Below are 120,184 nucleotides of genomic sequence, written 5' to 3' on the forward strand. Positions count from 1 at the left end.
TCTCTGTAATAATAAAACAGGACATTGTAATTGATCTCAACTAAGATATAAATAATCCTTATTGGATGCAAAACAATCCTATTGGGTTTAATTAATGTTTTATCGATTTTTTAGTAGACTTAAGGTATGGAGATCCAAATTACGGAAAGACCCCTTATCCAGAATACCCTTGGTCCCAAGCATTCTGGATAACGGGTCCTATACCTGTAATAATAAATAAAAGCAAAGCATTTAATATCACCAGGAATGTTCTAAAAATCAATGTGCTTATTTTCCCATCTGTCATAACGTGTATTTCATTCATGTTCAGCCGCACATTTATAAATGTTGGGATTAAAGTTTTGGGTGGACATCTCTTCAGGGAAGATAATATAAGTAGGAATTGACTTTGATCATATATATACTTATATCGCGTGTCTGCATAAAGCAATTTATGACTCTTTTATGGGATTGCTTTGCTGGCACGTTCTCATTAACCGAGTAAGAGTATGGCTTTAAACCTCTAGGACTAGGTGTGTCAGTATTCATTTGCGCTATGATGTTGTGCTCTAAACTGTAATTGATTAGACCTATCCTATGGGAAAAAAAGAAAATCATATTTTGGTAAAGATATTCTATTAGAAAAATGTGCAGATAATCTTGGAGTCTGGACCAGAATATTGTCAAGAAGGCAAAATACACAGGGTGGGGTATTATAATTAGCTCTACTTGTGCCATCTCTGCTACAGTTTGGCATCTCCTGACACCACCTTGCCTACAGGGAAATTCATATGATTGCTAACAACATATCCACCCAGAAATATAAAATACTCAGCATTTTATGAGTAAGGAGATTATGCCAATGCTTATTTCCTGTCATGATTTGATTATTAGGGGATTATTATTAAAGGAGAAGGAAAGGTAAAAACTAAGTAAGCTTTATCAGAAAGGTCTATGTAAATACAACCATAAGCACTCACAGAAATGCTGCACCGAGTCCTCTATCAAAAGAAACACATGATTTCTTGTCTCCTTTTTTGTGAACATGTTCGGTATTAGACTTCCTCGTTTTTACGGCTCCTTCAGGTTTGGGGCAAGAGTCTGCTCAGTTCTCTCTTCTCTCCCCCTCCCCCTCCCTCTCCCTGTTCTTTGGTATCAGACTTCCTCTGTTTTAGGACTCCTTCAGGTTTGGGGCTCAGTTCTCTCCCTCTCCCCCTGTCCCTCCTCCCTCCTCCCACCTCCCATAAGAATGCATAAGAACTCACTTCCCCCACCCTTAGAAATGTGTGATCTGAGCTTCCAATGGCTATAGCTGCAGCTGGAAGTTACCAAGACCAAGCTAACAAATAAATAAGGTTGAGGAGACTGCCTCAAACAGACAAAAGCAAACAAAAGGAATTCTGGGAATGAATTCCAGACTCTTAAAAAAATCCCATTTACATAGGTTTATCCTATAGGCTACAGCTCACCCACTGGGTTTGAAGCGAGGCAGTCTCCTCAACCTTATTTATTTGTTTGTAGAACCACATGGTGACTCTACCTAAGCTGATCAGAAAACCCTGCACTACACTGATGAGCCCCCAATAAGGGCGAAACCGGTCTGTAGTTGGGAATCTGATCAGCTATTGTCCTGGCTTCTGCTTTAAACCCAGTGGGTGAGCGTTAGCCTATAGGATAAACCTATGTAAATGGGATTTTTTTTAAGAGTCTGGAATTCATTCCCAGAATTCCTTTTGTTTGCAAGACCAAGCTAAAATGGTAGCTGCTATCAGAGGGAGCTTCTAGGGCCCTTTACTCAGGTATGGTAATGCTTTCTGCCGAACAGGGTGGGCCAAGCCGACCGGGCTCCTTAGGCAACCCGGTCGGCCACCTCTCCCCCCCCCCCTCCTTGTGCTTTGGCGCTCATGCGCTGTCGCGGGGGGTGGGGGGAGGTCGCAATGGATCATTGCGGCAGGGGGCAATGACTAAAGAGAGCGAACTAGGGGTAGGCAGGAGAAGATCCTGCCTGGCGCCCCTACCCCTAGTTCCAGCCCTGCTGCTCAATAAATATAATGTTCTAGGTGGCACTAATGTGGCGAATCTATTGGCAGTAAAATGCCAAAATGACTTTCCTTCTCCTTTAAAAAGTGTGCAGCTCGTTTCAAAACAGTAACATTGGGGACCATAGTGGCATATATCGCAATTTGTATAATAAATTAGTAAGCTCAAACATTTCTAATTTCTAGATTAAAATGTTTGCAAAGCTGAAGGACATCCACTTCATGTGTGTGTATATGAGGAGCGATCTTACACAGAGATTACACATATACCGGCCTGTGCTTCAACATTGTTGACGTCTTTTATGCCCTTTAAATTTTTCTGTAAATGCTGCATCTGACAAAGCAAATCGGATCTTTTTATAGCTATAGCCTACACAACCTCATATGGCATAATCCCTGGTGACACACAAAAGAAAACACAGATTTTAAGAGAAAACATATAATAGAGGTAATTTCCTGTATAGATAACAGTGGGATGTGAATCATGCTAAATTAATTGAAAATGATATGCTGCAGCCTTTCTAATAAAGACTAGAAAAGTCTGTTTTCGGGTCATGTTACTGATCTTTTTTTTTTCAAAACTTTTTAAGAGCCTTTACAATTTTGTTAGTAAGCAGTTAAAATCAGCATGCATATAGGACAGTATTGCCTATTTACAATATTATAGAAAATGATATATGTTTAGTGATGGGCGAAATGTTTCGCCAGGCATGGATTCGCGGCGAATTTCCGCGTTTCCGCATGTCCAAAAATTGTCGCCGTCGTCAAAAAAGAATAGTCGTGGGCATCAAAAGAATAGCCGCACGACGAAATAATAGCTGTGGGCGACAAAATAATAGCCATGGGCAACAAAAGAATAGCAGCGGGCGACAAAATAATAGCCGCGGGCGACAAAATAATAGCTGTACGACAAAATAATAGCTGCGGGCGACAAAATAATAGCTGTACGACAAAATAATAGCCGCGGGTGACAAAATAATAGCTGTACGACAAAATAATAGCTGTGGGCGACAAAATAATAGCTGTGGGCGACAAAATAATAGCTGTATGACAAAATAATAGCTGCGGGCGACAAAATAATAGCTGTACGACAAAATAATAGCTGCGGGCGACAAAATAATAGCTGTGAGCGACAATTTTTTTTTGCCGCACAACATTTTCGCCGTTTCGCGGAATAAATTCGCTCATCACTATATATGTTTACTGTCGTTTCTCCTGAAACAGCCAGTGTAGCCAGGGATTGTATATAAAGGGCACATTTACTATGCAATTATGAGATAAAGGCGAATTTTTTTCTTACTTTTAGATAATTTTGAGATCTACAAGTGGGTTTTCCCCAGAACTCGATTTTTTAGTTATTGTTTCCTAAAAATTTGAGTCTTTTTGAAGATAACTCCCATAATTCGTGATTTATTAATGTTTGGTTAACTTTTTTTGTAAAAAAAAAAAAAATTGACAGGTTAGATCTGTCGGGTTCCTTTGAGTCCTGTGGAGGCTTAGAATAGTAGGGGAATAGAATAGTCAGTGACAGCCTGTCCTTGACACATTTTCAAGGACAAGTTAATCCCCTCATTGTCTTCAGTTTCACCCAGCTTCAGGGGGAACTTAATCCCCTCATTGTTTTGTTTACACCCAGCTTCAAGGGGAATTTAATCCCCTCATTGTTTTGTTTACACCCAGCTTCAAGGGGAACTTAATCCCCTCATTGTTTTCAGATTCACCCAGCTTCAAGGGGAACTTAATCCCCTCATTGTTTTCAGATTCACCCAGCTTCAAGGGGAACTTAATCCCCTCATTGTTTTCAGATTCACCCAGCTTCAAGGGGAACTTAATCCCCTCATTCTTTTGTTTTCACCCAGCTTCAAGGGGAACTTAATCCCCTCATTGTTTTGTTTTCACCCAGCTTCAAGGGGAACTTAATCCCCTCATTGTTTTCATTTTCACCCAGTTCAAGGGGAACTTAATTCCCTCATTGTTTTCAGATTCACCCAGCTTCAAGGGGAACTTAATCCCCTAATTCTTTTATTTTCACCCATCTTCAAGGGGAATTTAATCCCCTCATTCTTTTGTTTTCACCCAGCTTCAAGGGGAACTTAATCCCCTCATTGTTTTGTTTTCACCCATCTTCAAGGGGAACTTAATTCCCTCATTGTTTTCAGATTCACCCAGCTTCAAGGGGAACTTAATCCCCTCATTGTTTTCAGATTCACCCAGCTTCAAGGGAAACTTAATCCCCTCATTCTTTTGTTTTCACCCAGCTTCAAGGGGAACTTAATCCCCTCATTGTTTTCATTTTCACCCAGTTCAAGGGGAACTTAATCCCCTCATTGTTTTCATTTTCACCCAGTTCAAGGGGAACTTAATTCCCTCATTGTTTTCAGATTCACCCAGCTTCAAGGGGAACTTAATCCCCTAATTCTTTTGTTTTCACCCATCTTCAAGGGGAATTTAATCCCCTCATTCTTTTGTTTTCACCCAGCTTCAAGGGGAACTTAATCCCCTCATTCTTTTGTTTTCACCCAGCTTCAAGGGGAACTTAATCCCCTCATTGTTTTCATTTTCACCCAGTTCAAGGGGAACTTAATCCCCTCATTGTTTTCATTTTCACCCAGTTCAAGGGGAACTTAATTCCCTCATTGTTTTCAGATTCACCCAGCTTCAAGGGGAACTTAATCCCCTAATTCTTTTGTTTTCACCCATCTTCAAGGGGAACTTAATCCCCTCATTCTTTTGTTTTCACACAGCTTCAAGGGGAACTTAATCCCCTCATTGTTTTCAGATTCACCCAGTTTCAAGTGAAACGTAAACACATTATTGGAGTGCCAATGCTCCTAAAATGGCTGCTGGAGCAATTCCTGTTTGGGAAAAATAGAGAGGATTCATGGAAACGAACATCCGTTTAAACTCGTTTTTTTTTTTTTAGTTTTAACAATGCTTTTAACTCGAAGAATTCGGGATTTCAACTCGAAATTTTCTTTGAACGATTCAAGCATTATCGTGACATTTTATAAATACAGCAAGTTTAATTTGAATGTATACCATGTCGAGTTTATACGACTTTCAAGGCCAGAAAAAATTGAATTTTAGTAAATGTGCCCCATACTGTACCTATTTGTCTGAGCATATAAACCCCAAGAATCGTTGTAACCCTGTTCAGAGTGGTCTTCTGAACACTTTTGCAACTTCCATTCATTTTCCCTTTTAAGTGGTTTTACCATAGGTGTCTTTGTCCATGGACTTCTGGATTCGGTTAACCCTTAGGTTGCTGACTAAAAGCCTGCTATTAACAATCTAAAAATGCAAATATTCCAGAAACCACTAAAAACAAAAAAAATGAATGTAAATTACAAAAATGCTCAAAGATAATCCTGAGTAAACATGAAGCAATTCATTTTTTGGGGTTATATCCCCTTTAAGCTTTCCAAGCTACTAGTTCAAAAGGAAGAAGATTGTCAACTGGATTTTTTTCAGTGATGCATGATAATTTATTGTGTGAATCATTTGGTATTTTGTGGGCGTATCACCAAGTGAATTATAGTTTTGTACTGACGACATGGATGAAAATACTCTCTTTTTACTTACGGGAGAAGGTGAGCCTTTTAAAAACAAATTAAGAAAGTGTTCTCCTGTGTTCTTTTTTCATATTTTTCAGCAAATGAAGCTTTAAAAGACCAGCTCTAGTCAAGGAAAGGCCTACAGGCAAGGGTTGTAATGTATATTCATTTATTATAATACTGTACTATGTATGTAATATGCATAATAATTAATTTCCTACGCCGGAGGTCTTCCCAATCAATAGTCCCCTAAATAAGGAGACCATCACTGTTGGTTAATAACTGTGCTAGGCTCTGAAGGGACAGACCATCATCCCCATGTTTAGTTGAGTGTTTGGCAAAGTGCTAGAGCCCCCTGCTGCCCTATGCACCTATCAGTGATCTGACAGACACATAATTCTTAGTATGACTATGAAGATTTTCATTCATCCAGATCATGGTATAGGTAGTAGTTATCCGAGCAGCTTCTTCGGTTCAACTGACTGGTATGGGACCTGAAAAAGCTGCTCGGATGAGTAGTAAAACGTCTTTAATAACTCTTAGTAATACAGGTATCGGACCCCTTATCCGGAAACCCGTTATCCAGAAAGAACGGAATGCCCGTCTCCCATAGACTCCATTTTAATCAAATAATTCAGAATTTTAAAACTGATTTCCTTTTTCTATGTAGAAATAAAACAGAACCTTGTACTTGATCCCAACTAAGATATAATTAATCCTTATTGGATGCAAAACAATCCTATTGGGTTTAATTAATGTTTTATTGATTTTTTAGTAGACTTAAGGTATGGAGATCCAAATTACGGAAAGACCCCTTATCCGGAATACCCTTGGTCCCGAGCATTCTGGATAATGGGTCCTATACCTGTACATGTGTTTGCACTCGGTACTTTTTGAGTAGTGAGTAGTGCGCCATAGTAGGATCTTCCTGTGCTGCCCCATGGGATTAGTTGTGACTTTGAACTATTATGCATAAACAAAAGGAATTTCCCAACTGCCGACCTTAATCTTTTGATGGACTTCAACTATCAGTAGCTTTAATATTAATAACATCTTTATGATTTCCCTTAAATTAACATTGCAGCATAAGCTCAATACTTAATCATTTTTAATGCCAACCTGGCATTTCAGTAACTGACCTGGGGTTTCAGGATGCCCTAGTCTCTAAAAAAGGAAGCCACCATATGTTCTGTCTCTTTGGTTCCCACTTATTAGAAGAGATTGTGTGCTAAGGGGATAAATCAACCTTTATGATATGTAGTGCCCAGGAGGGTTTTGTGTAGTTTGCAGAGAAGCCAGAGGCTCCAACAAGGAGGCCTGGAAGGGTTACATGGGTACAATGTGGCATTAATGCCACCAGTATAGGGATTAGGGAAAGTGGTTAGGCTCAAGTATAGGAGATTCTGTGAGTCTCGCCTTACGCTGGGGTGTTGCAAACAATACAGCTGAAAAGTAAGAGTACCATCGGAGGGATAAAAATGTTTGTAGTAACTAGAGATGTAGCGAACTGTTCGCCGGCGAACATTGGGTGTTCGCAAGTTCGCAAATTCGCAATTTGGGTTCGCCTTAGGCGTTTTTCTGCTGCGTTTTTTCTCGGCCTAAAAACGCAGCACAAGCCACACATGGCGTTTTTCAGCCTAGTACTGGTGTAAGCAAATCCCGTTTCCATGGTGCTAATAGTGCGAAATAGCAAAAAACGCCACGTATTTCCGCTAGGTCTGCCAGCTGCCTTTGCGTATACATAGGAATAGCTTGCGTTTTTACGCAACGCTGTGTCAACAACATATTTTTCAGAGAAATTTTTGCCCTTGATCCCCCTCCTGCATGCCACTGTCCAGGTCGTGGCACCCTTTAAACAACTTTAAAATCAGTTTTCTGCCCAGAAATGGCTTTTCTAGGTTTTAAAGTTCGCCTTCCCATTGAAGTCTATGGGGTTCGCAATGTTTGCGAACTTTCTCACTTTTTGGCGTAAGTTCGCGAACGGGTTGTGATTGTGAACCATTCATTCAATAAAGAGTTAATTTGTTTTAAAAACCACTGGTGACAAAGTTATTTGAGAGATCAAGTTCTATGTGTGATTTTTAGTGTGGTAAACCCTTCCTCCACTAGTGCAGCGAGGGAAAGAGTTGCATGTAACCTGTAACCAAGAGCAGCAGGGAGTTGCAGAAATGAGTCTGGGTAAGACCAAGTAAGGTTAAAGGTACCATTAAGCAACTCATTTGGTGTTACATATGGTTAAATAGGGTTCAGTTGTTAACTGAAGTGAAAAGAAGTTGTGAGAAGGGGGCCCAATGACCCGTAACGAGTGTAGGGAAGCAGGGCATGACAGGGTTAAGGAGGGCAGCCCGCCCCCCTTTCCCGCTCTTCCTTTGGGTTAATGGTGCTGGCCAATGAGGGGCCTGGAAATTCCCGGGCTTAGTAAGGGGAGGGGCAACCAAGGCAGCATACCTTCAGTTTGTTCCAGGCAGCGTGAGGATCGGCAGCTCGTGACGTCCCACCCTCCCTCCCTTTAAAATGGGGGTTGTTTTGTCGCAGTTAGCGGAGGGTACCTTACTCCGTGCCCTCAGGGGGAAGTTTAAGTTGTCAAGGAGACTGTAGCCCGGTAGGCCTGGGGGTCCTGATCGGCAGTTAGCCTCGGTTTAGGTCGGGGGAAAAGGAGGCAGGAACCAGGCGTTACGTTTGGGCTCAGGGATTGTTGTTACTGTAAATGTTGGGTATTGTAAATGTTTGTTATGCAAACGGTTCTGTACAAGTTTATAATGTTAAAATGTTAACGGATGTAAGTTATTGTTAATAAATAAATAACTGCGGCCTTCTCTTCCCAAACTACAGCGTCTATGTGTGTGTCCGGGAGAAAGTCGGGGGGCTAAAACAGGAAAGGGGGTTAAAGGCTGCAAGCTCGACGCTGCACCTGTCATGCAGTGTTGGACATCGAGGGCCCACCTGAGAGGAAAGAACCTTGTGTAACCCATGCTCTACTGGGAGTTGCTATTGGCAGAACTGAGTCTAAATAAGATCAAGTACAAGGAACCAGTAAGAAACCTGTTTTTAAAAAGGTATTGCACAAGTCAGAGTTATACTAAAATATAGTAATAGTATAGTAATAATGTATTATTTTACATGCTAAGATATGACCAGCTATACTGCAAGTCCTGAAGTAAAGCTAACAGCATCCTTTAGGCTTGACTGGCTAAACTGGGGAAATACATCATGGATCATATACAGTTAGACTCCTCAGGCAAAATGTAGCCTGTAAAAAAAATATTTACAACCTTCATAAAAAGCACAGATATCCAGCTTTGTGCTATACTACATCAAAATTTCCCCCCATTAAAAACCTAATTTGTAGATTCTTAAATTCTATACATACTATATGGAAATATGTACTGTAACTCCTTCCAATGGTATATATTAATAAAACTGGGATATCAGTCTTGTTATCTACAAGTATTGCTGATGTGAAATCTATCAATGTATTTATACAGAATAGAATATTTAGTGGCCAATAGAACAATAGGTTTCAGTTTAGGTGATAAAAAGCTACAAAAATGTTTAGCAACTTTTACTTGTAGAAGCTGACTTACTATTAGATTTGGTAGCTCTTTAAGTCACTTCATAGCTAAACAGGGGGTTGCTTTTTTGCTCTCTTTGACAGGGCAATGCAGTCGTAACTTGTCTCCAACAGAGGGCAGCAAATAGTCACCAGCAACAGTTTTGTTTCATTTTAAAATAAAGCAAATCAAGTTCATCCAGTTACTATAAGTTTGCATGGGGCCTGCTGTTTGCAGAGATAGCGTTCACTGCAGTCCTGTTAAAGTGATATTGAAGAGGGTTAAGTCTTCCATATACATGAATGGTCACTTATTTATGGGTTTCTATGCCAAGATAAACAGCTCTTTATGAATTTTGGTGGATGCTTCACTGAAAGATTATTGCACAAAAAAATTGCTGATTACAGGTTTCCCTTCAAGGCAAACACTCCATTTTACCATTAAAGCGGCTCTGGTTATATTGTTTCAGAATTATAAAAAATTTTACAGTCGGACTCATTTATAAAGCAGGAAACTATTGATTGCAAGTAGTGATGAGCGAATCTGTTCCGTTTTGCTTCGCCGCAAAATTCGCAAATCTTTCAAAAGATCCGCAAAACGGCGAAAAATTCGCGAAACGGTGAAAATGTTGTGGACAAAAAAATTGTCGCCCGCGACTATTCTTTTTGTCGACCGCGGCTATTATTTTGTCGTGCAGCTATTGTTTCGTCGCCCGCGGCTATTATTTTGTTGCACAGATATTATTTCGTCGCCCACTGCTATTATTTTGTCGCACGGCTATTATTTTGTCGCGCGGCTATTATTTTGTCGCACGGCTATTATTTCATCGCACGGCTATTCTTTTGTTGCCCACGGCTAATGTTTCGTCGCGCGGCTATTCTTTTGACGCCCGCTACTATTCTTTTTTGACGCCGGCGACAATTTTTGGACGTTCGGCGAATTTTTTCATCCATTTCGTGAAACAATCCGCCAATGGCGTAATGCAGAAATTCGCCACGAATCCATGCCTGGCGAAACATTTTGCCCATCACTAATTGCAAGCTCTGAAATTCAAACTGCTGCCTGGTTGCTAAAATGTGACCTTAAAAAGAGATTGCTGCTGAAATTTTCAAACTGGCTAGTTACAGAAAAAAAATGAAATAAAATAATGCCAGACTAGTGAACGTCAGAATAAAAACAAAACCTAGACCAATTGCAAAATGTCTTAGATAACTGCTCTCAGTGGCATTGTAAAATGTATATTTGTAGGCAAACCTGATCATAGGTTAACCAGAGTACATGGGTGGGGCTGGCCACTGCTGTTGACATGGGCTTGAGCACAGATAAGACAAAAAATCTCTAGGGAATAAGGAAAACTAATCCAGCACAGCTGGGGTGTGAGCAAGTTACGGGACAGCCACCATATTTATATCAGTGACAGTTCAGTTTGGCATGTCATGGAGAGGTGTCAGAACTCAGAGAGGGAAGGAGGGAGAGTGGGGCTGAAATCCAATCCACTGAGCATCTAAAGAAGAGAGAGGCAGGGAGCAAAAAAAAAAAAAGGAATACACGCACTTGGTAGCTAAAAGGAAAGTTCTATAGGAAACACATTTAGGAAGAGACTGCTGGCTGCTGGAAAGCTCTTGTAGGCCGACCTGAAGCACATCAGTAGCACAGCACCAAGTCTTCTCCTGCCATGATCCAAGACCAGTATCTTATTGAATGTCCAATCGACTCTGATCATGACCAAAAATATTTGCAAAACCCTCAAAATACAACGGTCTACAATGAAGTGCCCCCCAGACAGGATATACGGGATCCACGGGGTATCAACAAGCATTTGAAGGTACTACCACTTGGACTTATTTATTACGAGTCAATGCATTTTTCTGGGCATTAAAGACAGGAATAGAATTAGAAAACAGTTCCATTTGGGAATTTGGCAAAGTTAACTAGCAAGATTTTGCAGTTTTGCAATCCAGAAAATTCAAGCAGCTGAATCCAAACCCAAGATTTCCTTTTGTAACTTTAGAAGGGGGGAACTGCTATGTTTTAAGACATGGGAATATCAAACCCGTTTGTCTCATTCTTTTATAGACCGCCATTCCCATCACCCCCTAAAGAGAGCTATATTTCAGTCGCAGTTTATAAAACCACATTTTATCTCTGTGCTTACCTACTCTACCTGATAGCACATGTAGCTCCTTTGTTGCTTTGCTGTATATTCTATTTAAATCTGTATTCTGCAAATGCTTCTTACCAACATATTAGTGGAGGATAGTCTGCACAGCTAGCTATGTTTATATGCATATTTGTGTACAATCATATTAGTGGAAGCTGCCACACTGCCATGGAAATGTCTTCCATTGGATACAGTGTTATGGAAAATGCCGGCATTTCTTACGTAACTGGGCAAAACCTTTTGACATCAGCATATCTCATACATAGGAGTCTCATATATTTTTATTATTTATCGACCCAAAATGGTTAGGAAAACACAAGTAAATAAATATCCAAAAATGTGTGGAATAACTGCAATATATGGTTTTACCATATTGGATGTTCTTATACTTTGGCAGCTGGATTTTTCTGATGTACTGGCGGAACCAGCCTCATTTCACAGTTTTGATAAGGTATGGACCTGGAGTGACATCCTGTTTGAATCATCCAAGTTGTGGTGCTACCGCATTATATCCCTGCTATGTGCAGTGCCAGTATCTCTGCTCTCCGGAATCCTTTTTGCACTCCTTGGCTGCCTACACATATGGTAAGAAAACTCACCTAAAAACTGGGGATATCCTTAAGACACTGTTATTATTTATATTTATATTTACACCCAGTAAAAAAGTAGAAACAAAAATGATTTTTTTATGGGGTGCTAATGTAAATGCAATAATGTATCAATGCAATAATAATAAATCACCTAATGTAAATGCAATAAATGAATAATATCCATCTATATGTAGCTATACAGTATGGGAGGGTGGTGTGGAAACAGAATTATCAAGACTAAATTTATACAGGTATGGGATCCCTTATCCGGAAACCCGATATCCAGAAAGCTCCGAATTACGGAAAGCCTGTCTCCCATAGACTCCATTATAAGCAAATTATTCAGATTATAAAAATTGATTTCCTTTTTCTCTGTAAAAATAAAACAGTGCTTTGTATTTGATCCAAACAAAAATATAATTAATCCTTACTGGATGCAAAATAATCTTATTGAGTTTAATGTTTTATTGATTTTTTAATAGACTTAAGGTATGAAGATCCAAATTACGGAAAGACCCCTTATCCGGAATACCCTTGGTCCCGGGCATTCTGGATAATGGGTCCTATACCTGTACTAGGTGGGTTGATACGTTGACATGTACTGTATCTATGCTGTTTTAGTTTTCCCAAAACAGCAAAATATAAGAAAATGGGGTAGAAGCTAAAAAAAAGATTGAGAGGTACAGGCTGGTTGTAATTCAGCCTTTAGCTTTATTTAGCTATTATAAAAGGCAATTTTTGTGGTCATTTCAGGACAGTAAATATAATTGTAGCTCCTGGTTCTATTGACCCCAGTTCCATATTGCCTTCTGACTTTGGATAGCAGCTCTCTGATGGATGCAAAGTTAGACTGCTTTCCCTATGAGTGCAATGTTTTTTTTAAAAAATGTATATATATGGTTCTACTGGTGATATATGATACAGCAATGTCATTGCTTCAGCAGACTTTTTCAGATGTGTCATTTTACTTGTATCCTAAATTTCCAAACTCCAGTCTTTCTTCATGTTATAATCACAACATAACGATTGCTATTGTTGGTATTTGCAATTGGACTCCATACCAGAGACTTTTTCCCCATTCATTATCTGCAGTAAGTGTATGTAAAACCATGCTCATACTCCATTAAGATGTGAATGCTCTTTAAATAGAGGGGGCATTATCAACATTAAATTAGCAAATTAGCTAAATCTTTCCATTTGGCTGCTGAAAACAGCATAAACATTTCCCCAGTATACAGAAATATACACATATACATTAATAACGGTCGTTTGTGCGCTAGGCATGTAAAAGGGACAGATAACATTTTATGGGGGTATATGAGGAGGGTAGACCTTAGGAGAAAAGGGCAATGTAATGGCTGATTTGGAGACTATAATGTGCAGTCACTAGCAGCTTGCAGTAGATGGATTGTTTAATACTTGACTTAGGCTAACGCTACACCTGGTGCTTTCCATCTGTCATTGAGTTTAATAGCAGCTGCCTGTCAGCATTGATACATTAAAGGAAGGGAAACTTGAAGTTGAAGTAACTGTGTTGTTCAAAATGTACAATGATATATATAGTGATTTAGGATATAGCATTATATGGCAACGCTACACTTACTAGAATGTAAATAAAATGTATATAAGCAGCCCAACTTCTATTACTGAGGGCTTAAATATATGCATGCTCATTTAGTAATGTAGGTGCTGAATTGCTGCATTATATTAGTACAAACAAATCAGCAGGCAGCATTCATTGCTAATCAAAACTAACTGCTGAATGGTTGCTATGATTACACTACTGTATATACTTTTCCTATTAAAATAATAAGATGCATCACTGACACTGAACCTTTTAGACTACACAAAACAAATCACAATTCCTTGGTATATATTGCAGTTTCCTGCAGCAGCTCTGGGCCACAACAGTCACTTCCTTTCTGGCATTCATTTGTGCAATGAAGAGGCCCCACCCCCTAATACATCATATTCTTGCAGTTCCTTCTTGGCTCATAGGCTTTGTATCCCTTATAATAAATGTATATGGATGTTATATCACTAACAAATCATTTTAGAATTTCCAACACAGTGTGCCTTAATTTGCATTAACAGTCCCTGAGTCAAAACGGTTCAATTAAAAGTTCATTAATGATATGCTTAATGTCACCCCTGTATGTTTTGTCAAATTATATTTCTGTGTATTATTTCTTCCAGGTGTGCCATGCCATGTATACAGCTTTGCAATATCTGCATGCCCCCTGTTCGGACCCTGTGGGCCAGCGTGTTAGACATATTCGTCGCTCCTATCTGTACTAGTATTGGCCGCTGCTGCAGTTCTATTTATGTGAATGTTACTAAGCAAAGGCCATAGAAGAGTTAAGACTGGCTGCTCAACACATGGGACACAAGGAAAGGAATTGTGCTGCAAAGCCATCTTGCAGTCAGATACAAAATCAAAATCCAAAGTGATATATGCTAGGGGTGCAAGGGTGGCGGGCAACTTGCAGTAATCAGCTTTCTTCATCCCAGTCTTCATGACACATTCATTTTTCACTTCGAAATTGTATGGACTTTATAGTATTATGTGATCATCTGCAGAGCTGACTTTTGTGTAATACTTACCCTTTGTAGACTCCTGTGTTTTGGAAATGTTTTTCTGGAATTTTTTGTGGTGCTGATAGTTACAAGGGGTTTTATGCCGCCATTTCGTTCTGGTATTAATGTTGCTGCTAACTCAAATAAACCATTTACAAACCCTGATGATCTTTTAGTTTTGTGTACACTACATTTATGGTAAGGCACCTTCGACAGCTCTCTGAACTGCCATTACATGTGTTGCCACAGCAACATTGGGCTAGCATAGATCAAATGTATATATGTATGTATAACTTTATTTATAAAGCGCCACAAGGGTACGCAGCGCTGTACAATCTTACAGTATACACAATTACACACAGGGAGGACAAGTGTTATAATAAATACAATAAATAAGTATAAATACACAGGGAGTAAGTGCCATGTGGTATGAGACACAGTAGGAAGAAGGTCCCTGCCCCGTAGAGCTTACAATCTAAGTGGTTGGGTAACATACAGGCACAAACTGGAAGGTAAGAGTGCACCAGGTATGGGCATTTGCCCTTAAGCGCAGGACTGGGCAAAATAATGTTTTAGTGCTCCAGAAGGTAACAGCTGAGTTTTATCTTAAAGAGAGTGGGTGAGTTTTCCCTACGGAGGGATTCAGGGATAGAGTTCCAGAGGTAAAGAGCAGCGAGATAGAAAGGTTTAAGACGAGAGAGCGCAGTGGGTGTGGATGGTGTATAAAGACGGAGGCTCTGAGAGGAGCGGAGGAGACGAACAGGAACATGCAGGGAGACCAGTGAAGAAATGTAGTGAGGAGCAGAGGAGTGAAGGGCTTTGAATGTTAGCAGAAGGATTTTGTAAGCTATCCTTTGCTTAACAGGCAGCCATGCTAGAGAGATTAATTGAGGCTGAACAGGTTCCCTCTTAGGAGAGAGCAGGAGGATCCTGGCAGCAGAGTTTAAGATTGATTGCAGGGGAGAGAGGTGGGAGTCTGGGAGGCCGGTTAGTAGGAGATTGCAGTAATCTAAATGGGAAAGTATAAGGGCATGGATTAGTGTTTTAGCTGTTGCTTGTGGAAGAAAGGGGCGTATCTTGGCAATATTGCGGAGGAAAAAGCGGCAGGTTTTGGCAGTGTTATTAATATGGTTAGAGAAGGAGAGAGCCTGGTCAAAGATAACCCCAAGGCAGCGTGCAGAATTAACAGGGTTAATGGTCATGCCATCAATAGTGATGGTGAAAGGAGGAGAAGTGCTGGATAAAAGAGTAGACAGGGTTGGCACTATGGATAAATTCAGAAAAAGAGTAAATGCAACGCCCGCAGATCTCCCAATAATTATTCAATTAATTAAAAAGTGTTGGTGCCTGGTTGATAAACAGATTATAAAAATATCTCAATAGATCTGCTACCCAACAGCTATTAAAGTGACTTGTGTATCAAGTGCAAAATACCTACAATAGCTAAGAATCAATTCATTATTATAGTGTATCATAATTCATTGACTGTAATAAAGTGCATGTGCCTGAAATTGATGAAATTTATGAAATTCACTAACTCCATTCATTAATATAAAGTGCCAGTGCTCCAGTTAATTTGTTTGCCAAATGTAAATATAATTGTAGTCATTTAAACTGAAAATCAAAAGTTGTACTTACAATTCATTTCAATAAAAGTTAGGAAATAGGAAATTCATAGAAGGTGGAGATGCCCCCCAAACCACTGTCTCATTACAATTGCTGTTTAATCCCTGGGACACCACAAAGAGGGAGAAGACGATGTTGAGTCATCGCCTGTGAGTCCTTCCCGAAGGTATAGGCTCCGATGCTCATTAGTCCAAGGCTTTCGCCAATGAACAGCATGTGCGAGCAGATCCACCTTCGCCGAAGCTAGGGTGAAAACCACCAAGTCTTGGCCTAGGGTCAAGCCCAGAGGACTATGACACCTATCCAGGGTGCACAAATCAAACACAAAAAGGGTGCAGAAGTGTACGGGTGCAATGCCATTAATCACCTTGGTAAGGCTCCAGCTGGCAGCTGGAAGGAATAAAAGAAAAATACCTCCAACCCGCCTAATGGCTGTGGCAAGGAAATGAAGCATGATTAGGCATAATGAGCATGTGCAAAGCCCCCTACAAAAAATAAGTCAGCAGCTCTTCCCTAATGGGAACACAGCCCCTCCACTTTCATCAAGCTTCAGCTTCATCACGATTAGCAATAATCATGCCTCGGTTTGACCTCATTGGCTATGATACTGCCACTGCGCAAAGCTCACAAAGAGGGAGAAGACAGGACACCAAGGACTGTGGTCTTGTATGTTACCTTCCCTGACTCAATTGTGAAGAACTATCTCACCTGAAAAACCACAAATCCAAGGTACCTTGGTGTTAGAGAAAATAGAATGTTAAGAAAATAAAAAGTAAAGCACATTAAGGCCATTATAATTCACCACCCACTCTATATGAGTATATGGTAGGGATGCATTGAATTCAGCCATCCCCAAATCCTTCGTGAATGCCAAATATCAAACTCAGGAGCATGGATTCAGCCGAATCGGAATCCTACTGAAAAAGGCCAGATCTTGGCCGAATCCTACCCCGTAGAGGTAGATGCGTAAATATTTCACATATCATTTGCCTAAAACTTTCTCACATGGTTAAAACAGATATACTGTAATAGTGGTCAGGCACTATCTACATGTAAGGTCGTTCTATTGATGGTTCTTAAATATTTGCGTCCACAAGTGACCTATGATATGTCTAACTAGGTGGTGTAGGCTCTACTCTATGTCAGATAAGACTCCAAACTCAACCTTCTGGGCCCACACTGGTTTCCTCTACTCTGACTAGCCTAACTTGAAGGCATAAGTGCCAATCAGTGATGTACAAGTGCCACATTTCAAATGACATATAACTGCTGTAACTGGTAAGTACAAAAGCCCCATGCCCTGTTAGATAAAAATGTCAGCATGAATAATGATGCTTTTATTAAATTAATACTAAAATGGGCATTAGTAGATAAGCCAGTTGATATCATACAGGATATATGGTGCATGATTTATAAGGAGGAACAGGTTCACTTTATTAATGTTCAGTAGAACATGTGGCCATAAGGTATTGTCTACTTTGCATTTATTTATATGAGATCTGCTATGCCTTATATTTCCATACTGGTTTCAGCATATTATTATTATTATTATTATTATTGTGAAATAATAAATGTTTACATTTCCTTATTTTATCTCTCAGTGTTATATACACCTTTCAACTAAATTAAATTCAAGTCAATGAAGACCACTCTGTATGTACTTTGTATGGTTTGTAGTAAAACTATTACATATAAATAAATAGTAGCCTCCTCTGCTGAGGACTAAAGGCCTAGGAAAACGTTCTCTATTGCCGATGAGGACACTGAAATATTCTTCTGCTACAAACCAAGCCCGAGGCAGAAATTTCACATGGGGGTGAAGAATTCAAACAACTTGACAGGAGGCATAGGGGAGAGGGACAGGGCTCACATTTCATGAAGGGCTACTAAAGCTAAATTAAGATAAGCAGCCTCAGTGAAAGGGCAAGGCACATATAGCTCAGTGAGTGGGTGAGGCACAAAGTAATCTTTAGTCCAAACCACCCCTGCACAGTCTATGGGCCAAGACCGGACTTTTTATGGGTTTTCTACAAAAACATGAAAAACACTCTACAACAACAGAGATAAAGAGAAAATGTTTCATTTGTTCTGGGAATTAAAGCTACCAGCTGTCTGGCTAACTTAGAGTTGCAGTTTAGCCACAGACTGCTGTATGGGGTGATGGATACTTTAGTTAGGAACTGCCGGAGGAACTCTGTGACCAAATTATATAGGCTAGGAGGCAGAATATTGGGATGGCCATGTCATTTGTTTTGCAGAATTCATGTTTTTTTGCCCTTGTCCTAGGCAAATTGTAACAATTTTTATTTAATTCGTGCTTTTAGAGGTTTTTCCACTAGTCCATGAAGATTAGTGGAAAAAAATATTAAAACCGTAAATACATATGTGGTTTTCTTATTCTTTTCATTTTCCTTATGCAATTGAATAGTTTTTTTATTCGGATCTTTTAATAAATGACTAGACATTCCTGAGTTCAGTCTTGGTTTCAAAAACAAACCTAATAATAATTCTAATAATTCTGCCCCTATGTTTATAAGTGCAGTAGGCAGTATGCATCTTCACTACACATACATGTAACATGTATATTTTATATATGACCAGTTCTAAAAAGATAGTATTTTACCACTAGAAAAATGTAGAAAGACAAAGGTAGTCACTAGTTACAAAGCAGGCATATTCAGTATGCACAATGGGCAGAGACCTTACCACCCTGGGTTGTGCTTGGGGAAAGGCTTTCGAGGGAGGTGCTTGTGTATATTACCAGCCTACGGCACAGCTTTGCACAGTGAATCCGACAGCAACAGAACAGTGAGAGCCAGGGCAGTGGGCTACAGGCATATTAACAGGACATGGCACAAATCCAACAACCAGAACCAGCAAAGCAGGACAAGTCCAACACCGAGGCACTAACTAAAGAGATAGACCTGGTGCAAAGGGACCCCAAGAAGATCAACCAGGAGGTGGTGCAGGTGAGTAGGGGGTGTCAAGGTTTACACACTGATAAGGCAAATAGATATGTCTTTTACCCATTTTTGTATATTATTATAAATGTAATTATATATATACAGGTATGGAACCCAATATCCAGAATGCTCGAGACCTGGGGTTTTTCAGACAAGGGGTCTTTCCATAATTTGGATCTCCTACCTAAAAATATTATTTAAACAGTAATTAAACCCAATAGGGCTGTTCTACCCCCAATAAGGATTAATTATATCTAAGTTTGGATCAAGTTCAAGGTACTGTTTTATTATTATAGAGAAAAGGGAATCATTTAACCATTAAATAAACCCAATAGGGCTGTTCTGCCCCCAATAAGGGGTAATTATATCTTAGTTGGGATCAAGTACAAGGTACTGTTTTATTATTACAGAGAAAAGGGAATCATTTAACCATTAAATAAACCCAATAGGGCTGTTCTGCCCCCAATAAGGGGTAATTATATCTTAGTTGGGATCAAGTACAAGGTACTGTTTTATTATTACAGAGAAAAGGGAATCATTTAACCATTAAATAAACCCAATAGGGCTGTTCTGCCCCCAATAAGGATTAATTATATCTTAGTTGGGATCAAGTGCAGGTACTGTTTTATTATTACAGAGAAAAAGGAAATCATTTTTAAAAATTTAAATTATTTGATTATAATGGAGTCTATGGAAGATGGTCTTTCAGTAATTAGGAACTTTCTGGATAATGGATTTCCAAATACGGGGTGCGATACCTGTACTACCAAACTTATTACATACTATATTTACTGTAGTAAACAACTAGCAAAATATTTCTCAGCTCTGTACAACATATTGAGTAGAGAAATCAGTATGACAAAGAATCAAAACTACAAATCAGGAGACTTACATAAATCAGGACATGAGGTCAAAGGGAAAGCTTACAGTCTAGGGATTTTCACATACACGATACATAGTTATGGGTTTGTGGCAATGTAGCACAGTAGTCAAGGGTTATGCTACACACACTGCTATAATCTCTGTAAAGTGCTGCAGAAATGTATGTTGTGGTGCTATATATATATATATATATATATATATAGACCAGGAAATCAAAATAATACACTGAGTTGCAATGGACATTCAGTCTTTTTATAGAACATTGCTGAAGTTTGATGTTAGGAAGAAAATAACTGGAGCTAATGCAATACAGGTATGGAAACCTGCTATCCAGAAAGCTCTAAATTACAGGAAGCCCATGTCCCATACAGATCATTTCAAACAAATAATTCTAATTTTTAAAAATAATTTCCCTTTCTCTGTTATAATAAGACATGTTGTGCTTGATTCTAACTAAGTTGCGAGAATTCATTTTTATTTAATGGTTATGTAATGCTTGAATTATTATTAACAGACAGCAGTATGATGATTCAAATTACAGAAAGATCCCTTATCTGGAAAATGCTACTTCTCAAAGTATTCAGGGTAATCGATCCTATACTTGTTTATTAATATGCTCTGCTTTATTTTAACTAGCCTAGCATACATTAAATGTTGAACTCAATGGACAGGTGACTTTTTTAAGCCTAAGTTCCAATGTAAAGAATATCTTAGGTGTTGAAAATTAGGAAGACAAAGTTGGTCTTAGATGGAAGACCATCTCTTTTGGTAGACAATTCAATAACTGATCTGCCCTTACAATAAACAAGGTCATTCTATGTTGGTGGTGAAACTTCCTATCCGGTAGTCCTGAATACTAAGGACTGAACGGTTGCACAGTATAGAGCAATCTATAAAAGATGGCTGAGAATACTGTTGCTTATAGTATCTAGTAGAATTAAGTCTAAAACAACTGGACTTTTCTGAGTTTTTTCTTGAAAACGTTTCACCACTCATCCGAGTGGCTTCTTCAGTTCAAATGACTGGTAGGGAATTCCCCGGTATTTAAACTCTTGATGGTAGTAGAGTCACAGACATCCAATCACAATGGTTCCATTGAACTTGTTCAGTTAGGTGTTAGCTGAAACTGACAGGTGTAAGAAGGTATGATCCAATCACAATGGTACCATGATTCTCATTGATGAAGGTGTTAATCCTTCAAAGTACATGACTGGAAGTGTGAACTGTTGTGAAACTGCCAGGGTAAGGATGTCAACGCGCCATTGTATGTTGGTGACAAGCGGTGTCTCAGGCCCCCTCCTCTGTTCAGGGATGGTTTTTCCAGGTTGGCATAAATGGCCTCTTTCACAGCTCTTTCGAACCATCTGTCCTCTCGGTCCAAAATATGCACGTTACTGTCCTCAAAAGAGTGACCTTTTTCTTTGAGGTGTAGATAGACCGCTGAGTCTTGTCCTGAGGAGTTTGCCCGCCTATGTTAGGCCATTCTCTTACAGAGAGGTTGTTTTGTCTCCCCAATGTATAAGTCTGAGCACTCTTCACTACACTGGACAGCATAGACCACATTACTTTTCATGTGCTTGGGTGTTGGGTCTTTCGGGTGCACCAGCTTCTGTCTCAGGGTGTTGCTGGGTTTGAAAAACACAGGAATGCGATGTTTGTTGAAAATTCTCCTAAGTTTTTCTGATGTTCCAGCAACATATGGAATGACTATGTTGTTTCGCCTGCTGTGTTCCTCCCTTCTGTTTGTAGGTCTGGTCTTTCTGTTGGAGAAGAAGCCACTCGGATGAGTGGTGAAACGTTTTCAAGAAAAACTCAGAAAAGTCCAGTTGTTTTAGACTTAATTCTACTAGATACTGTATATCAACCTGGATGAATGAGAATCTTCATAGACACTGTTGCTTATAGTTGAGAAAGGAGCACACAGAAGATATAGGCTACATAATTCATATAAAATATGTTGTCTGGGCCTTCTGTGTACTTCTTTCTCAACTACAAGGCATTATATAAACAATGATGGGCATGTGTCAGAGTATTAGTGTAGGGGACAGCCCTGGAGGTAATCCATGGTCTTGTTAAGACTGAACTACCACATCAATGTTTTTATAATCTTTAATCATGTTCCAAACTTAGAATGCCCTGAACAAATGTATCACTTTGCCTTGAACCCAAAAAGCGATGATCCAATTCAGTTACAAGTTTTAATGTAACCCATGTATTATTTATGTTGTGTCGAGCATGTAATTAATGTTGTGTTTAGCCTCTTATTTATATATGAACTAAGCTGTTTTGCTTGTATCTATATAATCATGCCTTTGTTATGACATTTTTACAAAAAGGCTTAAGTGAATTCGTAGGCCCTACTATGGCATGCCCGATATGCAACTAAGATTAGGAAAAGAATGGTGTTGCTGGGACTGTGACTTACAGAGCAAGTCATAGTTAGTGATATTGTTGGTACACAATCTATACCAAGTGTGTGTACATTCCTTTAGTAAAGCTGTTGCTATCACACCAAATGGAAATCCACTATATACTTTCCATTCTTTCTTATGCTAAGATTTTCATACTTGCAGTTTTATTATGTGACCCCCTTGGCATTAAATTACTTTTACTTTGTGCATCCCCTGGATGGTGTCAAATGTTTCTTCTCCCTTCATATACCCTCCTTGCTTCTCTACAATTATTTTGTTTTGTCATGGTATGCGGAAACACAAACATCAATTATATTAACCCCAGCCCCCAAAACTCCACACCAGGATGCTGGAAGTTACACTGACTTGCAATTTAGTGTATGTTTGCAAAAGAGATAAATTGCCAAGAGTTTTCGCAGTGACTTTGCTACTATGCTGCGGGGCCAGTACATTACACCAGTGCCCCCTGTAATGTAAAGGGTCACAACACCATAAGCTGTGAGTTTTACAATGCTGAAATTAAAAATGTTTAATTTATTTAATAAGCTATGTATGGGCTGCTCTGGGGCCCTGAAGGCCAAGAGGGCACCTGCATAGTGTCACAATTTTCATCATCTATATATCTATATTTCACCCTCTTGCACACATACTGTATGCCTACCCAGGAGCACCCACCAAAAAATGGATTTAGGGACACACATCTGACACATGCTGCTCACAATAGCAGTAGCTGTTAAAAAAGATAGTTCCATTTCTCTTCCTACTATATCTGCTAGTCCATGGCCACAGTTATTTCTTAAGGTGGCCATTCTCAGGCAAATTTCAGCTGCTGATTCAGGTCCTTCAGACTGATTTGGCAGCTTATTTGCCCGGGCATGGGCACCTCTGATGGCCCCACCAGACCAATATCTGTAGTCAGGGACCACATCAGCTCATTGATGCAGTGTCCCCTGTGAGCTCTCCTATCTCCATCGTTGTAGCCTGATATTGGCCACCTTAGGTGGGCATATCAGAAGAAGATTGGGAAAAGATCTGCAGATCGTACCGTGTATGAGCACCTTTAGAACTATTATCCACAATACTAATATAGTGCCTGGTATAACTGAGAATACCTTCAATTATTGGTTTTGGTTTCTTTTTATTTGCACAGAACTAGTTGGGGGGGGGTAAACATTATACCTTATCTCTATTTTACTGACAGTGACACTTTCTTCAGACTACCTTTCCCACAGCCACAGGCCCTTTCTGAACGTTTTGATTCCTACTATTACTATAGGTACCACCTCATTCACTATACCTGCTACAGGCCTGGACTGGGATGTAAAATAGGCTCTGGCATTTCAAGTACATAAACGTCCAAACAGCCCCCCACCAGCCCATTAAATAGTGCCTGTCTATGGCATCTTACAGCATCCCCTTAGCATTTGCCAGAACCCACAGATTGTTAGCCCCCCTAACTTGCTATTCTACACACACAGTCCCTTCTTAAAAGATTCTATGCCCACTGCTACTAGAGGCACCATCTCTCCCTACTATACCTGCTATCCCACAGCCACAGTCCCTTCCCAGAGGCTATTATCCCCCCACTGTTACTATAGGCACCATCTCTCCCTACTATACCTACTATCCCACAGCCCCAGTCCCTTCCCAGAGGCTATTATCCCCCCACTGTTACTATAGGCACCATCTCTCCCTACTATACCTGCTATCCCACAGCCCCAGTCCCTTCCCAGAGGCTATTATCCCCCGACTGCTACTATAGGCACCATCTCTCCCTATTATACCTGCTATCCCACAGCCCCAGTCCCTTCCCAGGGGCTATTATCCCACTGCTACTATAGGGACCATCTCTACCTACTATACCTGCTATCCCACAGCCACAGTCCCTTCCCAGAGGCTATTATCCCACTGCTACTATAGGCACCATCTCTCCCTACTATACCTGCTATCCCACAGCCACAGTCCCTTCCCAGAGGCTATTATCCCTCCACTGCTACTATAGGCACCATCTCTCCCTACTATACCTGCTATCCCACAGCCACAGTCCCTTCCCAGAGGCTATTACCCCCCCACTGCTACTATAGGCACCATCTCTCCCTACTATACCTGCTATCCCACAGCCACAGTCCCTTCCCAGAGGCTATTATCCCCCCACTGCTACTATAGGCACCATCTCTCCCTACTATACCTGCTATCCCACAGCCACAGTCCCTTCCCAGAGGCTATTACCCCCCCACTGCTACTATAGGCACCATCTCTCCCTACTATACCTGCTATCCCACAGCCACAGTCCCTTCCCAGAGGCTATTATCCCCCCACTGCTACTATAGGCACCATCTGTCCCTACTATACCTGCTATCCCACAGCCACAGTCCCTTCCCAGAGGCTATTATCCCACTGCTACTATAGGCACCATCTCTCCCTACTATACCTGCTATCCCACAGCCGCAATCCCTTCCCAGAGGCTATTATTCCACTGCCACTATAGGCACCATCTCTCCCTACTATACCTGCTATCCCACAGCCGCAGTCCCTTCCCAGAGGCTATTATCCCCCCACTGTTACTATATGCACCATCTCTCTCTACTATACCTGCTATCCCACAGCCCCAGTCCCTTCCCAGAGGCTATTATCCCCCCACTGCTACTATAGGCACCATCTGTCCCTACTATACCTGCTATCCCACAGCCACAGTCCCTTCCCAGAGGCTATTATCCCACTGCTACTATAGGCACCATCTCTCCCTACTATACCTGCTATCCCACAGCCGCAATCCCTTCCCAGAGGCTATTATTCCACTGCCACTATAGGCACCATCTCTCCCTACTATACCTGCTATCCCACAGCCGCAGTCCCTTCCCAGAGGCTATTATCCCCCCACTGTTACTATATGCACCATCTCTCTCTACTATACCTGCTATCCCACAGCCCCAGTCCCTTCCCAGAGGCTATTATCCCCCCACTGCTACTATATGCACCACAACAGACACAACCTCAACCTGCTATGCCTACTACCCCACAGCTGTATTCCCTTCCCAGGCCATTATGCCCACTGTTAGTGTAGGCACCATTTCACCCTACAAGTGAGCAAAGTGTAATTTGGCATGCAAGTTGCAATGTTTTTCCCACGATGTATAACTTTTCAGAATTCTAGTGTAACTGTGGCCACACTGGGAGTCATTCACTATGTAAGAAAGATGAATGTAATTTAGTTTACAGTGAGCATTTACAAATGATGTGCAGCTAGTGTAGAGTATGGCTTGTGTCACTTCTGACATTCAGTGTTAAAACAACATGTGCTTGTTATACTTTTACCAAGTCTGCTGAGCCTGTTAATGCAACCCTATAGGTGTGGGTCAACAAAACGTCAACCCACACTTGACCCTAACCTGCCTAAGGTATTTATAGACACACCCATCTGTGATGTCACCAAAGGGGTGGAGGGAAGAGGGCAGGAGTCAATAAATACAGACTGTCGGAGTGGATAAACCTGTGGATCCCACAGGTTTCAGGTCAGCCAGCACGGCACTTTCAGACATTACTGCCATGTTCAGGGTGGCTTTAGCTTCAGAGTTTGTCAGGCTCAGTTCAAGAGGCAAGATGGATGCAATGGCACTTAGTGGAACTATATTGAAGTGCAAGGAGTGTGTTTGGACAAAAGTACACATAATGTATAGTGTTTTCTATATTTGCGTCTATTATGTGCAACTGCATTTGCGCTGTTTTTGTAAATGGCTCTTTAGATCTGCAAAGCATGGCATTTTTGTTTTAGTTGCCAAAAAGGCAAAATGCTGCTTGTCTTATTGGCCCCTTATTTTAGCAGCTAAGGGAAAGCACTGACAAACCATAACAACCCACCAAACAGAATATAATATCCTACTGTATACATGATGGGTGTTAGTCGCCCGCGATAGATCGCTGCTACAGTGTGCGACAAAGTGTTCCGAATTGCCTTTCCACCATCAACAATAGGAGTCGCTCATTCCGCCGGTCCGTAGCCTAAAGGTTCTTTGACGTTTTAATTGATATTAGAAACAATAAAGTCTGACTTTTTTCATTGTCTGAACTCCTGGCTGTTAAAGCTGATAACTGGATGAGACTTGACTAAATGTGGGGACCCAGACAACAGAAAGGAATACAGAAACACTGCTCCCAGCTACAATTTATAAATAACTGTTTTCAAACAACTAAAACCACTGAAAATCTTTAATCCAAACAGCTATTTGCTTTGCTATTCTAACTGCACTACTGCAACTGCAATAAGTCCTGCTTTTTGAGGTTTCAAAACGTTGCAACATTGCACCAAAGTTAAGTGGTAGCTACTACTTTCTTTCATGGGGATGATTACCCTTATCCTCTACCCTGTGGCAGAGGATAGAAGAGCCCTTTTTTGGAACAATCAACTGTGTATGACAGTTGCTGATAAAAAATGTGATGAAATTCTTAAGAGCTAAAACCAGCAAATCTTTGCCAGACAGTAGCATTTAAATACCAACTGCAAAAATAGGCACTAGCCAGTGTAAAATTAACCTAGAATGAATGTCTATCCAGGCGTAGGCTGCTGTCACACAGGCCTGAGCAGAGAAGACAGCTGGTGATTGTGCCCCCCACCCTATCCAGTAAATATACAGTGGGAATTAATGGCATCCCCATAAAGGCTTGGTGGAAATTCCCTTGTAAGAGTGCCGGGATATCAAATTCAGAACATCATAATCGCTGGTGAACTGCAAAGCCCAGCATCCCCAGTTACTCATTTACTGTTTTATACAAGAAGTCCCTTTAAAGGAGGCACATCATAAAAATAGAAAGCTGTATCTATAAACTTTAGCTTAGGCGGTTTATTTGACTGGCATATGCCAGAATTTGCTGAGGATTGTAGGAGCAAGTCTACTGGGGTCATTTAGGGTCTTCCAGCATTCATGCTATGAGTCGTATGATTATAATGAGTGGCTTCTTTCAAATCAAATATTAGGTCAGAACCTAAAAAGGAATTAGGTGGGCACAACCGAACCAGCACCTCAACTACTGTCAATTTTGTAAAATGGGTAGAGGATAAGGTCACAACAGGCAAAGTTTTTGTAACTGTTAATAGTAAAATGTATGTAGGGTTCTCCCTGCCGAATAAAGTACGGGTCATTTATTGATAGGAAATGTTTTATCTACTACTTATTGCATTTAAAAGATTGTTTAGACTGCAAAGCTGGAGGTAGTGCTGATCTGGTAGCTATTAGGGCTCTGGCAGATGGGGAGATTAGTCGCCCGCGACAAATCTCCCTGTTCGTGGGCGACTACAGTAATCTCCCGAGTTGCCATCCCACCGGCGAAAATGTAAGTCGCCGGTGGGATGGCACACACTGTGCAGGCGATTTTGGCAAATCTCCGAAGTTGCCTCGTGAGGCATTTTCGGCGATTTGCCGAAATCGCGCCGCCGTGTGTGCCATCCCACCGGCAACTTACATTTTTGCCCGTGGGATGGCAACGGATGGCAACTCGGGGAGATTAGTCGCCCGCGAACAGGGAGCCCTTAAAAGGATTTGCCACTGGCAATGATTGCAGGTGATTATGTGGTACTGCATCTTTTAGACCCTGGTAATAACTAGGTAACTTCTTTAAAAAAAAAAAGCCATAGTGCATTTTAATGTATGCAACATACATTTTTGATACTTAAAGATATATTTCCCCTTTAATAAGGATTAGATTTCTTTAAAAAAAAAATTCTCTGTATATGTCAGAAGCTAGAGGAGTCTGTTATACTTTCACGTCTGAATATTTCAAATGCATTGCCCTACGGAGAGAAAGTGCTTCCCCCCCCCCATGAATGTCCAGAATGTAGGAGCATCATTTCACTTACACTGAACTCATTCTGTTTTTCCAGGTGGACTTTGAAGATGTGATTGCAGAGCCCGATGGCACTCACAGTTTTGATGGAGTGTGGAAGGCCAGCAGCACTACCTTCACCGTGACCAAATACTGGTGCTACCGCGTGTTCTCTGCTATCTTTGGACTCCCTTTGGCGCTGCTCTGGGGCTTTCTCTTTGCTTGCTTGTCTTTCTGCCATATCTGGGCTGTGGTCCCTTGTGTGAAGAGCTATCTAATGGAAGTGCAGTGTCTTGGACAGTTCTACGCCCTCTGTGTTCGCACCTTCTGTGACCCAATATTTGAGGCCATAGGAAAGGTCCTGAGTGGAATCAAAGTATCACTGAGAAAAGAAGCCTGAAAATCTACACTTGTCCCTCTTTCTTCTATGGAACACCCAGCCAACTCCCTCCATATCTTTCAGAGCAGCCAGTGGTCTCATTGCTCTGCAGTGAGCTACAGCGCTCTCTAAAACCATATATTTTCCTTATACTTATGGGCTACAGGCATCCTACACTGTGGAAAAATTATTCCCAATCCAAGTAGGGTTAAAGGAGACATTAACAAAAAATTCTCAGGCAAACATGGTTATAAACACATTTTTATTAGCGTTGCTTTATAAGCACAAATAGCTGGACTTGAATGGGAACCAGAGCAGGGCGTAAGAATACTTTTCTGGTACTCAAACACAATGAGGAGATATGGAGCAGGAAACCCATCTATGGCTCTCCAACTGCTGTCATGCAACATCTTCCATATTTTAGCAGCTTCAAAGCCTTCTGGGAATTTTAAGTCTGTAACAGCTGGAGAGGCACAGGTTGTGTATTCCTGAGTTAGAGATTCCAAAAGTGCAATGAACGGGCCAGAGTAGTAATGTACTTCTTAGAATCCTCACGTGGGCAGCCTTTATTTAAAGCAGCCAGATTTTAATTCCGCCCCCTCCATACTTTTAAAAAAAAAACAGACTGACACAGTTTTCAAGATCAGTGAAAAATAACAACAAATGATTGAAATATAAGGCTCTTCTCCTCTGTCACACACACAGAATAACTTATGTACATATGCTGAGTGCCATGATGACACTTCAAGCAAAGGATTGTGGATTTCCTGGTGAGTAGGTCACTCAGTGACCAGGTCCAGGCTGGGCACAATAAAGAACTGACAGGGTACACAGGACTGAAGAGGATGGGACTGGGCCAGCAGACACACAGCAGTCTTGTTACAAAGTCTTGGAGTCCAAGGAAAGTGGACAAACTAAATAAAAATTGGGCTTCATCTTTTGTGCCATTCACATTGGGAACATCTGTTAACCCATAAGCTGCCTCAAAACCCTTGATCCCTGTGACAATGGGGTAAATAAAAAAAAAGCTGTTTACCTTGTTTGGTGTATCTTGCTGGTGATGTTGCAGTGACCAATTCTGTGCAAATGCAGACTTACAAACAAATGGACTGATCACTAACAGGAGGTTTGCAATCTTCAAATATTCAATGATTGGATAAGTATAACCAGAACAGGTTGAATCGATTTGCTGTTAGGGGGTGTGCAGTTACCTAAATAAACGCTACATCAATTTGGTGAAGAACACTCTTAAAACTGAAATGACATCGGGAGGCCCAATAGTTATTAACCCCTGCTTACCATGCAATATAAAAATTCCTAGTAAATATTAACAGGCTTGTGCTGCTCTTCGGTGTTGTTAACCTCACAACGAACCAACTAGCTGTTCCCATAGACTGGAAGACTTTCAAGTACACAACAGCTCAGACTTTTCCTTCTAATAAAAATTGTATCTTTTTAATACAGCAAAAGTTCTCCAACACTTCTGATTTATTTTTTAATGTTGGCAAGTCTATAGACTAGAAAAGTCATGTCTAAATTTCTTTAAGATTGTGCTTCTGAGGGTGCTTTCAGTCTACAGCACTAATATACTTGTGGTATGTTTGGCAAGCTTATGTCTCAGAAAATTCTGAGGCGCTACGGTGGCTTTGAGGGACCTTTTAATTTCAACCACTTCTGTAAATGATACTCCCGCCTGTTTGCTTACAGTGTTGACCGTAAGAGTCCAGTGCTGGCAAGTTTGGGGAAGGAAAATGTAAGGGAGGCCCCTGCTGGCGTTATAGCTGTGCTTCTGTTCATGACATTTGTACACACATTGATAAAGTAAAACAAATGTGCAGGAGAGCTTAAGAGAGTCCTGAACCCTTCTAGGGCACATTCCATTCACTCTCAACAGGAGCAAGCATCCTATGTGTATTACATTTTTATGAGTCTGAGTGAGGCCATAAGACACATGGATATGGCTGAACAATCTCTCCCACCAAGGAACCCACTGGTCTGTACCATGCTTCTTGCCCTCATTTAGAAATCAGTAGCTGAAGTTCATCTCCGGGTCCCAAACACAGTTCTTCCTGCAGCTCCTTTTTTCCCTGCTGGGCTTCCACGCGATTGATCGGAGGTACTTGGTGTCACTTGTTTAAGTTCCCGTGATTTTCCTGCTTTACCAGGGTCCACAGGATCTTCCAAATGCACCTGCTTTAGAGCAGTTTTTCCAAGCAGCTCTTTGAACACGCTGTCCATGTTCTTTGTCACATTCTACACAAATAAAGTAAAAAATATTGACTTTGAAGCTAAATGCCTCAGACACTGTACTTGTAATCCATTAAATTTAATTAAATTGAAATAGGTATGCCAATATGATATTTAGTTTGTCCCACTAAATGTTTAAACTATTACCTTAGCTTTCCATAGTGGTGATGTAATAATATTCGACAATCAGGCCGGGACTGGCAATCTGGCATATGCCAGAGGCAGGGTCGGACTGGGGGTGCAGGGCCCATCGGGGCTTCTGCCTCAGGGGCCCCTGCACCCCCCACTGGCCCCCGCTGCCTTCACCCCCCCACAGGGCCCCCAACAACCCTGAACTCTCCTAAAAGAAACTTACCTGCGGTGCGTCGGGGGAGGAAGACGGTGGATTGCGGGAGTGCCCTGGGGGGATCGTATCTGGCCCACCAGGGCCCAATGGATTTTTTCCCGGGGGCCCAGTCCGATGCTGCCCAGAGGGGCCATAGACACTCACTATGTATTGAGCTGTTTGGGCCTCTGTGTACTTGAAATGCCAGGGCCTATTTTAAATGCCAGTCCAGACCTGTCGACAATTATGTGCACAGATAATATCTGACAATTAGGTGTGCAAATAATATAATTACATTATCCTACATTTTATCCCCTCCTTCCTTTACTACCCTTACCTTATCCACTTCAATGCCCTGACGATCATTTTGCCAGGCTTTGGTTGCGATGGTACTCTTTGAAGCACTGTCTATTAAGTTTCTCCTTTCTCCAGTACCTGGAATCCTGCAGACATAATTGATAGATTTGGTCTGGTCCAATAATTCACATAAACCAGTCAGAAGTTACCTTTTCTATAGTAAAGTTAGAATAGTACCACCTTATAAATGAGTTGCTAATAAATAGCATACTGTTGGTAAACTTTGTCAATATTAATTCATAATCCCCACCATGTGTAGTATATACAGTACATCAACAGTATTTAAAGGCAATATTAATCCACTGTACATTAACTCCAAGAGGCTTCCAATTCTCTTTGCTAAAATATTTGTCCACCCTCTTCTTTACCTTTCAATATGTCCCCCCGTCCTGGGGGTTGCCGAGAAAGCCAAAGGGAAGGGAAGCCGAACATTATCCATGAAGGGAGAGTTAAGTTTCCTAATGGGGCTTCCTTCACTGCGTTTCCTAGGGGAGCAAGCGCTGTCAGAATTTACACGAAGCCTGTGGAAGGAGCATGATATCATGTGACTGCTAGGAAACTACTCTCCCCCACAAGAACACCTGTCACTTCATTTTTACCTGCATGGTTCCTTAAGGCCATCTTCAGGAGTATGGGCTGTACCAGAGTCCAGCTCTTTTTTCCGGCCCCTTTGCTCCAGCCTTTTCTCTGCTCTACAAATAGAACATGTTTTCTTGTAAATGGAGCTTGCATTCATACACTAAGGGGCTGATTTACTAATCCACGAATCCGAATGGGAAAAATTTGGATTGAAAAACGAACATTTTGCGACTTTTTCGTATTTTTGGTGACTTTTTCGTATTTTTTTTGCGACTTTTTCGTAGCCGTTACGACGTGCGCGAATTGTCGCGACTTTATCATAGCCATTACAAATTTCGTGAATTGTCGCGACTTTTCCATAGTCATTATGACTTTCGTGAATTGTCGCGACTTTTTCATAGCCATTACAAATTTCGTGAATTGTTGCGACTTTTCCATAGTCATTATAACTTTCGTGAATTGTCGCGACTTTTTCGTGTTGAGCACTCAAAAAAGTTGCAAAATACCAATCATTACGAAAAAAACACATTCGGACGCTTTTCGGACGTTCGTGGATTAGTAAATGTGCCCCTTAGCAAATAGCCTTGTAATAGAGTATGTCTAATAACCATGTTACACCCTGGAACAGTAACACCAAAAAACAAACGTGCTTCAAAGTAATAATAATATAATTGTACTGTTGCCCTGCAATGGTAACACTGGTCTGTTTGCTTTAGAAACTGTACTATAGTTTATATAAATATCATGCTGTACAGCCATGGGGGCAGCCATTCAAGCTAGAAAAAAAGGCACAGGTTACATAAAAGAAGTCCTGTAGAATAAAATGGTGTTTTATCTGTTATCTGCTACGTCAGCCGAGCCTTTTCTTCTTTTTTCCAACTTGAATGGCTGCCCCATGGCTACACAGCAGCTTATTTATAGTCCGTTATATTTAAGTCAGCACTTTATTTGCTTTAGTGGCCACAGAATGACACTATCTGGAATTAGACAACTTGTTATCTACAAAAAAAACCCAGATACCCATTAAGGAAACCCCCAACACACTACCATTTAGTGTATAACTCACATTTATATTATTTCTACCAACGTGCATACCTTTGCACTTTTCAACACTGAACCTCATTTTCCATTTTGCTGCCCAGTTTTGCAATTTTGTCAAATCGCTCTGCAAAGTGGCAGCATCCCGCATGGAACTTATAGTTTTGCACAATTTTGTGTCATCAGCAAAAATAGAAACAGTACTGTCTATGCCCACCTCCAGGTCATTAATAAACAAGTTAAAAAGTAAGAGACCAAGGACAGACCCCTGCGTTACTCCACTAACCACACTGGTCCAATTGGGAAATGTTCCATTTACTACTACTTTCTGTAATCTATCTTTCAGTCAGTTCTCAATCCAAGTACAAATATAATGTTCCAGGCCAATACCCCTCAATTTTATTATTAACATTTTGTGCAGTACTGTATCAAATTCTTTAGCAAAGTCCAAGTAGATGACATCCACTACCATTCTAAAGTCGAGGTTCCTGCTTAGGAAAAAAGGCAATTAAAGTAGCTTGGCAAGATCTGTTACACATAAAACTATGCAGGCACAAACTCACAGTATTCAGGTACCCTATTGCTTCTTAACCTACCACTGGTGTCAGAACGGGTTCCCTTTTGAATAACAGCATCACATTAGCATTTAGCCAGTCCCCATGCCAAACCTCAATAAATCTTGGTGTTGATGTATTGCCCTCTGATATTTACCCCTCAGGAATACTGATGTACTTGTGTGGGATCAACCCCAAGGTCCCTGCTATCTCGCCTCGCCACCAGTCTCCTGTTGATTTGCCATGAAGTAGCAGAATGTCACCCTTTTTGAATGATAATTCTTGAGGTGTCTGAGCTGAATAGTCAAATCGAGCAATGGATTCTATAGGCTCCAGCTCTGCAACAAAGATAAGTGCAATAAGTATGCATGTAGATTTTTACTTACTATTATGTGCTGCACTCTACATTCAAACAACACAGATGGGTATTATAAGAAAACAACTACATAAAGTGCAAACAATTACTGTACATTCAAGATTAACCTTTAAGAGGCACATTTACTAAGCAATTTTGAAAAAAAATCGATTTATTTTTTACTAGACATTTTTGAGATTTACGAATGGGTTTTTGGCAGTACAGGTATAGGACCTGTTATCCAGAATGCTCAGGACCAAGGGTATTCCGGATAAGGGGTCTTTCCATAATTTGGATCTCCATCCCTTAAGTCTACTAAAAAATCAATAAAACATTAATTAAACTCAATAGGATTATCATGAATCCAATAAGGATTATTTATATCTTGGGATCAATTACAAGGTACTGTTTTATTACTACAGAGAAAAAGGAGATCAGTTTTAAAATTCTGAATTATTTGATTAAAATGGAGTCTACAGGAGACGGGCTTTCCGTAATTCTGAGCTTTCTGGATAATAGGTTTCCGGATAAGGGATCCCATACATGTACTTGATTTTTCTGATATTGTTTCTCGAAAATAACTTACATTATTTGTGATTTATTAATGTTTAGTTAAGTTTTTGAGTCCTATGGAGGTTTAGAATAGTACAAGAATAGAATAGTCAGTTACAGCCTGCCCTTGACACATTTTCAAGGAGAAGTTAACCCCATCATTAAAGTTTTCTGTTTCACTCAGTTTCAAGGAGAAGTTAATTCCACCATTGTCTTCTGTTTCACTCAGTTTCAAGGAGAAGTTAATTCCACCATTGTCTTCTGTTTCACTCAGTTTCAAGGGGAAGTTAATTCCACCATTGTCTTCTGTTTCACTCAGTTTCAAGGAGAAGTTAATTCCACCATTGTCTTCTGTTTCACTCAGTTTCAAGGAGAAGTTAATTCCACCATTGTCTTCTGTTTCACTCAGTTTCAAGGAGAAGTTAATTCCACCATTGTCTTCTGTTTCACTCAGTTTCAAGGAGAAGTTAATTCCACCATTGTCTTCTGTTTCACCCAGTTTCAAGGGGAAGTTAATTCCAGTATTGTTTTCTGTTTCACACATTTTCAACAGTTTAAAATCTAAGTGAGTTGGAAACATACAAAGGCAACTAGATGGGTAATATATTCTGCACACGACATTGTGCAGTGCATTAGGATCGCCTTACATATGCCAAGGTTGAATTATTGTGTTCAATGAAGTTGTATTTAAGTATGAAGAGATTTAGGGAGGGTTTGGATGTTATTATAGGCAGGTCATGTTCATGTTGTTACATGCTAGTAGTGATGGGTGAATCTGTCCCATTTTGCTTTGTCTAAAAATTTTGAGAAACTTTAAAAGTTCACAAAATACATTGAAATAAATGGGCGTTTTTGTGGTGACTTTTTCCAAAGTGCTACTTTTTTTTTTACAATTTTTTTCATTTGAAGCCTGGTGAAAAGTTTCTCTCTATTTTTATCTCTATCTGGTGCTGTCTGATGGTTTGTGGTTTTGCAGAAGCTGTAAGTGCTTAGTGAACAGTAGTTAGTCTCTAAAGAAGCTTCTTTAAATAATAAAAAAGTGTTTGTTTTTTTATCAAGTCCTAAACATTTCCTTCAAAATATGAAGACTCTTCTGGCCTTTTAAACTTGATTTTGTATATTAATGCAGAAATTCCATCAGAGCAAGTGGAAGTGCTTTGTGATGCAGTGTGCTCCAATTCTACTGCAGTTCCATCTGACATGGTGCTATGCAGGGCACTTTTCTTCAACCCTTCAGCTGCTGTGTGGTGAACTGTCATTCCACAAATTAAAATGAAAGTCACATCTGAAGCATGCTAACCAGCTTTAGAGAAAAAAAAACTGCTTTTATATAGAGACAAATCTTTGATGAAACTGGAAGAATGCATTGCAACAGTTTTATGGAACTGGGGGTAGTAAATGGTAGTATGGTGTAGCAAGAGAATTTTTTCAGAGGGCATGTTCTTGGCCCACACATGAGCACTGAAAATGGAGAGGCTTTGTATTTAAGAGAATAGGGAGCTTGTGCTAGTAAATGAAAATGTTCTGCGCTGGCTGAGGGGGTAAAATGTATAGAATATGGTAAAGACTTCTACCAGAGAAAGCCAGAAATAGCTCCCCCAGCATCCAGAACAGAAACCACAGAATGTAGAGTCTACTTGGATATAGAGAGAAAAACATATGTTTGGATGTGTGAGTGTCCTTGAATTTAATTTTGGGTAATTCCACTATCAATGTAGTGTTGATTTCCCTTACAGAAGTGAGATGGCCAAAATAATTGCAGTTCTGTGCAATCTAATGAGCCTTATTTAATTTTTCATCTAAAGCCCATGCCCTGTATCTGAGACTGGTATTAAATGTAGTTCCAATTAAAAGCATATAAACTGGCCATGTTGCATATTTCTGCATCAGTTCTAGGAATTATTACATTTTTATTTGTAGTTATATATGTTTTAGGCTATTCGTGGCTGGCCATGAGTGAGTATTGTCTAAGGCTCTGTTAAATAAAATAGGCTGGGTAACTATAGTTAAGTAAAAAATAGTAAAGAGAAGTAAAGAAGGGAGAAATCCCCCTCCCCAGCAGCCGGGATCAGGGAACATGGGCAGGGAGTGGGAAATGGGTTGGGGGCCGGGTAAGAGTGGCCTTGTACCGAGCCCCCCAAAGATTTTTTCGAGGGGTACGGCCCAGCACTGATTAGTTACAGCACTGGTGCAAGGTGCTTAATAACAAGACAAGATGCTAAATATACATGTGCATGTATGGTCGCTCACCGATTCCAAAATCCATGTACTAGAAATATATAAATATTGGTTGTTTGGAATTTGAGCGGGCACAATGTTAGCTAGTGCGTGGAGGGTAGGCAGATGAGCAAGTGAAGAGGGGCTGCAGCCCTTGAGAAGAACATAACCAATCGGAACAATTAGAAAGGAGCCCCTCATAAGCTCTCTGTCCATTTGGCACACAGGCTGAAAGACCACATATAGCCCCTGAGCGTGTAACAAACACATGCATAGAGGGATGCAGCAGCACAGGCAGAAAATGACAAATGAGAATTATTTAAAAAAAATGTTAAAGTGGGTTAACTTTTCCTAACCATCCTCGCTGAGGGCCAGCTCTTGCAGTTGTTCCTGTTCACATTCATCAATAGTAGCATCAAGGACCAGTGGATCGCTAAAGGAATGAAAAAGATGGAAAACAAAAAAAAGTTTAGATTTACGTCTTTAAAATTAATTATTTACATCACATTGGATAGGTGACTATTGTGTATATGTATGTATATATATTACTTGCTATGGAAAGCATGGACAAGAAGAAACTAGGGATCCATCTAGCCACTAGCACCTCATGTATAAAAGAAAGGAAGGAGAAATGGCCTGATCTACCCATTAAATGCATTTCAGTATAGCCCAACAATAATTGATATTAAAGGGCTCAACAGAAATAGACACAAACTACCATGCATTTTCCCAAAATTTTCAGCATGCAGGATCTTGGTAAGCAGCATGTTTCACACTTGATACCTTGTGTCTGTATTGGAAAATTGCTCTGTAGGTGCAGTATGCTGGCATCAGTGTGGGGGCGAAGTGCATTATTTCTGGGGCAGCTATGCTCCAGGAAACAAAAAAAATATCAGCATACAAGTCACTACAGTTGTGTGTGTGTTTGTTATTGACCTCTCCCCTTCACTAAATACAGTCCTCAGTCAACTCACCTGTACTCTTCATCCTCCTCCACCGTCATACACTTCTCATAAACTGGCCCCTCTAGTTCAGCATTTCCTGGAAATATCCTCTCTTGGTAAATGATGATAGTTTTCACAACCTCATTAACACGGGCCTGAACTGATACAGGGTCCTGCCCCTCAGGGATGGAAACCAAGGTTGGTCCAAAGCACACTGCTATGTTATATGGATCCATCATGTTCTCATCACTGTACTGGGACAGACTGACAACAGAGAACAAGGGTTAGGTGGTAGCATACGCAATGTTAACTAAGAATATATAAAACTCCTTGAGAACAATGGGTGTTGCAACAATGGCTCAGGTTTCCAACCTTGACTCAACCTTTTTTTTTACTTGCGAGCCAAATTCAAATGCAAAAAGAGTTGGAAAGCAACATATGGGCTGTGATTGACTATTTGGTAGCCCCTATGTGGAATAATAGCCTACAGGGGGCTCTGTTTGGCAGTACATATGGTTTTGATGCAACCAAGACTTTAAGACAGGAATTCAAAAATAAGCAGCTGCTTTGAGGGGACTGGGAGCAACACCCAAGGGGTTGGGGAGCAACATGTTGCTCTTGAGCCACTGTTGGGGTTCACTGCTCTAAAACATGAAATCTCCTTAGATTACTCACTGATTCAGGAAGGCAAAAAGGTATCTAAGGACAAGAGTTACAACTGGCGGAAGATGGGACACAAGCTTCTTTAGGTGTGTTATTCTTTCTTGAGGTGTTTCCAGTTCTGTATAGATAAACCCAAAGATTAACTCAGCAAACTATACAAACTATAACAAAGGAGCTTCATTCCCAAGAATTCCCAATTGCAGCATTCACCAAATCAAAAGAACAGCAAGTACTCACGGATACAGTACAGGAGATCGTTAAACATCTCAGGGGGAAAGAGAGGCTTCTCCAGGCCACGGAAATAAAGCTTCAGAACTCCAGCAACTGAGTCCACATCATGGCCACCGCAGCTATCATCCAACGGATCTTCACCTGTGTAACATGGCAGATTACCAATGCATTTAAATGTACTATTGTACATATTTATGTACCAAATAATCATAGTTTCAGGAAATAAGATACTACTTTTTTCGCACTGCTCACATCCTAATCAGTTTTCCAGAAACTGAGAAAAGCAAGCACAACTTATAAGCTGTTTAATAAAAATGGCACAGGCATGTTCCCCTAGCAAGGCATGCTAGCAGTGTTCCTGCAATATTACCGTCATATAGTAAAAATGATTTATCATAATACACAGTTACCAAACTGTCTCTTGTGGCCTACAATACATTTTTCTTATTTGTATTGAAATGTAATTTTCTTTTCTGTCAGCAGAGGGAGATATTGCTCACAGAAAATTAACACAAGCTTTTTAAATGTATTTATAGGAGTGCAGAATAAACAAACAAACAAAAAAATTGTTTTCTTAAGGGACTGGTAATGTTTTGGATGGATTTTTACCTTCCTCTGCAACATCTAGCAGTTAGGCAGGTTTTGCTTTAACAAACCATTTATCATAATGGAATAGAATCCCAAGGCAAACAAAACAAATGAAATTGTATCTATTTATGAATAAGGATTTACATTTATACTTATTAAGAGCTTGTTGTGAACACATTTTAGATTATTAATATTGCTTTGCTACAGTAAATGTATAATCTTTCTTGTATGAAAAACAACCCGGTTCACTTACCTCTTTCAAAAGAACTTCGGATCTCGTTCACTTGAGCCTGGGATCCCGGGACACGGAAAATACCTTCATGCTGCAATCCTGTAAGCAGACAAAATTGTAGAAATCATTCTTTAATGAGGCCCTTACAAAACAATTGTTTTTAATGACAAACATGGGTTCATACCCATATGTCCTGCAGAAATGTGCACATCAAAACACCTTACCAAATGTGCCAACTGTGCTGGACTCCTGCATTCCTCTATATTCCGCAGAGACCTAGTGAGCTCTATACACTACATTTAATTGCTCTTAGCAAAGTATTGTATAATACTTTATTAATAACAATAATATCCTTACCGTGCAAGTTAATGAAGCGAATGCAGCTGGATACCACCCGGGGAATGGCTTGTCCTGAACTCTATGATTCAAATAACATTGTACCATTAATGTATCAGTCCCACCCACTGCAAAAGGTTTACACCTGAGACAAATACAAATGCCAGAAAAAAGGTAAAACTATAGCTAAAATACAAGTATATAAACCCTATATTGAGACAATATTATTACCCAAATCACACATTATGTGAAGAGATGTGCGAAGAGAACATTTGTTTCCTAGATAAAAAGTTCAAGGTAGCTGTGATATTGCCATACTGACTTATCATACAGTATGTGAGGTGATATGGCACCTCCCACACCTAATACTTATATGCAGAGAAGGCTGGCCAATGAAAACCAATGGACGATGGCCCCTATTTATGCATATGGCATATTTATTTTAATACCTGCATGATGGGTCTGTCACTTTGAATATCTCTTAATACTAAAATCAAAGGCTCTCCAACCCTTGGATTACAACTGTAAGCATCTGACTACTGTTTCTGGGCTAATACCAATGGCTGAAGATTTATGATCTGTGCAATAGGAGATACTTGTATTTTAGATAAAGTTTTCCATGAAATATCCCCCTAAACCAGAATCTCTAAAATCAGTCTCCCAAGAACAATTTGCCTACAAAGCATTAGGACAACTTGCAATGAGTGTCAGTTTGGGGTAAGTCGGAGCAGTACATTTTTACTTTTCACTTTAAATGTTATTTCCTGCCTTAGACTTTACATGCATTACTGTCAACTACTAAAACCCAGTTTTGTATGGCAGGTTGCTACACAATCAGACTTAAAAAGAGATATTAGCGCACTGTAATGCAACCCAGAACAGACTTACATTGGTTAAAGGCTGTTTAACCTTGATCTTTGCCAGTGCCACAGGAGGCAGCTTCTCATTAAGCTAAATTTGCAAATAGAACCCTATGCTTCTTTACCACTACATAAATAACACATTACTTATACATAAATGCATATAGGCAAATTGTAGTTAACATTTTGATTCTATATACAACGACAACAAGTGCATTTTCAAGCTACAGATTCAGAGCTATGGCAAAACACCAATTTTGAGATGCAAGCTAAGACTAATAGCTTATAGCTGTGGGACACTGATGCGGAAATAATACAAGTCATAATACAAAGTTGCTCATCTGAAAGATGTCAAGCTTTGACTGGAGATATGCATAACTGCATGAGTAACTTTCCAAAAGACTACATTTAAATACTGAATTTAAAAAAAGGGGGAATCCCCTAGCCTGCAGCAAATACCTGCACTTAGGTCTAAAAATGTGAAATGCACATTTACTATTAATGTAAAGAAATAAAAAAGGACTAGAAATAAAGAATAATAGACATGTACCATGTGGAAAGGTTTGGGCACCAGTTAATCACTAGCTTTTTGTATCTTCTCATTATGTATTTCACTCTATAGGACTTAGTCCAAAAACTATAACCCAAACATTGTAGGTCTCTATAAAAATATATTGCATAAACAGCTCATATGTAAAGCCCTGCTTCATGTAAATCAACCATTTTCATAAAAATATACTCTTTTAGTAGTATGTGCTATTGGGTAATCCTAAATAGAAAACTGCCATTTTAAGAATTAAGGGCCGCCCCCTGGGATCATAGGATTCACAGTGCACACAAACAAGCCAAGGCACACATACATGCTAGGCCCCATCAGCCAATTAATGGGCAGAGTTCTGTCTTTTGCTTCCACACTTCTTCCTGTTACAGTCAGAGCTGCATTATTTCTGGTCATGTGATCCCTGAGGGAGCACACAGCCCATCACTAAATGGTGGATCAAGGGAAAGGATGTAAAAGGGAAATATTTACTGATATATATATTTCAGTTTGGTGAGATTCTGTAATAGGTCACTTAAAGAAACAGTAACACCAAAAAATGAAAGTGTTTTAAAGTAATTAAAATATAATGTACAGTTGCTCTGCGCTGGTAAAACTGGTAAGTTTGCAACAGAAACGCTACTATAGTTTATATAAATAAGCTGCTATGTCAACACGGGGGCAGCCATTGAAGCTGGGAAAAAGGAGAAAAGGCACAGGCACATAGCAGATAACAGATAAGCTTTGTAGAATATAATGGGGTTTTATCTGTTATCTGCTAAGTAACCTGTGCCTTTTCTCCTGTAAATGGCTGCCCCTGTGGCTACACAGAAGCTTTATTATATAAACTATAGTAGTCTTTCTAAGGAAAACACACCAGTTGTACCAGTACAGGGCAGCATTACATTATATAGTAATTACTTTTATACACTTTCATTTTTTTGTGTTACTGTCTCTTTAACATAATATAAACTATCTGTTGGTTAAGTATTCATTCTGGGGGTTTAGTTTTCCTTTAAGCCGCAGAGTGAACAATAAAACACCTAATTAATTCCTAAATTCTCATTCCTAAATAATTCCTGCTCGGAAAAAATAACATTAATGACAAAACCAAACTCACGGGGGTGCTAATATGTTTCCCGACAGTGAAATTATTAGGTTTATTCCTTGGGTTCCATGCTTTCCAAGTCCTCACTAGATGAGACATAGGGGCCTATTTATTATGCTGTATAAAACGTAAATCACTGGGGGGGAAAAAGAGTCGCTCTAAAAAAAAAGGCCATTATTTACACAGCAAAGCCTGGTGATGTGTGGTCAATTTTGTTGCTGTTTTTTACACCACATAATAAATCTGCCCATTAGACTTGAATCAATTAAGCAAATTTTATTCTTCAGTTCATGTGCAAGTCTAAATCTAAGGGCCAGATTTATTAAGGTTCGTATTTTATTTCCCCGAATCATACTTTTTAGCTGTAAAATTGTGTATTTCAATAATTACTGGAAAATACAATTTTTTTAGTTGTTTATTAAGTATAAATAATCTTTAGCTCATTTCTTCTTTTAGATGTCCTTGAGATTTTTTTGGCTTGTAAGCACACAAATATTCTTACGAAAATGAGGATTTCAAGGTTTTCGTATTCTTATTTGTATTCGTCCTGCATATTATGCATATACATTTTACTTGTTTGTGCTTTTTATTTTTGGTTCTTTTAATAAATAAGTCAATATTCCTGGTTTTTTAATGGTTGAAGAATCCACGCAAATTCGAATTTTGGTAAATCAGCCTTCCCGTATGATGGAAGTGTTACTTGCATGAAGGCCATCTCCCATAGAGCCCATCTTAAGCAAATAATTCCAATCCATGAATATTATTTTTTTTTTTTTTTAAATTTAAAGTAAGGTGATTCAAATACAGACAGAAAGATCTTTTATCCAGAATCCCCCAGGTCCCAAGCATTCTGGATAATTGATCCTATACCTGAACTAAGTATTGTCTAACTAGATGATGAACCCCTTGCACATGCCACATTTTATAGTTTTGTTTTTTCCAATATTTTCAGCAGGTATATAGTAATTGGGCATTCAATTTACGGGTTAAAAAATAATAAAATGTATGGTATTATTAGGGTTGTCCCAAATATATGGGAGCTTCTAAACGTTTTCCCAGTGCAGCAATTAACTAACTCTCACCCATGGATGCCAGAGAAACAGTGCCCTCCAGCGGCCAAACTGGCAACTTTTACTAGTATGCTGCTTATTCCAGCATCAGTGTCCCTTTTATGGTATAAAATCAGTAAAAAATATCATTCACATTATTCCTCAAAGCTTTTACCTGTTGTAGAACTACAACTGCCATCAAGCCCCAACTTCAGCTTTCCATTTATACTTACTTTAACTTTAATCATGGGCTGACAATGCTATTGTAGCTTACAAAAGGCCAGAATTTCAGCACAAGCAAAAATTAAAGTGTTTCAAAAACCTTTTCAATAATGAAATAAGCACAGCAAAAGATTGCCGGAAGTGTACCTGTGCGCGGGACAGATACCTCCTTCTCCTGACAGCAGCACAAAAGAAAGAAAAGGTTGGAAGCAAGAAAGAGAAAAAGAGAAGGAAGTATATAAGGAAACTAACTAAAGCAAGGAAAGACAGCATATCTATATATCTATAGCCTATGTAAGAAGGTGGAAATATACAAATAGGAGTCACAACTGTGCAAAAGTCTTCCGCAGTTTAGTACAACAAACTAAAATAGAGGGCAGTTCACTTCCATATAATTTTTTTTTCAAAAAGTATACCACAAATGATTTTTTTCAACCACTTTCTATTTTTTTTCCCAGTTTAGATAGATAGATGATAGAAAGATAGATAATAAATAGATAGATCGATAGATAGAACCTCCCTCTCATATAAGATCAGTAAGCTGGATTGTTATAAACTAGTGGTTCCCAAAATGTGGGGCTGGTCCTATTGGTAAAGAGGGAGCTTTGAGTCCTATGGGTAAAGAGGGAGCTTTGAGTCCTATGGGTAAAGAGGGAGCTTTGAGTCCTATGGGTAAAGAGGGAGCTTTGAGTCCTATGGGTAAAGAGGGAGCTTTGAGTCCTATGGGTAAAGAGGGAGCTTTGAGTCCTATGGGTAAAGAGGGAGCTTTGAGTCCTATGGGTAAAGAGGGAGCTTTGAGTCCTATGGGTAAAGAGGGAGCTTTGAGTCCTATGGGTAAAGAGGGAGCTTTGAGTCCTATGGGTAAAGAGGGAGCTTTGAGTCTGTGGGTAAAGAGAGAGCTTTGAGTCCTATGGGTAAAGAGGGAGCTTTGAGTCCTATTGGTAAAGAGGGAGCTTTGAGTCCTATGGGTAAAGAGGGAGCTTTGAGTCCTATGGGTAAAGAGGGAGCTTTGAGTCCTATGGGTAAAGAGGGAGCTTTGAGTCCTATGGGTAAAGAGGGAGCTTTGAGTCTGTGGGTAAAGAGGGAGCTTTGAGTCCTATGGGTAAAGAGGGAGCTTTGAGTCCTATGGGTAAAGAGGGAGCTTTGAGTCTGTGGGTAAAGAGGGAGCTTTGAGTCCTATGGGTAAAGAGGGAGCTTTGAGTCCTATGGGTAAAGAGGGAGCTCTGAGCAGTGGCATAGAGGGCCCAGCCACTGCCCTTCTAGTTAGGGTGAGATTTGGGGTGAATGTTTGCTCTCTATGATATTCTTGAAACTATGATAAATACATTGATATTTACTTATATCTGTATTCACTTCATGATCTAAGGAGGGCCCTGAGTACAACAAACTAAAATAGAGGGCAGTTCACTTCCATATAATTTTTTTTTCAAAAAGTATACCACAAATGATTTTTTTCAACCACTTTCTATTTTTTTTCCCAGTTTAGATAGATAGATGATAGAAAGATAGATAATAAATAGATAGATCGATAGATAGAACCTCCCTCTCATATAAGATCAGTAAGCTGGATTGTTATAAACTAGTGGTTCCCAAAATGTGGGGCTGGTCCTATTGGTAAAGAGGGAGCTTTGAGTCCTATGGGTAAAGAGGGAGCTTTGAGTCCTATGGGTAAAGAGGGAGCTTTGAGTCCTATGGGTAAAGAGGGAGCTTTGAGTCCTATGGGTAAAGAGGGAGCTTTGAGTCCTATGGGTAAAGAGGGAGCTTTGAGTCTGTGGGTAAAGAGAGAGCTTTGAGTCCTATGGGTAAAGAGGGAGCTTTGAGTCCTATTGGTAAAGAGGGAGCTTTGAGTCCTATGGGTAAAGAGGGAGCTTTGAGTCCTATGGGTAAAGAGGGAGCTTTGAGTCCTATGGGTAAAGAGGGAGCTTTGAGTCCTATGGGTAAAGAGGGAGCTTTGAGTCTGTGGGTAAAGAGGGAGCTTTGAGTCCTATGGGTAAAGAGGGAGCTTTGAGTCCTATGGGTAAAGAGGGAGCTTTGAGTCTGTGGGTAAAGAGGGAGCTTTGAGTCCTATGGGTAAAGAGGGAGCTTTGAGTCCTATGGGTAAAGAGGGAGCTCTGAGCAGTGGCATAGAGGGCCCAGCCACTGCCCTTCTAGTTAGGGTGAGATTTGGGGTGAATGTTTGCTCTCTATGATATTCTTGAAACTATGATAAATACATTGATATTTACTTATATCTGTATTCACTTCATGATCTAAGGAGGGCCCTGAGTACAACAAACTAAAATAGAGGGCAGTTCACTTCCATATAATTTTTTTTTCAAAAAGTATACCACAAATGATTTTTTTCAACCACTTTCTATTTTTTTTCCCAGTTTAGATAGATAGATGATAGAAAGATAGATAATAAATAGATAGATCGATAGATAGAACCTCCCTCTCATATAAGATCAGTAAGCTGGATTGTTATAAACTAGTGGTTCCCAAAATGTGGGGCTGGTCCTATTGGTAAAGAGGGAGCTTTGAGTCCTATGGGTAAAGAGGGAGCTTTGAGTCCTATGGGTAAAGAGGGAGCTTTGAGTCCTATGGGTAAAGAGGGAGCTTTGAGTCCTATGGGTAAAGAGGGAGCTTTGAGTCCTATGGGTAAAGAGGGAGCTTTGAGTCTGTGGGTAAAGAGAGAGCTTTGAGTCCTATGGGTAAAGAGGGAGCTTTGAGTCCTATTGGTAAAGAGGGAGCTTTGAGTCCTATGGGTAAAGAGGGAGCTTTGAGTCCTATGGGTAAAGAGGGAGCTTTGAGTCCTATGGGTAAAGAGGGAGCTTTGAGTCCTATGGGTAAAGAGGGAGCTTTGAGTCTGTGGGTAAAGAGGGAGCTTTGAGTCCTATGGGTAAAGAGGGAGCTTTGAGTCCTATGGGTAAAGAGGGAGCTTTGAGTCTGTGGGTAAAGAGGGAGCTTTGAGTCCTATGGGTAAAGAGGGAGCTTTGAGTCCTATGGGTAAAGAGGGAGCTCTGAGCAGTGGCATAGAGGGCCCAGCCACTGCCCTTCTAGTTAGGGTGAGATTTGGGGTGAATGTTTGCTCTCTATGATATTCTTGAAACTATGATAAATACATTGATATTTACTTATATCTGTATTCACTTCATGATCTAAGGAGGGCCCTGAGTACAACAAACTAAAATAGAGGGCAGTTCACTTCCATATAATTTTTTTTTCAAAAAGTATACCACAAATGATTTTTTTCAACCACTTTCTATTTTTTTTCCCAGTTTAGATAGATAGATGATAGAAAGATAGATAATAAATAGATAGATCGATAGATAGAACCTCCCTCTCATATAAGATCAGTAAGCTGGATTGTTATAAACTAGTGGTTCCCAAAATGTGGGGCTGGTCCTATTGGTAAAGAGGGAGCTTTGAGTCCTATGGGTAAAGAGGGAGCTTTGAGTCCTATGGGTAAAGAGGGAGCTTTGAGTCCTATGGGTAAAGAGGGAGCTTTGAGTCCTATGGGTAAAGAGGGAGCTTTGAGTCCTATGGGTAAAGAGGGAGCTTTGAGTCTGTGGGTAAAGAGAGAGCTTTGAGTCCTATGGGTAAAGAGGGAGCTTTGAGTCCTATTGGTAAAGAGGGAGCTTTGAGTCCTATGGGTAAAGAGGGAGCTTTGAGTCCTATGGGTAAAGAGGGAGCTTTGAGTCCTATGGGTAAAGAGGGAGCTTTGAGTCCTATGGGTAAAGAGGGAGCTTTGAGTCTGTGGGTAAAGAGGGAGCTTTGAGTCCTATGGGTAAAGAGGGAGCTTTGAGTCCTATGGGTAAAGAGGGAGCTTTGAGTCTGTGGGTAAAGAGGGAGCTTTGAGTCCTATGGGTAAAGAGGGAGCTTTGAGTCCTATGGGTAAAGAGGGAGCTCTGAGCAGTGGCATAGAGGGCCCAGCCACTGCCCTTCTAGTTAGGGTGAGATTTGGGGTGAATGTTTGCTCTCTATGATATTCTTGAAACTATGATAAATACATTGATATTTACTTATATCTGTATTCACTTCATGATCTAAGGAGGGCCCTGAGTACAACAAACTAAAATAGAGGGCAGTTCACTTCCATATAATTTTTTTTTCAAAAAGTATACCACAAATGATTTTTTTCAACCACTTTCTATTTTTTTTCCCAGTTTAGATAGATAGATGATAGAAAGATAGATAATAAATAGATAGATCGATAGATAGAACCTCCCTCTCATATAAGATCAGTAAGCTGGATTGTTATAAACTAGTGGTTCCCAAAATGTGGGGCTGGTCCTATTGGTAAAGAGGGAGCTTTGAGTCCTATGGGTAAAGAGGGAGCTTTGAGTCCTATGGGTAAAGAGGGAGCTTTGAGTCTGTGGGTAAAGAGAGAGCTTTGAGTCCTATGGGTAAAGAGGGAGCTTTGAGTCCTATGGGTAAAGAGGGAGCTTTGAGTCTGTGGGTAAAGAGAGAGCTTTGAGTCCTATGGGTAAAGAGGGAGCTTTGAGTCCTATTGGTAAAGAGGGAGCTTTGAGTCCTATGGGTAAAGAGGGAGCTTTGAGTCCTATGGGTAAAGAGGGAGCTTTGAGTCCTATGGGTAAAGAGGGAGCTTTGAGTCTGTGGGTAAAGAGGGAGCTTTGAGTCCTATGGGTAAAGAGGGAGCTTTGAGTCCTATGGGTAAAGAGGGAGCTCTGAGCAGTGGCATAGAGGGCCCAGCCACTGCCCTTCTAGTTAGGGTGAGATTTGGGGTGAATGTTTGCTCTCTATGATATTCTTGAAACTATGATAAATACATTGATATTTACTTATATCTGTATTCACTTCATGATCTAAGGAGGGCCCTGATGAAAAGTTTACTGGTCAAAGAATGGACTTTCAAGTGGGGCTTGAATTGAAAAGTTTGACAACCTCATTGGTTGCATTAGTTGATATTTTTCTAAGCAGCATCAGAGAAATGCCAAAACCTATTATATCCATTTACAATTGCTCTGTGAAAGACTCGGGGTGCAGGCACAAGTAGGGCCGGATAATATTGAAATGATGATGTCAAGCACAGGAGTCTAGTAGCCAGATAGCAGAATGGAGGACAAAAAAAAGGCCTTCAACGAGACAGTCCTGAACTCATGTATCAGTCAGCAATCTGTCTTATTGACCTGCAACTGGGACAAAATCAAAACAGATTCATTTTTTAAAACATACATTGTTAAAAAAAGGGAAAGAGAACATAGCTCATTTCAAAAAGTCATTACTTGCAGTATGTTATTCAATACATTCTGGGAATGTGGCCCAGCTCTTTTAGCCATATTCCTGAGCACCCCAAAGCTGAGTTTCAATAGGAGAAAGTAACCTGCTTAAGAAATACTCTTGTATGAAAACTGGCTTGTACAATAGTGTATACCTTGGCAGAACATGGACAGGATGCTGTTTGAGAAGACTTGAAACCTGTTTTCTTGCTTTATGCCAAAGCTGATGATAATTGCATTAAAAGTTACCCGTGAAAAAGGAAAAATGGCTTCCCCTGCATTTTGAAAAACATTATATGTACTAAAAAGCTACCCAGCAGTTGTAAGTTTATGCAATATTTGCAAAATGCCATATGTGGCTTTTCATACAAGAGCAAATTAGATTTCAGGGTTTGTGTCAGAAGTAAGAAGTCACCAGAAATAAAGGACAACAATAACTTTGACATGTAATAAGAGAATTAGAGAAGGAAACAGAAAATGAGTGAAAAGGTGAAAAAATAAAAGCGGTAACATAATTTTTCACAAATTAAATTTGAAGACTTTTGCACACTTTTAGTGAGTATTTGAAGATAACGTTTTGAAAATTTAGACAGCCAATGCCTTTGCCAAGTACATTAATAGCCGTTAAGAATATCTGCTAGTTCCAATCTCTTTAGCTTGCTGTGGTTCTTACACACAGCAAAGGATTCTGGGTTGGACAACACTGAAAAGCTGCAGCCCAAATCATCTCAAGGTAGCTTAGAAAGCATAGGAATTTGGGGCAGCACACGGGGAGATACCTGGACAAATTCCTCCAAATCCCCGTTAAAAAGTTTGTGGTTATACTGGGATGTCGGTCGCTGCCTTTTCACTCGCAGAGACTTACTGGTGCTGGACAGCTGCCTGAAATCAACCATGTGTTACACAATTGACACTACACACAAAATCCACTTCCACTTTAGCAGCATTGTCAAATTAAATCACAAACCTTAGAACATTTCTGCTTTGGTCTAAAAGCTTATTTGCAAACTTGTAACCATTCAGCTGCTGGGAGCAATAACTCCCAAAATCCAAATGTGAAGGCGACCGTTGGACTGTATGTGCATTCATGTATATATGGAAATACTTACAGGAACTTTTGAAAACCAAAAGGCTCCACCCATTTATAGAATATAATGCTCTTGTTACATAAGTGAGCCTGTTTTAGCATTTATAGCATTAGATACCTAGAAAGAATTTTGGAATGATATCTGTGGGATCAAGCTTGACAATTAAATCATTTTTCTAAGGAGCCGTTAGCAGAAAATGGTGATGCCTGCCAAATCTTTCCCTGATGCTGGATCACTGCAGGGCCAGGGCCTAAGGTCTAATCCAATTAGAAGCCTTCTCAATGGCCCTCCCACCAGGTGTTGTCAGTTCCCACGCAAAACATAGAAACTGGAGGGCAAAAGCTAGTTGATATACTTGTTTGCCAATTAAATATTTGTCTTGAAATACTTTAATACCTAGAAAGTGTTATTCAATTAATTATTCATTAAAACCCATTCAATACAACACTTTTGGGCCTATGTGCATTATTATCCCAACTGAGAACCTTCTCCTGGTTAAGGGGTATTTGCTGGAAAGGTAGAAAGCTGCCCAGCTGCCCAAACAGCTGATACCAATTACATGCTCTTTTGAGGTAGCAAGAAATTTTCCCTCTCTGGCCTACCCTAAAATTAGCTCATCGCCTTAAAATAAACAGGGTAATGAATGAACCTTACAAGCAAAGCAAAGAAAGGATTTCTCCATTTGGTTTATTATGATACGGGATCCCTTATCTGGAAATCCATTATCCAGAAATGTCAATATTACAGGAAGGCCATCTCCTATAGCAGGGATGGGCAAACTTTTTGGCTCGGGGCCACATTGACTCACAGGTGGACCGGGCCAGCGTTACACTGTTTCCACTCATCAGTCCCAGATGCCAAGTCTCGCGTAATGAGACTTGCGGAGTCGGTAGGCCGGATTAAAAAGACCAACGGGCCGGATGTGGCCTGCGGGCCGTAGTTTGCCCACCCCTGCCCTATAGAGTCCATTTTTAGCAAGTAAATCTATTTTTTTAGTTAATTGCTGCTTTTTTCTGTAATAAGTATACAATACCTTGCCCTTGATCTCAAGAAGGTGAATGAATCTATACTGGTGGCAAACCTATCCTGTTGGTTACTTAATGCAATGTATAATTATTAGCAGACTTAAAGGAAGGAATTGTTTACCTTGAAATCATTTTTCAGTTCATTTGTTTTAAGATTGTACACCAGAAAAAAAGAATTTCTTTTTAAATGAAAGTATAAAGTATAAACTTTATATACAGTAAATATATATATATATATATATATATCTTTTTAGACACAAACATAGATATATGCCCTATGCTTTGTTTTCCCTAGGCCCAGGGCTGAAAACTAACCACACAAAGTGAATAGAAAGAGTGAAAAAAGTCAAGTAAACCCAAAGGGGATCCGCAGTATATGAGAAAATAGGAAGCCTTGATAAAACATTCACATCTCTTACAAAATTCTAAAGAAATATATACAGAAACATGATAACTATTTTATTAAACGTATGACATATCACTGACCCATATGCCTTCAACAAAATCCACTTAAATGTAATGATACTGTTTGTTTGTCAGGGGATTAAAAGTTGTGTTATTAATACTCAGCACATTCTATGGATTCCCTGAGTTTTTATTAAAAAAAATATAAAACTATTATTTCTTATGCAATGTTAAAAGATAAAGGGACACAATCATAAGTGCACTTGTGCTATACATTCATTATACAGCCCCCTTGATGCTTTTAAAATGCCTGACATAAGGAAACACACAAATTCCCTGGCTTCTATTAAATATGTGAATCATTGTGTGGGGCACAAGGAGCAGAGTGTACATTGCTAATCTTTCTTTCCCAGGGCCACATAACATTGCAAGTTCTGCTCAAAATGGAGAAGGCTCCCTTTATCATGGCAGCTGCCCTTGAACTTTAGATTAGTTAATTAAAACAGACTTTCTTAACAAGTCCTTGAAATATGCAGAATTCTTGTTGATAACAAAATGTTTTTTATTAGGGAAAGTAAAGGAATAAAAATATCTTTTGCACTTACTATAGCAGGATACTAAAAAGTGTCCAGACAGGAAGCCGGTGTAAAGCAAAATGCCTTCCATTTACATGAGAAGTGGTTTTAAAATCAGTATAAAATGTTTAGTTCTGAGTAAACAAAATACTTATACCCCTTTTCCACCCACTGCAGATTGAGAAAAGTTGCACTACAGGCTGCATTTATCAAAAGTCAATAAGTATCTTTTTAAAACTCGATTGTACAACTATCCAAATGAAAAATACACGTAAACAGTATAATGCAAGCAAAAGGCATTATTTTATACTATTTCGATGATTTATTTATCAAATTTGTAAGACATTTCCAAAAAACATTTGTATTTTTAAATATTTCAACTATTTCTAAATGTTCTAGTTTGCAGAAAAAGATTATCTTTTGCTGTATTTTGAGATCAACTCTTTCTGCCTAATTTATAAAGCCCTGAAAATATAAAGCGGTCATTTACAATGCCCAGCACAGTGTGCAAAGTGCCCAATCGCCCCATGTTAGGGGCCGGTAGTTAGAACAGGGCGGGGCTGCATCTGTGGACGCTGCTCTATGCGCTCCATGCAGACAGCAAAAAGCCCAGGGTGTACATTTTGTTAAATGGGCACTAAGGGGTGCACTATTGCACTTGCCTCCTGGGCCTTATAGTTGATCTTCTTTAATCAGCAGTTTGCTATGTTTTGTTTTATGATAAAAGCAAAAATACTGCAGCGGAATGTTTGTGCATGCCCATAAAGCAGACACAGCAAACTGCTGATTAAAAACATATTTATTTTTGATGAATCAATCAAAATACAGCAATAGAGAAACAGTTTCTCTTTATCTGCAAAATAAAAATTGCACATGCATAGCAGGAATATGTTGAAATACAAAATTCTCTAGCAAAGGCAGATGCTTTACAATTTTGAAAAATACAGCTCAAAATACTTAGGATTTTTAATTTTTATTCAGGATGAGTGTCCCTTAAAAGCACAAATACCCAGAGGAAAGAAGAGTGACCTTTCTTGAGCAGAACAAGGTTTAGCTTGCCATATGTACAGTACATGAGAGGCTGTTTGTGTTTCTTATACCCTGCAGTGTGTCATATGGGAGTGAGATTCTCCCTCCTCCCTACCTCCCACATGCTGTGCAACAAAGACAAATACATACCCAGAAATATTACTGTCCATCACAGCAGCTGGGGAGAAAAAAAAAGAATACATTAGTCATAAACAGAGAGGATGAATTTTGTTTTTCGATATGTGTCCATGTTTATTTTTTTTATTCTTGCCTCATTATATAACTGCCTGTAGTCTTGATTAAAAAAAAAGATGATTTTGCCTCATTATATCAGCGCCTGTAGACAACTGAAATTCATTTCTTGTTTGTTAATAAAAGCAGTTCATAGTTTTTTATTGCAAAGACCCTAAAAATTGAATTTCATTCTTTTGACTGAACAATGAAGCCTTAATACATTTAATGTGATGTAGATAAAGGGGAAATACATTGAAACTATAAGGGTGAAGACACAGAGAGCTACTAGTAGCAGCTACTTGTTAAGGGCCGTGACAGACGGGGAGATTAGTCGCCATCCCACTGGAATGTAAATTGCCAGTGGGATGGCATACGCAGCGCCGAAATCAGCGAAGTTTCCTCTCAAGGCAACTTCGGCGCTTTCGGCAAATCGCCACGCCACTTATGCCATCCCACCAGCATTTTGGGGAAATTAGTCGCCCGCGACAAGGGAGATTTGTCGCACAACAACTAATCTCCCCGTCTGTCACGGCCCTAAGGTCTCTGGCACACGGGGAGATTAGTCCCCCGCGACAAATCTCCCTGTTCGCGGGCGACTAATCTCCCCGTGTTGCCATCCCACCGGCGAAAATGTAAGCCGCCGGTGGGATGGCACACGGGGCGGCGCGATTTCAGCATATCGCCGAAAATGCCTCGCAAGGCGACTTCAGCGATTTGCCGAAATCGCCTGCGCAGTATGTGCCATCCCACCGGTGACCGTGTGCCAGAGCCCTAAGGCTACTAAAATAGACAATGCTGATCATTTACTGATAACTGTCTCTACATGTGTTTTAGCAGAGGCAATTCTCAGTATTGTCTATGGCAGGGTATTTTCTGGCGTTTTGTAGCCATGGAAAAGTAGCTGCTACTAATAGCTCTTAAGGGTCTTCACCCTTACTCATTCACAAAATTTATTTACTTCTTATAAGGATATTGCTATAATGAAATGGATGCCACCCAAATCACACAAAGCTGTTGGTTTGATTTGGTCTGTAACACCCTTTCCATCATTTACTTTACTTTATGGTTGAGGTATGGGCAGACTAAATAATGGCAATTTCTTACATCTGTATATTTTATTGCTATGCTGACTGCATATTGTTGTGAATTAGTCTTTAGACCCAGCTGTAAACAGTACAATAATGCAAGAACTGGAACTGCTAATGTAATATTTTGAATAACAGATTGGATGCAATACTTTCTGTACTGCTTCTCCCCCCCCCTCCCCCCACAGCCTTCCTCTTTCCATTCCCTCATTCTCCACATTTTCAAAGCAATAAATAAAAAGCTTATTCATAATATTCTCAGAATATTCATAATATTCTCAGAATGCCTATACAAGAATGATAGGGAGTTGCCATATTGTTTGCTATGGCTAAAGCCTTTTAAGAAGAAGATTGAAGTCTTTCTGATTAATAGAGGGGATGTTTCTTTGAAGTCTACTGAAAATATCTCAGCAAAGACAAGCAGTATGACAACTGTGACTTCCATGTAGAAATGTAACTGTGCATATAAGGAATGCTCTGTATAATATGTGAAAGTATAAACCTAGCATACACGTAGATGTATATTTGATCCAATGAACCCTATCCATGCTGGAGACCCCTTGTCTCAATGTGGCATAACACAGGTACCTATAGGATCCTGTACATCCTGTTGGACCTGTGGTACTTTGATGCCTGTTGTATTTACAATCTTTATGAGCCAGTGCGTTATTATTCTGATGGTATTCACACATGTATACATTTTACAATTTTTGTATCTAATATGGTTTTTGTGCTACTACTAATTTGATGCAACAACAAAATTACAACTGTGACAATATGGAGTAGACACCTTTTGTTTATATGCTGTTTTTCATTCCTTTCCAACTGGTATGTGGGAGTAAGAAAGACAGTCAGCTCTCATAAACACTCAGACATGCATAACCGCAAGCTTATATGTATAGGCTGCCAAGCAACAGGACAGACATCAAAGTAGAACATGAATGATTAATGTAAAACTGATAAAATGGAAAAACAAACCTAGAAGGGGAAAAACTGCACAGATGTCTGTGATTTAGATCTGTGGCTCTCGATGGAAATGACAAATTGCATCAGAATGCATATAGGTTTTATTTAAAGAACCACAGCTCAGTTAAATATGACCAAAAGTAATCACCATCACGATTAAGTAGCACAAATGTCACTATCACTTATCGTTAATAATTGGATGAACGTCAAAATAAGGTTTCTCTATTCGCAGGGAACTAGAACTCCCAGCATGCCCCAAAGAGCCCATGCCATTTAGGGTGCTTAGAGTTGCAGTTTCAAACATTTAGGTTTCAGCGAAGAGAAATTTCAAATGTCTGGGCTGTCAGCCCAAATGAATGCCAAGTAATGTGGCCAACTTTTACTTTCTATCCATTTGGTGCAAGGGACGATCAGTCAGATTCCACAGAAAAACAGCAAGTTGTTGCCACCTTTCAAAAGTGAGCAAGTCTGACATCTTAACACAAGTATTCCTTAGTCCCTTTATCAAACAAGGGCTAAAATAATTCATTAACTTGCCTTTTTCTATGGCTTCCGTCAGCAGGTCATACTTTGCCTGGAGTTTGCAGATTGTACCTCTTCCAAGTAGATACTTCTGGAATTTCTAGAACATGCCCAGGTGAAAGAAAGAGTGAGTGTGTCTGTCAAAGCACCACATCAGACATATTTTTTCCTACCATAATCCTCTATCTTATACTAGAGCAGGGGTAGGGAACCTATGGCTCGGGAGCCAGATGTGGCTCTTTTGATGGCTGCATCTGGCTCACTGCCAAATCTTTAATAAAAAAAATAACGGGAGGCGTGGCCTGCGCTCGGCGGATAGAAGACGTGTTCTAAGCCTTAGAACACGTCTTCTATCCGCCGAGCGCAGGCCACACCCTCCTCTGCATTGCATCCACATTCGACATCCTTGGGACCCACCCTACCTAGCCCCTGCGCTTGGCAGATAGAAGATGTGTTCTAAGCCTTAAAACGCGTCTTCTATCTGCCGAGCGCAGGCCACGCCCTCCTCCGCATCCTTGGGACCCACCCTACCTTGCCCCGCAGCATCCGCGGCCAAACATATTGTATGGCTCTCACGGAATTACATTTTAAAATATGTGGTGTTTATGGCTCTCTCAGCCAAAAAGGTTCCCGACCCCTGTACTAGAGCTACAAATACACACATTTTGTTCTGTATTATTTCCAGAGTTTTCTTCAAAGGCTCCTGTTATTTCTTGCTAATTCCAAATCTATTTCCCCCCACTCTCTTAGCTCTACCTCATTGCCCCTTCCCAGTCTTTCAGTTGCATTTTTACAACACGTTTGTTTATCCAACTGTGAACTATTGGTCCCCGTCACACTATAAAGTCATTCCTTTTCTTTCTACTTTTCTGTTGCTCAGTTCTTACTGAAACATAGAAGTTCTCAGTATCCTGCTGATTAGCTCTCCTCTTGGCTGTGCTTGTCTTAGTGCTGGTGTCAGATCCTGTAGATTTAAGGGATTCAGTAGACTGGCTGGACTGGAAAACCTCTGACAAGTCAAACTCATCTATTCCGATAAGATCTAACAGGGACTGTAAAGTGGCTTTAAGGGTTTTTTTCACCTGCAAACAAAAGGAGTGAGAGAAAGAAAAAAAAATATACATTACAAAAAGAACTTTTAAGAGAATCAGCTAGTGAATGCCCTAGTTGCAAGCAACTTCCATACACAAATACCTTATAGTGAAGCTTTTTACTTTTTCGTGTTCCATTCTATAAAAAACTTTACTATACGTGAAATGAAAAGCCAAAGCTGATATTACTGCAAAGTGCATTTAATCACACTGTGTGATTAAACACACTTTGCAGTGATATCTGCTTTAGTTTTTCCTTTCACATATAGTATAGTCTAAAACTTTACTGCCAGCACTAATCAGTAGTATAAAGTGCCAAACTGCAGAGAGCAAAATATTAGGGTAACAGACCCCACAAACAAACCAATTTACTTGTGAAAAATTAAAAGACAGGATATTTTTTCATACACTCATGAAGATAAATGTGCTATGGGTGCACTTTTGTTTTGTCTTCCTGGCATCTCTGAGGGTGATAATAATACCACTTGCTATTTCAGATTTGTGTAAGCATCAGCTGTTTACTGTTCTGCCATATGATTATCATAGTTCTCATAGTGTAACCCATACCAGAATCCAGAAATAGGCAAACCAAGGGAGTGGTTTGACATTATTGGTGGTTTGGTCAATGCAGAACAGTTTCCCATAGGTACAGCCTATGACAATGGTTCCTGAACTGGCCCCTTGGTAGTGAGGCTAAAGCAGTGATAGTGGGAATGAGCCTGAAGGCTTATTAGATTTGGGAAGGAAGCCTATTTGCTGTTTTAAATACACATAAATACCAACTTGAAGGTCTGTTATTGAAAGTTTGGGGCCAATATATCTAGCTCTAGATACTCTTGGAACAATGACTGCTACTTTAATGTTTTCCTATATCTATAACTTTATTATGGACTTGAACAAACAAAAGTCACTAAGCAGCACTAAGAAACTTTACCCCTGTAACTATGCTGAAGCTAAAAATGTAAAAAGCAGGACTCTGGCCCTTTTAGTGTGCAGAGCACAACTGCCCACTCTCCCCAGACCAAGGGTAAAGAGGGTCGGGGAATGCATTGGTTCTGCTGTCTCAGATCTTGTGTTAGACTCTTATGGGCTTTTTTTTATCAATTTTCGAGTTTGTCAATTCGTGTTTGTTTTATAAAACTTGTATATCGAATGGTCACTTATTTCACTAATAAGGAAAACTTGTTTCAATAAAAAAAACATAAATTTCTCAAATTGTTCAAGTTTATGAACTCTAAAAATTCGAAAACTTTGAGTTTGAGAATATGGCTTGACTTTGCCAATGGCAACTCCCATTGACTTCTACAGAAACTCGCAAGCTTATAGATGGCTCATTTTTACATTCTAGTTTTTGGGGGGTTTGCACTTAATAAATACCAGACATTTGAGTTTTTGAACCATAACTTGAATCCGAGTTTTTTAAGCGCCAAAAACTCAAATCGAAAGAAAAAATTTAACTCGACCATCAATAAATCACCCCCAAGTATGAATCATGGCTAGAGATTGCTTTGAGCAATACAGACCATTTTGAATACATCTATATAAATACTTGAGAAGAAAAATTGCCTTTCTATCCACTATAAATAACTAGGGAAATGATAGGGTGGTGTGTATAACCACAAAATTCACCAGAAAGGGAAAACAGATGTTCTAAGGGTGGTTAAATCAGATAATGATCCCATCGTTTGATGAACTCCCCTTTTTGGTAAATACAGTACTCAAACATATCCATGGAACAGAGTACCTCTTCAGTTTCCAGGTGCTCGCTATCCAGTCTGGATTTTATATGCTGTAACCTAGAGACCAATTCCTGATGTAACAGTGGCTCAGACCGGACTTCCGAAACCTGTAGAAAACAAACGCCACGTAGACATATCAAGTGTTTTTAAAGATATTCAGCTTGTCCATTTCCTTGGCATCCACAATTAAGCCGCATCCTACAACTCTCCAACTGACCTTTGTCTGTTTTATTCTAGCATATCCTCTTCTTCTGTTCAGCTTAGTGTTTTTTAGAGATTTTGTATATTTATTTGGCTTTAAAGGACATGTAAACCCCACACACAAAAATGTAATCAGTGAACAGCCTCTTTGAAATCTTTCAATACCTGCCACACTGGGTGTCCAGAGGTTAATAGTAAGGCTGCAACATCTCCTTAATCACTTAGATTTCCTTCTCCTCCTGTAACCCACTCGGCCCCCTCCCTCAGGAATTTGCTTTGGCTGTTGGCTTGTGGGCATGCTCAGTTGTTCACAGCTCAGATTAGTAAACACGCCCCCCTGTCTATCAGCCAGTGAAGAGATGGCATTGCTGGTTCCCATAGAAACTCAGCTCTAGCAGTCTGCTTCAGTTTTTTTCTCCTGAGCTCAGCTTTACCATTACAGAGCTCAAACAAAGCAGAAATTTTATCAAAGACAGTTCTGCCTGTGTGAGCCTGTATTCTTGATGAAATGTATCCTGAATAAGGGTCTGTGTGTATGCTGTTTGCAGATTTAAATGTATCCGATTACGTATCAGGGGAAAAATGACCACCGGGTGAAAGCTGCTATTTGCTTTAGGAAAATGTGATTTGCAAACGGAGGGGATATATGCAGTACAAATGATGCCATTTGGGTGGGGGAGACGTGCCCAACTGATATACATTGTAGGTAAATGTAGGCTTTACATGTCCTTAAAATTGTGCAGATAGAATTCAGATACTGTATATTTAGATATCCCATTCACTAACCACTGAAATCCAGATCTCTTACTGCCTCATAGCTATCACCTCCGTGATAAACAACACCATTGCAAACTGAACCTAACATAAACCAAACTTTCTATCCAAACTTGGCCCTGCTCCCCCTGTTTGGGGTGGGTGGTACACTTTACCTCTTCCCTTTACCTTTCTAATTCCTTTAGGCCCAATGGGCCAGATTCCATTCAATAAGAAAAAGTTATCTCATGGTTTATCACATGATAAACACATGGAAATTACATCTTAAATCTCATCACGCATTTCACACTATAAACCTTTTTCTCACTGAACTGAATCTGGTCCAATGTTGGAAAAAATAGAAAGTAGAAAAGGATCATATATAAATCCCTAAATCTTTGTAACTGTGTATATAGTTTGCACAACCTATAAGGATACATATAAGTTCATTTCTAGGCATTTTTCTCACCTCATCCCCCTCATGTGGCTGGTATTCAAATTTTGTTGGACGGGAAAATGTTTCACTGTACATCTCAAACAATTTATTCTTGTCTGCCTGTGAATTGAAGTTGTCAACAGCTCCCTCGACAGCCTGAAGACTCTGCTGACGGGACATCTGCACTCTCTCCTCAGCCTGCAGGTAAACTCGCATTGTCTTACTCATAGAAACATGGAATCCGAGGTCACAGCACTGCCAGGATCAGGGAAAGCCCATTATTATTGTAAGTACTATTATAAAAAATCATAATAAATATTCCTATACTAAACAGAAGTGTCGGAGTCAGTATTCACTTACATCGATGAGGTCATTGATATCGTGTATATAGTAGTTCTCAATGTTATTGTTGACAGTGTTCAGATTTATGAGATAGTCATTCCTGGCCTTGGTGCACTTCTGACTGTTCTCCAAATATTTCTTCAGCCTCTGATAAGAAAATGCATGTATTGTGATTCTGAGCCTAGTACTAAAGCAAGTGAAAGACACAAGGGAAGCTAATACCTGCAAAATTACAATTAGATTATAAACCCCTATGGGTTATACACCTTACACAGCACTGCAGCATTCTTTAAATCTAAAGCAGAGAAACAGACTAATAGTTGGCTTATGTAAGCAATCGTTACCCACACATTGGTTATGAGAGAAAAGATATGCTTGTCTTTACAAACAATCATTTACAACACGGTACATCTTTGTATTTCCTGACATAAGGATATACAGTTTTTCCATGTTTTGAAAACAATTAGCTAGAAATTAGCCATAGGGGAACCTTATGAATGCTGACTGATGCAAACAATGGACTATTTTCCATCTGTGATTTCATAACATTTTAGTCAGAGACGTTTGGATAGAAAGTCCTAAAACTAAAGGTCCCCATACACGTGATGCGGTCAATCCGACTAGATTTTTAAACCTGCCCGATCGAGATCTGCCCGATTTCAGCCCAGATATCGGTCAGGCAGCCCCCTCAGTTGTACCTATACACGGGCCGATTAGCTGCTGAATCGGTCTAAGAGACCTATATCGGCAGCTAGAATCGGCCCATGTATGGGGACCTTAACTGTAAAATTGTGGAAAGATTCAGCACCTTTCTCTATTAGTTACCTTTTCTACAAGCCTTTCGGTCTTCTTTAGAGAACTCCGTCTCTGCCCTCTGTCAGATACTGGTGAACTTGCCATATGTTCACTTAATTTGCCTGTGCGTTTTTCATCCTGCTTCTCAGCCTCCTTGAGCTTATGTTCAGCATACATACAGTCACTGTGATACAACTGGTACGTCTTCATGGCCTTGGGGTAAAACACATATATTCTCTTTGAATAAATATCATGAATAAAAATGTTAATCTTGTCTTTTAACTTTTGAAAACATTGGCTAATGAAAGCACTGTTTAATGCCGGCAATAGATATTAAAGACCTGGTTTATTAGCCGTCCATTGTAAACAAGTCAGCACTGCATTCTTGGGACAACTTTCACACATTCTGTTTTTTTTCCTAACACTCAAACCCTACAATAATAAATTAAAAGCAATCAAACTCAGATAGGGCCACATCGGGAAACTCTGCCATGGATTACACCAGGGCACCCTTGTAACATACTGAACTCTGTTATTTAATTAGCTGCTTTAATATACTCAGTCATCCATGCGGACCTGAATCAACTGATACATGGTACTTCTCTGATCTGTATTTTTTTTTTACTGCTATGACATATATGGTCCATTTTATTTGTCTTCAACAGAGAAAAAAAATGAATGTTTTGTTTCACAATGTTATTTGCCTTCATTTTAAAATAATATGCCCTCCACCCTCCTCCACTGCATCCCCTTCAAACTCCCTCCCCACAGCATATATTCTCTTTGAAAGTTCTCATGTGTGCCAACCTATCATAAATCTGCAAGCTCAGCGTAGAAAGGCACCATCTTTCCTGACTTCGGCTCTCTCTTGTCAGTTCTCTGATACAGATCTTGCTGAAGCATGCACAGTCAGAGCTGATTCAGGAGGTAGATTTGGCTGCGCATGCTTGTGCAAGATCCTTGTCGGTGGTCTAACAGAAGAGGATCAAAAGACAGGGGAAGATGGCACCTTTGAACTCAGCTGTGCAGCTCTGCAGGTAAGCACACAGGGACAATTTTAAAGAAAATAGTTGTTGTGGGAAGGAGCTTGGAGGAAGGACAGGGGGTAGAGTGGGGCTGTGGATGGGTTATGTTTTAGTTCTTCTTTAAGGTGGCCATACACCAAAAGATCTTTCTCCCAATATGCCCACCTAAGGTGGACACTATTGGGCTAATTTCAGCAACAGAAATAGCAAGCACTGCATTATTAAGCCAATGCAATCCTTGATCCAACAGGAAAATCAAACGTGCCCACTTGACCTTTGCCCAATTTTTGGTGAGTTATCAGTCAGGGAGGCCCATCCGAGGGCCCCATACATGGGCAGATAAGCTGTCATATCAGTCTGAAGGACCCAAATAGGCAGCTTAATTCATCTATTCATGTTTAAAGACAGATATACAAAGGACGAGTGTTGTGAGCATACAAATTAAAGTACCCCATTACGCTGACACAAGAAGTCTGCATGTCGCATCTACATGTCTGATGAACAATGTATAGCTCTGAAATGCTGCTACTATTGAGCATTTAGACAGCTCCCTTGCACAGCTTTATCTACTGATGGTACCATTTTTTATCAGAAGCTCCAAAAGTTAACTAAAAAGCCTTTATATACATTCAAACAGTATACATATACTTTTTAAGGCTGATGAAAATTGTATTTCAAAAAAAGCAAAGTTTGATGCCTCTGCAGAAACCCAAAGCTACTAATCAGACATTTGCTTTGTCTAACAGGCTCTACATTTGTCAAAGGATTGCAGATACCATGGGGTTAGTAACCCACTAACATTTAATTCTTGAACAGCCTTAATACTGCTGTGTCATTTTCTAAAATAAAAGACTTTAAATAAATAAGAGATAAAATACAAGGTTATTATTTCATGACCATATTAAAGCATGAAGCTGAAGGCTTGGTTAGTTAACAGTTAATTTAGATGCATATTTCATGACTGCATAAAAAAACAGCGTAGTGCACAGAATGTATCTCTAAATTAGTCACAAAAATGTCTCATTTCTGTTATGAAAAATGGAAAGTATCAGCCTTTAGGGTAAGAAAAATACCATTAATGAACTTCTCCCATAAACAGAGAGTAAACAGCACAAATCAATACTTACCCCCTGTAACTCGGAAACCAACTTTAACAAATCCTCCTGTTGCTGCAAACCTACTTCCTTACTCTGCAAAGACAGGCAATATGGAGTTGAATAGGTTACCAAATGTGTATATATAAAAGCATAAAGTGGTAAATTAGGAACCCCCAGCGGTTTGCTGAAAATGCGTGAGGCAGCTATATTAAGAATGTATGTTGAAGCGGCCCTTCCTGTTAGCAAATTTCACAGTACAATGGTCATTGCCAAATCTGAATGGTTTTGTGCATGGGACATTGGTTGTGTGCAGCATATGTGGAAAACAAACAGAATTTAATGAGCCAGTTACTTTAAAAAGTTGTTATGTATGCTATGTCCACACTGATTTTTTCCATTATCTACAATAGGAAACATTTTAAGACAAGATTTAGGGATTTAACAAGCATAAAATGACTTTGGCACACACTCCATGGCAGCGGTAAGATTTAAACAGCTTTATTCACATACACATCTCCTGATGCCTTTCATGTGATGGTTGCCAAAGCGCCTATCCTGCCACTTTTATGAATAGTGCCTAGAGACCCTAGGGAACCCTGAACCAGGTGGTAGTTCCATGGTTCTCTCAGCAGGTGGCACCAACAGATGCCCCAGACTTGCACTTGGATGTAATGCCATTTTGAGTGCATGTTCCAGAAATAACACAACCCCACTGTTAGACATAATGTGCACCCAATCTGTGCCAGAATGCAGTTGCAACTGTTTGACTGTTTTGGGGTGCAATTGCAGTAGACACAGAGTGTGGCTGCAATTATGCTGGCGTTATGGGGAAAATGCTGCAGTCTGTGCAATACACATGTTTAATTGTATCCAAAATTGCACTCTGCCCGTGTTCATTAACGACATACAATCTGTTTAATTACAGTAGAAGCATTAATATCTGCTTTATCTCCTTTCGAGACATAGAAGCTGCTACACAAAATAAGGCTCTGTAAAAACAAATTGCCCCTTTGCCAGAACCCTAAAAAAAATGTTTCATGGAAAAGGCAAAGGGGTCATTTGTAACATATTATAAATCTGTGATACAAAATGCTCTAAATAACCCTTCCATTTACGGACTTAAAAGTGCCTGAAATCACTCTTTTCTTTGTGTATATCTATCTACTTTTCCATTGTTTACTGTCTACTGTTGGATTGTACTTACTTGGATTGTAAGCTCTATGGGCCAGGGACCTCCTACTACTTCCTACATGGCACTGAATCTCTGTATGCTTCTCCTCCCTGTGTGTACTTTTCTACTCTGTAAAACTGTACAGCACTATCTATTCATGTGGTGCTTTATAAATAAAGTCATGCATACATACTGTTCTGATGTTTAATTAGAGTGTAATATTGGGAAGCCAAAAGTGTCAGATAACAGAAAAGGAATAATGTAACCCTTGTAGAGTCCTTTACTGTGTGCATTAACCACCATTCTCAATTCTTTGGGCTGGGTGCACATGCAGTTAAAAAAACCCTTGCCATGGACAAATCCATATAGTATAAACAAAACACTGCAGCACTGCCCTGTTGAAAAAGGGCAACAAGGAAGTGCTACAGCGTTTTGCGTTTTGAAACCTTTGTAGGCAATACTATGGTGCTTCCATCCTAATTTGGGGAGCTAGGGTTGCATTTAAAAGACTTTTCTGGAAAGTTTTCATTTCCTATAAAAATATTATTGTTAATTCTATAGTACAGGAAACTGCAGGGCAGATTTATGAAAATTCAAACACGGGAATTCTGGTACATTCCCGACAGTTTAAGTTTTACCACATTTATTTACAGTTCCCTGAAAGTCAAGAGAGTGTTTTTACAAATGGGCACATTTACAAAACACTTCCTTTTTTGGTAAATGTGCCAATTCATCATAACCGATCCTTTAAGCTGTCTAATTTAGTTTTTTCCAATGGAGTACTAAAGCTCAGTGGCAGTATGTTGTGATTAAAACACAATCCAAGTCTTATATGACAGTGCCAGTCTGTAGGTGAGGTTTAGATATGTAGATCTTCTTTTTCTGCACTTTTTCAGTTTGAAAGAGCGAGGAAAAGAAGTTTGCAAATCTAAACCTAGATCGCTAGTATATACAGGTATAGGACCCATTATCCAGAATGCTCGGGGCCAAGGGTATTCCGGATAAGGGGTATTTCAGTCATTTGGATCTCCATACCTTAAATCTACTAAAAAATCAATAAAACATTAATTAAACCCAATAGGGCTGTTTTGTCTCCAATAAGGATTATTTATATCTTAGTTGGTATCAATTACAAGGTACTGTTTTATTTCTACATAGAAAAAGGAAATCAGTTTTAAGATTCTGAATTATTTGATTAAAATGGAGTCTATGGGAGACAGACATTTCATAATTCGAGGCTTTCTGGATAACGGGTTATCCTGGGGAGGGTCCGATACCTATAGTAACATCACAGTTATCACAGTAGAGGAAGAAGAGATTTGGATAATATATTTTGGAATAAATATTATTTTTACATGCTGAAATTCAGCTGTTACAAATTGTAACAACTACTCCACAGTTTACAGACAGTATGCAGGAACTACATAACCCACAATGCATTGCACTATGACATTACGTTCCTTATTGACATCACATGTGCAGGGAATTGTGGGATGTAGAGGATGCACACTGAAGGCAGGCTGAGGACAGATGACTATTGTTACATTTACAAAGTCTCAAAGTAGTCAGCCAAATCAGCAGGAGAACAAGGGGGAAGGCTTAAGTACCTGTTTCAAACCATATTATTACATTAAAAATCATGAAAAGGCTGCATATGTTTTAGCTGATGTAATGTATATACTCGAGTATAAGCCGATCCGAATATAAGCCGAGATACCTAATTTTACCTAAGAAAACTGGAAAAAATTATTAACTCGAGTATAAGCCTAGGGTGGGAAATGCAGCAGCTACTGCTAAGTTTCAATAATCAAAATAAATACCAATAAAATTACATTAATTGAGGCATCAGTGGGGTATATGTTTTTAAATATTTATTTCAAAGAAAAACGGTTAAACTAGCTCTGTAAGTGGAGAAGAGGGTCAACAAAAACAATAGGAGTACTACCCCACGCTCATTGTGCATTGGCAAATTTGCTGCATACCCAGTTCTGGAGGACACGTAAGGGGAAATAAGTATGGGAGCGGGCCAGGGCACTGGAGGGTCTGGTTGCAGGTGGCCTAATTTGCACACAAAGGACAAAGGGTGCTAGTCTGGAGGGACCCATGGCACCCGACTCGAGTATAAGCCGAGCGTGACTTTTTCAGCACATTTTGGGTGCTGAAAAACTAGGTACTAGGTACTAGTATAAAGTTGCTTAAAATTATGTTTACTTATCAAAAAGCTTAAGTTGTGTTTGGGTGGAGTTCCCCTTTGAAAAAATATGGAAACTTTACGCAAAAAGATAATTTTAAAAATAATGCTTTCATGTTAAACGTCAACATATTTTCGAATCAGTGGGCTGAAAGAGAATAAAATGAGAATGACAGTTGTGTGCCCTTTTATTAAGGCAGAGCATTTGCTGTTGTGATGAACAAGTGACTGTACACGGTCACAAGACTTAATGTGATGTTCACTGGCCTCCAGCTATTCTCACAGATACATATAATTCCCAGAATCCTTGGCCAGATGCTGGGAGTCATAATTTGCAGCCAGGCATGGACTAGGAATTAAAAGAGGCCCTGGCATATCAACTACACAAAGGCCCAAACAGCCCCCCACCACCCAATAAACCGTGATGGTCTATGACATCTTACAGCAGCCCCTCTGGCATTTGCCAGAATCCACAGATTGCCAGTTTGCAGCAATTTGAAGGCTGGAGAGATGGAATCTCAGCTACAGAGATTGTATCAAAGCCTATGCTAGGTATTGTACAGCGCTGCGGAATATGTTGGTGGTTTATAAATAAATGTTAATAATGATGTTAATAATAATAGATAGAGACAAATAATGCAAATTTAAAGGGAACAAACAGTATATATAATTATACAGATTAATACGGTCCTCTCCAGGCATATCTGCATAAGGCCGCAATGTGATCCAGTCATTGACCGGGGCTAACAGATCAAATCCGCCCTAGAACATGGGTGTTAAAATCAGGCAAAAATCTGCTTCTTTAGTGACCCCAGCAAATGAGCTGATTTTTTTTTATATATGGTTAGTTTAACTTAGGCAACCAGACAAAATAGGCTGAAAGGCATTTTTATACTTTGTTTGGGCCTTTGCTTTCATGTTTTTTTTTGTTAACTTATTACAGGCAAATCAATACTAATTGCTGTGGATAACTTGGTGAGTAGAGACATGTTATGTTATATCACATGTTATGACCACATATAAATGGCACATATAAATGGGGTAAGCTGTAAATTGGCAATTTAAGTTTGCATTTAAAATTTATTGAATAGAAACTGCTTTCTAATTATAACGTGGATTACTGCTCACAAAATACAGTGTGCTTGGCTGATATTTAGATAGGGGTCAGCAATATTTAGACCTTTTTTGAAAGACGAGTCAAATCCTCTCCGATATGTGCAAGGCGTGGGATGAGATGTGAAGTGTACACGTCGCTAAGAGCTCCATGATCCCGACTTTCCTGTCTTGTATGATTCATAATTGTATACCAGCAATTAACAGGAGACAGCAGGTTCTGTTCTTTCCTAATAGGGGGAATAAGATACAAAGATAGAGAAAAAAGAAAAACACATCAGTTAATAGAGCTTCTCCAGCAGAATCCTGCATTGTAATCTGTTTTTCAAAAACACTAACAGATTTTTTTTTATACTTCATTTTGAAATTTCACATGGGGCTAGCCAAATTCTTCATCTCCCAGCGTGCCACAGTCATGTGACCTGTGCTCTGATAAACTTCAGTCAGGCTTTACTGCTGCGCTGCAAGTTGGAGTTATATCCCCCCCCATCCCAGCAGCCGATCAGCAGAACAATGGGAAGGGAGCAAGATAGCAGCTCCCAGTAGGTATCAGAATAGCACTCAATAGTAGGAAATCCAAGTCCGGCTTGGGACTCCTCAAGTTACATGGGAGTAGGACAATAGGTTATCTGAAAGCAGTTCTAATGTGTAGCGCTGGCTCATTCTGAAAGCTCAGACTCAGGCACAATGCACTGAGCTGGCGCTTACACACCAATATTCGCACTAAAAAAAATACATTTGATGGTTCAAGAATAAAATTTTAAATAGAAGTGTAAATTATTTGCTATGTAAACAGTGTGATTTACAAATAAAATGTATACCATAAAAATCATGACAAGTATCCGTTTAAATACACAATAAATCATAAAATTACTTTAAAACCAAATGGGTTTATTAACCAAGATCTATCAAACATATTTAGGAAAACTTCTAATTTGATTCGGGGATTGCTTCTGAATTACCAGCAGTTTGAATTCAATCACAGTTAAGACTTTCCTGATATAGTCAGGATATAGCTTCTCATTAACTATGACACCTGACTAATTTATTAAATCCCTAAAAAGAACAAACTTAGCATGAATTTTAAAACACAGGAAAATGATTTGTCATATTATTTTTCAGTAACCATTGCTACCGCTCAAAGAAAATTATTGGCCACTTTTAAATCTGCCCCTGAGAGTGACCTATGTTAATTTAATCTAAAGGTAGTGACAAGAATGATTTTATATCTGTGCATAAAAAATGATGTGCACGCATGTCTGTGAAGGTTCTTTATTATCCAGGTCATGGTACATCTGTAGCAATAAGTCAAATCAACTGGACTTGCTGTTTTTATTTTTTTCTTAAAGACATTTCTCTAGTCATCTAACTGGCTTTTCTCGAGAAAAAAAAGCACAGCAAGTCCACTTGATGTAACTTATTTACAGCTATATATGTGCACACATATTACAAACATGCACTTGTGCAAAAAAATAGTTTTGAGGTAAAGCTATCAAATAATTGTGTATTATCATCACAGACACCCTTTATCCAACAGCTTACTTGGGCCAATTTAGCATGGAGGAACCAATATTAAAACAGAAAACACAAGCGGCCTTCTATAAATAAGCCCCTTCATTTTTTAAATAGTAAAAAGATTGTTCTGGTATACAAATCTGCAGTTTAAAACATAAAGAATCCTTCAGTTCGTAAAAAAAATTGTTTAGGGTGTTCCCTTTTTAAAATGTGACTATTGCACATAATTTCTTTACAACTAGAAGCTAAACTGGGTATAATCCACAGCTGTTTCCCCATCTCACATATTTTGCCTAAATTTGTTTTTGAAACACTGTCAGCTTCTTTCATCTGCAATTATCAGGCAATTAGAATACCAATACACAATGGGTAGTGTACTTTTTGCTTTATTTCTATCTTTACATAGTCACAGAACCCTTTATTGACTTTTATAATCCTTACAAATTACAGTAAGTGAAGTTTATTCTATAAGGATAGAATATGGAAAGAATAAGGTATAGTTTTATCAAATATATTTTAAAATGTATAGGATAATATAAAGCTATTTTGAGAATAAATGGCAAGTACTAAAGATTTAGTCGGATCCTTATTTTCAATTTTTTTTTATAGAGAAGATCCTATGGGTTTTAGATGGGCAAAAGATTCTAGGCCAGGGGTGCCCAGACCTTTTGGCGCGGCGATCGACTTTGGCTCCTCTCCACGTACGTATGCGATGCATCGTACGTACGCATACCCCATAAAAGCACCACACTTCCGTATTTTTATGAAAATGGTTTATTTAGATAAAGCAGGGTTTTACATATGAGCTTGTTTATGCAATATATTTTTATAGAGACCCACATTGTTTGGGGGTATAGTTTTGCTTTGGTATTTGGTAATTCTATGAGAAAACTAATTTCAATTTTATTTTCAGACAATTTGGCTACCCCTCCCCCACTGATATTAGCTTGTGCTCAGTGACTACAAGGACACCTCCTGCTGTCCCCCTCCTGGGGTCATCAAACAATAAGGGGGGGGGGGGGGGGTAGCAAAAACAAGGAAGGGGTTGTCAGGGCAGAAATTGTAAGAAAAATCAGTAACATGTTTAGACAGGGGCCATACTAGCAAAAAGTGCCCCAAGCATGCCCTTGTCTTATGTAATCTGTCCAGGCAAGAAGCCAATTACTGTTTTTAGGTGACTGGCTGCTATCCCACATTTTGCAGACATCCCAGCAAGGCTCAGTGAGGAGAGCAGCACCATGAATATGTCAGTGCCAAACAGCACACTGACTTGCTAACCTGTACCCAGCAAGGAAGACTGACAGCACTAACCCACCAAATCTGTCTTTGCTGGCGCTCTCCTGTATAACTTTTTTACCCATATGAGTCATTTTAAGAGACTTTGGGTTTTTGGGGGTCACGTTTCAAAGCAAACATATTGGGTGCTATAGGATATGGGTTACTGCACCAGGGCAAATATGCTTTTTATTCACCCTTACAGAAACTATGGAAAGCAATGGAACAATAAAGATAAATGAGACATAAACCATGCTAACAAATAAGAAATATTCCCCATTAAAACAAACATTGATCCATTTCATTCTCATGATAATCTGCCACCGAGGTTACAGATTTATTCTGTAACTTCTATGCAAGATATTTTTTTTCAGGAGATTATAGCACTTTGTCTACTTCCCAAAACAGTAGCAAGTCAAACCTGTATAGATAAAGTGCTTTTTGTGTAAAATAGTCTATAGCAATTTGTTTTTTCAATACTTATAAAAGTAAAGAAAGAAAAGAATATTCATTGAATTATGATCAATAACCACAATGTAGAAGTTACCTGAAGATATGGTGATCCTTGGAATTGCGGATTTTTGAAGAGAAGCGGTCACTCAGTTTCTCAAGACTCCGGGAGTACTCCAGATTGATCTCTGCCTTTCTGCGTAGGAATTCGCTCATGTCCTGCAGAAGCTGCTGGCGGAAGTCCACTTGCGTGTCCAGGCATTTGACCTGGTCAGTCAGTTGAGCCCGGATTTCTAATAAAACAGACAGAGTGGGGAGAATTAGTAATCTTGTAAATAATACTATATACAGGATGGATGCAGTAGGTACTGTTGTATAATGCATATTAGTTGGGTTTTACCACTATGGGATAGCAAATATGGACTCCCAAAGGCTCATTCATTTAGCACTATTGAACTTACTGTTCAGAAAGCTGCCATATATTTTATGCAGTAGACGCATTCTCCATATCTGCTAGGAGTCATTTGAAGGCTTGAACATGATGGCCTGATGTCTTTTTTCGCCCCCAAGTAAATATCAAGAGAATTATGTTATGCCTTTATAGTAGCTAGAGATGATATATTGTAGCCTATGGGCCCGATTCACTAAAGTCCGAAATAAGGAGTGCTATTTATAGCATGCGTTAAAAATCTTATCACTTCTTATTTTTCGCTCGATTCACTAAAAGGACACTTGTCATAATTAAGAAGCGATGTTCTTGGCGTTATTTATCTTGTGACGACATATTTTCAAGCAATATATTACGCAGCGCACAACATATTACGCAGCGTGCGATATTTTACGCAGAGCGCAATATATTACCCACGTAACCATTACTTTCTGAAGACTACCGTTCTGAAAATTTTGTGCTCTGCGTAAAATATCGCGTGCTGTGTAATATGTTGTGCGCTGCGTAATATATTGCTTGAAAATATGTAGTCGCAAGATAAATAACGCCAAGAACATCGCTTCTTAATTATGACAAGTGTCCTTTTAGTGAATCGAGCGAAAAATAAGAAGTGATAAGATTTTTAACGCATGCTATAAATAGCACTCCTTATTTCGGACTTTAGTGAATCGGGCCCAATGCCTCAAATGTTAAGCTTCTTACCAAAGCCAAAATATATCATACTTATAAGCAGGACTATTTTTTTGTCTAATTCCCCTTAAACATTTGTTAAATATAAGCCAATATGATGAGAAGCAATCTTGTGTGCACACAATACGTTAAGCTCTGGTCTTTTTTTGCCTATAGAATAAAAACCAAAGGAAGATTCTATAAAATATAGGGCATACTGTTTTGAAGACTATCAATCCCCAGTACCCTGCTGGTTCCTGTCATGCAGTTGATAATGTGTACCATTGTGTTACCCTGAGGCGTAGACCACAGCCTCTTTCGCTTCTATGCACAACTACATTGACTGTAGGAGAAGACATGGTTCTTAATGTGTAAAGAGGGATACTGTATCTATATGCCAGCCCCCAGGGTACGAGCAATGGGGGAGGGAAGCACAATGACTTTAATTTAATAGCCACAAAGCAACAACAAGCTGACACATTTTGAAATTCTGTAACACATTTAGTGTGTCATTCTTTTAAAAAATAATATCTACCTTTGGTCAATTTTAAATGTAAAATTAATATTTTACACATATATCAAGTACATAACTTCACTAATATACCTGCGTAATAAGTCAGAAACTATAAAGGCAGCTGCCTTTCTCTTTTAAGAGCCAAGGTAAGACTTTCATATTTTTTACTGATCAGCCATCTCCCACTGTACATGGAGGGGCAGTGAATCTCTATGCATTTTCACATCAGCACTTTATCAACAGGTCTCTTGAGCTCTTATATAGGTATTTATAAATCTATACAAATTCACATCTGCAATATTCATATTTTTCCATATATTAAAACCCATCTTGGCCACAGGGGGCAACCAAAAAAGCACAAAACAAGACCAGCACAAGAACGAACATCTGTATAAATGCTCAAAAATGATCAGATTTTAAATTGCCCATTAAACTGATTAGGGGAAAAGTATTCAGCCTAAAAATTAAGTATATTTGTCTGCAGTTGCCACTTCTAGTGACCAGAGGTATTTATTCGTTAATATACACCTATACGTAACAGTAACAACAAAAAAGTGTATTAGAGTATATTATGCACAATTGCCCTGCACAGGTAAAAATTGTGTGTTTGCTTCAAAAACACTACTATAGCTACTATAGACAAAGCTGCTGTGAAGCCATGGAGGTAGCTATTCATATTGGGAAAAAAGGAGAAAAGGCACAGGTTACATAGTAGATAACAGATAAGCTGTGTAGATTTCCATTTTCTACTGAGCTTATCTGTTATCTGCTATATAATCTGTGCATTTTCTCCTTTTCCCGGTTGAATGGCTGCCCCCCAGTGCAGGGCAACAGTACATTATTTTAATTACTTAAAACCATTTTTATTTTTTGGTGTTACTGTTCCTTTAAGGGCTCTGGCACACGGGGGAGATTAGTCGCCCGCGATAAAACTCCCTGTTCGCGGGCGACTAATCTCCCCGAGTTGCCTACCCCTGCCATCCCACCGGCGAACATGTAAGTCGCCGGCGGGATGGCAGACGCGGCGGGGCAATTTCAGGGAATCGCCGAAAAAGACTCGTGAGTCTTTTTCGGCGATTTGCGCGAAATCGCGCCGCCGCATCTGCCATCCCGCCGGCGACTTACATGTTCGCCGGTGGGATGGCAGGGGAAGCCAACTCGGGGAGATTAGTCGCCCGCGAACAGGGAGTTTTATCGCGGGCGACTAATCTCCCCCGTGTGCCAGAGCCCTAAATGGGTACAGGGAAGTGAAGTTGCATGGTACAGCCCTGTTCTATTATTAGTTTTAATATTGTGTTTTCTGATTTATATTTAGGACAGTACTGAGAAAAAAAGGTATCTGGGAAGTTGCAACTTCCTGTGGTATTATTCAAATTTCATGTGTAACTGGGAGGGAATTTACTGTAAGATTATTTACTGAATACCTTTAATTATATTGGTGAATTAGGAATTTAAAAGCTGCAGTTTTCTATATGCTTGTTTTATACAAGAGAAGTATTAGAATATATTATACCTATTATGTACATGTATACACCCATACTCACAAGCGGTTGTTTCTGGGTTCCCCTGTGGTGTGTTCTTCTGTGTTCCACCGCAGGAGAAAGCAGAAACAAATGCATTCCATAGTTACGTATGTGCCTGTGCTCACACAGGTACATGTAAGTTCTGAATGCAGTTGGAACGCAACATGCTGCATCCGACCTGTGTTTGGTGCTTACATTGACCTGTGTGAGTACAGGCACATTAGGGAGAAAAGCATCGCTATGCAGGAAGGAATGCTCGTCAGTACAACATATATTTGTTTGATTTTGTTTGTTAGATGTTTTATAAAAGTTACCTAAATTGTGTAATTAATCACACTTGTAACTAATACATAGTCTGTGGGTTTCAGTGTACAAACCCATGTTTTGGCCAACTTCATGGTTTAAAAGTTTGTGGTATAGTTCACCACTATAAAGTGTCGGACTGGGATGACAGGGGCCCACCAGAAAGCCATAGACCATGGGCCCACTCTTCAAAATATTTTTCATCCACTCCCTACTCAACCTCTTTATTTTTCTAGTCTTTTATCTTTACATACTACAGTGTCAGACTGGGAACCCAGGGGCCCACCAGAAAACCTTGTTCCCTAGGCCTGCTTTCCAAGGTATTTTCCCTCCTTTCCCTACCCAACCTCTTTATTCTCCTAGTCTCTTTTATTTACATGCTAGCATGTACATTGTTTTCTCCTCTTTCTTCCCATTTAGAAATAGGGAATGACCATAAAACAGGCCAAATGCTCAGGAGCAGGAGGGCCCACTGTCACCTGGGCCCACCGGGACTTTTCCTGGTATCCTGGTGGGCCAGTCCAACACTGACATACTATAATCTATTCTTCTTTATATTTACTCTCTTTGTTCCCATAGAGAAATAGGAAATGACCATAAATTAGGCCAAATGGTAAGAGGCAGGAGGGCCCACTGTCACCTGGGCCCACCGGGAGTTTTCCTGGTATCCATGTGGGCCAGTCCAGCACTGCCACTATAATAAGAACAGCAGAAGCCATTTTACTTCATAGGCCTCCTGTTGTACACACAGCGCTACCTTCAAAGCATAAACAAAAAAACAAAAATAAGACAACAACCTCACTTTTTTATTATGAGTAGATATACAAATAACTCTGATGCCCATTGGCTGCCAGTTTCTAAAACATCTAAAAAGACCTGTGGAATGTTATCAAAACTAAGAAGCTTTGGGGTCCAGCATCTGTTAGGGCAGTGACACACGGCCAGATTAGTCGCCACGTGACAAATCTTCGTTGTTGCGGGAGACTAATCTCCTCAGAATGCCATCCCACTGGCTAGAATGTAAATCGCCTGTGGGATGTCATACGCGGCCCTGCAATTTGCCGAAGTCACCCGACGTTTCCTCTCAAGGCAACTTGTAGCGACTAATCTCCCCGTGTACCCCTGCCCTTAAGGATTCCTCAGGTCAGTGATCCCCAACCAATGGCTTGCGAGCACCACCTCCTTTGATGTTGCTCCCAGTGGCCTCACTTTCTGGCTTTTTGAAAGCACATAGACACAGTTTTACTCCAAGCAGAGCCTCCGGCAAACTAGCAGTCCACATGGGGCTACCAAATAGCCAATCACAGTTCTTATTTAGCATCCTCAATGAACTTTTTCATGCTTGTGCAACTCCCCAACACTTTTTTGGCTCACGAATAAAAAAGGTTGGGGTTCTTTGCCTTAGCTTATAACAAGGTTATAGATATTTTAAAGGGGTAGTTCACATTCAAATTAAATTTTAGTATGTTATATAATGGCCAATCCTTACCAACTTTTGAATTGGTTTTATCTTTTATTTTATATAGATTTCTTCTGACTCTTTCTAGCTTTCAAATGTTGGTCACTGACCCCGCCAGCAAAAAAACGACCACTCTTTGAGACTACAACTGTATTGTAATGGTACTTTGAATTACTTATCCTTCTGTTCAGGCCTGTCCTATTCATATTCTAGTCTCTCTTTCAAACCACTGTGTGGTTACTAGGGAAATGTAGACCATAGCAACCAGAAAAGTGCTAAAATTCCAAACTGCACAAAAAGATAAAATAAATGTTCAGCATAAACATCGCTCTTATTGACTCTCAGGTTGAGCTTCCACATGTAGGAAAGCAAAAAGGCATTTTTTCATACTGTAACACTATCTAAACTCATTTCGGTTTAAGGCCACTGCTCTGAGCCCTACTGGGGAGCAGACTCATAGTTTTGGTATCACACTCTAACCTTGTTACTGTATTCACATATGCAAGAGGAACATCTAATGTGCCTGGCCCCATTTTATACTGAATTCCTTGCAAACACCATTTAAACTATATGCCGCAGTATTTACTTGGCAAGAATCTAAGCTGATGATGTAGTTAGTGCCATTGAATAAAAATAAAAACATAAGCGATCTGGGTACATTCTGGGACGTTACATTTATATTAAATACAAACCCAGATGTAATAGTGCTGTTCATTTAAATTCTGCTGTAAATCTAAATAAAAAATACCTAAAATACCTAAACCTAACATTTGTGTATGGGTTTACTTAGACTGGGCTTTTTTAGTCCAACAACACTATAAAACCACTTGAAGTTGGCAAAAAAAAGCAAACACTTTCCTTGCTGGACAGGTCAGCTCCTTTATGTACTGGTGGCCCCATGGAAGTCCTTTACAAAGCATGTGCAGGGCCACTGACAACTTAGAGGGAGCTCTTACAAGAAGAAAGCTTTTTATAGTGTTGAAGGCATATCAACAGGCCTGGACTGGCAATCTGTGGGGTCTGAAAAATGCCAGAGGGATTGTTCTAAGATAAGGGGGGGGCTGTTTGTGCCTCTGTTTACTTGGAATTCCAAGGTCTATTTTCAATCCCAGTCCAGACTTGCGTATCAACAAACTGCATGAAATAAGAATATAAGAACTGACAAAATATTGGGATAATGACCTACAATAGCAGCTATAGCTACTGTAAGTACTGAATTTCTATGGCACAGGATAACCCTATACAGCTGTGTGCGAACAACAGCTCCCCATAAACTAGTCATTGGCTTATGGGAATGTTAGAAGCTGTACGTGAACAAGGGCTGCAGGTTCTCAGCCTGTTTAGAACGTTGGGGTTATTGCAGATGGGGGCCTATATGGTCCACTGGAAATTGCCTCTCCTGCAGGCATCAAAGAACCCAAAAATACCTTGCCAAGGGGACCCACAGCAATTTCTGTTCGGCACAATGAAGTACAATTTCTGCTCCCCTTTAGCTATCACCCTTAAAAAGGTTCATATACTCTCATAATAGAGAGATTCCTTGTTTATAAGTTATAGCTTGGTAAAAGCATATCAAACATTCCACAATAGTTCATAATTACTTGGCTATTAAAAAGCATCCTTTCTTTTGAGTCAGAAGATAAGATTTACTCATCAGAGCAATCTTGGCAGTGCCAATCATGTGAGTAAACAGAGATTTGCAGAAAAAAACATTGTCAAAATGTGTCAGTGAACATTTATAAAAGCAAATGTGAACAAATGGGAATATTTTCCTTTTTAAGGACTTTTAATGAGGGTTGGCTGACCAAGAATGAGTAATTGGAATCCTATAAGATTTTTCAGGGAGGTTTGTTTAGCAATGCATGCTTCTAGCTTATTCAGCAGTCATTAGCCAAAAACACCAATAATGAGATAAATTATCTCCATGGTTACTCATCATCATTCACGCTGGGAAATTCTAATGGGCAAGCAACTTTACAAAGCCATTCACTTACAAAGAACATATACAATGTGAGTGTATTTTTCATATTTTTCATATTTTTCTGGCAGCCATTGGATCGTCCTCTGTTTCAGAACTATGACTCCCAATATCCCACAAGCTGGAATTTTCAGATGATATATAATATCTGATATTATCATTTTACATAAGAATTCGTTCACCTCAAAATTAACTGTTCGGATGGTGTAGACAACATAAACACAACAATAAAAATATCTTTATTCTTTATATTTTGGTGGTTCTTGACTTCTGAAAAGCAGGTCTGAGGCTCTGTAATTTAAACTGGTTGTGGAGATTGCCATAGCAACCACAATATAGTTATAATATTAAAATATAAATTAAACAGTAGAGGAACTGAAACTGAGCAACAAAAAAATCAGGATTTACAATAAAAGTGAAGCCAGAATATACAGAATAGTAAGATTGGTCTGTTACGTAGGAACTGCAGAACTCCTGAAAAGTTTGGAAAGTAAATTTCCTGAAATAAAAAATATCTATTTTTTCCTATTTACTTACTATTGCGGCAGGTAAAATACTAGTAGATGTCCATCCTAAGGCCATAGTCATGCATAGTGTTAGTGTATAAATGACAGCAGAAAAAGGCTTAGTGTCTGACCCTTGTTAAGTGTGCACTGGCAGGCACAGCATCAGTCTGTTAGTGAGCACACGGGGTGAATTTCATTGCAAAAATGCATAGCGTAGCAGCCTTGGAATCCACCCTGTGTGTGTGCTGATGGGTCAGTCCACAGCCAAAATAGCAGGCACTCATGGATCCCATTAACAGGCTTGTGTAAAAGAAATTGAAAAAGACATAGCCTTATGTGTTTTGTGCATAACGCACTTAATCATAGACTGGAAAGAACAGATTTTGATACAAACATATATACCCCATACCCACCAATCTGAGTAGATTACAAATTAATCAATAAAATACAAGTGGAGGGAACAATAAATACTAATAAACACCAAATACAAAAACAAGGCATCTCAAGAATTGCTTATAATAACAGGAAATATCAAATTCTTAATTTATCCCTTGAGGCGGTCTTTAAATTAAAAATGCATTTCACTTCTGTTTCATTCAACAAGGAGGAAATGCAACTTTCTTCTGCAATGTATAGAACGGGTCAGTTTTGGCACTAGAGGTGGTTGCATTTCCTCCCTGGAATACTGTCATGATTTTTATGGTGCACTTTTAATTTCTAAATTACACTGTTTACATAGCAAATAATTCACTCTACTATTTAACATTATTCTTAAACCAACAAATGTATTTTTTTTAGTTGTAATATTGGTGTGTAGGCGCCATCTCAGTGCATTGTGCCTGAGTCTGAGCTTTCAGAAGGAACTAGTGCTACACATTAGAACTGCTTTCAGGTAACCTATTGTTCCTCCTACTCCCATGTAACTGGAGGAGTCCCAAGCCAGACTTCTTACTATTGAGTGCTATTGTGATATCTACTGGCAGCTGCTATCTTGCTACCTTCCCAGTGGTCTGCTGATCGGCTGCTGGGAGGGGGTTAATATCACGCCAACTTGTAGTGCAGCAGTAAAGTGTGACTGAAGTTTATCAGAGCACAGGTCACATGGCTGATGCATTTTGAAAAAAAAACATATTTTCCCATGCCAGTATTACTTTAAATAAAAAAGAAGTTAAATGGATTTTAATGAGACGGCAAATAAAATTTACATTTCTTTTACACAAGCCTGTTTGTGGGATCCATGAGTGCCTGCTGTTTTGGTTGTGGTATGATCCTCCACTTGCTGTAGGTTTGGGGCAGGTACACCTGGGCCCCATGTATACTTTGGGGGAATATACTTGTATACTTATACGATTATACACTTTAAAATAGGATTACACACATTAAAATGTATTTTGATTGTCTTACTGATGGGTCAATGCCAAGTCTGTCAGCAGGCACCCAACACAAGACATAAAAGAATTAGACCAGCCTTTCTATACGAAAAGACACACCTAAAAGTCTAGAAAAATATGTCACAAGAAAGTGTTAGGCCTTATCTGTAATGAGTAGTGTGCTCTGACGGGTTCTGTGTGCTGCTTCTCAGTCAGCTCTGAGCTGTTTCACAGCTAGTTTTGTGCTGATTCACTCAGTGCAAGGACAAAAATCGACCTTATTATTATTTAACGTGCTTGGTTCTCCTTTCAGTATCAGTCATGTGTATTTTACCAATTTAAAATCTATTTTTTATCCTTTCTATTAAGACTAAAGGATACATTATCCTAAACCTGAAATATATTTTTGCATAAACCCTTTGGGCAAGTCATTTATCATCCATATAACTCAATCAATAAACTTATATTGTACACAGATTCATGGTTCTATATCTGTATAAAGACTTTGGAAAGTTACTTGACGTTCCCAGAAACAGAGCACTACATTTATATAATTGCACAAAGCAATGACTTCATAGCTGTTTAAATCCATTGGGCAAGTTGCTTAGGTTTCTGATAACATAGTAACATAGTAACATAGTAAGTTGGGTTGAAAAAAGACATACGTCCATCAAGTTCAACCATAAAGCCTATATATAACCTGCCTAACTGCTAGTTGATCCAGAGGAAGGCAAAAAACCCCATCTGAAACCTCTCTAATTTGCCTCAGAGGGGAAAAAATTCCTTCCTGACTCCAAGATGGCAATCGGACCAGTCCCTGGATCAACTTGTACTAAGAGCTATCTCCCATAACCGTGTATTCCCTCACTTGCTAAGAATCCATCCAGCCCCTTCTTAAAGCTATATAATGTATCAGCCAGTACGACTGATTCGGGGAGGGAATTCCACAACTTCACAGCTCTCACTGTAAAAAATCCTTTCCGAATATTTAAATGGAACCTCCCTTCTTCTAAACGGAGTGGGTGCCCTCGTGTCCGTTGGAAGGCCCTACTGGTAAATAAAACATTAGAGAGGTTATTATATGATCCCCTTATATATTTATACATAGTTATCATGTCACCTCTTAAGCGCCTCTTCTCCAGTGTAAACAGACCCAACTTGGCCAGTCTTTCTTCATAACTGACGCTTTCCATACCCTTTACCAGCTTAGTTGCCCTTCTCTGGACCCTCTCTAACTCAATAATGTCCCGTTTGAGCACTGGAGACCAAAACTGAACAGCATATTCTAGATGGGGCCTTACCAGTGCTCTGTAAAGGGGAAGAATAACCCCCTCCTCCCGTGAATCTATACCCCTTTTAATACAGCTCAAAACCTTGTTTGCCCTTGCAGCTGCTGCCTGGCATTGCTTGCTACAGCCAAGTTTATTATCTACAAGGACTCCAAGATCCTTCTCCATTATGGATTTGCCTAGTGCAGTCCCATTAAGGTTATACGGGGCTTGCATATTTTTACATCCCAGATGCATGACCTTACATTTATCCACATTAAATCTCATCTGCCACTTAGCTGCCCAGATTGCCAGTTGGTCAAGATCCTGCTGCAGGGATGTCACATCCTGGATAGAATTGACTGGTCTGCAGAGTTTTGTGTCATCTGCAAACACTGATACATTACTCATAATACCCTCCCCTAAGTCATTTATGAACAAATTAAACAAAAGTGGACCCAGTACAGAACCCTGAGGGACCCCACTGAGAACCTTACTCCAAGTAGAGAATGTGCCATTAACAACCACCCTCTGTACCCGATCCTGTAGCCAGTTTTCTATCCATGTGCAAACGACTTCACTAAGACCAATAGACCTTAGCTTAGAAAGCAGTCGTTTGTGGGGAACGGTATCAAATGCTTTGGCAAAATCCAAATAGATAAATGTACCAATAATATCTATTTATCTATATATCTATATCATAGCTCCCAACATTTTAAAAATGTAAAAAGGGACAAAAATAAATGCCGTGCATAGTGACCACACCCCCTAAATACCACTCACATTTTACAAAATTTGGCAGGCTATGGGGGTTTTGGGGTCTTGTTTTATGTGTTTTTATCGTTTTGCTAATAAAGGTGAAATTGCTCTTTAAGCCTCAATTTCCCCAACATAATTAGCTTATTAGTTACAATTGTATCTAAGTGCAGGTGGTGTTGAATATGTTGGTCTCTCTGCCAAAAGCCTCCTTATCTAATTAAGTTTTAGAAACTTTGTATATTTTTTTGGCCTTCAGAGTTCATTTTTTTTTTTTTTGCAGAGTTACAGGGGTGACATGCCGCCCACTTGCCGCATTGACAGGGAGCTTTACCAGCATTCCTGTCCCTGGTGTAGCACCTCTTTATCCTGTAGAGCGATTTCAGGTGCCACCTAATTCCGTGTCACAATGGTTACAATGATTCAAATAATTCCTCTTCACTTCTTCACTCTAAGGGCAGACTTTGCATTTTCTCAGACTGCTGAAAGAATGCAGATTCGCTGCCTTCTGCCCCCACTTAGTATGCAATGATAGGCTTACTTACACAGGCAGAGATAATGCTGTGCAGGCCATAGTCCTACATAGTAACATAGTAAGTTAGATTGAAAAAAGACACATATCTCTCAAGTTCAAACTTTTATGCCTAAATATAACCTGCCTAACTTCTAATTGATCCAGAGAAGGGCAAAAAAACCCTGCAGGGGGCTGTAGCCACACACTAACAAACGGTGGCCAGGGGTGAGGGATCGCTGTTTAGGGGTAGGCAGAAAAGGCATCTGTGTGGCGCCCCCTCACTGTTGTGCCCTAGGCAGGTGCCTCTTTTGCCTACCCCTAATTAAAGCCCTGATTTTTTACCCCTTTAATTTCTAGAATATGTTTTGATTTACACAAGAATTACTTTATACAATAGCTCTGTAGCATACATGTTAAATTTCAAGAGATGCCAAGGATGAAGGCTGCCTTTTATCAATTATCTATGGGAGTCATTAGGCATAGCACTCTCTGCCATTCCTGTGCTAAGCACATCCCCCAGTCGTTGGATATTCTCCTTCTCGTAGCCATCAGGGAATAAGTCTATTGACAGGTTCACCTAGAAAGGATCAGTAGCATTCTTGAAGAATGAAGAGACCATTCCTTTCATTATATAGTTTAAATGGAAACTGTTAACAGAGAGGTTTTTTTTTCATTTTGCAGGTATACAAGACTCTCCGTTTCCACAGTGCATTATGCTTCCTCACAGGTCTGTTACTTAGCTGGCTACTGCTACATTGTAGAAGAAAAAGTGCAAAGAATAGCCAAGGACAAGAAAATACTGCTTTCAGTGGCAAATACATATCCAAATAACTCTAAAACCACTGGAAAAATGAATATATTTAATTAATATGTATTGGAAAAAAATGAGTTGTTGTTCCCCTTCAACATATACAGTATATAACTGTGTATGCAACTATACTGTGTATTAACAAAACAAAAAAAGAAAAAATGAAAAGGACAATGCAAAACAATAACCAGGCAATAAAATAAATACTGTTATTGTTAAATAAGAAACCAGTAATATACAGTCATATTTCTCTAATTTCCTCATTTTTTTACAGTGACTTGTTGCAAAGAAAAACTGTATTATTGTTATTTTGTGCCATTCCATTATGCTTATTTTCCATAAAAAGCTATGCTGTACAAGCACTGGAACCAGCAGTCCAACACATGTGCAAGAATGTACACACCTTGAACGGCATTTAGTGTTACCTGCGCTCCCCTGCTATGGACCTTTCATGTGTTCCAATACAGGGGAAGGCAGGCAAGAATGTCCATGTGTAAGAGCCCTTATACAGGAGGAAGTGCTTGATTGCTGAGCTTAACGAAACACAGCATGAGAGGAAGCTAAGGCAGTCACCTCCCCAATTCAGGAAAGTAACATATGCCACATATTTTGCCAGGATGCTGAAGCTGTTGTGCATTATCGTATCTGACCCCTTTATATTTTGTAAAATAGCACTAGTTCTACATATTCCAAATAGTCCTGGAATGAATAATTCTATAAGGTTCTTTCGGTATTTTTGGAACACAAATTTGCATGCCAAAGTCGTGGGCATGTGTACTGAAATGAACAGTTGAAATTAGTTACCAAAATGAATCCTTAAAACAAAGTTGATCATTGGACTGCAAATACGACACCCCAGTTCTATTATAAAATCGGTACATCTTAGCAACTCCCCATTCTGCCCAAGTCATACCTGTTTTACCCATAGACATTCCACAACCCCACCGAGGCCCTACTCCCGATGGCAATCTCTGCTCTACCTGTTTCAGAATATTTAGAGCAAGTTTCAATAATTTAAAATAAGCGTTGGTAAGTAAAATAAATGCTGACAATGGGTGACTGGGCCGGTACTACATCTGACAGGTTGAGAAGGGGGCAAATAAGGGTGACTCCCTAAAAATGAGGGTGAGTTGACATATCGGGGACTCATCTAGTGGTGCTTTTGGAGTCAGGAAAGTATTGTTCACCCATCTCAGGCAACTTTACAACAGGGTTTTTCACCTTCCTTTGGCTCATATAGAAGTTTCACTTGGACTAAAGGGTAAACTTGATGATATGTGGTATTTTCCAACCTCAACTACTATGTAAATATGTATTATGCATGCAGTAAATGTTGCACAATAAAAGATTTTATGTCCTTTTCCATTACTAGTCATTAGCTAAATTACAATAACCATTGGTCTCTCTTTACTAGCACACGAGTTGTCCATTAGGCTAAATACCACTCTGACCTCAAAGCTAAGAGCAGTCATCTCTAGGGAAGATAGAAAGCATCACTTTCGCCATACACTCTGCGTACTTACATGTGGTGATCTTGAACACTGGGGTCTGCACTATATAACACCTAGCTCCCCTTTAATGTACTTAAAAGAAGTTCGACAAGATCAAAAGGCATATTAGAAACCATGATGCAATCATTTTCTAGACAAAAGAAAATTGTTTTTCCAAGTAGAAAAGGGGAAAGTGGACGTTTCTGTTCATTTTTCTCTTTTGCCGGTTATCATATGGAGTGATGTTCCTGCATTCTGTGGATTTTACTGAATGTAATATTGTGCAGTCATTTACTGTATGAAATTTTACTGACAGCAACCTTGTACAGTTAATAATATATCAGCAGTAAAAGTTGTTATAGATGCCATAATGTAGTATTTATATGGAATCACCAGAAGATAAACTCATTTTATAATTTATATAAATTATTTTAGGGAAGAGCTGTTTTACAAACATATTTTGAAATCGCTCCTCCATTAGGGCCTGGTTGGGCTCTCTATGGTCCAGGACCCCTTAGCAGGTGCAAGTTTTGGATCCCTAGTTGACAAACCCATGACTGCATTATTCGCTGCATTATTCTGTAAAGATCTATGAAGAATACCCTAGCATAAACAATATGGCAGCTGTCACTCTTATGTCTAAGGGTGAAGACACATTGAGCTACTAGGAGCTTTGTGTGTCTTTACCATAAAAGTAAAAATGCAGAATTGTTCTGTGTTCAGAAAAAGCTGTGCGTGTACTTGTACTTAACTTTTTAATAAAATGAAGAATGTTTTTTTTACAAAAAAAAAAAATGAAATTTAAGCAGCCAGTGCTTGATAAAACACATTTAGATGCAGAGGACCTCAGATAGATGACTAATATGAAGAATGTACTGGCATCAGCTGAACAGAGTCATACTGACAGCCCACTCACACCATATTGCAGGACCCCAAAACAAGAGGGGCTGTCGGTGTAAGGACAGTAATCTAAGAGCATTGCTCACAATCACATGGCTCACTGTGAGTCTAGATAAGAACAGTTAGGGGAGAGACAAAAAGAGGATGTGAGAGTACATTTCATAAACTGGCAATTTCCTGAGAAAAAAAAAAACTGCTATGGCACCCATAAAGTGCCAGATAGATTAGGTCTATACTGTGTACTGTACTTTTACCATTTACACATGGCTACGATAAATGTAATCATCCCGGCAGAAATTCCCCAATAAATAACATCAGTATTGAGTGAAGGACTCATTTATCAACACTAGGCTAATTTGAACCTGGGCAACCATAGCAACCAATTGGCTGCTGCAGGCCAGGAAATCTATAGTTACTAACTGGATGCCTAACAACGCTCCGTTGTTAAGGTGCTAGCTGGACTAGGCTCCCGTTTAGATCTAGGCTCCCACTTATCCAATGAGCATATATGTCTAGAGCAGTAGTCCCAACCAGTGGCTCAGGAGCAACATGTTACTCACCAAGCCCTTGGATGTTGCTCCCATTGACCTAAATTCTGGTGCTTATTTTCAAATTTCTAGCTAGGAGGCAAGCTTCAGTTGCATAAAAACCATGTGAACAGCCAAACAGAGCCTCGTGTAGGCTGACGATCCATATAGGGGCAAAATAGCCAATCACAGACCTTATTTGGTACCCTCATGTACATTTTTTATGCTTGTGTTTCTCCCCAACTCTTTTTATATTTGAATGTGGCTCGTGGGTAAAAAAGGTTGGGGATCCCTGGTCTAGAGGATGTCCTGAGACAATCTGGGAGAATTGGATACTTGCAAGCTAGGAAATTTCCTTCTCCCTCCTCTTGCTCAGAGCCCAGGCAAAACCATTAACAATATGTATGCATGCTAAACCTGATATATGTGCAATACCTCTCTGACTTCTAATTACTGTTCTATAGATGTATTGTACCTGGCCTGTTGTATGTACCCCAACCATGTCCTAACCCCCCCCCATATTTCAAATTTCATAAATAAAACCTGTTAAAGAAAAGAAGATTTCTTTTCTCACTCCATGATGGCAATGGGACCAGTCTATGGATCAACCTTGTGCCAAGAGAAACCCCACAATAACCCTGTATTTTTTTACTTGCTAAAAAGTCATTCAACCCCTTCTTGAATCTATATAATGTATAACTTCAAGGAAATAACACAAGATCTCCAAAGCTCTGTAAGGGCTTTAACAAACCCTTTCTAAATATTAAAGGGAACTAAAATTGAAATCACTAGGTGGGTGCCAAAATGTTAGGTGCCACCCCCCCCCCCCCTCCAGTGATTAAAAATTGCTTACCTGATGCCCTGTTTGCTAAAATCTGCACTGGCACAGGGTATTTGTGCAGAAGAATCTTGGTGCGTCTTCTCTTTCTGGTCCAGGCAGGCTGATGTGTAGAAGAGTGACAGCTGAACTTAAAAACAAAAAGCCATCTTTTTCACTCTAGTGCACATGAGCAGAGAAGAGGAAGACAGATCGCACCAAAGAACTTCTGCAGAAATACCCCGGCCCAGGGCAGTTTTCTGCTAACAGGAGAACCCACATAAAATGTATTATATGGCTCCCTTATAGATCAATACATAGTTATCTTATGCCCCTTAAGCACCTCTTCTCCGGTGTAAACAACTCAAACTTGGCCTGCATTTCTTCATTACATTACTATACTGTATTATTCAATTTACAGGTATGTGTAAAAAAGTGTGCAGTATTGACTTTTTCCCCCAAGAGCCTTAAGGGAGTAAATTTAATTTGTATTTCTCATTTCCTGGTCAATAGACCATAAATTACTATGGCAAGAAGCATGAGTAACTGTATAAAACCCAGACTGCAAAAAAAAAACACACTCTGCATGCAATATTGTGACAATGATGCTTTATTTATGAGGCTGTGATACATTGCACAGCTCTGTTCAGTGACATGACAAACCACTTTCAATCAATGTACAGAAATGTTTCCATATATGGCTGTAGACCTGTTAACGTGTCCTGAAAAACAAGGGCAAAATTTTGCATTTATGTCCTTTAAAGGGTAACTCCCCTTGAAACCCACCACTTACAAGCGTTTAAAAATTACTGCTTATGTCCTCAGAACTAATTCCTGTTGGTGATTGGAAATTTATTGCAAGCACCAGCAGAGAACGAGGTTAAGAAATCCCCTAGTTAAATGAAATAGCTGTAAATGCTTACTTAACCCTTTTTGCACTGGAGAAGTGTGCAGTGGGGGATGGGAAAGGCCATTTGCTTAGAGCTAATTCTGGCAGGAGAATTCTGTGATTTAACAGCTGTTGTCAGTGACAGTATGAAGCACTCAAGGGTATAATTTTTGACATTCGTTATGGTTTCAGTCTTCAAGGACCCATGTAAAGTTGGATGATGGGGGGATAGGCCTTTACTACTTTTAAGGGAAGCTAATGGATTTCCTAAAGTGACTATGTCATTCTGATAAAGGGAGAGTTTACTCCCTGAAACACTGATGGCACATTAATGGTAATAACTAGGGCAGGGGTAGGGAACCTATGGCTCGGGAGCCAGATGTGGCTCTTTTGATGGCTGCATCTGGCTCACTGCCAAATCTTTAATAAAAAAAATAACGGGAGGTGTGGCCTGCGCTCGGCGGATAGAAGACGTGTTCTAAGCCTTAGAACACGTCTTCTGTCCGCCGAGCGCAGGCCACACCCTCCTCTGCATTGCATCCACATTCGACATCCTTGGGACCCACCCTACCTTGCCCCTGCGCTTGGCGGATAGAAGATGTGTTCTAAGCCTTAAAACGCGTCTTCTATCTGCCGAGCGCAGGCCACGCCCTCCTCCGCATCCTTGGGACCCACCCTACCTTGCCCCGCAGCATCCGCGGCCAAACATATTGTATGGCTCTCACGGAATTACATTTTAAAATATGTGGTGTTTATGGCTCTCTCAGCCAAAAAGGTTCCCGACCCCTGAACTAGGGTAAGCTCACCTATTATATTATATAAATGTGAGCAATATTTGTGCCGTTTTTTGAAAACAGCAACAGATTATTTATGAGCAAAAGAAGTCCAGCTTCCTGGATAGATAATCTAGCTGGATCCAGAGATGTTGTATTAGATAATTTACTTAGGGCAGGGGTCCCCAACCTTTCTTACTTGTGAGCCAAATGTAAAAAGACTTGGAGAGCAACACAAGCATCATAAAAGTTCATGGAGGTGCCAAATAAGGGCTGTGATTGGCTATTAGGCAGCCTCTATGCACACTATCAGCTTACAGGGGCTTTATTTGGTAGGAAATCTTGTTTTTATTCAACCAAAACTTGCCACCAAGCAATTCAAAAATAACTACTTGGTTTGGGGGCACTGAGAGCAACATCCAAGGGGTTGGTGAGCAGCATGTTGCTCACAAGCCACTGGTTGGGGAACACTGACTTAGGGAAAGGACAGTGGCTGTGGAGGAGCAGGTATAGTAGAGTGAAATGACACATATGGCAGTGAGGATGGGGATAATATTCCCTGGGAAAGGTCTGTGGCTGTATGATACAAAATATTAAAGACACTGCCTTGACTACCAATAGGGATCATTAGTGCTGCCATTGGGGGGTACTGGGGTTACTGCAGTCAGGTTCCCTGTTGCAGAAGGTTCCTGGAGAAGAAAGTTGTAATTTGCACATCATGAAAGGGGCAGTGCTTGCACAGAGTGAGCAGGGCTTGGGTGGCCCATAGCGGGTATAATTTAAACGTGCTTTAGTGGATTTAGTGGCATGGCTTTCCCTCCATTACTTGGAGGGACCACCAACCAGGGGGTCACTGGTGACCATTGTGCTAGTAACTGGGGCCTCCTGGAGGAATGGGGGTCCTGATAACTTAGTAGTATTGGGCCCATGATTACTGAGGCAACCCCTGGGGATAATAGCCTCTTGGAAAAATGTTAATAATAATAATGAAGATACTGCCTACACTGTCAAGGCCTGCAGCTGTAAAGAAATGTAAGATATTTCAAGTGGTAGTGGGAATAATAGGCTCCATGAAGCAACAGTGGTTTCACAGGAAAAGTAGGAAGAGATGGTGTCCATAACTGATGTGTGGGTAAATAATATTACTGTAAATATCAGAAATAATAGTACTGTTAATATCACCGCTGCCCACCTGTTACATGTCCCAGCATCCACCAATCATATACACCTGTCAGTGGGTTTCATGAAAAGATGAAGGCCACCGGTTGGACAACCATTTTCCTTCATTCTTTGCTGGGATTGAAAGGGTCTTGGTATAAGGGTAGCGGCATTTCCCACTATTTATTTTTCTTGCTGCTACGGTAGTGTTTTGGGTAGTGAGATCTGTTTGCTGGTTCCTCCCTGTCTCCAACAGACCTGGCCTTGTGTGAAAGCAGGAAGTGGCTTTCACTAACATGAATGAGGCATTGATAGGGCAGACAGGCTGGCGGTGCTGCCATCCCGTGCTCGTCACACTACACTAGGCAGCCAGGCAGGCACAGGATCAACAGTGTAAAGTCCCCCTTTAGGATTTTTGCAAAGAAAGGGTTATAAAGCACAGCCCAGTGGAAAGGTGGACAGTAACACCCTAAATGGCTCAGGGGGAAGGGTTTAGTCAAAAATTCTTCAAAGAGCTCCATTAACTATGTGGTGACTCACACAGATTCATAATATCCAGAAGATAATGAGTTTCTGTACTGAAAATCTTTTGACGGGGAAGGCTAAAATCATTATATTACTTAGCAAAAATTGAATTTTGGAAAACAATGAAGTGACAGGAAAGGTGAAACAGAAATGTTTCCTGTGTATGTATATAAATTGGGAATTTAGAGGCAAATAAAATGGCTGACATTCCCTCCAGCTTTAAAGGAGATAAGAACCACAACTATATGTAACCCTATCTTGGCTAGTAAAGGCCTTGGTCAGATAGATGAAATTGAACATTGGTTACATTAGACCAGTGATCCCCAACCAGTGGCTCGCGAGTAACATGTTTACAACCCGTTGGATGTTGCTCCCAGTGGCCTCAAAGCAGGTGCTTATTTTTTAATTTATGGCTTGAAGACAAGCTTTAGTTGCCTCAAAACCATGTGTACTGCCAAACAGAGCTTTCTGTTGTCTGCCAGTCCACATAGGGGCTACCAATAGCTAAACACAACCTATATTTGGCACCCCCAGAAACCTTTGGCGTATTTGTGTTGCTCTCCAACACATTTGAATGTGGCTCACAGGTGAAAAAGGTTGGGGACCCCTGCATTAGACTCTCACATACATGGATGGGCCTTTGCTATGTGGAAGGAATGACAGAAAGATGTAGCTTAACTGCAACTAACTTATTTTGTTGTGGTAAAAATAAAAATAAGGAAACCAAGAGATTCTTTGCAGCAAACAAAAAGAACAGGTTTATTGTCCAAGAAAATCCACAGGGTTGAATATGCTCACAAGCATTATAAATGATAATGTCAGTACAGTCAATGATGAGACAGCACCGTGTAACACCATGTGGAGATAGCTTGGGGAATGTTAAGGTTCATACAGCAGAAATGCATCAAAAAGAAGACTATGTAGGCCTGGATTCGTGTAAAGGCCACAAAGTTCCGTGCCTTGGGTGGCACAAAGTAAGGGGTGGCATGCCGCCCAGCAGCACCTGAAGTTTGCTCGCATCTGGAGCACTAGGGTCTAGGTGTTCTGTCCCCTGTGCTCCAGGTGTAAAGGTGGCCATACACGTTAAGATCCAGCTAAATTTTTTAACATGGCCGATCAATACCTGCCTAATTTCAGATATCGGTTTGTGCCCCTACATGGGCTGATAAGCTGCCAAATCAGTCTAAGGGACTGATATCGGCAGCTACAATCGGCCCGTATATGGCCACCTTAAGTCCTAAGCATGAGCTTGTGCGTGATCCTTTGGTTTTAAAAGCCATTTTTTAAGTAGGTCCTTCTTCTCATAATAACCTTGTGGTAACCAAAAAGTAAAGAATTCAGTTTAGGTAAAAAATAGAATCTACCACAGAGCAACAGTTTCTCATTAATACAAAATCAAAACAGGGTTAAAGAAAAACTAAATACAGAGAAAAATATGGCCTCATAAGATACAGGATATTGCCTGTAACTTCATTTTTCCAGCACCATTGATTAAGATTTTTTATACAGTCCTCATTTCCTGAAAGACTTAGGTCCCCAACGCAGGAAGTGAAAGTAAAAATGACAGTTCCTTCCTTGAGAATATTGAAGAAGAGCACTTTCAGTTCATTTAGTTGCTCACTGACATTGAGTGACAGGGGCTTTATGTAGAGAATTGACATTATTAGGTAAATCTCCCTAAGCACCTATTATCACGGCTCAAAGGATCCACAACAGTAAGCAGTAGTTTTAAATCCACTGTTTAGACCACTTCAAGATTTTAATACTTTAACAGGAACAATTAGCAGCGTGGCTGTGAGAAGAAAGATTAGAAATGCATAGGGAACAAATGCAGCTACATTTGTAAAGGTAGCCATATACGGGCCAATTCTAGCTGCTAGAATGAAAGCTGTAATGTAGGGGCACTAATGACGGGCCTGCCCGACTGATATCTGGCCTGAAATCGGGTAGATATCGATCAGACAGGTTAAAAAATGTAGTCGGATTGGGGACCGCATCGGCACGACTTTGCCTGGATTCGCCTGATATCGCCCACCCGTAGGTGCTGCCCTAGGAAATAGACTGCAGCCCATCCATCCTGTGCATTTGCCAATAAATAGGTAAGCAGGTATACCCCTCTTCCCCTCTGCTCTGCCTCTGAATTTAGCCCCAAGAATGCTGTGGCAGGCTGGGAGAAATGTTTTATTATTATTATTATTTGTTTTTTAACCATAATGGCCCTGTGGGCTGACCTTCTAATAAAGCTGCACAGGCCTACAGGTCTCTATATGGTTGATACAGCCCTGCTTGCACCCCTTAGTGCTCTAGTAGACTTTTAGGAAAGATAAATGACCTCTACAATTTCTAGCATAAAATGCCAAGTGAGAAACCTCATTACAGTACAACTTAGAAAAGATAAACAAACAAATTGAATGCACCATTTCATGTGAAATCAATATTAATACATGTGCTTGAGTGAGGCATTATAAACATTCCTTTCCCTACAGATTTCCTATTGTTGAAAAGTCTTAGTTTATATTGTTTATTGTTCAGCTATTTAGCTTATTAGCTTCCTGCTAGAGATGGGGGATATCAGCATTTCCATGCTAATAGTGCAGTATACTGGTCTGGAGCTTGATGGTGTGCCTAAAAGTATTTGGTGCCTGCTTTAGTAAACTAAAAATCAATAGGGGTCATTTACAAAAAGCAAGTGTATAGAGCAAAGTATCATTTTGAGTGCATCCTATTCTTTCAGTCAGGGTCAGACTGGGTCATCGTCCCTAGTGGGTCCAAAATTGTTCCTCCCTTGAGCGTGTGTAAGTTTAACGTTGGACGGGGTGGGGTCAGGGGATGCAGTAGGGGCCTCTAGGGGACGCGGGGAATGTGGCCGACGGGGGCAACTGGAGCGGCAGTCCTGGTGGGCACTGCACCCCCCCAGTCCAACCCTGCTTTCAGCACAGGCCAGTTGAAGGTGGTGGACCCAGGGTTTCACTGCAACAATGGGTGTGACTGCTTTTAAAGGAACAGTAACACCAAAAAATGAAAGTGTATAAAAGTAATAAGAATAACATATACTGCTGCCATGCACTGGTACAACTGGTTTGTTTGCCTCAGAAATTTATATAAATAAGCTGATGTTTAGCCACGGGGGCAGCCATTCAAAGGAGAAAATGCACAGGCACATAGGAGATAACAGATAAAGCCCCATTATCTTCTACAGAACTTATCTGTTATCTGCTATGTAACCTGTGCCTTTTCTCCTTTTTTCCAGGTTGAATGGCTGCCCCCATGGCTACACAGCAGCTTATTATATAAACTATAGTAGTATTACTGTAGCAAACACACAACTTTTACCAGTGCAGGGCAACAGTACATTATATTTTAATTACTTTAAAACACTTTCATTTTTTGGCATTACTGTTCCTTTAATTTGGAAGAGACTGTGTGGTGCAAAGGGCAACTAGTGCAACAAGCACCTTTTGACACAAGACTCTTGAATGAATGGGATTTTTCCTGCAACTAACTGCAGGGAAATTTATGCAACCACAACTGTGCTAGCGGTCACAAATGACCTCTCATGTGGTTAGAGCTACTGTAACTGGAAAAAGCTACAGAGAATTCACTTTGGTATATCAATATCAGAATTACCAAGAAAATGCAGATAACATAAATGGAAAATTCCATAGAGTTTTTACAGGTCATGTAGCTCTTAGGTAACCCTTGTATTTTAAAGTAGGGGGAGCATTATTTGTTGGAATATACTATATATATAAGTCAAATGACATCCCTATGCACAAATAATAATTGATGACAAATCTAAGGGAATAATAATGCATGCTCAATTACAACTATTGTGAAATATATAAAGGATAATGTATCCCATAGTGTAATTTATGATGTTATTAGAAGTCTCCCATATAAAACTGCTTCAATTGCCTTTTTCTAATATTCAAGTTTAAAGTTTCATTATTCACCTTCTCATGCATTGTCCCCATAGAGCAGCTCAGAGAAGGAGTCACCAGCAGTCCTGTAACCATATAATACTTTTTTCAATTGTATTCCATTTTTTATTTCTATCCAGTTTTCTAATATTCAAGTTTAAAGTTTCATTTTTTACTTTTCTATGTAATGCCCCCCTAGAGCAGATCTAAGATGGGGTCACTAACTGTAAACTCTTCTAATTTGATACATTAGTTGGCAAATTTCTTATCTTTGGCCCTGCTGAGTATAGTCCCTAAATTTCATTTAGCAGCTGTTATGAATGATACAATAGTTCCTAATATTACACAGATGCTGCTGAGAAATGTAGCAAATAGTGTAGCAAACTGTAACATCTTTATTACCAAGATGCCAGACTGAAACACGAGAACATGTTTCTTCAATTTCTGAAAAATGAGCAAGAGTAAAATATAGAAAGCAACAGAAAAAAGTATTTATTTCTGGCATACTATCTGAAAATACCTGAACTGAAAAGTGTTTAGAAGGGGAATAACTCTTTTATTATGGCATTTAATATAGTCTCCCAATTCCAACATAATATTTATTTCCTTACATTCACATTTGATGGTTTGCACTTCCCAGTGGCAGAGGGTAGGCTAAAGCTGGCCATACAAATGAAGATAAGCGAGGTTGCCAAATCAGTGAATCTTTCACTGATATGCATGCATAGGTGCAGTTCTTGATCCCATGGGAATATTAAACCTGCCTCATTGCCATCTGGCCAATATCAGTCAGGTAGTCCCTCAAAGGGACTGATACATGAACAGATAAGCTGCCAAAGTGGTCTGAAGGAGCCGAATCGGCAGCTGAAATCTGGCCATGTATGGAAACCTTAAAGCTGGCCATACATGCACCGATATTATTACACAAAACCTCGTTTTGTACGATATTTGGTGTGTGTGTATGGTGGATTACCTCTTTAAATTCCCCACCTGTATCTGCTTGCTCTGCCTCATCCTGGACACACAAACAGCTTTCCTGCTAACATCTTTACTTTTATGCCCAACTCCCAGCACCTTTTACTTCCATCACAGATCCTCTTCTGCCTCCACATAATTCATGCACAACTTACAGTACCTTAATTCTTAATCACACTCAGTAGTACCACCTTTTGATAACCAACAAGTTAAATAAAAAATATTTAGCATTTCTAATTATTTACAGTATAATCTCCCTTGGCTCCTCAAGAGAAGGGGTGCAACTATTCTAGGTGCAATGTCTACGATAAAGCACAGCTTTCTCCAAGTAGTATGATCTGTGGTGGTCTACAAAAAGAGGCTGGCCAAATTAAAATACTCGTAAATCTAGCCTGGGCCACCAATTCCTAAACCAATTTTTTTACTCAAACCCTTGACTCAAGTTGACCTGCAAAACACAGCACCTGCTAGATCTTTTACTGTCCTCTGTTAAACCCAAATTCTATGTCAGGATAAGAATCTGTGATTGCCATAGTTGCCAGAACCTCACCTGTCTCCTTTATATTCCTCACTTGTTGCTTTCTAGTTTTCTTAGTGAGTTACATGCTCAGAGCTACTGTAAATGCACATTAAGCAATGGTTTCTAGTTAAGGTGCATAAACAATGGATATTCCTATAATTTACTTAGATAAATAACCATCTGTCTATTTCACACAACAGTCACTATGCTTTCTTTGAATCCTTTCACTGTGGCATCTCAAGAAGGATTGCATGAGAATCCAAGATTAAGAAAAATAAAATTAGCCGAGTAAGCACAAGTGGAGTGTGGGAGGAAGTGCCCAATGAACCTTCCTGTCAGTGAACGTTACCACTGCATTACATGTTTCTATGTGGGAGCTCAAATATAGTAAATACTCATGGATGTTATGTGCAAATTGCAGATATGTCCAACAAACTTGCAGACCATATAACACACCCAGCAATTAATAAATGTAAGATTACTGAACCACTGTGCAAAATTGTTTTTGCCACCTGATGGATTTCTGCTTGGCAGAGGAAGTGTTATTAAAGCATAAAGAAGAGATAAGTAAACTGAATTGCACAAGGCTTTATGATGTTATCTAGCAGAGTCTTTCCTCATTAAAGAGACAAGCAAGACCCTATTTTAAAGTGATACTGACATGAAAAAACTATTTTTTAAAATACGAATCTATATAAAAAGTTACCTATAGGTAATGTTAATCTTTTATTTATATATATATATATATATATATATATATATATATATATATATATATATATATATATATATATATATATATGAAGAACAGAGTTCCACACACACAAGGCAGCTCTCACAGGTCTTGTGAAAAAATAACTTGTTTTATTAAAGAAGGTGGACTATTTATTTATTAAAATAGTAGTAGTTCACCTTCTTTAATAAAACACTTTATTTTTTCATAAGACCTGTGAGAGCGGCTTCTAAAAACTTTTGTATTGATCTATTCTTATCCAAGACTGCACTCAGGCACACTACCCTTCTAATGACATGAGTGCCGGCAACCCCTGTTTGATGTATATATACAGTATATACACATGTTTCAGTTTAACAAGAATCTTTAATAGGTCACATAATATAAACTATTTGTTGGTTAAGTACAGGCCCGCCGCACCAAAATATTAAAGTTTTTTCGCCCTCTCCCCCACTGCTCCATATGCGATTGTAAAGACCCACACATGCACGCGGGGGGATACCGTTCGTGCATGCGCGCGGGGGGGGGAGGGCGACGGACAGGGGCCGGCCCTGGTTAAAGGAACAGTAACACCAAAAAATGAAAGCGCTTTAGAGTAATAAAAATATAATGCACTGTTGCCCTGCACTGGTAAAACTGGTGTGTTTGCTACAGTAACACTACTTGAATTGATATAATAAGCTGCTGTGTAGCCACGGGGGCATCCATTCAAGCTGGAAAAAAGAAGAAAAGGCACAGGTTACATAGCAGATAACAGATAAGTTCTGTAGAATACAATAGTGTTTTATCTGTTATCTGCTATGTGCCTTTTCTCCTTTGAATGGCTGCCTTCATGGCTACATAGCAGCTTATTTATATAAATTATAGTAGACTTTCTGAAGTAAACACACAACTTTTACCAGTGCAGGGCAGCAGTACATTATATTTTAGTTACTTTTATACACTTTCATTTTTTGGTGTTACTGTTCCTTTAAGTATTCATTCTGGGGGTATAGTATATAGTTTACCTTTAAACCATCCCTTTTTTCCCCAAAAAATCAGTACCATTTATGTATGACAAATTTAAAAATTGCAATTGAATGCATTTTATGGAAACAGTTGTTTCTCAGTTTTTTCTTATAGACTATCCTTGTAAATAGCATCAAAATAGCATCAAAAGTGTATTTGTATTAAAAATATTGTTTGTACTGAGAGATGGCACCCTGCAAGAGGAGCTGTAGATGGGCATACCAGGTATAGTAGATCAAGACATTGGTTAAAATAGTGGAGGAAGTGGGCAAGATTATGCCACATTTACCAACTCCTCAGGCAAGTTATAATACCCTAAGCACTTGGGCCAGTGGAATTAGTGGTTGAAGCAGCACAGTGTACAGTGTACAGTGCTGATGGACACATAGGAGCCATGTACAAGGATTCCCAGTGCCTTATTGCTGGCACCAGGTGTTCCCTAGCTTTCCATCTAAATGCCTATATGCCACCTACCTACCACCCCCCTCTGCGTGCAGCACTGTTACCCCATTGTTTATAAATTATTATGTATCTGTGTTGATCAACCTGTGGATGCTGCTGATGTACAACTTCCATCACCCACTGATAGCCAAATGATTGCACTTGAAATATGTTAGTCATATCTCTAACAGGTTGGTATATAATTTTGTTTGCTACAGAGAAATAAAGCAGATGGCTGTTAATTAATCAATCAAAAATAAGCCACATCATTAGTGAAATGATGAAGTTAAAAAGCATTGTGTTTTTTTTCAGAATTACTATTGCAAATGTTTTCTTCTATATTTTCTGGTATCTTCCCTTTTAGTTTTTGGTTACCTGTGCCTAATATATAAAATGAAAATTCATAAGTGTCCTGTAGTAGTAGTATAGTGAACATTAAATTATCTCATTTAATGATTGTCAACAAAGATTCTAAATTTCAAGAAAGCAACAAGCGAACTAATTGGATGCCATATAAACCCAAGGGGGTCTGTATGTAGATTGACAATCGGAAAGGGATATCACAACTGGGCACAAAAGGGTGATACAAGTTAAAGTTATCACTGGTGTTAAAAGGCACAAGGGAGTGCACACTGCACAGTGTTAGACTATATATTTTTTTCTTTTTCTTGTCCTCAGAAGACCTCATCGCTAAGTCTAAAGCAGAAGAGGGCACTTTGGAGTATTCTATTGAACTTTATGTGTTTCATGCCTGGCTGGCATAGGCAGTGCAGGATTTTGAAGTGCAGGGTTCATTACTGTGCTTACATTTGAACAACGTGGATACTGGGGAAAAAATGTATTTATATGCATTTTTACAACAGCAATAATAATATAAATACTATACTACTGTATATACTATAAATACAATAAGTGCTTCAGGAAGGCAAAATAAAAAAAATAGGAACTGATTGCATTGCAAGTAAATATTAATCCCAAAGTTATTTATCAACAGTAAAAAAGATGTGGGCTGAGCAAATATGCTTTTCCTCAGTGTATACAATTGAGGAGTCAGTTACAGGTCCAACTCTGTAAAGGCATTTAAGGCTCAGCTTAAACAAGTTAAAAGCGGCTGACACAAGATGTACTTAAACGTTTAAGCAAAATGAATGTGAACAAGGGTTTGGGGCATGATGGTATATACCCTAGTTTACTTACAAAACTTAGTTTAGTTTAAATCAGGCCAATTTATTTGATTTTCTCAGACTCCCTTTCATCTGATATGGTACCAATGTACTAGAGGACAGTCCATGTAATTCCATTTGTGAAAAGGGATTATTATCTCAACCTTGCAATTACAGGTCTGTAATGGGCAAGCTATTTGAATTTTTGCTAAGGGAATATGCAAGCCGCTTATACTCTTGGTATAAGTATGACATATAATGGTATTAAATCAGCCACATTTCTTATGGAAAATGACCTGGGGTACTTATGGCTAATAACCATAGCTGTAGCAAGCAATGCCAGTTAGCAGCAGAGAGGACCAGCAAGGTGTTGTCCTAGGTTAAAAGGAGTATAGACTAAAGGGAGGGATGGTCATTGTTCTTCTTTGAAAAGCATTGGTAAGGCCTTAACTTGAATATGCATTGCATTTTTTAGCATCAATCCTTAGAAAGGATATTTTTAAAATAGAGAGAGTCCAAAAAAGAGTAGCAAAGTTGAAAAATGGTATGGAAGGTCTTAGTCATGAGGAAAGATGGGCTATATAATTAACGGAGGAGGTTTTATCTTAGAATGATGCCTTTTTAGAAAGTAAGAAAATACAGTGTTACTGAAATTAACTCTTAGGGCAAAGACACACTTAAGCGGATTCACCGCTTTCTTCCGCGGGTGTTTTATATATAGTAGATGTGGAGAAAAGTAAATCCACTTTTAAGCACGCACCCCCATAGTTCCACTGACAGGTCTGGAGCCCATATAAGCACAAAAAATAAAGGTATGCATTTTCATGCCAATAAGCCCCAAACAGTTTTAATCTAAAGATGTGCATGGACATTAGACCATTAGACCAAATGTGTTTATCTCCACTTACTGGGAAATATTGTCTGTACAGGCCAATTATATTACAGTGAGGTATTCTCACTTAAAGTGCAGTCAGTGGAGTAAGTAGTGGTTTCCACTACTTACTCCACTGACTGCACTTTAAGAATCTTGGGCTACTGTCTCATATATTTAAAGCACACCTTACTCTAGAGGGCTGAAACCTCTCTATACCACATAGTACTCAAACAATGACAAGATCTGTTTTCAGTTTTTTTTACACCCCTCAATGCTTAGTGCAAAGAGTTCAGTACTGCTGGCTGCCCCCTTGCTTTGAAAGAAAAAAAAACTGTTTGACTATATTTTGCTTTGAAAGCACTAAAGTAAACCATTCTATTTAATGAAAAATAATGATATAATATATAAAATATAATACTGGCCCGCAAATGAGGCTTAAACCTAAAAAGTCTAAAAGGCTCTGAAGTAGAGGATCTGTGTAGCCATCAAAGTAAAGCATTTTAATATATCTGCTTCCAGCAAGGGATGGCAAACAGCAGCCCTACATCTATAAAAGCTATTTAAGGGGTCATAAGGTGACCTTTGTCAGTCTTAAAGAGCTTCCATTTTCAACTAAGCCTAAGAATTATTGACTTCCAAACAATACATAGCAAGCCACTCCAGTCCATTAAGATTAAGGCACAGCAGCTCAAAACACACATAAGGAAAAACTACATAGGCTATTTCATTCTCTGCACAATGATCATGGCTCCTGCAAGTGGGTAATAGACAATGTGCATACAATTTGACTGCATTCACAGAAGATGCTCTAGTCTAGACAAATTCAAATGGTGGCCTGCAGTGGGTAATGCCTCCACAGCCACATCTTACATTCTTTAACAAAGCTCTTGGACCTAGTGATGTGGTTAATAGGAACATAGTAATTTAGCTTAAATAAAAGACACACACCCACCAAGTTCCATCTGAATGAAACCTGCCTAACTGCTATATGATCCAGTGGAAGGTGAAAATATCCTACTGAAGTGTCTCCAATTTGCCTCAGAGGTGGAAAAAAAAATCCTTTCATTATTTCAAGGTTCTGTCCCTGGATCAACCTTATACAAAGAGTAACCCTACAGTAACCCTTTATTAGCCTGCACCTCTGGTGGGGGAAGCAATTTCATTGTGATAGATGGGCTTTAATGAAACAGTAAAAAAGAAGACAACTAAGCCTTCAGCGATGGATCATACTGTACATGGCACTCTAAGCAATCTAATCTTATCCGGGCAGGCAGACAGGCACACATTAAAAAGTAGTACAGGCAGGGCTGGAACTAGGGGTAGGCAGAAGAGGCACCTGCCTAAGGCGCAACAGTGGGTGGGCAGTGGGCAGTTACCTCTTCTTTAACTTACCCCTATTTTCATGCCATTTGCCCTGACCGGACACCCCCCTCCAGCGACCCCCCCCCGCCATATGCGCACGCTTTCTTGAGCATGCGCATACAACCACTGAAGGGGGGGCGGGCCAAGCTGGCTGGGTTGCCTAGGGCGCCCAGACAACTTGGCCCGGCACTGAGTACAAGGTATGGGACCTGTTATCCAGAATGCTTGGGACCTGGGGTTTTCCGGATAAGGGATCTTTCCGTAATTTGAATCTCCATAATTTAAGTCTACTAATAAATATTTTAATATTTAATAACCCCAATAGGGCTGTTTTTCCTCCAATAAGGATTAATTATATCTTAGCTGGGATCAAGTACAGGTACTGTTTTATTATTACAGAGAAAAAGGATATCATTTTTAAAAATTAGAATTATTTGCTTATAATGGAGTCTATGGGAGATGGCCTTTCCTAATTCGGAACTTTCTGGATAACAGGTTTCCGGATAAGGGATCCCATACCAGTACATGAAGCCAGTGAATTTTGGGCATCCTCTTTGTCATTTCTTAATAAATTCATGCATCCCAAATCTTCAGCAGTGGTGTAAATGTGTTGAAAAAATTAGTTTCACCAAAGGTTACACACAACACTTGCATGATCGGAAATCATCGTCAGTGACCTGCCATTCACACACAACCCGGGACCACCCTCATAGTTACACCACAACCTGCCCTGTTTCCTAAAATTACAGCTAGGTGGATCTGGATCTAAAAAAACAAGTAAAGAATTGTATTAAAGGGACAGTATAACTTGAGCTCAGTAAAGGCTTGTGATGGGCATACTTTTCTTTCTCTAACATTTTAATAAAAACAAGTTTGCTATTACTTGTACTGATCAGGTCTGAACTGTAAAATGAAATGAAAGCACTTTAATTTTCCAAACCTTTTGAGTCTTCCGATCAATTGTGGTAGAAGCAGAACACTTAATGAAATTATCTTGCTCAGTTAACCACCCCCCCCACGTATAACTCCTCTGAAGAGAACACAGGGCCCTCTCATCCTATTTTGATCTGTAGCCCTTGTTTGTTAAATTATTGCAACCTCTGGTGGTTATTATTTAATGCAAAGTGCTGCATAACTTGCTAGCGCTATATAAATAAATAATGATGATGAGGATAATGATGGGAAATAAATAATGATGATGAGAATGCCTGGACTGGCAATCTGTGGATTTTGGCAAATGCCAGAGGGGCTGCTAGAAGTTGCTAAATATAGTCACTATTTATTGAGCCTGTGGGGTGCTGTTTGGGCCTTGGTGTACCTGAAGTGCCAAGGCCTATTTCAAATGGCAGTCCAGACCTGCTATGCCTACACAAACCCTAGCGCTGATATTTGTAATGCTTGTGCCTACCTGCTTCCAGGGTAGCACTTGGTGATCATGTCAGCTTCACTAAGAACAGACTTATGGGGGAACGGTCGCAATGGGACAAAATTAGCTCTGCGCTTGCGCAACAGAAAAATACCATTTGCTAATCCATTGCATGTCTGTAGGTTTGCGATTTTGAAATTTTTAATTTGCACAAGAGCGTGGTATACGTAATAAAATTTTTTAACCTATTTTTGCATTAAGATTGATGCCATCCTCAAACAGGTATTAAAGATTCGCAATATAATCAATGTTTAGTGACCAGTATTACATTGCGAGAAGACAGTCACTATTTAGTGGGCTGGTCGGGGCTGTTTTGGTACTAAAAACACAATGTGCTGTAGCCATTATACTGAGAAAAGTCAGTACTTGATAAACAATGTACTGCAGCCATTATAGTGTGAGGTTCATTATTGGAACAATAATGTATTGCATAACATTATATTTTCAGGGTCAGTTTTGTAACAACAATGTACCACACTAACAATTTGATACTGTCAGTGTCTGTATTGGAACAGCAATGCACTGTAGCAATAGTGCTATAAGGATTGATACCTGAAATGTAATGTATTGGAGACATTATAATCTGAGGGTCAGTAGTGGGACAGCAATGAACTACAGCCAGCATATTATGATGGTGGTATTAGCAACACTATATAAACACCATATAAAATACTTAAGGCGGAACACAGGGCTGAAGTCCACTGCAGTTTCCATATCAGCATTCAGCTATGGAACAGGAACGGTTAAACAGGTGTACTGAATATTGAGTCAGCTCTGTCATTTGAGGCCTAGGATAAAGCAGTCCATTCATGTCCGTGTCAAATGTCAACACCAGAAGTGTGTGAGAGGTGTCTGCACTGCAGAATCACAGCGTGCTGTGGTGTGGCAAACACTGCGATAGTAGAATGTACTGCAGCTATCATAATGGTCTGATGCAGAGAAGCCCAATCTGTGAGCTTCCAGCTTTTGCTTAAAGGAAATCTGAGAGTTGCAGTTCAGCAACAGATGACAGTCCACAGTCTGGACTCCCTTGATAAGTTACCACTAGAACAGAAGAGTTAAATTAAGAGAATGTATTGCATGCAGTGACGAGAGCCCTTTACCGCTGAAACATTAGAGTAACTACAGACATAAAAGCACAGGAAGAGCAGAATAATCATGCCAATCTGAACAGTTGTCCCATGAATGTTAGAGCACTCTAAACCGGCATACTGTATCAGAAAAATGACTAAGCGTTTAGCTTTGTAACAGAAATGTAAGCTACCAGCATAACAGTGTGACCAGCAAGCAGACAAAAACAGAATACTCACTGGCTGAGTACAAAGACTGCTAGACTGCTAGTATCTCATTCTCAGTGCCAGTCCTTGCATCAGTCTTAGGGATGAAAGAGAATAATGCAGACATAATAGTGTCAGGCAGGCACTTCACTTGAAAAACAGTGGGTATAGAAAAGGTATAGGAGTATAATACTGGTTGGTGTAGGAATGGAGTTCAAACAACACCAGTATCTGCTTCTGAGGGTTAGCATTTATGAATGGCAATGGGATAGAGGAGACAAATTCAGGCATAATCGTGCTAAAGGTCTCCTCTAGAAATGATACTAGCCAACAATGGAACAGCAGAACCTATTACTTGCCAACCATTCTTCACTGCTATATATATATATAGCATGCAGAGCAATAGGGAAGTACACAGGGCCACAGATTTAAGTATGCAAGGCATCTTTACTGGAATAGTAATGACTAGTAGAACAGAGCCTGTTACCCAGAAAGGTTACACTTGCCTGGTGCTATTTGACATGTGCTGCACTGTCACAGCAACAACACATACACAGCTAACAAACACATACACAACTAACAAACAAACAAACACATACACAACTAACAAACAAACACATACACAACTAACAAACAAACACATACACAACTAACAAACAAACACATACACTTCTAGATTGTAAGCTCTTTTGGGCAGGGCCCTCTTCACCTCTTGTATCGGTTACTGATTGCTTTATATGTTACTCTGTATGTCCAATGTATGAAACCCACTTATTGTACAGCGCTGCGGGATATGTTGGCGCTTTATAAATAAATGTTAATAATAATAATAATAATAATAAATACACAACTAACCTAGGTAAGTAGACTGGATTAAGAGAGGTCTGTTCTAGAACTGCAAACCCTGCTTGTCATAAAGAGGAGGCTGGAGTGCTGGGAAGTGTGTAGCAGACAGACATATGCGACTTGTCAGACTCAGCACAGGGTTAAATTACAGACAGCGCAGAGTTCCCAGTAGCCACCTTTGTCCCCTCCTGAGCCGTTTCCTATTTACCCCCAGTCATGGCAATAAGGAGACGTTGTTGTTCACTTTACCTTTGATCTGGTTCTCATACTCCGATGCCCGGTCCCTCCGGGGCTTTCCATGAGATGCCATTCCGTGCCCCCCGGTACTGAATACTCTTACTCGGCTCTGCTATCGCCCCCCAAGCGCTGGGAAGGACAGAATCCCTGCACACCACATCCAAAGCGTAGGGACGATGTACCCTTTAGTGCCCGCTAAAGGGTGTGGCTTTTACTCCCGGAGAAGCTGCTGTGCCCTGGGCTGCAGTGTTATCAAGCAGACAGTGTAAGATCCATGCAGGCGGTACTGCCCAATCCGATGCCCATCCCTATTGACAGATACGGTGTCCGGTGGCGCAGGGCGCAAAGCGCAGGCAAGCAGCGCAGTGAGCGCTAACCTCCAGTCAGGCAAGCAGTGAGCGCTAACCTCCAGTCAGGCAAGCAGTGAGCGCTAACCTCCAGTCAGGCAAGCAGTGAGCGCTGCCCTACAGTGGCACCCAGGGATGAGCAGTAAAGCCTGCTGACATCCAGCTGCAGTTAGTGCAGTACGGCACAGGCACCGCCCCCTCCTCTCCTTTCAGCTGTCTCTCTCAGATTGACGGGTGTCCCTCTATGGTCTCTGTGTGTCTCTGTGTGTCTGTGTATATGATGGGTGCTGCTCTAATTATACCTCTGCTGGTAAAATATACCGCCCTTTGTGTGTCTTCCTCTCACACCTCCCTAGTCCTTTGCTGTTCTTTCCTATTGTGCATACCGTCCCTCTGTGTGTATTCCCCTTTTGTGTGTATTGTTATTTCCTGCTATCTCTCACAGTTTTTTGCACACTCCCCCGACCCCCCCCCCCCCCCCCCCCCCCAGGTCAGTCTTTTTTTATAGTATCATTTTCATAATCACACTTAACACTTCCCCATTTCTGCACCAATCAGACTTGGACTGTTGTGGGCTGATCCTTTGAAGCCTCCCTTATTGCCTGTCACAGCTCACTAGGATACAGTGCTGGACCATATACCCCTATGCATTTTTACTCCTTTAGTTTAGCCAATGAAACACTGTAAATGGCTGCCCCACAACTTAATGTTCTGTGTATGAAAATAAAACTTTGCAAATACCAACATATGTCCTCACTGCCATCAATTGTCCTTATCCCATTCATTACCTTATATTCTGCATAATGATATACTACTGTTAAGGTGGCCATACACGGGCGATTGTAGCTGCCAATATCGGTCCCTTATTGGCCCATGTAGGGGCACAAATGACGGGCATGCCCAACCGACATCTGACCTGAAATTGGCCAGATAACGATCGGGCAGGTTGAAAAATATAGTCGGATCAGGACCACATTGGCTCATTCATGCAACCCCCAAACTGACTGCGCCTATTAAGGGGACCATACACGTTAAGATCCGCTAGACTAGGTCGCCACGAGTGGGCGATATCAGGTGAATTTAGGCTAATTCAGTCGTTTGGCCCCGGGGGCCAAATGATCGAATTAGAGCGCCGGTTCAGCGACTGCATCAACGAGCCGATGCGGCCCCCGATCCGACTAAATTTTTTAACCTGCCTGATCGATATCTGGTCAGTTTCAGGTCAGATGTTGGTTGGGCAGGCCCATCGTTTGTGCCCCTACACAGGCTGATAAGCTGCCAAATCGGTCTAAGGGACCGATAGCAGCTACAATTGGCCCACGTATGGCCACCTTTACTGGTCCCAGGATCAAACGACCGAATTAGCCTAAATTCACCCGATATTGCCCACCTGTAGGTGGGGATATTGGGAGAAGATCTTTACGTGTATGGCCACCTTTACACCAAAACATTCACTTTTACCCTTTGACAAATATGCCCCTAAAATTCCGATAGAAATCAATAGGAAGCAGAAGAATTTCAGTCAAGAATTTCAGTGAGGCTCTAGTTTCACCTTCGATAAATATGCCATAAAACGTTGTCTCCAAGATGTTGCTGTTTAAGTTAAAGGAGAAGGAAAGGCTAATCACTTGGGGGTGCCAAAATGTTAGGCTTCCTACAGGTACCCTGGGCTGGTGCTTTTTTCTCCTAACAGGGGCACCAGCCCAGGGTACAAGGTAAGCGATCTAAGTCACTTGGGGGTGCCTAACATTTTGGCACCCCCAAGTGACTTAGCCTTTCCTTCCCCTTTAATGCTTAATCATTCCTTCTACCAAATGATAATAATCATATATCCAGTTGTATATTATTCCAGTGAAACATGCTAATATGAGGAGCTGAATGGGGCTGTTTGTTTTGCCCACTTATTGGCATGCACAGCCATAGCCAGTAAGATTATGACAAGTCCTATAAGGTATTACACCTAATAGAACTTCTCACATCACACTTCATACTTGGCTATTCCGCCATCAGGTGGAAGAGGCAGACTGGCCTATTTGTACTTAGAGCTCATATTGCCAGCTGAAGCATTCCTCCTAATGAAAGGTTAGATTGTGTACAATTTCAACCAGAAACTGACGTGCATTGAGCGAGTTTGCATGCATATATGAACTCACCACTCATGAGCGCATATAATTACATGGACTGCATGAATTCTTCACTATATACCTAGGTTTTAAATAAAGGACGTGGCAGCCTTATCAGTGTTCAGAGGCGATTAGCCATCTGCATGCACTGCTTCTTAGTATTGCACTTTGAATTCAAATAAAACCATGTGATTCAAAACATTTGTGCAACCAATGACATAGGTAAAGGGTAAGACAGATTGATAATGCACAGGTCTTAAGTGTTGAGATATGAGAGTACATTAGAACATGTTTGAGAGTTCTATAGGGCCACAATATTGTGAGGGAAAATTCACAAGGCAGTGACAGAAAATTGATTATATATTTATTATATAATCTTGATGTTTGACAAAAATCGTAACTCCAGTTTAGTGAATGCAAATTTCCATATGATTTAGTGTTATTTTGTTTCTTTTTGGGACGCTATTATAATTTTGAGTGTCATTTTCAAATCACACTAATTTGTCAAAATTGACCACAACTGTTCTAATTCCATCAGTGCTTAAAAAACGGGCTAGTTCAGAACCAAAAGACAAAAAGTAGTGTGTGATGTTGGACCTAAGGTGGCCATACACGGACCGACTCTAGCTGCCGATATCGGTCCGTTAGACTGATTTGGCTGCTTATTGGCCCATGTAGTGGCACCAAAAATGGGCCTGCCCGACCAACATCTTGCCTGAAATTGGGCAGATATCGACTGGGCAGGTTAAAAAATGTAGTCGGATCGGGGACAGCAACGGCTCGTTGATGCGGCCCCCGATCCGACTTCTCCTATACCCGTTGCTCTAATTCGATCGTTTGGCCCCAGGACCAAATTAGCCTGGATTCGCCCAATATCGCCCACCCGTGGGTGGGGGATATCGGGAGAAGATCTGCTCGCTTGGCGACCACCAAGCGAGTGGATCTGAAGGTGTAAGGCTGTCTGAGAGCTGCCATAAGTCGCCTCCGTGCCACCCATGCACTTGAATAGGAAATGTGTGAAAACTCTGACACCAGAAGTTTTAGGTATTTCCTATTTAAAGGGAAACTATTCCCCCAGAATGAATACTTAACCAACAGATTGTTGGTTTATATTATGTTAAGTGACCTATTAAAGAATCTCACCAAACTGCAATATATATTCCAGTTTTGTGAGATTCTTTAATAGGTCACTTAACATAATATAAACCAACAATTGCTCTTTTACATCCTTTCCCTTGATCCACCATTTAGTGATGGGCTGTGTGCTCCCTCAGGGATCACATGACCCGAAATAATGCAGCTCTGACTGTAACAGGAAGACGTGTGGAAGCAAAAGGCAGAACTCTGTCCATTAACTGGCTAATGAGGCCTAGCATGTATGTGTGCCTTGGCTTTTTTGTGTGCCCTGTGAATCCTATGATCCCAGGGGGCGGCCCTTAATTCTTAAAATGGCAATTTTATATTTAGGATTACCCAATGGCACATACTACTAAAAAAAAGTATATTTTTATGAAAATGGTTTATTTAGATGAAGCAGGTTTACATATGAACTTGTTTATGCAATATATTATAGAGACCTACATTGTTTGGGGGTATAGTTTTCCTTTAAATGAATTAAAGGCAGCAGAGAGGGCTCATTGTGCTTTTCAGGCAGCTGAAATGTCCCAGGCTACGATATACCACATGGGACATCAGCAGTGTCTGTGATAGGAAATCTTAGTAAAGCAAAATAAAGCAAAGGAAACCTGGTAGTTTGAGAATGTAATGGACAGTAACAGAAAACTCAGCAAACTAACAACGCCCACCAACAAAAGAGAACTATACCTTTATAGAATACAGAAAATCATGTGTATACATGGCTTTATTTTCATAGTCCAAGGTCATAGGACTCCTGGCCATGTCCCCTTTCTTACTCCAGTTCTTCTAGTGGCAAAATGCATGCAGGTGTGCAGGACACCAGTGCCATGAAATATATTGCACCCTTGTGATATGCTATTTAATATGTAGGGGGCATGGAGTTGGAGGTTGTACCAAAGGTAACGAAAGAAGTCACATATGGGCAGACATCACTTTTTGATTTAGCATACCTTGATCAAATTGGCAGCTGTTTATTCCATTTATGGGATATATACCTGATCACGGATCAAATCAAATATCCATTGAGTTGAAGGAATATTCATTGTTTTATCCAAGAAACTTTAGAAAAAGTCAGTCACCCTATACTCTGCCTGTCTCTCCACTTCCCTGTCCTTGTTTCCTGGTTTTTCTTGTTTCTTTAAATTGAACACAATGGAGTACAATGGAGTATTGAAAACTACTGTACACCTATCATCTTTCTATATTAGGGTTCCTGAATTCTCCATCCTTCTATTTTTCTCTTTGTATACTTCTTCCCTTGGCCTACTAATCAGATTACCAATACCACCTGTACACTAACCATCAGTGGCTTAATTTACCACAAAAAATTTTTTCTGATCCCCAGTCCCCCACACAAAAACGCTACCCACAGTTCCTTTATAGTTAGCCATTGATTCACAGATTTATCTTGCCTTTCCTATATAAGTTCCAGTCTCTTAGCATGAGTCTCTTTTTGTTTGTCAGCCATTACTATCTGGATTAGTTATGTGTGGGATGACAAATAGTCAATTCACACTTGACTCAACTAACCCATCCACTCAATCCACAGCCAACCCAAGACAGCAAATCAATGGTATTTATAGACCATCTCTTATATGACAAAAGGAGCAGGGAGGATCAGGCACGTACCTATAAATACAGACTACCAGAGGCCAAAGTGGAGCTTACTAAGGTCAGTGGCAGGGAACGGAAAGAAGATTTCCAACCAAACTCTCCCACAACTCACAATCCAATGTGTGGATGCTACTATCACCCCTTCTCCCTAGGCCTTTAGATTATCTTTTTTGGTTTTCTTTACTCCTCATGGTTATCAATAGTTATTTATTGGATAATCAAACATGAAATCATGTCACTTTCACCTAAAGAATAATTCTGTAATATAATCATTTATCAGACTTCAAGGTTCTAATTCATTCTCTTATCATGTCACATATAAACTTCTGCAACTCTGAACTGATTAGCCTTACATTCTAAACCGTCACTACTCCACCAGTCTGTAATAAATGCAGCTACCAGGCTCATACACCTCATCAATTGCTCTTCCTCTAGTGCCACTTTGCCAGTCCCTACACTGACTTCTGTTAAGGTTGCCATGCACTGGTCGATTCTTCCCGTAGATTTGGGTCCTTCAGTTCGAGTCAGCAGCCAAATGATTGGATCAGTCCAATATCGCCCACCTTAAGATGGCCATATCAGGGAAAGATCCACTTGAATGATGGGCTACCAAAATGAACAGATCTTTCAATGCATGGCCAATTTTACTGTCAAGGATTCAAACTACTAACCCTGATGTTCGAAGCAGCTCACAGATAAGCTATTGTTTCTCTTAACATAATCTATTGTTTTAACTGGACGAGTCATGACTTGTCTCAACTGGCCTTGGATTTTTACTGAGTGCTATTCTCATACCTACCACTAGGTGTGACCATTTTTAGTAATGCAGGTGTCAGATGTTATCTTGTTACCTTCCCATTGTTCTACTGATCGGCTCCTGTGTGGGGAGTGATATTACTCCAATTTGCAGTGCTACAGTAAAAAGAGACTGAAGTTTATAACAGTCACATGGCTGAGGGCACCTGGGAAACTAGCAATGTCTAACCCAGTTTCAAATTTTAAAAATAAATACAGGTATGGGATCCCTTATCCGGAAACCCATTATCCAGAAAGTTCCGAATTACGGAAAGCCTGTCTCCCATAGACTCCATTTTAATCAAATAATTCAGAACTGATTTCCTTTTTCTCTGTATTAATAAAACAGAACCTTGTAACTGATCCCAACTAAAATATAAATAATCCTTATTGGATGCAAAACAATCCTATTGGGTTTAATTAATGTTTTATTGATTTTTTAAAAGATTTAATGTATGGAGATCCAAATTACGGAAAAACCCCTTATCCGGAATACCCTTGGTCCCGAGCATTCTGGATAATGGGTCCCATACCGTATAACTAAAATGAGTTTACTCTTTAAAGGACAACTAAACCCCTCACAGGTACAAAAGCCCCCTTAACTGCCCTGCATCAGCCCCTCTCACCAATCCCTTATCGCATAGCCTATAACTTAGGAAAGTAGCCCTATAGAAAAACCCAAGATAAAAAAACAGAGCAACACCCCGTACCTAGCCGCCATCTTCTGTTCATAAGAAATTCTTCAGGTCTCATCACTGATATGGACCCTGCTTGAGCATGCACGGTTAGGGCCAAATGCGCATGCTCAAGCAAGGTCCGTGTCGGCGGTGAAGGGGGTCGATGCAGGGCAGTTAAGGGGGCTTTTGTACCTGGGTGGTGTTCTGTTCTCCTTTAAAAAAATGGATTTCAGGGCAGAATTCTTCTGGAAAACAATAGTTATTTGGATGCAGAACAGAAAGGTTTGTAATTCTGAAACTTTAAAAAAATTAGAAATGAAAGCTGACTAAAAACTTGCTAAAATAGGTCATTCTGTAACATAAAAGTTAATCTGAAGGCAGACTACCCTTTTTAATGCCCTATAAGGGCGCCCTCCTGAATCAGAAGAGGGAACCCTCCCTCCCAGCACTTAATGGACTTTGAAAGCACAGAGTAGGATATCCACTAAGATATAATTAATCCTTACTGAATGCAAAATAATCCTATTGGGTTTAATTAATGTTTTATTGATTTTTTAGTAGGCTTAAGGTATGAAATTCAAATTACGGAAAGGCCCCTTATCCGGAATACCCTTGGTCCCAAGCATTCTGGATAACGGGTCCTATACCTGTACTATATACTGCCAGGGACTTAGTATTTTCAATAAGGCATGTCACAAAAATCCAATTTGTGATGTATGACATTGCAAAGAGGTTATCCCTCTAATACTTAAGACAAGGACATGATACTACCCCCTTTGTTGAATATGTTTTGTGCTGAATAACATTTTTGCCTATTATTTGATTAAAGTATGATTTAGATTATTTCATGATTTAGACAGGCCAAAGAGTTAAAATTAAGTACTTTTATCTTCCAATGTCCTGGTTCTGCGGTGCACTACGTAAGAAAGGGAAGGTTGATAAATACGACCCCTGTATACTAAATGCTTCCTTACCTGCAACCTGAAATGCAGGATTTTTTTTTTTTTATTTAAACATGCTGTTATCTTGTCTATGTTGAGCAAATGGGTATTGTTTGTATATATAATGCCTCTTCAAATAGAACAGGGAGATTAGCTGTGAGGGGGGATACAGCTACCCTGTACCCAGTGTTCCCTATAATTTATTTTTGACTGTGTGCACAACTGTGTTTCGTACATATATATATATACTGTACATATATACATACATATATCTAAAACTGGTTACGGCTCAGGATAATCACTAAATTATTTGTCATTCTAAACTCTTCACGCACACCCCTGTTTGTTATTAGGGAGCACCACAATGCAAGAGAGAATGGGGATACAAAATCTCTTGTGGGTAGACACTTTAAATTATGTTCCACTAGAGGTACAGAGGATCTGAGTTGGAAAATATTGGAAAGGGTGATATTGTGAGACCTTTGAATTTACGAGAAGCTTTTTGGATATTCACTTTACAAAGTCAGGTCCCTGGAGGACTTAATATTAGATATGATGTATCATGCCTAGTATCATTTCTATGAAGGACTGTGTGTGCCCTTTAATCATAGTAACAGTCTTGTTGGTTCATTTCTTAGGCGTCACCTTTGTAACAATTTTAGACAATTATACAATTTTGTATAAGAATGTATTTAAACCTGGCATGACTTTACTCACACTTAAGAGTAATATTGTAATTTTTTTTAATGCCTACGGTGTTGCTGCTTAAGTTTTTCTCATTTCCAGTTACGCCTGAGATCAGAACTTTCGTGTCAGAATTTGAGGCGGAAAGTGACATTGCTTAAAGGAACAGTAACACGAAAAAATGAAAGTGTTTTAAAGTAATTACAATATAATGTACAGTTGCCCTGCACTGGTAAAACTGGTGGGTTTGCTACAGAAATGCTACTATAGTTTTTATAAGTTAACTGCTGTGTAGCCAAGGGGGCAGCCATTCAAACTAGAAAAAGGGAGAAAAGGCACAGGTTACATAGCAGATAACAGATAAGCTCTGTAGACTGTAATTTGATTTATCTGTTATTGGTTAAGTAACCTGTGCCTTTTCTCCTTTGAATGGCTGCCCCCATGGCTACACAGCAGTTTTGTTTATATATATATAGTTGTCTTTCTGAGGCAAACCCACCAGTTGTATCAGTACAGGTCAACAGTGCATTATACTGTAACTACTTTTATACACTTTCATATTTTGGTGTTACTGTTACTTTAAGCCCTGAGTGATAACAATCTGTTATCTAGGAACCCGTTATTCAGAAAGCTCCAAACTATGGGAAGGTCATTGCCCATAGACACAATTTTAATCAAATAATTCACGTTTTTCCTCTATTATAATAAAACAGTACTTGATGCCAACTAAGATATAATTAATTCTTATTTATTTAATTTTTAATGATTTTATTAGTAGACTTAAGGTCCCCATACACGGGCCGATTCTAGCTGCCGATATGGGTCCCTTAGACCGATTCGGCAGCTAATCGGTCTGTGTATGGGCACTACCGACTGGCCTGCCCGGATCGGGGACCACATTGGCTCGTTGATGTGGTCCCCAGACCGACTTTGCCTATACCCATCGTTATAATTGGCCCTGGGGCCAAACGATCGAATTAGCCTAAATTGGACATCCCCAAGCGAGCGGATCTGAAGGTGTATGGGGACCTTTATGGTATAGAGATCCAAATTATACAGTAACCCCTTATCCGGAAAACCCAGGTCCCAAACATTCTGGATAACAGGTCCCACACCTGTACTACATATATAAAAATAAGCTCTGTCTATTTAGTGCTTTATTTGCCCTTTTAAACAGATGATCATGATAAGAATTTTTTTTCTATCTCCATTCATAGTTTTGTACACAGAATTGAATTGTGCTGTGCTATCTTCATGTACTGCAATAGCTTAGTGATTTTGATTAATCTGCCTCAGCTAAGCATTTACCTTTTCATTCTTAAATCATGTGAAATCACAAAGAGACTTCTTCGAGCAGCAGTGGCATTCCTGTAAATAAAGCCTTTTACACAATGGTAATTGATCTTGTGTCTTAAGCTGGCCATACACGCACCGATAATATCGTACGAAACCTCGTTTCGTACGATATTCGGTGCGTGTATGGCAAGTCCGCGAGTCGACTGATATCGCAGGAGGCTGCTGATATTGGTCGACTCGCAGATCGGCCAGGTCAAAAGATTTTGATCGGCGCCATAGAAGGCGCCTGAGCAAAATCTGCCGTCAGGGCAGAATCGGCAGAAGGAGGTAGAAATCCTATTGTTTCTACCTCCTTATCTGCCGTTTCAGCCCTGAAGGTTAGTGGCGGATCTGACGATCATTCATGCGACCGATCGCCACGTGTGTGGCCACCTTTAGAAAAGACTAACTTTAAAGGAGACATATAGGATAAATGAAAAAAACTCTAATCTTGTAGGCAATTATGAATACTATATGGTGCTGGTTTCACTTTGGTCTACTAATTAATACTATCTGTAAAAATGGCCCCTTTATTGTCGCTCCCTTTAGATTCTCTCAGGTCCCTGTTTTAAATGAGGGGTGGGCGTGTTCTATCGGCCCCTGCCAGAAGCACAGTATGAGGGAGATAGCCAATCACAGCCCTGCATTCACACAAGCAAAGTCAGCCTTCAGTTCCCTATCAGGCCAGCCTAGCTGCTGGGAAGAGGCAGCAGGAAATGGAACAGATGGGCAGGACTAATAGGGTTTCGGGAGAAATTATTAATAAATCAGTCCAAAACACTGCTTTTTTAAAGCACATTCCTTCTATATTTAGATTACTACAATTTATTGGCACAATATTGTTTTTGACACAATATGTCCTCTATAAGCCCCAATGTGTAACTAGAATCCTAACAATAATGGGCAAGGTTGGCTGAATTTTGTTTAGAGCAATGTAAATATTTCCACTACAAAACTATTTTCAGATATTAGCAAACAGTTTCCTTCTTTATTATTCACTTCCTGTTAAGGTTCCTGCAATGTACTATAGCAACCAACTTTAGATTAAGACACATTAAGGAGAAGTTTAATTTAGGCAAAATTAAAGTTGACATCTGAGAAAAATTTCACCAAGCTGGTAAAAAAAAAAAAAGTTACCAAGCTGGTAACACACCAGCTATAGATGGGGCCACTATTACAGATTTACTAATCATAGTAACATAGTAAGTTAAGTTGAAAAAATATTCTTGTCCATCAAGTTCAACCTTTATGCCTATATATAACCTGCCTAACTGCTAGTTTATCAAGAGGAAGGCAAAAAACCCCATCTGAAGCCTCTCTAATTTGCCACAGAGGGGGAAAATAATTGATTTCTGTCTTCAAGATGGCAACTGGCAACTTGTACTATGAACTGTCCTCCATAAGTCTGTATTTTATCACTTGTCAAAATGCCACCCAACCCCTTCGTGAAGCTATCTAATGTATCTGCCAGTATATCAGCTCTCACTGTAAAAACCCCTTTCCAAATATTTAGGGGCAGATTCATTTAAGTACGAGTTTGAATCCCGAAATGGGTAAAATTCGGATTAGATACAAACATTTCTGATGATCGAAAATGCTTACGAAAAAATCATAATAGTCACAATAATATCGTATTGGCGATCCGAAAGTCACAAAATTTACGTATCCAAATGATCATAAACGGTGGGAAAACCTTTCTGACTTTGATCGTTCAGTGCATGATTTTGGAAGCCTCCCATAGGAATCAATGGCACTCTGCAGCTCCAACCTGTCCCAAGGAAAGTCTCCCATAGGGCTCAATGGCACTCTGCAGCTCCAACCTGGCCCAAGGAAAGTCTCCCATAGGGCTCAATGGCACTCTGCAGCTCCAACCCGACCCAAGGAAAGTCTCCCATAGGAATCAATGGCACTCTGCAGCTCCAACCTGGCCCAAGGAAAGTCTCCCATAGGAATCAATGGCACTCTGCAGCTCCAACCTGGCCCAAGGAATGTCTCCCATGGGGCTCAATGGCACTCTGCAGCTCCAACCTGGCCCAAGGAAAGTCTCCCATAGGGCTCAATGGCACTCTGCAGCTCCAACCTGGCCCAAGGAAAGTCTCCCATAGGGCTCAATGGCACTCTGCAGCTCCAACCTGGCCCAAGGAAAGTCTCCCATAGGGCTCAATGGCACTCTGCAGCTCCAACCCGGCCCAAGGAATGTCTCCCATAGGGCTCAATGGCACTCTGCAGCTCCAACCTGGCCCAAGGAAAGTCTCCCATAGGGCTCAATGGCACTCTGCAGCTCCAACCTGGCCCAAGGAAAGTCTCCCGTAGGGCTCAATGGCACTCTGCAGCTCCAACCCGGCCCAAGGAAAGTCTCCCATAGGGCTCAATGGCACTCTGCAGCTCCAACCCGGCCCAAGGAAAGTCTCCCATAGGGCTCAATGGCACTCTGCAGCTCCAACCCGGCCCAAGGAAAGTCTCCCATAGGGCTCAATGGCACTCTGCAGCTCCAACCCGGCCCAAGGAAAGTCTCCCATAGGGCTCAATGGCACTCTGCAGCTCCAACCCGGCCCAAGGAAAGTCTCCCATAGGGCTCAATGGCACTCTGCAGCTCCAACCCGGCCCAAGGAAAGTCTCCCATAGGGCTCAATGGCACTCTGCAGCTCCAACCCGGCCCAAGGAAAGTCTCCCATAGGGCTCAATGGCACTCTGCAGCTCCAACCTGGCCCAAGGAAAGTCTCCCATAGGACTCAATGGCACTCTGCAGCTCCAACCTGGCCCAAGGAAAGCCTCCCATAGGGCTCAATGGCACTCTGCAGCTCCAACCCGGCCCAAGGAAAGTCTCCCATAGGGCTCAATGGCACTCTGCAGCTCCAACCTGGCCCAAGGAAAGTCTCCCATAGGGCTCAATGGCACTCTGCAGCTCCAACCTGGCCCCAGGAAAGTCTCCCATAGGGCTCAATGGCACTCTGCAGCTCCAACCCGGCCCAAGGAAAGTCTCCCATAGGGCTCAATGGCACTCTGCAGCTCCAACCCGGCCCAAGGAAAGTCTCCCATAGGGCTCAATGGCACTCTGCAGCTCCAACCTGGCCCAAGGAAAGTCTCCCATAGGACTCAATGGCACTCTGCAGCTCCAACCCGGCCCAAGGAAAGCCTCCCATAGGGCTCAATGGCACTCTGCAGCTCCAACCCGGCCCAAGGAAAGTCTCCCATAGGGCTCAATGGCACTCTGCAGCTCCAACCCGGCCCAAGGAAAGCCTCCCATAGGGTCAATGGCACTCTGCAGCTCCAACCTGGCCCAAGGAAAGCCTCCCATAGGGCTCAATGGCACTCTGCAGCTCCAACCCGGCCCAAGGAAAGTCTCCCATAGGGCTCAATGGCACTCTGCAGCTCCAACCCGGCCCAAGGAAAGTCTCCCATAGGGCTCAATGGCACTCTGCAGCTCCAACCCGGCCCAAGGAAAGTCTCCCATAGGGCTCAATGGCACTCTGCAGCTCCAACCCGACCCAAGGAAAGTCTCCCATAGGGCTCAATGGCACTCTGCAGCTCCAACCTGGCCCAAGGAAAGTCTCCCATAGGACTCAATGGCACTCTGCAGCTCCAACCTGACCCAAGTAAAGTCTCCCATAGGGCTCAATGGCACTCTGCAGCTCCAACCTGGCCCAAGGAAAGTCTCCCATAGGGCTCAATGGCACTCTGCAGCTCCAACCTGGCCCAAGGAAAGCCTCCCATAGGGCTCAATGGCACTCTGCAGCTCCAACCTGGCCCAAGGAAAGCCTCCCATAGGGCTCAATGGCACTCTGCAGCTCCAACCTGACCCAAGGAAAGTCTCCCATAGGGCTCAATGGCACTCTGCAGCTCCAACCTGACCCAAGGAAAGTCTCCCATAGGGCTCAATGGCACTCTGCAGCTCCAACCCGGCCCAAGGAAAGCCTCCCATAGGAATCAATGGCACTCTGCAGCTCCAACCCGGCCCAAGGAAAGGCTCCCATAGGACTCAATGGCACTCTGCAGCTCCAACCTGGCCCAAGGAAAGCCTCCCATAGGGCTCAATGGCACTCTGCAGCTCCAACCTGGCCCAAGGAAAGTCTCCCATAGGGCTCAATGGCACTCTGCAGCTCCAACCTGGCCCAAGGAAAGCCTCCCATAGGGCTCAATGGCACTCTGCAGCTCCAACCCGGCCCAAGGAAAGTCTCCCATAGGGCTCAATGGCACTCTGCAGCTCCAACCTGGCCCAAGGAAAGCCTCCCATAGGGCTCAATGGCACTCTGCAGCTCCAACCCGGCCCAAGGAAAGTCTCCCATAGGGCTCAATGGCACTCTGCAGCTCCAACCCGGCCCAAGGAAAGTCTCCCATAGGGCTCAATGGCACTCTGCAGCTCCAACCTGGCCCAAGGAAAGCCTCCCATAGGGCTCAATGGCACTCTGCAGCTCCAACCTGGCCCAAGGAAAGCCTCCCATAGGGCTCAATGGCACTCTGCAGCTCCAACCCGGCCCAAGGAAAGTCTCCCATAGGACCCAATGGCACTCTGCAGCTCCAACCTGGCCCAAGGAAAGTCTCCCATAGGGCTCAATGGCACTCTGCAGCTCCAACCCGGCCCAAGGAAAGCCTCCCATAGGGCTCAATGGCACTCTGCAGCTCCAACCTGGCCCAAGGAAAGCCTCCCATAGGGCTCAATGGCACTCTGCAGCTCCAACCCGGCCCAAGGAAAGTCTCCCATAGGGCTCAATGGCACTCTGCAGCTCCAACCTGGCCCAAGGAAAGCCTCCCATAGGGCTCAATGGCACTCTGCAGCTCCAACCCGGCCCAAGGAAAGTCTCCCATAGGGCTCAATGGCACTCTGCAGCTCCAACCCGGCCCAAGGAAAGTCTCCCATAGGGCTCAATGGCACTCTGCAGCTCCAACCTGGCCCAAGGAAAGCCTCCCATAGGGCTCAATGGCACTCTGCAGCTCCAACCTGGCCCAAGGAAAGCCTCCCATAGGGCTCAATGGCACTCTGCAGCTCCAACCCGGCCCAAGGAAAGTCTCCCATAGGACCCAATGGCACTCTGCAGCTCCAACCTGGCCCAAGGAAAGTCTCCCATAGGGCTCAATGGCACTCTGCAGCTCCAACCTGGCCCAAGGAAAGCCTCCCATAGGGCTCAATGGCACTCTGCAGCTCCAACCCGGCCCAAGGAAAGTCTCCCATAGGGCTCAATGGCACTCTGCAGCTCCATCCTGGCCCAAGGAAAGTCACGATACCGAAGCTCAAATGAATTATTATTATTATTATTATTAACATTTACTTATAAAGCGCCAACATATTCCGCAGCGCTGTACAATAAGTGGGTTTCATACATTGGACATACAGAGTAACATATAAAGCAATCAATAACCGATACAAGAGGTGAAGAGGGCCCTGCCCAAAAGAGCTTACAATCTAAAAGAATCCGAAACTTTCGTACTTGGCGCAACAAATACGATTTCATAAATTGTCGCGTAAATTGTTGCAAAGTACGAGAAAGCCGCAAAGAACACACACACAGTATGAAATACAGGGCCGCCATCAGGGGGGCACAGGGGGTACAGTCGTCCCGGGCCCGGATGTTTTATAACTTTAAAGGGGGCCCGGCCGTACTAGAGTTTTCCTAGCTCGGGCCCCCTTTAATCAATTCCGGGCCCTCTCACTGCCGGTATCCTTCGCTACGTCCTGGTGTTCCCCGCTAC

The 120,184-nt window shown here is 40.4% G+C and overlaps 3 protein-coding genes, 1 long non-coding RNA gene and 1 pseudogene across 8 annotated transcripts; 2 read left to right on the forward strand and 3 right to left on the reverse strand.

The window, feature by feature from the left end:
• The first annotated feature begins 10,526 nt into the window (after positions 1 to 10,526).
• LOC100496423 (caveolin-2-like) lies at positions 10,527 to 14,616 on the forward strand. The gene is made up of 3 exons (XM_002935212.5): positions 10,527 to 10,948; positions 11,682 to 11,869; positions 14,071 to 14,616. Exons 1-3 carry the CDS (start codon positions 10,799 to 10,801, stop codon positions 14,225 to 14,227), a joined length of 495 nt encoding a protein of 164 aa, XP_002935258.1. The 5' UTR covers positions 10,527 to 10,798; the 3' UTR covers positions 14,228 to 14,616.
• Positions 14,617 to 16,544: 1,928 nt separating this feature from the next.
• On the reverse strand, positions 16,545 to 16,702 carry LOC116407388 (annotated as a pseudogene).
• Positions 16,703 to 18,872: 2,170 nt separating this feature from the next.
• On the forward strand, positions 18,873 to 29,569 carry cav3.2 (caveolin 3, gene 2). Its single transcript, NM_001102881.1, has 2 exons — positions 18,873 to 19,046; positions 28,209 to 29,569. Exons 1-2 carry the CDS (start codon positions 18,927 to 18,929, stop codon positions 28,548 to 28,550), a joined length of 462 nt encoding a protein of 153 aa, NP_001096351.1. The 5' UTR covers positions 18,873 to 18,926; the 3' UTR covers positions 28,551 to 29,569.
• On the reverse strand, positions 28,773 to 105,604 carry arhgap4 (Rho GTPase activating protein 4). 5 transcript variants are annotated; one of them, XM_012968090.3, is made up of 23 exons: positions 104,856 to 105,601; positions 70,964 to 71,159; positions 67,694 to 67,856; positions 63,182 to 63,244; positions 61,060 to 61,242; positions 60,253 to 60,381; positions 59,926 to 60,147; positions 58,508 to 58,609; positions 56,560 to 56,754; positions 55,688 to 55,772; positions 53,016 to 53,043; positions 49,523 to 49,625; positions 39,769 to 39,829; positions 39,433 to 39,510; positions 38,598 to 38,732; positions 38,373 to 38,478; positions 37,728 to 37,961; positions 37,110 to 37,186; positions 33,787 to 33,967; positions 32,058 to 32,150; positions 31,827 to 31,943; positions 31,439 to 31,544; positions 28,773 to 30,782 (listed from the first exon to the last, which is right to left on the reverse strand). In XM_012968090.3, the coding sequence occupies exons 1-23, from the start codon at positions 104,914 to 104,916 to the stop codon at positions 30,570 to 30,572; spliced, it is 2,931 nt and encodes a 976-aa protein (XP_012823544.1). In that variant the 5' UTR covers positions 104,917 to 105,601; the 3' UTR covers positions 28,773 to 30,569.
• LOC116406587 lies at positions 87,311 to 90,383 on the reverse strand. Its single transcript, XR_004219594.1, has 2 exons — positions 89,571 to 90,383; positions 87,311 to 87,438 (listed from the first exon to the last, which is right to left on the reverse strand). It is a non-coding gene; the product is annotated as an uncharacterized LOC116406587 (long non-coding RNA).
• Positions 105,605 to 120,184: the final 14,580 nt, after the last annotated feature.

The sequence above is a fragment of the Xenopus tropicalis genome, chromosome 8, assembly GCF_000004195.4.
Source record: "Xenopus tropicalis strain Nigerian chromosome 8, UCB_Xtro_10.0, whole genome shotgun sequence".
NCBI classification, from domain to species: domain Eukaryota; kingdom Metazoa; phylum Chordata; class Amphibia; order Anura; family Pipidae; genus Xenopus; species Xenopus tropicalis.

Excerpts from the sequence above, each read along its gene's own strand:
- arhgap4 (XM_012968090.3), bottom strand. The coding sequence starts at position 104,916 with ATGGCATCTCATGGAAAGCCCCGGAGGGACCGGGCATCGGAGTATGAG. Across the intron at positions 67,857-70,963 it reads AAGGATCACCATATCTTCAG|GAAAGAACAGAACCTGCTGT; the intron begins GTAACTTCTACA and ends TCCCCCTATTAG. Across the intron at positions 38,479-38,597 it reads CGATCTCCTGTACTGTATCC|AACTGGAAACACCTCAAGAA; the intron begins GTGAGTACTTGC and ends TTATCTATACAG.
- cav3.2 (NM_001102881.1), top strand. The coding sequence starts at position 18,927 with ATGGCACAAATCCAACAACCAGAACCAGCAAAGCAGGACAAGTCCAAC. Across the intron at positions 19,047-28,208 it reads TCAACCAGGAGGTGGTGCAG|GTGGACTTTGAAGATGTGAT; the intron begins GTGAGTAGGGGG and ends CTGTTTTTCCAG.
- LOC100496423 (XM_002935212.5), top strand. The coding sequence starts at position 10,799 with ATGATCCAAGACCAGTATCTTATTGAATGTCCAATCGACTCTGATCAT. Across the intron at positions 10,949-11,681 it reads GTATCAACAAGCATTTGAAG|CTGGATTTTTCTGATGTACT; the intron begins GTACTACCACTT and ends ATACTTTGGCAG. Across the intron at positions 11,870-14,070 it reads CTTGGCTGCCTACACATATG|GTGTGCCATGCCATGTATAC; the intron begins GTAAGAAAACTC and ends TATTTCTTCCAG.